The 144179-nt window shown below is 37.1% G+C and overlaps 1 protein-coding gene across 4 annotated transcripts; it reads right to left on the reverse strand.

Moving 5' to 3' along the window:
* Positions 1 to 726: 726 nt before the first annotated feature.
* On the reverse strand, positions 727 to 90512 carry PCMTD1 (protein-L-isoaspartate (D-aspartate) O-methyltransferase domain containing 1). Of its 4 annotated transcripts, none has more exons than XM_066266113.1 (6): positions 90290 to 90426; positions 55022 to 55453; positions 39190 to 39292; positions 14787 to 14958; positions 11968 to 12091; positions 727 to 3780 (listed from the first exon to the last, which is right to left on the reverse strand). In XM_066266113.1, the coding sequence occupies exons 2-6, from the start codon at positions 55326 to 55328 to the stop codon at positions 3413 to 3415; spliced, it is 1074 nt and encodes a 357-aa protein (XP_066122210.1). In that variant the 5' UTR covers positions 55329 to 55453; positions 90290 to 90426; the 3' UTR covers positions 727 to 3412. The 4 variants fall into 4 exon arrangements, with proteins under 4 accessions (XP_066122210.1, XP_066122211.1, XP_066122212.1 ...); XM_066266114.1 differs by lacking the exon at positions 90290 to 90426 and adding an exon at positions 89808 to 89898; XM_066266115.1 differs by lacking the exon at positions 55022 to 55453 and having other exon boundaries at positions 90290 to 90511.
* Positions 90513 to 144179: the final 53667 nt, after the last annotated feature.

Below are 144179 nucleotides of genomic sequence, written 5' to 3' on the forward strand. Positions count from 1 at the left end.
ACACCAAACCTTTTATTAAAAATGACTATATAGGGGAAATAAAACAAGAAATGAGGCTGCTCTGTTTATCATTTCCATTCAGCACTATATTGGAAGCCACAATTCTGACTTCCTCCCACATCCCAAAGCTATGTATGAGGTGAAATGACATGTTTAAATTGTCTGCACTCGTGCCCGGTAATGGAAGGGTACCTGTCCCAGCTTGCTCCTTGAGCTGCCAGGAGAGGCTCCTGGCTACCAGCAACCCTAAACTGGAATAAACGGGTTGTTAAACAGTGGTTGTTTTTATTCATCTTTTTAAAATGTATGTATAAGTCATATTAACTTTAATGTTGCACATTAGAAGTATTTTGGGGTCTATTTATATATTAGTTTGGTAATGTTTCAACAGAAATAAAAGGTAGAAATTCCTATTTTTATCAATTAGCCTATAATAAAATTGATTTGATCATATATCGCTTAAAGTCAGTTTCCAGTAACATCAATGATGGTAAGTGAAAACTTGCTGTATTTACATATACATTGAATTATTCTTTATACTTCACATGTATTTTATAAATATCCTTGATGTCTATGTACTATTTCATAAAAATGTAAAAAAAAACTATACTAATCAAAAGGAAATTAGATGTCCAAATAGACAACTGTAACTGTAATTCAGCATATATCCATATGTGTATTGAGTTTTTTTAAATTATAAAAATAAAGCCAGGCCACTGAAAAATGTTGATTTATGTGCAATTGTTTATTTAAAATAATTTTCCAAGTTTTCCAATAATTTAACAGGTTTTGTTTCACTTTTATCCCCTCAAACAGCTAGAAACCAACACTTAAATTTTTCTGTATTTTAACCACTACATATGCCATATAAATGACATTTTCCTTTATTAATACAAGAACCAACTTATTGACCAAAAAGCAGTCTAGATTTAAATTATGTTCTTAGTAGTTACAGTGCCACTTGACAAATTTCTTGGGATTTATCAGATGATGGATGCTGTTTCAAGCCATCTCCAATCAGCTGTCTGATTTAGAACTATGCTACCTACTTTCTCTTGCAAAACAATTAACTAAATTAGATTATTTCTTTTATCTGGCTATAAAATCACATGAATATGTCCCTCCTCATTTTTCAGTTAATTTTACTTCATCTTTTATTTGCTACTTCTCCATTTATAAAGCATGATTACCTATACTAAAGTAAACATGAATGCATCAAGAAAACACAAACCCAACATATTCTTAATCACTCTAATATTTTTATACTAATACATAAAAGGGCTTTCACTTGAATTTTCATTTTTTATTTCTATTTATTTAAAGTCAATAAGTCACAACTATAAAATGAATAAATTTAAAAACAAAAAGATACATTTCAATGACAAAAATATGCAATCATGAAAATGTACTGTATACTTTTCCAAGGTCAGCAGAAAGATACTATGGAAAAGTCAATCTTTAAATTTAGCCTTAACAAAAAATCTCTCCTGATAGTAAAATCATTCTAGAATATGTATGTTTACATATCTGGGCATTAGCTTCAAAAATAACTCTGTGTGTGTGTGTGTGTGTATAAGGGTGCTAGATTAAACTACGTGGGCACCAAGAATTTAAGATTAAATTCCTAAAAGTAGTATTTAATTCAAAATAAGATGAACATGTCTAATAGATGACAATTGTATGAAACTATTTTCTTCCTTGACAGAAATGAGATGGGGCAATTTGTAACACTAACAGCTTAAAAATCAACTGAGTAAAATTGTGGAGATAGCCCCAATCCCTATCTCTAGCCTCAGTCACTGATATAAACACCTTCCATGAAATCATCTATCACGTGACTAAAATATTCTAATTTACTTGGTATAATTTATGCTTAGAATATTTTAATCATTTATTTTCAGATGTGTGGAATTACAAAACCTGCCATTTTTGAAACCATCTATGTATTACTAACAGCTGAATACTCGCAGAGATAATAATCCTTTCACTGTATATACACTGGCTGGGGTTCCTTAAGCATACTTAATTATTTTAACAGTGATGCTAGTGGTATTAAGTGTTCCTCTCAAATTTTTCCTTTTAAAAAGTACATAACCCTTGTAACACTAATTACTAAATATGTTTACTGTACACCTTCTTAACAAGGAATGACTGTTTTCAGGCCCTAGTATAACAAAAAGATACTAAAAGTGGCATTTACTACCTGTGCTATCTCTGAGAGGCCACAACTAAAATTCAAATAATAGCTAGTTTAAGTGTGAAACTAAGCAAAAATTAAAATCATTATAATTTTATTAAAAGAAACAGACATGGGAAGAAATTAAATGAGCATAGTATAGTTCCCAAAGATTACGTGATTCTGAACTAGATTTTCAAAGCAAAATGTATCTACAATTTCTATGAATATTATACTACAAAAATTAACTTAAAGCAAATGTAAGCTAGATAAATACTCCAATGAACTAGAAGTTCCATTTGCTAAAGTGCACCTGCTGACCAAATCTGTCCGGCTACTCTGCATTATCCAGAAGTGGCCATCACTCATGCTTATCCATTCACTCACTGTGCTATCAACAGTCATATAGTAAAATGGATTTTTTTTAAACCAAATACTTTATACAGTGGATTATAGAAAAGTCCTAAATATACTATCTTCTAGAACTCCAGAGAGTAATATACCTTATTTTTAAATACTGAAAACGTTGAGTCCATACAAATTAAGAGTTGTATTAAGCATATGCTTTTTACTTTAATATCCACCTGATGTGTGCTCTTAAAATCTCTATGAGAGAAGCAGATATTTTCCCCATGTTTTTGGCAATAGATTCAAAAGCAAAAGTAGCAATGCTACTAAATTTCAAGAAACTTTTTTTAAAGCTAAATTATTCAATACTTTTATTGTTATTGCACTCATATATTGCCCGGAATACATCTAAAGTAACTCAGCAATGGTGATTGCAAAAAAGTAAGGTAAATGGGTCTACAAAGCATTTGATTTCTTTATTAAGTAATAAAGTTTTCATAGAGGAAAGGCAAACAACTGCAATTCCAATAAGATTATATACACTTAACAATTAGTTAACCTTATATAAAATTAAGTCTAACCTTCACTACTACAAATCTGCAAGGAATCAGAAAAAGATTTATAGTACAGTCTTGACTATTGTTGCATTCCACTCTTAAAATCACTGAGTTAAAACAGTAATTTTTCCAAGATTTAAAGAAAAATATATTTTATAAAAGGGATTCTTTTTAATCACTGAATACATCATTTTTATTACTAAGACAGAAACAGTTATACTTTTTTTTCCCCACCATAAGTCGCTGATAAAAGATTTCTCTTTTAACTTCTAACAAATGCTACATTTTCAATACTAAAGGAATTATCAGTAGGTATTCTTCATGATTTAAATTATTTTTCTCTAAAATATGTCAAGTAAGCTTTCAAAGATTCAGGGAGGGGGAGCTTCATGATTTTTTCTCTCAGTAAATTCTGTGGTGGCTCCTCTGGTTTCATGGCTTCACTGTGATCTTTCTCTTCCTCTTCTTTGTTATCTTCTTCCATCTTTTCATCCTCCTCACTGTCTAGAGGCTGCGGAATAAGCTGATTACCCACAAACACATAAGTGTTAATTCTCTGTTTGACTCTCTTTCTTTTCCTTTTGGGTGGAGCCCTTTGAGGAATTCCCTTGGCCTGCATCTCATCATTTATGAAATTTCTAAGTGTGCGTCGAATGTAAATCCGAGCCAAGTCCTGCAGATTCCTAACAGCACAGGGGGCTATAAAAAAACAAAACATAAAAATATATATTATTCATTTCGTCACAGAACAAAACATGTATTTCTTAGTGAATGTTAGAAAACAGTAAGTATACAAACTTTGACTTTAAGTAACAAAGATATCAAGATGTTTACCAAATGCCAGGCTCCACTGTGAGGACAGTGAACAGTGCAGAGGCTTATGGATAGATGTGTGTGACCCTTTGTAAAGCCATAAAATTCTTTGAAATGAAAAATAAAAACTTATAAACAGAGTACACGAGAATTAACTGGTTACAGGAAAAGAAGAATAGGGATTTCACCCTACATATTAGATACTTTCTGACATTGAACTAAATCTATTTTAAAAACTCAAAGGCAATTTTGAACAGCTGTCCAAGTCTAAGCTCTAAAGTTTGTGTGTGTGTGCGTGTATGCACACACTCACAGTTTCCACCATTCTGTAAATCAATAAAGTGCCACCAGAAATGCTGTAAGGAAACACTTAATAACTCAAAGAAAAATTACAGATTTTTCATTGATATTTACTTCTATCAAATGCATCACAGAGTGGGAACATATCCTCTTGTTTCACTCCCATCTCCCAGAGATACACAAATGCATAAGCCCTAGAACTACATATTTTTCTTTGTAGCCTGTTCCAATACCTTATACATAAATAAAATCACTAGTCCCAAACTGAAATTCATTTCTCCTAGTTTCCATCCTTGTGGAAATTAAAAGCTATAATCAAGGATCCTCTTAAATACCTAACCTAAACAAAACAAAATTTTCCTCAGTTGAACTGCATTAAAAATTCATCATTTTTTACTTCTTTACTTTTGGCACTCTTTTCTGGACACCTCCCTTCCAAATCGATTTGTTATAACATTTGAAAGAAAGCCCGCCTTGATTTAGTTATTCATTTATGGTCTTTGTCGTCAGAGTGTGAGCTCTAGGAGGGGAAGAACCTTCGCATTTCCTCGATTTATCCCCCCAATGGAGCTCTGTAGGTACCAGCCCTGCACAGTAGCCATCCTATACATCAGTGGTCCCCAACCTTTTTTGGGCCACGGACCGGTCTAATGTCAGAAAATATTTTCACGGATTGGCCTTTAGGGTGGGATGGATAAATGTATCACGTGACCGAGACAAGCGTCAAGAGTGAGTCTTAGACGGATGTAACAGAGGGAATCTGGTCATTTTTAAAAATAAAACATCGTTCAGACTTAAATATAAATAAAACGGAAATAATGTAAGTTATTTATTCTTTCTCTGTGGATTGGTACCAAATGGCCCACAGACCGGTACCGGTCCACAGCCCGGGGCTTGGGGACCACTAGTATATGTGGTTCATAGTGTGCTTCCTCTGTTCTTCCCACCATACCCTAGTGCCCTGGGCTATGCCCAATTACAAACTGGATAGTCTCCCTGAAGATGTCATGTCTGAACTAGGACCTAAATGACATGAGGAAACAGCCATGTAAATATCTTGGGGCAGCGGGAATAGCAAAGCCCTAAGAGGTAAATGAGCTTAGCATGCTCAAGGAGTTGAAAGAAGGCTAGTCTATATGAAGTTTGGGGCTGGAAGAAAATAGTAAGAGATTTGATCATGTATGATCTTGTAGGCCTCAGTAAAAAAATGTATATTATATTTGTCATGCAACTACTGAAAGGTTTTAAGACAAGCGTTATAATGCAAAGAAAATGATACTCTACCTCCTCTATAGAGAATGGACTATAGAGAAAGGGAGTAGGAGGTCAGCTGGAACACTCCAGTAATCCAGTGAAATGTGACCACACTTTGATGGAGATGGGAGTGGGGGAGGGTAGCAATAAAGATGGAGAGACGTGACAAATTTGAAATATATTTTGAAGATAAGATGAACAGGGACTGAATGTGGGAGTTTTGAGCCCAAACAATGAGGCAGATGCTAATGTCAATTACTGACAGACAAAGAAGAACAGTTTGGGGAGAAAAAATTTAAAAAAACCTTGTTTTGTCTGTGTTAAATCTGAAATCCAAAATGAAGATTTCAGGAACAACAACAATGACATGCAAGTCACCATTTATTTCAAAGTTTTATACACAATAAGTCAATTCAGAAATGAGGAAAGTGAAGTAGAGAGAGGTAACTTGCTCAAGGTCATAGAGGTCATAAGTGACCTGAGTTGGAACCTGAATGCAAGCATTTAACTGTAAAATCTATGCTCCTTTCCAACCAAGCAGTTAAATAAATGACTCTGGGACTCGGGCAAGGTCAGAGCTGGAGACAGAAATCTGGGAGTCATTGTTCCACCATGGCAGGCAACGACCAGAAGAGCACCCCAAAGGGTGTATGTATTAACAGAGATGAAAGTCCCATGCTAGAGTGAGCTCTGCAATAGCCAAGGGTGGGAAAAAAATCCAAAAGAGTTTTGGACACTATAAAGGAACTAAGAAATAGCTATAATTCATCTGGTCTTTGGTCTTGAGCCTTTCACATGATTGGTGTTCTCTTTTAACACCTTAATTATGTTCTTTGTCTGCCAACCCTGTCTGCTATTCCAGTGACACTTAACCGATGAACCTTTCAACCCTATTTTTTTATATTTTTTTAGATTTTATTTATACATTTTTAGAGAGAGAGTAAAGAGAAAAGGAGAGAGAGAAGGGGAGGAGCAGGAAGCATCAACTCCCATATGCGCCCTGACCGGGCAAGCCCAGGGTTTCGAACTGGCAACCTCAGCGTTCCAGGTCGACACTTTATCCACTGTGCCACCACAGGTGAAGCCGAACCTTTCAACCCTAAACTGTCATACTACCTGAACTTTATAGTGGAAAGGGATTCAGACTTGACTTTGGCAGCTTCTAAAACTCTAAAGTACTAAGCATCCGCATGAGCTTCATCACAAAGTTCTTCTGAATGATACAAAACCTTTTAGGTAATTCTCAGTCCTACCTATTAAAAAATCCCCAACATTTTCTATCCTTTGACATTCCCTTATTTCTAATGCTTCAGTTATAAGATTTTTTTTTTTTTTTTTTTTAGAGACAAAGAGTGAGTCAGAGAGAGGGATAGACAGGGACAGACAGAAATGGAGAGAGATGAGAAGCATCAATTATTAGTTTTTCATTGCGTGTTGCAACACCTTAGTTGTTCATTGATTGCCCTCTAATATGTGCCTTGACCATGGGCCTTCAGCAGACTGAGAAACCCCTTGCTGGAGCCTGCGACCTTGGGTTCAAGCTGGTGGGCTTTTGCTCAAACCAGATGAGCCCGCGCTCAAGCTGGCGACCTCAGGGTCTCAAACCTGCATCCTCTGCATCCCAGTCCGATGCTCTATCCACTGCGCCACCACCTGGTCAGGCATGAGATAAGAATTTAATGGCCCAGACAATACTAATCCTGACTGCTAAGAATCTTATTTTGAATTGAAGCTTTCACTCCATTATAATTAAGGTAATTTCTAATACATGTCTCTCTACTTGTTTTCCAAAAGGTATTCTTTCTATATAGATTTTATAAGAACTTAGCAGCCAGGACTTTCATTTTCATTTGTTAATAAATATTGTAAAAAAAAAAAAGGCATATTATTTAAGTTAAAGCCATAAAACAGACTACTTTTGGCCATTTTTAACTTAAAAAAACAGTAACTTCATATAGCTCAATGTGTTCAAGTGCCAAAATTTATCGAGTTTCTTTTGTCCCTTGTGATAATGTGATTTATAAGAAATATACATATAGCTTTCCTTGCTTGACACAGAGCTCCTAAAACACCTAAAATTCTTTGAATTGTAAGATCATAACAATGAAACAAGTTATCTTTTGTTGTTCATAAGAAGTTCCACCTGAGTTTACATTAATAATGTGTGTGTTGGTAAATCCCTAAGGATGCTGGGCTGGTTTTCAGGGGAAGTCAATCGTGATTAGAAAGCTTCTTGGCTGATGAACACGTGGAGGTGCTGGAGGGGTAAGCGTACCCTGAGAAGGCATGGAGCTCTATGTCATTCTCATATACCTTGCCCTATGCACCAACAATTCCATCTGTTCATAAGTTGGATCCTTTTATAATAAACAGGTTGTTGAGTAAGAAAACTGTTTTCCTGTGTTCTGTGAACCACTCTAACAAATTACCAAATTCTAGGAGGAGGTCACAGGAACCGCTAATTTACAGCCAGGCTGTGAGAAATGTAGGTGACAACCTGGACTTGCAACTGGCATCTGCAGCTGGAGGAAGAGAGCCGAGTGTTGTACAACAAAGCCCTTAACTTGTGGGGTCTAGAACTAACACCAGGTCATGTCAGAACTGAATTAGAACAAAGGAACTCCCTGCTGCTATCCACAAAGAACTCGAGAATTGCTCAGTGTGGAAAATTCTACACAACTTGGTGGGTGGTATATAGAGAAAACAAGGTTTTCCTTTTGTTGATGTACCATACTTTTCCTTTACCACTTCATTTAATAGGCCTGCCCTGAACTTTTAAGAAGTGTATCCTTAGTTTTAGAATGTCTTAGATAAAAAAATATGACTTTAAGTTGAATAAATATCAGTAATGAATATGAGGAACAATTATAACTACATTTTAGTAACTGTTCATATGAGAAGTTTCATAGCTACAAAAATATTTGGCAAATAATTTGCACATGACTTTTTTTTTAAGTTTTTTTGTTTGTACTAATATTCACTCAGAATTTAACTCCTTTTAATAATGAAATGTTCTGTGAACAGAAAGCTATTCAAACAAAAGGGGAAACTTGTTCATTCTCCATATATCCTATTACACTTTGAAAATAATTTTCAAAATTTTTTCATTCTGTGAACATTACTATATGAAGTTTTTTATTGTTTAGAAACTGATATTTCTGTCTCATCTTTATAACTTGCTGTTGGTAACTGATGACTTTTTTCTCTTTATTTTAGACTTTAAAAAGATAAGCAACAGTATAATGAATCGCATAGACCCGGCAGTCAGCTTCAACAGCTATCTTACTTCACCAACACTCCCACTTTCTCTTCCCATCCCCGCCCAGATTGTTTTGATAAAAAATTTAGACAAATTATTTTACCATAAATATTTCAAAGGTATGATGAATTTTTTTATATTTAAGCTCTTCCCCCTTTTTATCTTTTTCTACCAAATTTATTCCTACTTTACATTCAGTTACACATGTCAATCGACCCAACCAATGACAATCTTATTAACTACCTAGATCTATTTGTGTTGACATCCTTACAAAGGAGAACAAAAATCACTCATTTAAAGCATATCATCACCTGTAGCATTAATAAAATGTTTCTATAAAACCACATTTACAACCAAGACTTTTCTAAAGAAAACTATACTAGAAAAACTGTCAGATAAAGAGAGAAATGCTGATAGTTAATAATAGTGTCAGTTATAAAATAAAATACTTAAATAGCTATTGCAGAAATCTATAGGGAACTCTGTAAATAGTTATATATAGTGCATATTATACTTATTGGTTAGGCCATTATAAAACCAAACTGTGTCAGAGAATGTTTCTATCATTTCTCTTTTGACTCTCCAACCAGTCATGATAGGTTAAACAAAACTGTTATAAACTGTAATTCTGATGTTTGAAAAACTGGAAGGAAAAAATAATTTTACCTTGTTACTATTGTTGTTTTTAGCAAGGAGCTTAAGTATTCAATAATTATAGTATAGTCTACTATAAACTATAGTAATTATATATCATACATATACATTTATACATACATACATGTATATATATGTGTGTGTGTATGACATACACACACATACATACACACAGAGGTGTGTTCTAGCCAACAAGAAAGGTAAGCTGCAGTGAAATAATTGTATAATGCATGTGAATATAAGTGACAATTACTTGATTCTGGTGCTAGAAAGAAGTCACTTTTGACCCCAGAGCATATCTGAAATTTATCTATTTTGACTAAACTGGAGGGAAGTTTAAATTTAATATCTCAGTGGAGTAACTTTGTATTTTTATTAGAATGAGTCTTTTTGATAATCCTTTATTTCTGATTTATTGATTTTAGAGAGAGAGTAAAGGAGAGGGTGGGAGCGAGAGAGGGAGGGAGGGAGGGAAGGAGGTGGAGAAAGAGCGGAAGAGACAGAGACACAGACATCAATTTGTTGTCCCCCTTATTTATGCATTCATTGGTTGATACTTGTATGTGCCCTGATCCAGGATCGAACCCTCAACCTTGGTGTATCAGGACAATAAACCAACTGGGCTATCTGACCAGAGCCTCTTTGTGTATTATTAATCATGCTTATTTTATTTTTAATTTTCTTATATAATATGTAGTTTAATACAATTTGCAGCATAGGTTAACACAAATCCTTTTTGTAAATAGAATTGCAAGTAGAATATGTTAACAAGTATATTTGAAAAAGACAGCTGATGACACTTTCTGAATTATGAAAGGTTCAAAATTTTTTAGAGCTAGTGCCTAACTGCTTTCTAAATGAGAGCAAAATAAGAGCAGTGTCAGAATTTATAAATCTTTTGACTCTGTAGAGAGTTCAATGTGTCTCCTCTAATGGCAGCTCCTGTTAAAAAAAGAATGCTGGTAAAGCCTTGCTGGGAAGAGACCTCATGCTACCAACACTCACAGAAAGTGGAACCAAAGAGCTACATGGGTCTCTCTGTATCACCACATTCATTCCTCCTCAGGGCAGGAGTGGCTTGTATAGTTTGTGACTGAGTAAGAAGCAATTGGCCATATATGGCTCAGTTCTTTTCCTTCCCTTTTCCATTAGAATATGTCTACTTAGAAGTACACACATTGGGCTCTGGTAACCCACTTATTTACATAGTAAGTACACTTGGTGGGGGTTTGGCCAGTGTTGCCTGTAACTGGGAGGGTAACTCTGTCCAGTTTAAGGAGGCAGATCAAAGTCATATCTTCCACCTACTTTGGTTGGTAATAAGGCTGACCTTGAACAGCGGAGAACAAGTATAACTTACTGACCTTCCCAAACTCCCAACACTACTCTTTATTAAGCAATTATTACATGCCAAGCACTTTATAAACACAACCTCATATAATTCTTCAAATCTTCCCAAAGTGCCATAAAATCATATAGGTCAAATGAAGGTAAAATACACACTGAAAGTAAAGTTGAATCTCTCTATAAAGCCAGGTTCTTATAAAATAAATTCATTTAAAAACCAAACTAAAGCAATAAGTTTACTATAGTAAAGTTCACTTATGGCAAAGAATTTTACTTAATGGTACCTCTGTTATGTCTAAGTCTCAGTAACACTCACTAAGTTGATATTTCCTCGTTTTTGAAACACTTTTCTTTCTTGGTATTCAATACACAGCGCTCTCGTATCTCTGGCCCTTCCACTGCAAATACATCTTTCTTTGTTTTATCTCTGAATTTGGCAGACCAATATGAATCCTAACACCGCTTCTCGAAATCTCCATTGTCCTCTAATTTTTCTCATCATTCTCATCCTATAAAATGCCATTTTTATGTTTGGGATTCTCAATTTACACTTCCCTCATGCAGTAGGTTTATACTTATCTGACTACCTGACATTTATAATGCTAACAGAAAAATCAAACATGGCCAAAATAAAATATCTGATCTTCCTACATCTATTTTCAAACTATTCCACCCCCTAATCATCCAAACACCAATAAGTGGTACCACCAGTCAGCTAGCTGCTCAAGTCAAACTTCAGATGCTTCTTTTTCCTTCACTAACGTATTCAATGTAGTCCACTATCTCTAAACCTTCAAACAACCAACTCTACCCACATCAACACTTATTTTCTCTCTCAAGTATAAGTTTCATATAATCTATCCTCTACAGAGCAGCCAAAACTTCAACTACCCTAAAATTTATTTCTGGTCTTAGAATGACCAAGCTCTTTTCAGCCTAAAAAAAAGGTATTCTGTTTGCTGTCCTTCTGTAGGGAAAAAAATGCCACCAAATTAACAAGTTATACTAATTTCACAACTATAATTAATAAATTCATTTTTTGCTTGACCTGTCCCTTATTTCCATGCTTCCAATGAAGGCAACTAACAGTGCCTGGTGCAAGGTAGAGTATTTATCAAAAAGGAAAAAAAAAGTACATAAATTTATTTAATATATTACTGCATATCTATTTAATTCTTCCTACTTATATATAGTCCATTAAAACCCAAGCAATGGAGTTGAAGTCACAATTCAATTGGAAAGGACCAACAGTTACTTACGGAGTCCCACAGAATCTGGTTTGCCATTATCATTCTTACTTGGCTGCACAAGTGGAGCAAATGAAACAGCAAGAATATTTTTACTTTCCCATGTATTTTGTCCAGTTCGCATAATTTGTGTTAACTATATAGAAGGGAAAAAAAGAAATAGACTAGCTTAATTCTGGAAATGTAATTGCCTTACAGTTACAATTTTATTTTATGAAATATTTGCTAAAGATTGCTATATAATCACTCGTATATAAATGCAACCAAATTACTTTCATTTAAGTATTTACTATAAAATAACAAAGAAAGAATCACAAATATTGGCTGTTCAAGATTGATATTTCAATGCAAATGAAATATCCAAATATGGTCAAGTGCCTCTACATATTATATCTGGGGTCTGATGGTTTCTAAGGGTATAATTCCAAACCATACCTGCCATTGGCTCCCAAAATACATCTCACATAGGTTCAGCTGTTTGGTTAAAGCATTATATTAATAAAACCAAGTTTTGATTACTGTGCCAATGAGTTAACTCCATGATTGTCCGTGATGGTAATAAAATATAGATTCTGATCTTAATCTCAGTTTGTTATTTCACTAATAAATGTAATTAGTCATAAAGGAATAAGAAGTTATACCTATTGAGCTAACAACCACCACCGGTCCTTGGGAAAAAAAGATTAGCTCAGTACATAGCCTGATCAAGTTAAAATATTCAATTTATATTATAAAAATCATTGTTATGGTTTACATTAGTATAACAGTATATAATATTTAATGGAAGCCATATTGCAAATGCCTGAAAATGTAGCTTTAAAGAAAAACAAAAAATGATTGTTTATATGGGCATCACAACTCTAGAAATATTCAAGTAACAACATTTTTCCAGGAACATTTTTCAATGAATGTTTTTATATTATGTCTTTTTAATAACCATCAAACAATTTACACAGTGCATAATAATGGTGAAATCCACTAAGATGCAAATAATATGGTATAATGTTAAGGGACCTGCAAGATATATAACTTCAAAATGTCATAGTAGGACCCAGTCATATTAGGCAATCTATCTTTTACTATACAAAGCATAGTGATTTAAACATCTGATTTAGGTTAATATGAATATTAAAGAAATTTTTAATAAACATTTACAGTAATTTGCTTTTGAAAGATCCACCCATTTTCTGAATAAGTTAGTATTTCATATATTTGTTATACCTAATTATTCCAAACCACAGGCAGGCAAATAGGTGAAAAATACTTTCAAGTGAGTCTACATAGTAGTAAATGAAGATTAAAAAATTTACTTGTTTCTTCAATGGAGTTAAGCAGTTCAAACCAAACTCCAAAAAGAATTTTTTAGATGTTCCAAGAATTAAAAAACACTGGAAACTAAGCAGCTAGTAGAGAGCATCACATTCAACTGAACACCTTCAGGAAAGAAAAATAAAGGAGGGAGCAGCTTGACAAAAGCACATCCCCTTTATCCACAGGGGATATGAGCTAAGACTCTCAGGGGATGTTCGAAATCATAGATAGTATTAAACTCTCTATACTATATATATTTTTCCTATATATAGGTAGCTATGATAAAGTTTAATTTATAAATAGTCACAGTAAGAGATTAACAATAAAGCAGAATTTCAACACACTAAAATAAAAGTTATGTAAATACAGCCTGTCTTTCAAAAATATCTTACTGTACTGTACTTGCCCTTCTTCTTGTGATAATGTAAGATAATAAATACAATGCCTTACTAGGTCAAGAACCTTAACCTTTACACTTTATTATTATTATTTTTATTTATTTATTTTTCTTTTCTGAAGCTGGAAACGGGGAGAGACAGACGCCCGCATGCGCCCGACCGGGATCCACCTGGCACGCCCACCAGGGGCAACGCTCTGCCCACCAGGGGGCGATGCTCTGCCCCTCCGGGGCGTCGCTTTGCCGCGACCAGAGCCACTCTAGCGCCTGGGGCCAAGGAGCCATCCCCAGCGCCTGGGCCATCTTTGCTCTAATGGAGCCTTGGCTGCGGGAGGGGAAGAGAGAGACAGAGAGGAAGGAGCGGGTGGGGGGGTGGAGAAGCAAATGGGTGCTTCTCCTATGTGCCCTGGCTGGGAATCGAACCCGGGTCCCCCGCACGCCAGGCCGACGCTCTACCACTGAGCCAACCGGCCAGGGCTTAACCTTTACACTTAAAAAAAAAAAGCACAGCACTATACAGCTTTTCTTTGGCATATTCAGATCACCAGCGTCACTACTTTTACATTCTGGGGTCATTTGTAAGTAAAATAAGTTGAACACAGTAACTGCATTACCATGAAAGTCGTCCTAATAACTGAGATGGCTACTTATGTAACTAAAGGGCAGGTAGTGTATACAGTGCAGATATGATTGACAAAGAGATGATTTATGTTCAGGAAGGATGAAAAAGGAAGGCTCAAGCTTTCATCACACTACTCAGAATGTGGCACAAAACTTATGAATTATTTATTTCTGGAAATTTCCATTTAATATTTTCAGACTACGGTTGACCAACGGTAACTAAAACCACAGAGAGGGAAACCAAGGATAAGGGGGTGGTCTACTGTACCAAACAGACAGTAGCTAAGCTTAGATGAAAGACCAAGTCTCTTCTCATACCAGGATAGGGGTCTTTTCCATATCTGCTTTGGTTAAATAATTAAGAGTCCATTTCAATTATTTTCTATAGACTTCTGAAGAGTACTTCTTTAAAAATCATATTGTACCTTTACTGGTTATACTTCCCATCTTAAACTAATGTGTTTGTTTCCTGTGCCATTAAGCAAAAGGACAGTGAAGTTACCTGATCTTCTATAGGCATGACTAGAATACCGCCAACCTTCAGTAATATTTTCATGTAGTTTTCATGGTCTTTCTGGACTCCAGCTCCACAATAAATTCGATCATACTGATGACTGTCAGATGCTATCTGGAGGCAATTGCCAACCACAAATGCAGGTTCACAGAATTCAAATCTGCATGGAATAACAATATATTTTAATTTATTTAAACAAAAAATTAGATCTAAAAATTTTAATATAATCCAGTTCTTTGGAATACTGAAGTAACCAAAATCAATTCTATGGATAAAATATTATTATAAAATTTGATTTGAATATCACATGAAGCTTCACACTGATTAAATAAATTATTTTAAAAACATTAACCTTTTTTTTTGTCACACCAAAACCCCACTTAAGGTTTAAAAAGTGAATATAATGAAAAGCCCATCACAACACCAATCTTTTGACACCACACAAATATATAAGAATAAGAATTATAAAGATCAAAAAAGAGAAAAGACTTCACTTTCCACTGGACTTCCCAAAATAAAAACTGAGGGTAAGTGGAAATGGGAAGGGCTGGTGTAGTACTCATCTGTGCGTGGCATTTTTTGCTGTGGTTAACAGTAACAAAGCTTTGTCAGGAATGAGACACCAGAGTGACCATGTATCCATGCAACCACTAGGTTAGGGAGATTTTCCTAATACATTTTTGCAGAGCTATTATTATGTTATAGGATTGGGACAGAGAGCAGAAAGAATAGTAATTTTTCTCACTGCTGCTTTGGCCCCATGATCTCTCTGTGCCACAGAAGAAATAAGATGGTTTCAAAGCAAGGACATTCTATCCTGGCCACTTGTTCCTGGTTACAGTGTTGGTTCATGGTATAGAGTTGTAATTTTATAAACTTTCCTATTTAGGCTCCTACTTTTTATTCCTTAAATTCTGACAAACCTGAAAATAGTCTCTGACATATAACTAAAACCTCAATGCACTAATAAAACATGTACGCATTTTTAAAATTAATGAAATATTTTCTTTCATTTTTAAGTAGATTAAAGTTAACATGACCACACAGCAAAATCAGGCTATCATTTCAGGATGAAATAATTTACATGAAAAGTTTCATCATGCAGTGAAAAATAACACTGACTGAATCACAATTATTTTTACTTTGTAAAACATATTCTGTCTTTTGGTAATTAACAGACTTAATACACAGTTAGTTTCCATTAAAATTCATTAAAACACAGACACATTATGATCCCTGACAGTTAAAGAATAGTGTACCAGAATTACACTCTGTCCTCAATTTCCTGTATTCATGGAGTGGGGTGGGAGTAGGATGGGAAGGGTTGAGGGGGTTTGGGTGGGGGTGAGTCAATAAATAGTGCAGACCCTATAATCTCTTCTCCATATCCTCACACTAAGATAGTCTATGCCCCATCATTTCTTTTACTATAACTGCCTCCTCACTCACTGCTCACACTTTTTAGGTCTCCCTTCCATCACTTTGCTACCTACAGGTCAGGATAGGTTCAAGCTTCTTAGAATATAGGCTCTTTTTGATTCTATTGTCAAGTCATCCTTTCAGACTCAGTTCCTGGCTCTGCCCCTGCCCACACATACTATATGTCAGGGGTCTCCAAACTACGGCCCGTGGGCCGCATGCGGCCCCGAGGCCATTTATCCGGCCCCCGCCGCACTTTTGGAAGGGGCACCTCTTTCATTCATGGTCAGTGAGAGGCACATAGTTCCCATTGAAATACTGGTCAGTTTGTTGATTTAAATTTACTTGTTCTTCATTTTAAATATTATATTTGTTCCCATTTTATTTTTTTACTTTAAAATAAGATATGTGCAGTGTGCATAAGGATTTGTTCATAGTTTTTTTATAGTCCGGCCCTCCAACGGTCTGAGGGACAGTGAACTGGCCCCCTGTGTAAAAAGTTTGGGGACCCCTGCTATATGTTGTAGACAGATTGAATTATTTGCTTCTAATGGCTTACAGTAACTATTATAAAGTGTTTTGAAACACTGTATCTGTGGATGTGCTGTTCCTTTGATAAATGCCTACTATCCCTTCTAGATATAGTTCAAATACTAGAATTGCAACAAAATCTTATCTAACTCTTTAATAGTATCTCATTCTTTCCACTTGCTAGCACACAAAAAAGTGTAACTTTACCTACTGTAGAGAACATTGTTAATTTCTTTTATATTCAAGATTATGGTACAATTTATGATTGTCTAAAATATGGCCAAAATATAATTTCTTGGCTTTTAAGTAATTAGATACTGTTAATCCAGTCGTTTAATCACTTTATCAAGCTCAGAGTACACTTTCTTTAAAAAAAAAAAAAAAATTTTAATGAAGTCTATCTAAAAATCTTCATTAGTTTTAAATAATTTAATTTAAAAAAATTTAAGTCATAGTTTTAAGGATGAATGTAAACAGGAAATTTAAATAAAAATTTGAATTATTAAACCCCTTTTTACTATCAAGTCTGTTAATCAACTCGAAAATATTCTTAATAGTTTTAAAAGCTTCCTACTATTTAAAAATACATGACAGCTTATAGAACTATCACCTAGAAAAACACCATTACAAGGGAACCACTTACAATTAAAACTACTTCTCATATTAATGATATTTTACATAGCCTCATCCCAGCAAAATGAATCAGCAAGTATTTAGTGCCTGATCTAAAATTAAATGTATGATTTTAGTCAAGTTACCTTCTCCAGTAATTAGCAAAATGCCTATGTCAAATACTACTTATTGATGAGCACCAGTTGTTTATAAAGACTGGAAACATCCATGCCTACATTTTCGGCAAGGACAAGCATCAAACAATCTGCCCAATTAAAGATTAATTTGCAACTATGGTAAATAAATGCTCTAAAGAAAAGAAATGATTCTAGAAGAGTGAGCACGAAAAGAAAACTAAAAGACTTTGGAATTGGAGAAAGGTTCCTTGAGAAATAAGAGGCTCTCTTAAAAATAAAACAGGGCAATCCAGAGCCATAATATCTAAGATGGTAGCCACTAGCCACATGTGGATTTTGAGCCCTTAAAGTGTGGATATACATACTGAAGTATATTGTAAGAATAAAATTCACCTGGGATTTAAAAGATTCAGTACAAAAAAAGTAAAATATCTCAATATTTATTTTATATTTATGTCCATATATATATGTATGTATTTATATGACATACGTATTTCAACAGACACATAAATTTAAGCACCTGCTCTTGTACTTATCATCTGTAAACAAGAGCTTCCAAGACTCTCCTTAACACAATCATCTCTTTGAAACAGTCTCCTAGTTTTCCTATCTTTGAATATTTCTTCTGAATTAATTGTATCTCCATCACCTATTCCAGTCCTCAAACAATATTTACTAAATAAGCAAACCATGTAGGAAACATAAATGTTCTGTCAACTTTTCCACCTACCAACATTAAATATGAACGCAAAGTTGACAAATTAAATATGCTAACAACAAAAATTTTAGGACTAGAAGACAAAACTTGCCCAGCTATAGATACCAAAAACAAAAGTGCCTATGGCACTCTGTATCAACAGGATGGTTGCTTTACTAAACTGGTTACTATGAATAACTGAAGTTTCATGTTGCAGAATGCATTTCCCCCCAAAATTGCCCCCCAAAAAGCAAAACTCAAATAGTAAAACAAAGAAAAACAGCCTGACCAGGCTGTGGCACAGTGGATAGAGCGTTGGACTGGGATGCAGAGGACCCAGGTTCGAGATCCCAAAGTCGGCAGCTTGAGTGTGGGCTCATCTAGTTTGAGCAAAGCTCACCAGCTTGGACCCAAGATCGCTGGCTTGAGCAAGGGGTTACTCGGTCTGCTGAAGGCCCACGGTCAAGGCACAGATGAGAAAGCAATCAATGAACTAAGGTGTCGCAATGAAAAACTGATGATTGATGCTTTTCATCTCTCTCCATTCCTGTCTTGTCTGTCCCCATCTATCCCTCTCTCTGACTCTCTCTGTAAAAAATAAAACAAAAAACAAACAAAAATACAAAGCCTTTCCTTTTATAAATAAATCAACTGTTCTATATAACTGAAAGGTACTTTTTGGGAGCCTTTCTTATGATTTTAAACAAGTCACCCTTATCCTAGGAAACAACTTGATGTTTTCCCTTATAACACTGATGAGAATTAGTATATTTGCTTTGATGTTTAAAATATTAAAAAAGATCATTAGAGAAAAATTAGATCTCTAAATTTATAAAAAACTTCTAATGCAAATGGAATATACACTTCTAATGTGCATTTGGGATCTTTACACTTTCATTTGGCATATTTTAATTTCCTTTACCAGAATACTCAAATTTGAAAGTTTAATTGAACTTCAGCTAATATTTCAAAAGGATTGAACTATTTCTAGATATAAAGTAGCAAAACTTTAGGAACAGAGTAAAATTAAAGAGAAAAGTGTAGTATTTTTAAATGTTAGCATTAAAATATCTAGAACAGAGTGACGTCACGAAGATGGCGCCGTGAGCAGCGCGTCCGACAGATCTCCCCAAAATCTCAACAAATTTGTCAACTAGAAACAGAAAAATTTATCTTTGGAGCATCCTAGAGTTCCACACACACACTGAAAGCAAAAGGACTGTTGCTGAGGAGGGAATACGCCTGTGGTGAGTCAACCCACGCGTGCAGCTGCCCACGCCGCGTCCTGGGGAGTGCCGGCAACCACCAGCGTGCTCTGAGAAGCCGCACGCCCCCCCCACTTGCCGCGTCCCGGGGAGTGCCCACAACCGCCGGCGTGCTCTGAGAGGCCACGCGCCCCCCCCCAACCGCGTTCTGAGAAGCCGCCGAGTCCCGGGGAGTGCCGGCAAACACCGGCGTGCTCTGAGAGGCCGCGCCCCCCCTCAGCCGCGTCCTGGGGAGTGCCGGCAAGCTGAGAAGCCGCGCGCGCCCCGAGCGGCCACATCCGTGCCGGCAACCACAGGAGTGCTCTGGGAAGCCGCGCCCCCCCCCCCCCCAGCCGCGTCCCGGGGAGTGCCGGCAACCACCGGCGTGCTCTGAGAAGCCGCGCGCACACCCCGAGCGGCCACATCCGTGCCGGCAACCACCGGAGTGCTCTGGGAAGCCGCGCCGCCCCCCCAGCCGCGTCCCGGGGAGTGCCGGCAACCACCGGCGTGCTCTGAGAAGCCGCGCACGCCCCGAGCCGCGTCCCGGGGAGTGCCGGCAACCACCGGCGTGCTCTGAGAAGCCGCGGGCCCCGTGCCATAGTCTGGGAGGGGCGCCAAACCTGTCTTTCCTAGTCAGGAGATTCTCTCCGTGGACGGGGCACCTCACCCAGCCATTCGAGCTAACAATCAAGCGTTGGGCGAGGGGCGCGTAGGCAGCCTGAAATACTCTCTGGAGCACAGCTGCGGATCCAATCACTGAAATTAGCTTAACCCACGAAATCTACGCACCCCGCACCCACGGGGCTCTAATTGATAAGATCTCTCCCAGTTCAGTGATCCAAGACAAGAGGCATAATATTTTTCAGTGCCTTTCGCTAAAGGGGCGGAGGCAATATCTGATTGACAGAGTCTCCATATTCAGGGATATACCTAACAAGAGGGACTTGGCAGATATTAAGATCTATATAGCAAGCAGCGAATAGTGCATCTTCTTTCCAGCCAAAACAGGCTACAAAGTGTGGAAAGCCTGGGTTGAGTGGTCCAACTGAATGGTAGGCGCTGAACAGTCACCTTGACAACAATTGACTCCCAGCCCCACCTGATTACGCTGGAGGCTCTGACTGCCAGAGCCTTACCCAGAGCCTTTGGCTGAGTGAGGATAGAGTGGGGATTTCCCAGCTCTTTGAGCCTCTTACTCCCCAGACAGAAGCAGTGGCAGCCTCATAGCTGGATCACCAGGCTGCTATTTCAGAAAGGGGAGACTAGGAGAGAAACTCCAGGAAAGCAAACTCTCTCTCATTGTTGGACTCTACAAACGCCAACAAGCCTTGACTACCAGCGAGACTAAAGCCAATTATATGACATTGCCATAGAATCCCATCAACTGCAAAACCCTACCTAAGCGTGACACAGGGGCAGAACCTGGAGTACAGAGTCACTGACCAGGAAGAGGGAGAGAAAAGAAAAAGGAAGAAGTTAACCTCTCAATATCAAGAAAAATCCACAGACTTTATAACTTGTTCCACTAATTCTTTGTTGTTGTTGTTTCTCTCTTCTTTCTTATTGCCTTTATTTGTATTTCCTCCATCTCGGTCCTTTTATTCTCTGCCCATCTTATGCTACCCTTTTCTTGAACTACACTACCCATGAGTGTTACATTTTATTTCTTTTCTTCATCCTTACTCTCCCTTAGGGTTACACTCCAAAACCCTTAACTCTCACTCTCTCCCCTTTTGATTTCTTTTTGTTCTTTTTTGTTTTTTTCCCCTTTCCTTTTTTTCTTCCTTCGTTTCTCTCTTTTTCTTATTTTTTCCTTTCTATTCGTTCCTTCTTTTCTCCTTTTACTTTTCCTCTCATTTAATCCTCAATCACGAACAAATTATTTAATTTGGGACTCAAGTTTTTTTTTGTTTTTGTTGTTTGTTCTTTTTTTCTTTTCTTTTATTTTCTGCTTTTGTTTTTGGTTTTCCATTGTTTGTTTGTTTTTGTGGCATTTTGGGTACTTTTTACATTGCTTTTTAACTCACTAGCATTCCTCCCAACCCAAAGTCTCCATTGTATTTAGTCTTCACTCCACTTAATACAACAGATTTTTACTTATTATTTTTATTTTTTTCTTCTTTAAATATTATTTTTTCTCTCCTTTTTTCAGTTTCCCTCTTATCCCTCTCACTATATCTCTTAGTCGACCATCACTTACAAGCAAATCATTTTATGCTTGTCTAAGATATACTCCTTTTTTTTTTTTTTTTTCATTTAGTAGGTCCCTACTCCCTTTATTGCCCCTTGAACTCTTCACCCCAAATCAGGCCCTCTGTTATAGGCAGTTTTTGTTCCATTTAGCATAATATAATTCACAGGTCATCACAATATTTACCTAAAGAGGTGAGAGGAGGGGAGGAGAAGAAAGGAAAAAGGGGAAAATAATAAATCATTACTTTTTTTGAGTGTGGAGTGTTTTTATTTTTTTTCCCCCCCCTTTTTATTCTTTATTAATTCTAATTAACAATATCAACAAGACCACCTTCAGATGCCAATAAGAAAAAGGAAATTGAATATTATGGATACAAAAGATAGAGAGGTAACACAAATAGATGTGGAAAGATCTATGGAGAAAAGATTTAACATACTGGAAGCCTTGGAGCCAAATGACAGAGAATTTAAAATAGAAATCTTAAAAATACTCAGAGATATACAAGAAAACACAGAAAGGCAATTTAGGGAAATCAGAAAACAACTCAACAATCACAAAGAATATATTACCAAGGAAATTGAAAATATAAAAACAAATCAAACAGAAATGAAAAACTCAATTCACGAACTGAAAAATGAGATAACAAGCTTAGCTAATAGAACAGCCCAGATAGAAGATAGGATTAGTGAAATAGAAGACAAGCAACTTGAGGCACAACAGAGAGAAGAAGAAAGAGACTCAAAAATAATAAAAAACGAGAAAGCCCTACAGGAATTGTCTGACTCCATCAGAAAGAATAACATAAGAATAATAGGTATATCAGAGGGAGAAGAGAAAGAAAATGGAATGGAGAATATACTCAAACAAATAATAGATGAGAACTTCCCAAGCCTGTGGAAAGAACTAAAGCCTCAAATTCAAGAAGCAAACAGAACACCGAGTTTTATTAACCCCAACAAACCCACTCCAAGGCACATCATAATGAAGATGACACAAAACAATGACAAAGAAAAAATTCTCAAGGCAGCCAGGGAAAAGAAGAATACAACATATAAAGGAAGACCTATTAGATTATCATCAGACTTCTCAGCAGAAACTCTACAAGCTAGAAGAGAGTGGACCCCAATATTCAAAGCCCTGAAAGAGAGAAACTTTCAGCCAAGAATACTATACCCATCAAAGCTATCCTTCAAGTACGAAGGAGATATAAAAATATTCACAAATACAGAAAAGATGAGAGAATTTATCATCAGAAAGCCCCCACTCCAGGAAATACTAAAGGGGGTTTTCCAACCAGATTCAAAGAACAAAAGAAAACAAAACCACAAGTAACAGCTCCACCAAGAAAACAATAAAACCAAACTTAAACTGTGACAACAAAAGAAAAAAAGGGGGAGAAAGGATGAAGATTAACAGTAGCAAAGGACGATGAAGCGCAGAAATACTCATAAGAAAGGGTACTACAATGAATATGGTAGGTACACTTTTCATTACTTAATGGTAACCACCCTTGAAAAAACCACCACAAAAACACTTGACTTAAAAAAGGTAGCAACAGAAGAAAGAAGTATGGAATACAAACAAGCAAAAACAAATGATAGAAAAACAAAAGAGAAGAATCAAACAAGATACAAAACTAACAGAAAGCAATTTATAAAATGGCAACAGGGAACCCACAAGTGTCAATAATTACACTAAATGTAAATGGATTAAACTTACCAATAAAAAGACACAGAGTAGCAGAATGGATTAAAAAAGAAAATCCAACTGTATGCTGCCTACAAGAAACTCATCTAAGCAACAAGGATAAAAACAAATTCAAAGTGAAAGGCTGGAAAACAATACTCCAAGCAAACAACACCCCAAAAAAAGCAGGTGTAGCAATACTCATATCTGATAATGCTGACTATAAGAAAAAAAAAGTACTCAGAGACAAAAATGGTCATTTCATAATGATTAAGGGGACACTGAATCAAGAAGACATAACAATCCTTAATATATATGTACCAAACCAAGGAGCACCAAAATATATAAGACAGCTACTTATTGACCTTAAAACAAAAACTGACAAAAATACAATCATACTTGGAGACCTCAATACACCCCTGACGGCTCTAGATCGGTCATCCAAACAGAGAATCAATAAAGATATAGTGGCCTTAAACGAAATACTACAACACCTGGATATGATAGACATCTACAGGACACTTCATCCCAAAGCGACAGAGTATACATTTTTCTCTAGTGTACATGGAACATTCTCAAGAATTGACCATATGTTGGGCCACAAAGACAATATCAGCAAATTTAGAAAAATTGAAATTGTACCAAGCATATTTTCTGATCATAAAGCCTTGAAACTAGAATTCAACTGCAAAAAAGAGGGGGAAAAACCCACAAAAATGTGGAAACTAAACAACATACTTCTAAAAAATGAATGGGTCAAAGAAGAAATAAGCGCAGAAATCAAAAGATATATACAGACAAATGAAAATGAAAATACGACATATCAGAATCTCTGGGATGCAGCAAAAGCAGTAATAAATAAGAGGAAAGTTCATATCACTTCAGGCCTATATGAACAAACAAGAGAGAGCCGAAGTAAACCACTTAACTTCACACCTTAAGGAGCTAGAAAAAGAAGAACAAAGACAACCCAAAACCAGTCGAAGAAAGGAGATAATAAAAATCAGAGCAGAAATAAACGAAATAGAGAACAGAAAGACTATAGAAAAAAATCAATAAAACAAGGAGCTGGTTCTTTGAAAAGATCAACAAAATCGACAAACCCTTGGCAAGACTCACCAAGGAAAAAAGACACAGGACTCAAATAAATAAAATCCAAAATGAAAGAGGAGAAATCACCACAGACATCATAGATATACAAAGAATTATTGTAGAATACTATGAAAAACTATATGCCACCAAATACAACAATCTAGAAGAAATGGATAAATTCCTAGAACAATACAACCTTCCTAAACTGAGTCATGAAGAAGCAGAAAACCTAAACAGACCAATCAGCAGGGAAGAAATAGAAAAAACTATTAAAAACCTCCCCAAAAATAAAAGTCCAGGCCCAGACGGTTATACTAGTGAATTCTATCAAACATTCAAAGAAGACTTGGTTCCTATTCTACTCAAAGTCTTCCAAAAAATTGAAGAAGAAGCAATACTTCCAAACACATTTTATGAGGCCAACATAACCCTCATACCAAAACCAGACAAGGATGGCACAAAGAAAGAAAACTACAGACCAATATCTCTAATGAATACAGATGCTAAAATACTAAACAAAATACTGGCAAATCGAATACAACAATATATTAAAAAAATAATACATCATGATCAAGTGGGATTCATCCCAGAATCTCAAGGATGGTTCAACATACGTAAAACGGTTAACGTAATACACCATATCAACAAAACAAAGAACAAAAACCACATGATCTTATCAATAGACGCAGAAAAGGCTTTCGATAAAATACAACACAATTTTATGTTTAAGACTCTCAACAAAATGGGTATAGAAGGAAAATATCTCAACATGATAAAGGCCATATATGATAAACCATCAGCTAACATCATATTAAATGGCGTAAAACTGAGGACTTTCCACCTTAAATCAGGAACAAGACAGGGTTGTCCACTCTCTCCACTCTTATTTAACGTGGTGCTAGAAGTTCTGGCCAAAGCAATCAGACAAGACAAAGAAATAAAAGGCATGCATATCGGAAAAGAAGAAGTAAAGGTATCACTTTTTGCTGATGATATGATCCTATACATCAAAAACCCAAAGGACTCCACAAAAAAATTACTAGAAACAATAAACCAATACAGTAAGGTCGCAGGATACAAAATCAACATACAAAAGTCCATAGCCTTTCTATATGCCAACAATGAAATATTAGAAAACGAACTCAAAAAAATAATCCCCTTCACGATTGCAACAAAAAAAATAAAATACCTAGAAATAAACATAACAAAGAATGTAAAGGACCTATATAACGAAAACAACAAGACATTGCTAAGAGAAATAGAAAAAGACACAATGAGATGGAAAAATATTCCTTGTTCTTGGATAGGAAGAATAAATATAATTAAAATGGCCATATTACCCAAAGTAATATATAAATTTAATGCAATTCCCATCAAAATTCCTATGACATTTTTTAAAGAAATGGAACAAAAAATCATAAGATTTATATGGAACTATAAAAAACCCCGAATAGCTAAAGCAATCCTAAGGAAAAAGAATGAAGCTGGGGGCATTACAATACCTGACTTTAAACTATATTCTAGGGCCACAATAATCAAAACTGTATGGTACTGGCGGAAAAATAGACACTCAGACCAATGGAACAGAATAGAAAGCCCAGAAATAAAACCACATATATATGGTCAAATAATCTTTGATAAGGGGGCCAACAACACAAAATGGAGAAAAGAAAGCCTCTTCAACAAATGGTGTTGGGAAAACTGGAAAGCCACATGCAAAAGAATGAAACTCGACTACAGCCTGTCCCCGTGTACTAAAATTAATTCAAAATGGATCAAAGACCTAAATATAAGATCTGAAACCATAAAGTACATAGAAGAAGACATAGGTATTAAACTCATGGACCTGGGTTTTAAAGAACATTTTATGAACTTGACTCCAATGGCAAGAGAAGTGAAGGCAAAGATAAATGAATGGGACTACATCAGAATAAAAAGTTTTTGCTCAGCAAGAGAAACCGATACCAAAATAAACAGACAGCCAACTAAATGGGAACTGATATTTTCAAACAATAGCTCAGATAAGGGCCTAATATCCAAAATTTACAAAGAACTCATAAAACTCAACAACAAACAAACAAACAATCCAATAAAAAAATGGGAAGAGGACATGAACAGACACTTCTCCCAGGAAGAAATACAAATGGCCAACAGATATATAAAAAGATGCTCAGCTTCATTAGTTATTAGAGAAATGCAAATCAAAACTACAATGAGATACCACCTCACCCCTGTTAGATTAGCTATTATCAACAAGACGGGTAATAGCAAGTGTTGGAGAGGCTGCGGAGAAAAAGGAACCCTCATACACTGTTGGTGGGAATGTAAAGTAGTACAACCATTATGGAGGAAAGTATGGTGGTTCCTCACAAAACTGCAAATAGAACTACCTTATGACCCAGCAATCCCTCTACTGGGTATATACCCCAAAACCTCAGAATCCTTGATACGTAAAGACACATGTAGCCCTATGTTCATTGCAGCACTGTTCACAGTGGCCAAGACATGGAAACAACCAAAAAGCCCTTCAATAGAAGACTGGATAAAGAAGATGTGGCACATATACACTATGGAATACTACTCAGCCATAAGAAATGATGACATCAGATCATTTACAGCAAAATGGTGGGATCTTGATAACATCATAAGGAGTGAAATAAGTAAATCAGAAAAAAACAAGAACTACATGATTCCATACATTGGTGGAATATAAAAACGAGACTAAGAGACATGGACAAGAGAGTGGTGGTTACCAGGGGTGGGGGGAGGGAGGATGCAGGAGGGAGGGAGGGAGAGAGTTAGGGGGAGGGGGAGGGGCACAGAGAAAACTAGACAGAGGGTGACGGAGGACAATCTGACTCTGGGTGAGGGGTATGCAACATAATTTAATGACAAGATAACCTAGACATGTTTTCTTTGAATATATGTACCCTGAAATATTAATGTCATCCCATTAACATTAATAAAAATTTATTAAAAAAAAAAAATATCTAGAACAGGGGTCCCCAAACTACGGCCTGGGCTGCATGCGGCCCCCTGAGGGCATTTATCCGGCCCCCACCACACTTCCAGAAGGGGCACCTCTTTCATTGGTGGTCAGTAAGCACATTGACCATCTCATTAGCCAAAAGCAGGCCCATAGTTCCCATCGAAATACTGGTCAGTTTGTTGATTTAAATTTACTTGTTCTTTATTTTAAATATTGTATTTGTTCCCATTTTGTTTTTTTTACTTTAAAATAAGATATGTGCAATGTGCATAGGGATTTGTTCATAGTTTTTTTTATAGTCCAGCCCTCTAACGGTCTGAGGGACAGTGAACTGGCCCCCTGTGTAAAAAGTTTGGGGACCCCTGATCTAGAACACAGTAGCGAATTCATATACCAAATACATTACAAAAAAGTTATAACACTACCAATTTATTAGTTATATATAAAAAAAGTGTGTACCAGAGAGTATCTTATCTGGGGATTATTTATTACACTTACAACGATGACCTTTTCTACCAGATTATACAAAAATCTTTCACATTAGTAAAGAAAACTCAAATTGCATATATTAACATCTTTTTCATAGATATGGAGCATCTTTCCTAATAAAAAACTTACAGATGAGCTTTATATTTCCTAATAGATATATAGTTGAAGACATTACTTAGATATTCTATATTTTGATACTAAAATTATGGTTTATTTTTATAATAGCATTTCATGTAAATAAATTCATAGCAAGTAAACTTTATTTCTTTCAAGAAGTCTATGATGAAAATTTTTCAGGCAAATGTTTACGGATATGCTCATATCCATATCTATGTTTGTATCATATATATATCAGTGTTTTTCAACTACTGGTCCGCAGAATGGTCCGCCAGAAATTTCATGCTGGTCTGAAAAAGAGTTAACCATCCTGATGTTGTATGAAGATTATAGACCTAATGATCTTAGTTGAATTCATTTATGCTCAGGGTGATTACTGCCTTAGCAGTCCCCAAAATAATTCTATTTTCATCAGTCCTCAAATGTAAAAAGGTCAAAAACCACTGACATATATGAATAAATGATTCCTTTAAGACATAGATGATGACTACCATGCTATCAGAGTAAACTATAACTCCTATTAATTCTTCCAATGTAAAGAAGAAAATAAAGAAAACATTTTCTTTTTTAGGCTTTTACTATCTTCTGAAAGCTGCATCTTATCTAAGTTTCCACAGACCTTTATAGGCAAAGGATGTAATTTAAACCACAAATACATTTCTGTAAAATCTGGAAGACTGTAAAAATAAACTAACTAGAAGTTTTCAGTTTATTACAAAATAGCACTACACTATTTATAGATTTACATGTAAAATCTAAGCTAAAAATAGTGAAAGAAAAATCCAAATTCCACTTTTTCACATCAACCACACACTAAGTAAAACCGAAGAAAGAGAAAACAAAAAAACTAAAACAGCAAGAGTTCTACCAAAGTGATACTTCCTTTGTGATTATAATTTTACTCCTAAAAGTATGGGTTACGTGTTCTTTCCCTTGTTTTTATGTTTGATTTAGGGGAGTTCATTAAAATTTTGTATGTTATTAAAATAAAAAGCAGCAATCATTTTTATTCTTTAAAGAATAATTCCAAAACAAAGTTTCCCAGATAGAGATGACTCACATTCCTAACTTACACCTCCCAACAATGTTATCTATATATCAGGTCTACCGGAAAGTTCTGTCCGTTTCTATCACAAGTTTCGACGCGTAAGCACATGTTTATTTGGCGCATGTGCACCTCTCTATTTTTATCACTTAATGTATACATACTTTTGTAGCAAATCAACTAAAAGTTGATTCACGTTAGTCTTCTGTGTGAAGCAATAATATACCCATGGCTACTGATAAAGTTCATTTACACCACTGTAATTTTTACGAATTTCAACAAGGAAGAAATGCTACAGAAGCATGTCTGTCGCATCCACCATATTCCCCGGACTTAGCACCCTCTGACTATCACTTGTTTTTGTCCTTACAAAATTTTTTGAAGGGCAAAAAATTCAAAAATGAAGAAGATATCAAACAAGCACTGGTTCAATTTTTCGCATCAAAAGATAAAACATTTTTCAAAAATGGGATATACAAATTGCCCTCATGCTGGCAAGAAATCATTAATAATAATGGCAATTATATTATGTAATAAAGTTTATTGATGGTAAGAAAAATTTGTATTTTGTTTTATTCCAAAAACAGACAGAACTTTCCGGTAGACCTTATATAAAGTAGTTCTGAAATATGAGTAATAACTACAAATTCACTTACTTTAGACTTATTGATTTAAATTATAAAATATAACACCTGCTTTTTAGACTCTCTTATGCACAGGGAAAAAGTATTGACCTACTCTTAGTAAAACATATACTGAAAATCATTTGTGAGAAAATAGAGAACACACATATATCTTGGTTTACAACACAAATACTTGCCCAAAATAACACCAGGATTCTAATCACTTACCTTAGCAGTGGTTTTCTTTATAGGTGCATGTTGTAACATCTTCATCTTGAGACGGACAGATGACTTCGTTCACAGCAGGGACCTTGCCAACTTGCCCATATAATTCTTTTGATAAGCTGCTAGGAGATCAGGGTGACCTAGCCTTGCCCTGCAGCTTCCCTCTTAGACGGATAGTCTAGGTCTAGGAGCTGACTGAGAGTAGAAAAAACAACATTCCCCTTCAATACACTGTTGAAGTGGGGGCTGACAATTTGTAAACCTAGTTTATCAAGTGCCACAGGATGCTGTCATTGAAATTTTAGACAATTATTCCAATGGAATAAAGGATTTCAAGGACACAGGAAAACATCCTATTTGTTCTCATACCTCATAGAAACAGTCTGCAAAATGAATCACAGGAAGTTCTTTTTCATAAAACAGTTTGTCAAAGTATACCTTTGGCGTTTTAAGAGTTATGACTATTTCATTAAAATAAGATGAAACTTCAGAACTTTCCAATGGGAAGAAACCCCAGGGAAATGTTAATTTTTTTGATCTCCAAATACAGTTAAACCACTAAAAACCTCTTATAATCAATAATTAAGCTACTGAATTTTTAAAAAAATTTATAAACCAATGACTTTACCTTTTCAAGTGTTTCCCTTCCAACTGCACCAATCTCATTTCAGAATAAGTCAAGCATTTGGTAAAGCAAAGTGTTAAAATAAACACAGTAATTTTTCATGCAATGAAGTTTTAGGAAAATCCAGAGGATCAAGAATAATCTCTAAACTTTTTATAGAAAATACAAGTACCTCATAAAAAAGTGAGTCTTCATGCATTCAACAATAATTCTTTTTCTCCTAATAAAGTGTTTGAAGCCATTAAACATTTCCCCATGCCATTTCTAACTGATGTTAAAATATGTAACTGAGGACTATTTAATAATTTCTCTGTTCCACCATATGAATATTTGGCATGATTAAAAAATGTTTACAACCTGTAATAACTGTTATAAAACATGATCTGAACATTATTGGTATACAAAAATCATTAAATATGAGAAATATTTTGAAATAATGTTGAATATATATTTATACATAGCAAAACTACTTCAAGTATGCTGCAATTCTCTTAAAAGATGAAGCAGCACTATTCTAGTGATAAAGCTGACAAAATATAGAAGCATTTCTTTTAATGCAAACAGAATCACATGAAAAATAAAAACCTATCATAAAAACAAAATTAGGACACTACACTGTCATAAATCAAATGTCCTATAACACAAAACTATACTATTTCTGAATTTAATTTAAAACTTATATGTCAATTAAATTTGAAGAATGCATTGCCTCTTCCACTCACCTCTGCCTCTAATAGTAATTCACACTATAATGAACAGAGTAGGTGTGTTTTGGAATAAAAATGCTATAGTGCCTTTAACCATATTAACAGCACTATTTGTAATCTGAAGGACATAAATGATGAAAATAAAAGTGCTGCTTCAGCTTTGTATGTGAGGCAAAGTAGCTAGGCTGTAATTCATTGGGAAGAAATATTAGCATAAGTATATGTTTACAGTCATAGCTAAATCAGAACTAAACAAAAAGACATAGTTGAGGCTATGGCCTGTGTAAATCTGTTTTCCTGTTTGGGAAATGTAGACATCAATGTTGTCTCTAGAACTGTGTATAAAGCACTTAAAATGGTATATGGTATTTAAAGAATAGGCAGTATATATTAAGGGCTATTATTTTTATCATCTCATCACTGTTTTTAGTACTTAAACCATGACTCATTTATATGACAAACTATATAGAAACAAATCCATTCAAAGAGAAAGCAATTCTTCAATAAATCAGACTATTAAAATACTTCTAAAATACTTGGGGAGGAGGGGTGATGGGATCTATCGTCTTACACACACTCCATGGCATGCACTCTAGGGAGCAAAGTCAACTATATGCACATATTTACATATTACATAAATACATAAATGTAGCTAAAGTTATACCAATCCCTATTTACAGGGTAAAGGTTTACAATTCAGGCTCTTTTAACTGACTAGCTCTCCCAAGTAACAATAGCTTGAGAGATTATTTTGCTTACTGTACATGCACAAATACTGATTTATATGTAATTTGATTTTTCCTAACTTTCTCCTTCCCTCATAAAAGCCAAACACCTAATGGTTTTTAAAACCTAGGTCCCAATACTTGACTAAACCAGAGAGGGCTAAAATAAAGATGTTCCAGAGTTTGTGTGAAGAGTAGTAGAATGGGGGTCAGCAAACTATGGGTAACAGGCCAAATCCTGCCTGCAACTAGTTTTTATAAATGAACTATACACTAGATACTCTGGACTGCCACAAAGATAAACAAGTGGGTCTTAGAGCAAACTGAGCCTGAAACATTGATGGAGGCAAAAATGTCAAAACTGAAGCTGTCCTACTTTGGGTACATCATAAGGCGACAGAGGAAAAGACAATAATGGTGAGAAAAATAGAAGGCAGTAGGGCAGGGGTCGGGACTGAGAGAGCCATGAACGCCACATATTTTAAAATGTAATTCCGTGAGAGCCATACAATATGTTTAACACTAAATACAAGTAAACGTGTGCATTTTATGTAAGACCAACACTTTTAAAGTACAGTAAGTCTCTGAATTCTTTTTAATAACGTTGTTATGCTGTTGCTAACCAATGATAAATAAAGTACTTCTTACCATTAATGCAACTTCTGGTGCTGCATGATTTTGCTGATGGCTTTGTAGTCTGGTTGATACGTGGTGAGGTTAAGCTTCTTGCGGGCGTTGAGACTGACTGCCATCCCTTAAACGTGGTAAGTTGGTCTTAAAGTTCTTTAGATGTGAGAGACTGCTCACATGCATACGTAGAGCCAAACATTGTCAGTACAGCAATACTCACACGCTGCAGTGTGTGGTATGTGACGGGAAGCGCGTTCCAAATTTTGACAATCAGCTGATCCGCAGGTTGAAGTTTTTTCATTTCTCCCCACTTGTGTTTGCTCGCCAACTCTGCTTCCTGTCGTGAAAGTCTTTCTAAATCTTCATTCAGTGACTTGAACTTATTCACCCACATGTCTGAGGCCTTCATGTCAGCAGCTTGTAGCTCAAAATCTCTTCGGAGACACTGAGGATGTAACTCAAGTCGGCACTATCCACTGCACACTTGTGTGGATGAGTGATCAACTTAAAAAGACGAGTGCGCTCAGCCCTGGCCGGTTGGTTCAGTGGTAGAGCATCGGCCAGGCGTGCGGAAGTCCCGGGTTCGATTCCCAGCCAGGGCACACAGAAGCGCCCGTCTGCTTCTCCACCCCTCCTCCTTTCCTTCCTCTCTGTCTCTCTCTTCCCCTCCTGCAGCCAAGGCTCCATTGCAGCAAAGATGGCCCAGGCGCTGGGGATGGCTCAGTGGCCTCTGCCTCAGGCGCTAGAGTGGCTCTGGTCACAACAGAGCAACGCCCCGAATGGGCAGAGCATCGCCCCCTGGTAGGCGTGCCAGGTGGATCCCAGTCGGGCGCATGCAGGAGTCTGACTGCCTCCCCGTTTCCAGCTTCAGAAAAAAAAAAAAAAAAAAGACAAGTGCACTCATGAAGTTCTCCAAAGCACGCTTTGAATGACTGCAGGAGATTAGATGTGAAGAGTTAGCTGCTGGAGATCAAGATGTTGAGCAGGGTCACTTGCTGTGCATACATCTTTAAACTCTCCCAGTTTTTCAAAGTGTAGTAATCGACCTGTTTCAATGTCAATGATGAAGTTTCAGCTTGTTTTCAAATGCAAACACTGCTTGTTGACAAGATAAGACTGTATTTCCAATGCCTTGCATTTTCATATTGAGCTGGTTCAGATGTTCAGTCATGTCCACGAGATAGTAGAATTTCAGGAGCCACTCAGTGTTAGCTAACTCAGGATGCTCGACGTTTTACATTTCAAGAAAAGTCCGGATTTCGCTCAGACAAGCCGCAAAACGGCTGAGCACTTTCCCTCTTGACAACCAACACACATTGCTATGCAGAAGCAGACCAGGATAATTATTCCCAACTTCATCCAGCAGTGTTCTAAACTGGTGATCATTTAAAGCTCAGGCAACAATAAAGTTGACCACCTGAATGACCAGTGACATCATATCCCCAAGTTGCTCACCACACATCTGAGCACAAAGCGCCTCCTGATGTAGGATGCAGTGAAAACTTAGGATAGGTCACTTTTCATGTTCACGAAGAAGCGCTACGAATCCTGTTTTTCCCCACTATGCACGGAGCACCATCAGTACACACCAAAATAAATTTATCCATCAGTAGATTTTTTTTTTCTTTAGTGAACTCAGTGAAAGACTTGAATAAATCCTCCCCTCTTGTTCTCTTTCATAGGCAAAACAGCAAGACTTTCCTCACGAAGTGTGTCACCAACAGCATACCTTGCAATCATGCTGAACTGGGATAAATGGCTTACATTTGTTGACTCATCCAAAGTGAGAGAAAGGAATGCTGCTGTATTTATATCCTTCCTTGTGTTGCCTCAATTTGATCTGCCATCATGATGGTACAATCATGAACAGTTCTTGCCGACAGACATGCCTTTTATTCGTTTGATTATCTTGTCTTTACCCGAAAAGTCATCAAAAAGTTCTTTGGCAACATCAAGCATGAATGTTTTGGCATACTCCCCATCTGTGAATGGCTTTCCATTTCTCACAATTGCTAAAGCACCAGCAAAGGTAGCCGAATTCCAGTCACCTTGTTGGGTCCAAACATGGAGTTGCTGCTGCTTAGCTTGCACTCTGCACAGTAGCTCTTGACATGCTTTCTTTCTGCTGTCCCCCACTGGATATTTCAATGCAAATATAGTATGGCAGGTGTTGAAGTGCTGCTTTATATTTGACTGTTTCGTCAATGCAATTTTATCATTGCATATTAGACACACTGCAGAACCTGCTCTCTCCACAAAGGCGAATTCCTCTGTCCATTCCTGCTGAAAAGTACAATACTCCTCATCTTTTTTTCTTTTAGCCATCTTCTTCATCAAATGGGTTTCTGCAATTAGCTAGCTGACGACTTGATTAAAAGGAGGGAAGTTTACTTCCTGACCTCACAACGACCTGTGTATGTTATGCATTATCCAATAAAAATTTGGTGTTGTTCCAGAGGACAGCTGTGATTGGCTCCAGCCACTCGCAACCATGAACATCAGTGGTAGGAAATGAATGAATTGTAATACATGAGAATGTTTTATATTTTTAACATTATTCTTTTATTAAAGATTTGTCTCCAAGCCAGATGCAGCCATCAAAAGAGCCACATCTGGCTTGCGAGCCATAGGTTCCCGACCCCTGCAGTAGGGAAAGAGCAAGACCAAATATGAGATGGACTCAGTAAAAGAAGCCATAGGAATGAGTCCATAGGAACTGAGCAGGGCTGTTTATATAACAGGACACTGTCGCTATCACTCATTCAGAGAGTCGCCAGGAGTCAGAGCTGACCCAATGGCACATAATGCATAGAGAATAGCCCTATACTCATTTCTTTACATACTGTCTATGGCTGCTTTTGCTGTGTAACAACAGAGTTGAGCAATTGCAACAGAGACCATTTAACCCAGGAAACCTAAAATATTTACTACCTGGTACTTTATTAGAAAAGTTTACCAATGTTTTAGAAACACTGACATCAAATGCCAGTTTTAAAAGGGAATTTCAGTGACTTGCGAATACCTTAGGTAGAGCAAAGTAATAAATCATACAAGAGAGCTCCACCATCCCCCCATCTCAAAGTATAGTAAATTCAGAGTAGCTTCTCCAAATTATTTACAGCAATCTACTGATACAGGATTAAGGCATAGGAAAAAAGTTTGAGTGTACAAGCATTATAATAAAGTTGCTGTTCCTAAAAGAAGGAATACAACTTTTAAGACTCAGAAACAAAGCTTGCTTATAGAACACAAAACACACACACACACACATTTAAAAGTCACCTGACATTATATATAATGTTGAGTAGTTTATGGATTCTTTTATCACCTATTATATTTGGAAGTTCACTATAAACTCAGAAAGATATATGTAAGAAAACTTCAAAGATACAATTTAAATTGTGACATGACAGTATTTTTGAAAAAAAACTGATAAAAAAGATCCAAACCAACAAAAAAAGATCCAAACCAACAAAATAAACAAATTGGAAGATTATGGTTGTTATCTATTCTCATTGTGTAACACAAAATCAAGAATAATCTGGTACTAAGAAATGCATCAACAGCAATTAATTTTCCTGAGTTACTTTATATTTTTTAATTAAAATATGTATTTTAATGAGCTATACACAAATATAATGAAACTGCTTGGAAATGGAATTTTAAAAATCCCTTTGCATGGCAAAGTTTTTTTAATTAAAAAATTGACAATAAAATTATTCACAAACATCAAGAAAAACGGCAAGGCCCTGGCCATTTTGCTCAGTGTTAGAGCACCTGCCCAGTGTGTGGATGTCCCAGGTCAATTCCCAGTCAGGGCACACAGGAGAAGAAACCATCTGCCCTCCACCCCCGCAGCCATGGCTCGGTTGATTTGAGCACATCAGCCTTGAGCACTGAGGATAGCTCTGTGGAGCCTCAGCCTCAGGTACTAAAAATAGCTTGGTTGTGAGCATGGCCCAAGATAGGCAGAGCATCAGCCCCAGACAGGGGTTACCAGGTGGATCCCAGTCAGGGCGCATGCGGGAGTCTGTCTATCTCCCTTCCTCTCACTGGGAAAAAAAGGAAAAAAAAAAAGAAAAGAAAAATAACAAGAAAATCAAACACAAATAAGACTATTATATCTTTATAATTTGTCACTAAAATCAAGTGATATAAAGAGAAAAAAAAAAAAACTGACAACTCAGCAACTAACTTCCAACCACTTTAAGCAAAATGAAACTTTTTCCTATTACTTACTGCTCTTTTTTAGGCAAGATATTTTTATAATCTGAAATACATAACTAATATTTCAGAATACTATTTGAAAACCAGAATAGATAAAATTTCCAGAACTAATATTTTGAAACCAATTTAATAATATAAAAATTTGTTTTGAATAGTTACAACACTTCAGAAACAACTATATTATAAAATCTGACTGGTTATTTTAATTAAAATAACTAGACTTTTAAAAATTAAAATAAAAAAAAATCAAACACATCACCATACTTTATGACTCATCATTTTATGAATAACAAATCTGCACGGTGCAGTAATATGAAATACAAGCGTAGGAAATTTGATCATTTTACAATTACATGAGAACAATTTTAGAAAAAATTTAAAAAATGAGACACTTAAATACTTATAGTCTTTCAACTTATCTGTGGTAAGGGTTAATATTTAAATTATATCAACATAAAAATGCTTTAAATAATGACACATTTTACTGCTTCCTAGGATCACACCCACTTGTCAGCAATAAAAGTGAATGAACTCCAGAAACTTGTAAAAAGGTGCTTCAGTGATTCAAAATTCTTCCGAGTTTGTTCACCTTTATTAATAAACTTAAAACTGAATTACCTGTGCCATCATATATTCATATACAAAATATATTACTATCTCATATACATGAAGAGTCCTTACAGTAGACCTTAAATATTTACTTTTACACTTTCTATGTTCAAATGTATTCAAAGGGTCCTTACGTACAGTTTCAACATCAAAACAAAAATTAAAACAACCTAAGTTCAGGAAGTTTAACAAAATTCTAGTTCTAATACATAATGGTCACATCCTAAGCACTTAACATGCTACTAATTTAATTATAAGACAAATTAAAAAGAATGCTAAAACTGAATCTCAATTTCTTATAAAATTATTTTGGCTAAAAACTATTTTGTTCCTATCAGTGTTATTCTTGAAACTAGAATATGAACCAACACGGTAAGCATTTGAAAAATAATTCAAAATATGAATTAAATGTCATTTATAAAGACAAGTATAAATAAGCTAAAGTATGGTATTCAGCAAATTGATACAGAAAATTCAAGGGGCTTGCTCAAATCCATTGAATTAATTATGGAACAAATTAAAACCTGAGCACTTCCAAACTCTTTGAAGTGTGCTTTAGTGAAATCTTTAATAACCCAGTTACAATCACAGCTAGAAGACACAAATCCTCCCCTTCCCTCTACAACACTGAGGATGTAGCCTATCAGCCTGACGAGTTTTCTGCTCATCAGCCAATCAAATGTCTTTTGCTAGAGGATAGATACAAAGTGGCAAGAGCAAAGGGGAATGAAAAAAAAAAGAGGAGGGGGAGGGGAAAATGTACAGAAAGGGAGGGGTAAGAGAAATACACTCCAGCAGACATTCACAGGGCCTTCTTGGTTTCCTTCTTGGCACTGTCTGTCCCCAAGCCAAAATTCTGTAAGAAAGCTCTCATCTCTTATTCAGACTTCTCCACATTTCTAACCTCCATGGTCATAGCCAGGGCCTAAATATGAGTGTGGAAGGCTCACGCCCAACAAGCTGAGTTGCAAGTCTGAATGGTTTTGCATTAAAAGTTAGTTGTATAAAATGACTAAGTTGCAAACTTGTGATTTCTATCCTTTTCAAAGCATTCTTTGAAAATATGACCAGTTGAGAGATATAAATGCCCTGCAAATTTTACATATTTTCAGAGTTCAGCATAAGAAGACTTTAGCATAAGAAGCTCTTGCTCCATAGTATTATCATTACTGAATTTTAAAAATTACACACCAGATAGACTTCAACACAAGCTGAAGAACCAAAGACTGCAGTATTTCTTCGATGGGAAGTATAAGTTCAAAACAATGGTTCTATAAACAATTTCTCAAACACAACTCTATCACAAGATAGATCAATTTATTTTTATCATGATTTCCTTTAGATATATTACAAAGTAATTGAATTTTTAAGAATGTCCTTTGTATGCTAACAGGTACCATCCTTATGTTGCAAATAAAGAGAGTAGAACTAAATTACTATCCCAAAAGTATAAAACCAGTCCAGAAAAGTACTCCAATCCAAAAATATTTATAACTTCAGAAAAGGTACTTGTATTGTTTAATGAATGAAACATTAGCCTATTAATAAAGTGAAAGCATGTTACTTTATTTATAATTACTACAGATTTTACACAGAATAAAAATACCATAGAATAATTTTTCTAAGTTAATTCTCTCGTTTTATACATTTGATTTTTGCTACATTCAACTAAGCAATTCAGAGTCAATAAACTAATACTAATGAGCAACAGACATGCCACATATCTATTTATCAAGTGCTTTAAAATCAAAACTATAGATATACTTACTTATCAAAGCTATCACTATTTTTGATGAAGCTCTCCAGTTTTTCCTTGGCATATTCTACCACATCTGAATGAAGCTCAATCCCATGATTTATTCCAAAGGGACCTGTAATCGTAGCAGCATTTTTATTAAAAATATATTAATAATGTCACCATAGAGCTCGATTAGTTTCTGCTCATTTATCACAGGAACATTTAAAGAGGGCTTGAAATACTTGATTATCTACCAGCCACAGGTTTAAAAAGCCAAATGGAAATCTCAAATTAACACTGCATTAAAAGGAAAAAAAAAAAAGCTTATCTGTCAAGATAATAATGCCAAAGAAATAGTCATAGACTGTATGAAGTGGATATTCTTTATCATTATATTTTTCACTGTTAAAAATTTGGTAATTCTAAAATCCTGAAACTATATGGAGTTACAGTTCTTTTTCATTGTATTTTATCACTGGTGTAAAAAAAACACCTGGTAATTCTAAAAATCTCAAAACCGTGGGCTGATTTAGATATTATATAAGTATCTATCAGCACCCACCACTACCCAGTAAATTCTAACTTAAAGGGCCACGAGCACAGTCTATGCCTTCTGGAGATCCCATTGTCTAGCAGAGTGTGGCCATCAGCCACTTTTTGTGGAGCTGATTTTACTCTCCTATTCCTGCATACTTCACACTTCTCACTTGGTGTATCTTTTTACACCAAGAATGAGTAACATTCCAGGAGTGAGAAAAAAGGGAGCACTTGCTCAACCTCAGATGGTTTGTGGATGGCTTCTTTTCTGACCCTGGTACCAGCTTATTGACAATATTGACTTAACTGGATTCATGTCTCTTAAGGCTACTGTTACGATGCATGCTTTCTGACCCATGACCCACAGGAAAGCAACACACAATTTCATCTAGTTATGCTAATTTCCTTTGAACTTCTGAAATTGAGTCAACCAGGTTTTCTACTCTACATTTTTGCTGAATCTGTCTTACTTTAAGACAGTTCTCCTAGAAAAAGGTGTGTATGCTTTTGTTTGTGTATGTTATTCATTTTTCGTATCTTCTATGGACTAATTTACTCATCTTACATTTTAGGAACTACTTAACTGAATGTGCCCCCTAATGAAGATCATTAAAAATATATATTGATATTTAAAAATAAAAAAAAAACCATTGCTCACCAATTATGTTCAAAAGTTCAGAGGACACATGAAAAATGGTTTATAATCTATAAACTACCCAAATATCAAAAATTAACCTAAAATGTTCAGATGCTATCTTCAAGCCAAAATCAGATAATGTTTTCACCTACTACATTTCTATCATATTGTATTTGATTATTAATGAAAACTGATTCTACTGAAAAAATATATTCAGGTGAAAAGATTAAATTAAATGGTACTTAAGTCATTAAACCACAACAGATAAAATTTCCTTTGCAATGGTTTTAAAATAATTATGATTGATACAAGCTTAAACACTTTCTCATTTTTTGTTTCCTTGTTATAGAACTGCTTGTTGGTCTTACCTAAAACTAGAATGTCCATCCAATATCATTTAAGACTTCTTATAATCCCTAATTATTGCCATAGGAAAACTGACTAAAAATAAAATTTCTTTTATCAAAAAATAAACCAAAGTGGCAAAAAATAGAGAAGTAGTCATGTCACTTTAGTATTGAATCTGAATATTTTCAAAACTTGAATTTCTTTAAGGAAACAAAGTATGTTAAGAAAAACTGAATAAAGTTCTCCTCATTTAAAAAAAAACTACTATTACTTAATATTAGTACATAGTAAAAAAACACTGTATGAAATTAACCTTATTTTCTTATTTATTACCCTTCTATGGTGACCCATTGAAAGTAAAACATAACAGAAGTTAAGAGATCAAATAACAAAGGTGAATACTGCTGAAATTTGACATTTCCTGTTAGATTGAATGCATAAGCACTATATTAAAGGTGTCAAGGAAAGAGTCTCGAAATGAAGGCTTCTGTTCAATATTTCAAACAGGCTCCTTATTAACAGGAAGCTTGAACTTCACAGCTTTAGGTCAAAAGGGACTGCACAAGCTGTTTGCCAAAGACGCAATGGTCTCTTTTTCCTTGCCGAAAGCAACTTTCTGCTTATTGTTTAACAAGATGGCAATTTTTGGAAATAAGGTTTAAAATTTCTCAAGAAAATGTCCTAAGAATGTTTTTCATAAAACCTTTTCACATCACCTTGACACAGGATAAAGACAAATTCATTAATATACAAAGGATTTGACAATACCATAAACATACAAAATATATTATACATTAATCTGTAGTGCAAACACCATTTATGATTTTAATGGAAATAAATGTTTAATTTTAAAATAACAAAGAGATATCAAATAAACTGGTAATTAACATTGAAAATAATAAAGAGAATGCATTAATAAAAGGCAGAACTTAAAAATGTCGCCAATATTTCATTTATTTGGAGTGCAATATACAACTAGAATACATCAAATGCATAATAAAAATGTAGTGTAGTTAATTACAACTTGTATTTTACATCTGTATTTAATAGAACAGAAATATCAAACACAGAAATCTAAAGAAACATATAGCTGCTTCTGAGGAAATAGAGGTCTAGGGTAGGAAGGAGACATTTTTATCCTTATCTAAAGTGTGTCTTAACTGTATGCATGTATAACTTTTTCAACCAAAAAATGAGGGAGTCAAAGAAAAATAAAAGAGTAAAAGATTTTAAAATAAACAATATAAATAATTCTAATAGAAAGGTACAAGCTGTCAATAGGAAAAATAAAACGGTATCCAAAAGAAACAGTAACATTTTCTAATATAATTTAACAGATGAAGCATAAACTTGACTTTGTATTTAATAGCCTAATATTATTTTGTACTTATCAACATGAAGAAATTTTTTATGAAATAATAAATGCTTCATTTTTGTAATACATATTTTAAAAAACTGAAACTTGTAACAGTTGACCACTATTTTTAATGGCAAAATATTAAAGAGAAAACAAACATAACAAGTCATAACTTATTCAAACAAAACACTTAGAAAAAAACTAGGTATCTTATATGTTAGAATTTGCTTTTAATAGTCCATTTTTTAAGAGCAATACAAATATAAAAAATTCCAATATCATAAAATGTGGTGACTGCTTTTCTTTTATAGCTGTTGGCTCTAATCTAACTCATTTATTACCTGTCACTCAGTAATCAAAGCTTATACATTAAGGTAAAAAATTATTAGGTACAAGTATGAAGTATCCACGCAATATCTACAATTCTTATTTACATCTATGTTAACCCCATATTATACACAATACTCAAGCTTCCCCCTACTTTGAAGTACCCTGAAAGGCTGTTTGTGAAGTGCAGGATAGAAGCCTTCATGAGGCAGGCCAAAGAAATCTGAGACCTTCATAAGGCATTTGAATGCAGTTCTCAGTAACTTCAGAATTCTGTGTCAAGCTCATTTTTACAAAACATACACTCTCAAGCAAAAAGTATTTCATAATACATAACTAGAAGAGCTCTAAAGATGAACTAATTCAAGATCCACTATTTCAACTGAGAACTCAAATCTAAACACAGTGGAGTGGTAATAAAGTGGCTTTAAGGGCACATAGATGTCTTAGTGTTCAACCTTGATTCCTCCTCTTAATGACTGCATAATCTGAGATCAGTCACCTACCATTTGAAGTCTTTCCTACTGTGTAAAATGGGTCCCTAGGAAAATCATGTAAATTATGTAAAAGAACTTCATATACTATAAAGTATAAGACGGGTACAAATCGTTATGTGTCCTTTCCTTATACAGAAAACAGGTTAGCTATAGAAGCAAAACTATAACGTATATGTGGTCTCAACCCTAATTTCATCTTAGAATAACCTGGGAGTTTTAAAATTACATTTAAAAGTAGACTAAATTTGCCTGACCAGGTGGTGGCACAGTGGACAGAGTGTAGACCTGGGACACTGAGGACCCAGGTTCGAAACCCCAAGGTCGCCAGCTTGAGTGCCAGCTCATCACTTTGAGTGTGCGATCATAGAGATGACCCCATGGTTGCTGGTTTGAAACCCAAGATTGCTGGGTTGAGCAATGATCACTGGCTCAGCTGGAGCCCCACAGTCAAGATACATATGAGATGCAATCAATGAACAACTAAAGTGCCACAACTGCCAGTGGATGCTTCTCATCTCTCTCCCTTTCTGTTTCCCTCTCTCATGTTTAAAAAAAAAAAAATGTTTGGGTCGCTCCCCAAAAAGGTAGAGGAAATGTTTCAGGGTGTGCCCAAGCTCTGCAGGCAACCACTGCAAAACTGCCACACCCTCCTATTTATTACAGAGCGCAATCTAAATGATTTTTAATATGTCTTTGCACTATCCAAATCTGTTTTCATTGGTAAAGTGATATCAAGAGTTAATAACTAAATTAAATCATTTTGGATAAAATCTAAGTATTTACCACAAGAGGGAGTAGCTTAACCACTTATTTGACTTCTATAAAAGTAATAGTTTCTCAGTGAAAACTAAAATATATATGTAAAAGGTACAATGATATTTTATTACTAATTTTAGTTATATAAAATTAAGCATCTTTGAGGAGATTTTTAAATAACTTGATAAGAATTCAGAGATAAATAACAGGTAAAAAAAAGAAAAAATAGGTTTGATTCTTTTTTCCATGAACAATGTGAGACATAATGTAGAAACAGAAAATAATGCAAAGGTAGAGAAAGAAAAGGAGAGAAATAGGAGTCAGCAAAAGGTTCAATGTAATCACTTCCCTAAAGAGAAATTAATCTAATGTATTGCCATTTAAGATATAATTAATTTATTATGGTTTCTCCACTGTAGTATATCTCACACTAAAGACACATTATTAAAGAAAGGCAAAACTGTCAAACAGTTCCTGAACCTTCCCATGATAGCTTAACCATTCCGAAGCTGGTTGGAAAGATTTGTTCTCCTCTCTACAGGTTTAGAAAAGGCCTCATGAAATAAGTCTTGAAATTTACCAGAAAGTTCAGGTTCTAGCCCCTCTAGTTCCTATGAGTTTATGGATAAAGATGTGCTATTTTTATATACTTCAATTTCAGAAATATGTTTACACAAAATCTGCAAATGTTAAACAGTTACAGAGATGGATGCAAACTTCTATGCAAACTAAATGTATAAAATGTTGAAATACAAAGAACAGACATCACAATCAGTTCACTTACTTATTTCCACCCAACAGGCTGAAAATACTTGTCTAATACGTCCAAAGCAACTTATGACTATCTCATACATCTACATTGGAACACTGATATAGAGATAAGTCTCTACCAAATCAAATTCAATAAACCGAGGGGAAAAAATAAGCTCAACAATAACAATAAAGAATAGTTTTAAAAGCTAAATTTTAAACAGCTTTAGAACTTGATCCAAATTTCATTTTAATGCAATTATTTCCCCTGGAATCTATATTCACCAGTTCTTTCCTTCTGTAGTATATTTACTTGTGAAATACTGGAAGATAATCTAGGCCAATATAGTGATCAATGCACATAAATACTCAATAAATATTTACTAAACTAAATGAAGCATGTCCAATATAACTGACATAATGCTTCTATTGTCAGTACAGAAATGACATACACAATTTCAAGGGTACGGGATGTTTATTATGTACTGTTATATCCTGAGTAGCTGGCAGAGTGTCAATTAAAAAACTACTTTTGAAAGAATAATACAGTATATAAATGTAGCTATAGTCCTAAATTTAAAAGACTCACAAGGCTGAGACAAATAATATACACAAAGTATAACAATGTATATTTTTCATGCCTTGATTTAAAAATAAAAGTATACTAGCAAAAATCACTAAGTATATATCAAATCTATTTTATCTGATATTATCATGAAATGAGGCATTCCACAAAAGTAAATCTTACAGATAAGTACATTTCATTCAAAATAAATTTAATTTTGGCTGTTTGATAGAAATCTTCTAAAATACAATACATATGTTCCTTTACAAACCCAAGATGATTCTGCTGACTTCAACTATAATCTCTCTAAACATCATATATCATTGATCCTTGAACAACACAATGTTTAACTGCATGAGTCCAATTACACATGGATTTTTTAAAATAAATATACAGCCAGCTCTCTGTATCCGTGGGTTTCACACATGGATTCAACCAACCCCAAACTGAAAACAATATTTTCGATCTGCAGCTGGAAATTCTCAGAGGGGGAGGGCCAATTCTATGTCATTATTCTATGTCATTTTATAAGAGATTTTGAGCATCCACAGACTTTGGGTCTCTGTGGGATCCTAGAACCAATCCCCTGCAGATACTGAGGGATTACAGTTAAGTTTGGGGGAGTCAAAAGTTTTACATGGATTTTCAATTGCATAGGGATCAGTGCCCCTAACCACCACATTGTTCATGGGTCAACTATATTATGCATACATGAAGGCATTCTGAGGGCTCTATAAAGTTATTTTTGAAGTGGGGAGGCAACCAGATTAAAAAAAGGAGAGGGAGAAAAGAAAAATCTTTCAAAGTATGCTTTTATTGCCTATTCCACAAAATATTATGAAAGAAAGACAAGAGACTGATGTTCAGGTTTCTGAATCTGAGTAATTATTGGCTGAAAAAAGTCCCATTTACCAAAATGGAGAACACAGGAGGAAGAAAAAAATTTGAATTGCTGTCTTCTGTGGGACAAAGTAAGAAAGGATAACAAGTTGGAGACAGGTTGAACTTTTGGAATCTTGTGTCCACTGAAGAAATAATGCTGCAGCAAGCACCACAAAATTAAATACTGTTTGTTAGTGCAGCTTGGAAGATTCAAGAGTGTGAAGAACTCAGTGGACAGACCTTAATACTAGAAACTTGTGAAACCTCTGAATGTGAATATTACAAGAAGACAAAAGATCCACCCTTCAATGCAGGCTAAAGTCAAAGGAAGCTTCTATAAAAGAACAGGGAAAGTGTTTACAAAGGCAATGCAAAATGATCTGAGACCCAGGGAAAGAATCTTTGAAAGCCAAAGGTGTGGGAGGGTAAATGGGCTAACCTTTGAGTCACCCAAAGACAATGTGAAGGTAGTTTCCAGAAGGGACCAAGAACTCCAGTAGCCCAAGCAGCAATGGTTTTAACCTGAGGCGCCCAGTCCAACATTCAAGCCAGCATAGGTAAGACTGTATGAGAAGAGAAAGAAAATTCTGTAGACATCAGCTTCTCCTCTGGGTGATAGAGATTCACAAATTACTTCATACATAAAGAGAGAATTGCAGAAAAGATTCAGTAATTTTCTGAACTATATAACTGATACTAATTATGTGGTAGTTTATGTTGTATAAAGTCCTGCTAACAATTAGCAAATGCTAAATCATCACTATTAGTGGAATATGTACATATACATGTCTGAAATAGACGATAATCTTAAATCCTAAAACCTCACATTGGTAGTCTATTTTCTTTATTTTATAAAAGAGAAAATGAACATCAGAAGTGTTATGAGAGCGCGTAAGGTCATGTCACTAATGAGTCCAGAAATGGGTCCCAAAGCCAGAGCTGCTTGCACTGCATTACCCACCCTGTCTCCACCCTGTGACTACCTCAGTAAGACAGCTAAAACAAGACGGCAGGAAGGAACACACTCAGAGAGACTCAAATTGTTCACTCCTCTACGCATGTGCACAAATAATCTTGAAAGCCCCACTAGCCAACTTTGAGGGTTACAAATAAATTTTAGCAAGTGGGCAAATCTGCAAATACCGACTGCATGTGGTACATGGACGATCCAAACTGGGGATAGTTAATCCCTAAGGTAAAAACTCAAGATGCAAAGGGAACCATCTAAGAATTTTTACATCATTGAAGGAATTGCCTTAGAACTTCTATGAATAGTACATGGAAATATAAACAGAAAATACTACTATAAAAACTTTGTAAAATGTCAAAAACATGTACTGTTTCCTAGTATATTTTTACTATTTCCTATTTTTTGCTCTGTAATAATTAGCAGTAATATCCATAAACAAAATAATCTGAGTACTGATTTTCAGATAAATAAGATGGTTAAAAGTAATGATTTTCACCCCACAACCAGGAGTAAAGAGGGGAAAAACTATTAAGATGTAGAATAGTGGTGGCAACTCAGTACGGGGTATATATGCAGAAAAAATATGCATGAAAAACTTGCCCTGGCCTGTTGGTTCAGTGGTAGAGCGTTGGCCCAGCGTGTGGATATCCTAGGTTCGATTCCTGGTCAAGGCACACATAAGAAGCATCCATCTGCTTCTCCATCTTCCCCCTCTCCTTCCTCTCTCGCTCTCCTCCTCCCCTCCAGCAACCAAGGATCAATTAGAACAAGTTGGCCTCAGGTGATGAGGATGGCTCCATGCTGTCTGCCTTAGGCGCTAAAATGGCTCTGGTTACAATGAAGCAATGGCCCTAGAAGGGCAGAGCATCGCCCCCTAGTGGGTTTGCTGGGTGGATCCCCACTGGGGCATATCCAGGAGTCTGTGTCTGTCTCCCTTCCTCTCACTAAAAATAAATAAAATTAATAATAATAGTAACAATAATAATAAAAACCAAACCAGGACTAAAAAGTAATAGTTTAAAAAAATGAGAAGCACCCTGGCTCAATGGTAGAGTGTCGGTCTGGCGTGTGGATCAATTCCCAGTCAGAGCACACAGAAGAAGTGACCATCTGCTTCTCCACCCCACCCCTTCTCCTTTATTTCTTTCTATTTTGCTCTTTCTCTCTCTTCCCCTCCCACTGCCATGGCTCAATTGGTGCAAAGCATCATCCTGGGAGCTGAGGATGGCTCTGTGCAGCCTCTGCCTCAGGCGCTAAAAATAGCTCATTTGCAAGCATGGCCCCAGATGGACAGAGCATTAGCCACAGACAGGAATTGCCAGGTGGATCCCGGTTGGGGCGCATGCAGGAGTCTATCTCCCCTCCTCTCACTTGAAAAAAAAGACAGAAAAGGAAAACTTTTAAAAAAATAAATAGCTCTAAGGATTTCATAAAATGGTGAGTAGCTCAAATGGAAGGGCTTTTTTCAAACCACATTAGTCCCAAACAAAGCATATACCAAAAACAGCATTTATATATAATTTCTAAAAAGAAAAAATAGAATCTCCTCCCCTAACCTGACTCCCAGAAAAAGGAGGATAGAGGGAAAACTGAGATTTGGTTAATGTAGAAAATATAATCTACCTTAAAAAGAACCCTGGAAACCTACACAATGTGTTCTGTCTTACCAATAAAAGTGGGGCAGGGGGAAGTCCTGGATTCAATTCCAGGCCAAGGCACACAAGAGAAGCGCCCATTTGCTTCACCCTTCCCCCCTACTTTCTCTCTGTCTCTCTCTTCCCCTCCCACAGCCAGGGCTACATTGGAGCAAGGTTCACCGGGGCGCTGAGGATGGCTCCATGGCCTCCGCCTCAGGCACTAGAATGGATCCAATGCAGCTGAACAACGCCCCCAGATGGGCGGAGCATCCCCCCCCCCTAGGTGTGCCGGGTGGATCCTGGTTGGGCACATGCGGGAGTCTGTCTATCTGCCTTCCCACTTCCCACTTTAGAAAAATACAATAAAAAAAACAAAAAACAAAAACAGTGAGGCACGGGATGAAAGCAAAACACCACTATGGATCTCCTGATTCTCTGGCCTAAAGTGAGCCAAGAGAGTTTTCTAAAAGAGCATGATTAAATATTTGAATAGTATATATTTCATAAAGGGACTATAAAATATACATAGAGAACACTTACAAATCAGTATTACTAACAAGTTAATTTAAAGAAGGAGGGAAATTTTACCGTTTGCGACAGCATGGATGAACCTGTAAGAGTATTATACTGAGTGAATAAGCCAGTCAGAGAATGACAATACTGTATGATTTAACTCATGTGGAATCAAGGGGGGTTGTGAGGCTGAGTGAAAAAGGTGAAGAGATAAATAAATAGATAGATAAATAAAGCTCATAGACAGACAACAGTATAGTGATTGATTACCCGAGGAAGGGGGTTTGGGGTGGTAGAAGAGGGTATGGGGGGATACGTGGTGATGGAAGAAGACTTAACTTGGGACGGTGAGATCACAATACAGTATACAGGTGACATACTATAGAAATGTACCCCTGAAACTTGTACAATTTTATTAATCAATGTCACTCCCCTAAACCCAATAAAAAGTTTTTAAAAGGGGACTGTATCCAAAATATATAAAAAACACTTGTAACTCAATACTAACATAACTTAATTTAATAAATGAGAGATCTAAATAGGCATTTCACTGCAAAAGATACAGGAATGACCAAAAAGCACAGGAACAGATGTTCCACATCACTAGTCATTAAAGAAGTACAAGTTAAAACCACAATGAGAAACCACTTCATACCCACTAAGATGGCGATTAAAAAAAAAAAATAGCATCAAGGAGGATGAGGAGAAACTGGAACCTCTTACATTGTTTATGGGACTAGAAAGTGGTGCAGTCACTTTCAAAAAAGGTTGGCAATTTCTTTTTTTAATTTTAAAAAAATTAAACATAAACATACCATACAGCCCAGCAATTCTACTCCTAGAAATCCACCCAAGAGGAATTAGATGTCCACACAAAAATGCATACATGAATATTCATAGCAACATCATTCATAATTTCCAAAAAGTGGCAACCCAAATGTCTATTAAGTGGTGAATGGACAAACAAAATGTGCTATGCCCCTATTAGGGCATATTATTCATCTGTACGAGAAATGGAGTTCTAACACATGCTATAGCATAGATGAACCTTGAAAAATAATGCTAAGTGAAGAAACCATACACAAAAGACTATATACTGCTTAATTCTATTTATAAGAAATGTACAGAAAAGGCAAATCTATAGAGACAGAAAGTAAATGAGTGTTTGCCAGGGGCTGGAGTACGAACAGGGAGTGGATGCAACTAGGTATGGGGGATGTTTTGGGGGGAAGTGTTCCCGAATTAGATAATAGCAATAGCTTGCAAATTCTGCAAATTTATTAAAGCTCACTGAATTGAATGTGACTAAAATGAAAGAGAAAACATTAATATCTTCGGTCAAAGGCAACATAAGGGTAGCAAATGAGAACAATTTCATGTCTTCTGATAAAAACAGAAAGAGAAGAGTATAGAGACCAAACATGAAGGCAACCTATAGCTTAACTATTATATATAGTGCTGAGGTACTAAAATACAGTGTTGGAATGATTCTGGCAGTCTCTCCACAGTCACTCCTATTAACTCAACAACTAGATAAGAGATTAAGAAAGTCATTAAGTTGGATGGACCTTGATATTATAGTGAATCCCTAAACAAAAATGATCAGAATAAAGAAGAACCATACCTACCTATGTGAGAAAGATAATCAGAATAATTTGTCATCATAGTTCTACATTTAAATAAACTCTGGGAAGTAGAAAACTTGAGAGGCTTCTTTTCTTACACCCTGTTTTTCAATGGGATTCCCTAGCTATGATAAGACAGAACTGAGAGATTCAATTAAATACAAGAATCTTTGTGAAATTTCTTAGTTCTAGGAAGACTCTTAATGAGAAGCAAGTGAAAACAAGAATTAACCTTCAATGTAAAAACTAAAGGGGTCAAAATGAGGTAATCCATTCTCCAGGTCTGGGACAAAAAAAATTACATTTTGAATAACTGCTTTAAAGGAACTTTAGTGTGTGTGGGTGTGTGTGTGTGATGAGAGAATCAGAGAGATAGAGAGAGGAACAGATAGGGACAGACAGACAGGGAGAGAGATGAGAAGCATCAATTCTTCACTGCGGCACCTTAGTTGTTCATTGACTGCTTTTTCATACGTGCCTTGACCAGGGAGCTCCAGCAAAGCAAGTGACCCCTTGCTCAAGCCAGCAACTTTAGGCTCAAGCCAGTGACCTTGGGCTTCAAGCCAACAATCTCACGCTCAAGCCAGGGACCTGTGGTCAAGTTGGCAACCTTGGGGTTTTGAACCTGGGTCCTCAGCATCCCCATCTGATGCTCTATCCACTGAGCCACTGCCTGGTTGAACTAAATGAACTTTAAATACAAGAAATTTCCTTAAGTTAGGATAAATCTAATTTCCTCTAACCGAACAACAAAAGCTCTGTAACCCAACTTCCACAGGTGTGTTTCTAGAATGTCAATGGAAATTCCTCAAGGGATAGCTTTCTTATCTGTATTATCAAAGCACTGATGCCCTGCTCTCCCTGCCTCAGCCTGGATTCCTCCAGATTACAGTGTGCCCTCAGATAAGAACCACTGCCAATGGTGAGCACCTGTCATCCCCATCTTGTGACCGAGAGAGAAAACATGGCTCAGAGCCATGGTGTTATAGTTACTTAATAAGGAGAGAACTTTCTGTTAATAAGGCCACTGTGAAACAATAGAGCCAAATCTAATTCACCACACACAGATAATTATAGGAAGAACATAAGAATCCTTCTTTGGGTCTTTGGGTCTAGTTTTAACTGATTTTTATGGATGTATCCTCCCTTCCTTGACTTAAATGCTCTCAAAACAAACCAAAAAAACAAGGGGGGGGAAGTTAAAAAAAAAAAGACAAAGTTCCTCAGAAACTCAATAGTTGTAAGATTAGCTATAATCATAGTTTTACAGGCTCAGTCCTTCCTTTCCTTCTTTAATTTGCTTTTATCTTTCTCACAAAATACATTATTTCTCATCAAAAAGAGAGGAACGTATATACCTGAGTCTTGACTGTGCAGGATCACTCACAGTAAATCTCTGAACATCTAGTAACCATAGTCATACACATAACTAAAGACCCACGAGAGCCTAGTAACAGGAGGAAAATATCTAGTGCATCGTGGATCATTTATACATGGGTCTGTTTCCCACAATGATCTCTGGTACGGATTAAAATAAGGCATTCAAGATACAATACAGTTTGAGGTCAACCTACAAATGCATCTGGCCACAGGAAACTGGGACTAAGAAATGAAATTTAAGAGGTCCATCTCACAGCTAGCAGGGATGCTAATTATTACTCCCTCTCCCCGGCCAGGCATTTGGCTAGACTGACCTCCCTCAGGCAGGAGCCAGATGACAGGGTTGAAAAAGTGGAAGACAGGATAACAGGTGCTCTGAGGCTGGTGGGACATGGTATAAGGCAGGGGTCCCCAAATTTTTTACACAGGGCCAGTTCACTGTCCCTCAGACTGTTGGAGGGCCAGACTATAAAAAAAACTATGAAAAAATCCCTGTGCACACTGCACATATCTTATTTTAAAGTAAAAAAAAAAAAGGGAACAAATACAATATTTAAAATAAAGAACAAGTACATTTAAATCAACAAACTGACCAGTATTTCAATGGGAACTATGGGCCTGCTTTTGGCTAATGAGATGGTCAATGTGCTCCTCTCACTGACCACCAATGAAAGAGGTGCCCCTTCCGGAAGTGCGGCGGGGGCCAGATAAATGGCCTCAGGGGGCCGGATGCGGCTCGCGGGCTGTAGTTTGGGGACTCCTGGTATAAGGCCTGGACTCCAGGCTCAACTTGCCAGAACTTGTCAAGAAATACACTGGTTCAAGAAGAGTAATTTTTGAAAAGAAGCTCTAACTACTGCCCCCACTAACTTCCTTAGATTTGGAGACTGTCTCTAACCCCAGATTTCTTTTTCAAAGAGGCGCTGCTGACAAAAATGATAAATGTCTGGGGTTCCAATCTGCTGAGAAACTCCTGTCTCAGGATGGCAGAAGCAAATGTAAATATAAACTGCTAAATTACTTTCTTGGTAAAAATAATTTGCTACTATTTTGAGCAGTTATTATGTATCAAGAACTGATGCAATTGTGGGAGGAAAGTGCTCTATTATTGTTTTTTTAAAGAAGTATGTAGATTGCAGATTCCATGACTAAGAAAGTAAGCTAGATAGTGTGTAAGAAAGAGAAATTTTGGGACTAAAAATGCTTTAAATGTCATATGCAACCACATAATTTACTATCCAAACTGAGATACTTTGGGAAAGAAAAGGATATTATTAATATTGATGCTAGGACCACAGGAATAAACTAGGACTGTTCTAGCATTTTTGAGACATAGCTACCCTTGAGTATAGTCAGAGATTCTCCATTTAAAATCTTTTAATGATTCCCCATCACTCTCAATTAAATTTTAAACCAGTTTTATCCCTGTAACTTGGGCACATACATCAACTTTGGCACATATCATATTGGATGAGAAGTGTTTTTTGTCTCTCTACCCCCACCAGTCTGTGAGCACCCAAGTAAATATAAATACTAAGTGGCTTAAAAAAGATTCATAGTTGTTAATTCTCAATCCAACATCATGTTTTACAGATTTTTTTCTAGACATGTTTTTCCATCCACATTCCATGTTTTCCAGCTGTCAATTCCTAGCTGACTTCAGGGAAGTCATTTAACCTCTCTGTGCTTCAGTTTAACCCTTTGAGTAGTGAGTTTTTTTCATGCTTGCTAACCCCTGGGAGTGAGTTTTTTTTTCTTCAAGAAATGAAATTAGTTCCAGTTACAGTTTTATTAACTTAAAATCATGTTTTTTTATAACAAAATTTATGGAAAGAAGAACATCCATTTGCTTTTTTTAAAGTAGGTTTTTTTATTTTTCCGAAGTGAGAAGGGGGGCGGGGGGGGGTGGCAGACAGACACACTCCCACATGTACCCGACTGGTATCCACCCGGCATGCCCACCAAGGGGCAATATTCGGCCCATCTGGGGGGTTGCTCTGCTGCAACCAGAGCCATTCTAGCACCTGAGGCAGAGGCCATGGAGCCATCCTCAGCACCCGTGCCAACTTTTGCTCCCATGGAGCCGTGGCTGTGGGAAGGGAAGAGAGACACAGAGAGAAAGGAGAGGGGGAAGGGTGGAAAAGCAGATGGGTGCTTCTCCTGTGTGCCCTGGCTGGGAATCGAACCCAGGACTTCCACACGCTGGGCCGACAGTCTACTGCTGAGCCAACCGGTCAGGGACCATTTGTCTTTTTTTAATGTTGCCTTACATATTTTTAAAATAAAAGATTTTTGTTACGGTTGTACTCTGGATGGTCAGGAGGCACAAGGACATACATGAACGTTGATACTACTCAAAGGGTTAACTCAACTACACACATAGAAATCATAATAGTTTGCATTGCACTTTACTGTATTATTAGGAACATTAAATGCGTTACTGCACATAAAGTGCTTGAAGCAATGCCTAGCCCTAATATTAAGCACCCACTAATCCTCTAGAAGGCAAAGATATTTGTTCCTTTTGATTACTTCTATATATATATACACACCAGAAATAACACCTAGCAAAATAGACACATGCTGAAAACTTTGTGACATAGCCTTATTTCTTTCCAATTTTTCCCGTTCTTTGCTTTGTCCACCAGTACCACATCCTCTGTATCCCACATACTACTATATCTTTAACAAAAAGCCTGGCACCAATCCCTTTAAAATGAGAGACATTGATAATTATCAAACTCTATGTCAGCAGTCAGAAAACTTTACCTGAAATAGATTACATTATACTCCTCAGTCTCCAGCCTACCAGCTGTTCAATTTTAGTACAGACAATGACTGGGGGTTGGAAAACAATTCCAAGAGCTTATCAAGTCTAAGACTAAATGCAAAAGTTATCAGTCAGGGCTGAGAATAAAAAAGGATTACTATTACTTTATGTTTCCATTTAAGGAAGACAACTACTTTAAGTATATACATTCAAACATATACTGTACACAAAGTTACAAACCTTGTAAATCATAAACAGTAATACAAACTCAGCTTACTTTTTAGAAAATAATTTTACAAAAATAAAATTACCTAAAATTAAGCCCACCATTGTACTTAAATATCCGGTTCCACTTCCCAGGTTAAGAAAAGACAATCCTGGTTGAAGTTTCAATGCTTCCATAACTTCAGAATAAATGCAAGGTGCTGACAAGTGTATATTCCCATGCTTCCAGGCTAAGTCTTTGTAAGCATTGTCTCGGTAGCCTTCCAAATAGTAATCTCCACGATCAATCGCTCTGAAGGCTTGCTCCACTCTTTCAGTGCGGATATACTGAGCTTCTTTTAAGTTATCAATTAAGTCATCATTATCTTCCCCAGCACTCACAGCTCCTCCCATGATAGTATTCAAATCAAATCATAAATTTTAAAATGTAATAAAATTAGCAGAAATGGCTTCAATAATGTGTGGTATGGTTTGTTTTCCTTTTAATATTGCACTTGATTTCCAAAAATATATTAATCCTGAAAGGAAAGAATAAAAATAAACAGGTTTAAATTAATGCTCAAAAGGAAAGTAATTCCAGTTATTAAATACGCATCATTATAACTACCATTTCTCAAGGACAGTCTTCCAGATAATAGTGTTTAGCACCTTAAATACATCATTTTATTTACTCTTACCATAATAACAAAAGGTAGCTTACGTATGACCTCATCTGTACAGATAAGAAACCTGAAACACAGCAAATTAAGTCACATCATACTATGAGGCTTAATATGTTAGCCACTAGTCACATGTGGCTACCTATACCTAGTTAAAATTAAATACAATTTAAAATTCAGTCAGTCGTACTAATTACATTTCAAGTGCATAAGAGCTACATGTGGCCAGTAGCTGCCACACCAGACAGTGCTGTTCTATAAAGACACACTGCTAGGACACAGTCCTAGGTCTTTCAGACTCCAGAAACTGTGCTCTTAATCACCAACCCATGTTGCCTTTTTTTTTTTCCTTCTTTTCCAAGAGAGGAGGGGAGATAGGAGAGACATTCCACAAGTGCTCCGACTGGGATCCACCTGGCAACCCCTGTCTGGGGCCGATGCTCTACCAATCTGGAGCCATGCTTGCAATCAAGCTCTTTTTAGCACCTGAGGTGGAGGCTCCACAGAGCCATTCTCAGTGCCTGGGGGCAATGTGCTCAAACCAATGGAGCCATGGCTGTAGAAGAGTAAGAGAGAGAGAGAGAAGAGTGAAGGAGAGGGGTGGAGAAGCAGATGGTCACTTCTGTGTGCAGTGACCGGGAATTTAACCCCAGACATCCACATAACAGGTCAATGTTCTACCACTGAGCCAATCGCCAGGGCCCCATGTTGCCTTCTTTAGAGTAGCATAAGTCTACTCTAATATGCATGAATTACTGGATTGATTTAAAATTCTCAAAGTTAAAAATCTGCTAACAAATGCACTACATAAATTCAAAATGTTAACCCAAAGAATAACATAATACCAAAATACTAATTACAAAACGTAAAAACAAAAAGAGGCCCTGGCCGGTTGACTCAGTGGTAGAGCATCGGCCTGGCGTGCAGAAGTCCGGGGTTCAATTCCCAGCCAGGGCACACAGGAGAAGCGCCCATCTGCTTCTCCACCCCTCCCCCACTCCTTCCTCTCTGTCTCTCTCTTCCCCTCCCGCAGCCGTGGCTCCACCGGAGCAAATATGGCCCTGGCGCTGGGGATGGCTCCTCGGCCTCTGCCCCAGGCGCTAGAATGGCTCTGGTCGCAACAGAGCGACGCCCCGGAGGGGCAGAGCATCGCCCCCTGGTGGGCGTGCCAGGTGGATCCCGGTCGGGCGCATGCGGGAATCTGTCTGACTGTCTCTCCCCGTTTCCGGCTTCAGAAAAATACAGAAAAAAAAAAAAAGAGAGATCCACATCTTTAAAGTGTGTGTGTGTGTGTACAAAAATAATTTTGTTTGGCAGACCCTGTAATTATAAATAAGACAAGGAATTTTATTAACAACTTTAATAGTTTAAGCACTAGAATATACATTTTACACACATACACACACAATATACTAAGTCAAACTCGGCATTTTTAAATGAAATATAAGTGCACCTTGATGAATTAAATAAAACTGTTAATACATAATGCTGAATACACAATATAAGCGTTATACAACTACAGTTAACTAAATGCATACATCAATTTCTGAATTAGTAAGTCAGGAGAATGGGAAAGTGAGAAATATCCATAGCCTAAAATAAGAGTTATGATGGCCAATTCTTGCAAAGCTGAATCAAATCATCCCTCTTTTTTTTTTTAACTTAATTTATTGGGGTGACATTGGTTAATAAAATTATACAGTATAAGGTGTACAATTCTACAATACATCTGTAAATGCACCCTCACTCTTGACCTTAAAGAAGAAAAGCCATCAGGTCTGAAACAGCTAGGGTAGGTGCTACATTCAAGTGTGAGGTAAACCCTTTCTAGGAGGAGGCTGTGGGGCTGCACAGGCCTGGCTCCACTCTGTCCTGATGACCCTGCCATCTGGCACCATTGAGCTTCTGAGTTGGGAACACTCGGCCTGGCCTGCCTCTTTTTGCAGGAGGTTTGTGGATTAATATTGGTTCTTTTTTTTCTTTCATTTCTTTTAAATCAGTGAGAGGAGGGGAGGCAGAGACAGGCTCCCATATGCACCCTGACCGGGATCCACCCAGCAAGCCCACTAGGGGTCGATGCTCTGCCCATCTGGGGCATTGCTCTGTTGCTCAGCAACAGAACTCTTCTTAGCGCCTGAGACAGAGCCATGGAGCCATCCTCAGCACCAGGAGCCAACTTGCTCCAATTGAGCAATGGCTGCAGGAGAGGAAGGGGAAGAGAGAGAGAAGTGAGAGGGAGAGGGTTAGAGAAGCAGATGGGCGCTTCTTCTGTGTGCTCTAACCGGGAATTGAACCTGGACATCCACATGCCAGGCTGACACTCTACCACTGAACCAATCAGGCACAGCCAACATTGGTTCTTTCTGTAAAAAAAAAAAAAAAAAAAAAAAAAAAAAAAAAATATATATATATATATATATATATATATATATAGCAAACAACAAACATAAAAAAGCCAAAAAAAAAAAAAAACCCTCAAACTTTTTGATAGAGAAAATACTGTGAATTCACATCAGATTTCTATTTAACTTAATTCAAACTCACACAAACTTGGCTAATTCCAATGTCCCCCACAACCAAAGAACATAAAAAGTATAAGAATTTATACTGCCATTCTCCTCCATGAGTGTTATTTTGTAGTATGTAGCGTAATGGGAGATGTCAATCTGCATTCCTACAGGGGGTCTTAGTTTTGGAATCCTTAGATAACTAAAGGATATCAACTCACTAAGTGCAATTCAGGCATACAAAGTTTTTTTGTTTTTTTTAATATGACGTGGTCTGTTTTTCATCTGCTACTCAAAGAATGAATGTCTTCCCAAGATGAAAGAAAGAGTGGCTACCCTGGATTGGTTCCTGTCAGTCTCTAGTGTGACACATGCCTAAGGATTTTATGAGTAATTGTGACTACACATAGACATTATATAAATGGCTCTATGGAAATGCCATCATTTACTAGTTTGAAAAACCATCCCCCTTGTTTGGATGTAGGGCTGGTGAATGGCCTGACCCTTTTCAGTTCCTACTGAACTGTATCTAACCTATCCAAAATTATCATAGCAAAACAAAAACACTGACTTGACTACACAGAAGTTCAAACTCTTGGAGAGAAGGGCAAGAGGAAGAATCAAGCAAACAAGAACTATTTGCTGACAGAAACTATACTAAGTCCCTAAGGAAGGTGCTCCCATACCCACTTTCAAGTGAGAAATCATCTGTAAAGGGATGGAGTGCTACAATGTATATGACTATTGCTGCAGGAGCCCAGAGAAACCCAAAGTGGAAACTGAATCCAGGGATCAAGGAAAGCTTTCTTAAAGGCATGATTTGTGTAATACTGTTAAAGGAATAGGAGAAGGAAGCAACTGGTATTTAAAGCAAGAGAGTGGATGATACTTATAAAAAATTACATGCAGTTGGGTACTTTTCAGCAATGTAAGACTTTTATCCTGTAGGCCAGTGATTTGTTTTCCATTTTGGCCTAGACCCTTTCAAGAGATTGATCATATTTATGGCACTTCTCTTTATTAAAAAATAAATGAATTAGAAGTTTTGCATATAATTTCAGAAGGCTCCTGAATTCTTAAGAGAGTAATGAGTACACTCTAATTTAAGAACATCTACTATGGGCAACAGAGAGTCAGTCGGTCAGATATTAACAAGGGAGGGAATTACATTTCCACTGTAGAAAGTGCAGTGCAATCTGGTTTTCAGACCTGAGACAAGGTACTCAGAAGGCTGGGGGGAAAATCATCTTGTCAGCAAGAAGCAGTATAAAACTGTGAAACCAGTTTTTCCCAGATTCTATCCCTAGACTGGTAAGAAAAACAAACAGATCAGAACAGAAAGCTATAAGGACATCCAGGAGGGAGGCAGTCAGGAAAGATTTCCTTGAATAGAAGGTACACTCTGCTACAATGCATTCTATTTTTCTTTTTAACAAGCTCATGCATTTAGTACCATATTTTCCCATGTATAAGATGCACCTTAGTTTGGGGGCCTGAAATTGGGGGGGGGGGATGTATTATATAAAGTTATTCAACTCAAAGTTTATTCATCATAAAATTCATACAACTCCTCATCACTGTCAAAATTCCCATCAGCTTGTCCTCATCTGTGTTTGATGACAAATCACTATCTCCATATATTGCCTCATCCTCAGTTCCATCTATGACATCTGAAATGCCACACTTCTTAAGTGACTTGACAATGATATCAATCTTGATATTATCCCAGGATCTTTTCACCCAGGCACAAACTTCTATAGTTGGTTTCTTTACTCTTCCTGCTGCTGTCAACTGTCCCAAGAAGACTTCATCGATTGGTTCCATTTGTCTCTCATGGCAGCTTTGAAGGGTTTGTTAATGCTGACATCAAGTGGTTGGAGCTGGGATGTCAAGCCTCCAGGTATGACAGCAAGTTTGATTTTTTGCTCTGCAGCAATCTTCTTTGTGTTTTTTGTTATGTGTGTCCTGAAATGATCAAGCACCAAAAGGGCAGGTTTGCATAAGAGCTCACCTGGTCTCCTCCAAACTTTCTCAAACCAGATCTTCATCCCATCCTGATTCACCCAACCTTTGTCATGAATGTCAACAATCACTGCTCAAGGAATGTCTTCTTTTGGCATTGTTTTGTGTTTGAAAATCAGCATTGGAGGCAGCTTGGTTCCGTAGGCACAAGCTAGAACAACTCTAAAATGGCTCTTTTCATGTCCATTTGTCTTCAGTTTTCACTCCCTTATCAACAGTTCTGTTACTTGGGACATCAAATTGAAAGGGGACTTCATCCACATCTGCAATCTGTCCCAACTTAAACTGATTTGACTTCTGACACTGAATGACAAAACAATGAAATTTAAGGACCTTCTGCTCATAGCTGTTAGGCATCTTTTGGGCAAGTCTGGTGTGTGTATGCGTGCTCAGTCCATTCTGTTTCATAAACCTGAAGCATCAATTGTGTCCTCCTTTAAAATCAGTAACTTCCTTTTCATCAGCCATTCTTCTTGCCTCATGTTGAACCATCTTTGTGGACACAGAAATTCCAATTGCCCTTTGTTCTTCAATCCATATCCTCAAGTCCCTCTCTAAATCAGGCCATTTTGCTGACTTGTCTCTCATGGCCTTCTTCTGCTGTGGCGTTTTCAGTAGGGTTTCTTCTTCCCATAGCCATTCTTGGATTGATTACTCAGATGGAGGAGGAGGAGGAGGACCAAACCTACGTTCAGCAGCACAATTTTCATTCACTTTTGTAAACTGAGTCCTTTTTAACTTGGATTGAGCACTGTATGAAAATCTTTTCTGAGCCATTTCTGGAAAGAACGTGGCAAAACGTAACCTACCATGACATACTGGTAGCAAGTGTGAAACAACGAGCACAAAGACAAGTGCGAAAAAGTGGGAAATGCAAGTAAAAAAAATCTATGGCGAGTGCAAAAACAAGTGTGAAAAAGTGAGATGTGCAAGTAAAATCTCCAGCCACTGTATAAGACACACCCAGTTTTTAGACCTCAAATATTTTCCAAAAAGGTGCGTCTTACACATGGGGAAATACAGTCTTTAGGATAATGATAAGGAGATAATGAGGAAGTTATGGTGGTTCACAATACATATTCATGTGTTGAAGTAATAGAAAGGTAGGTGCAAGCTTCTACATATTAAAGAGATACCTTAACATCCAATGATAAAGGCTTTAAGCAAAAAAAGCTGAAATACACACACACACACACACACACACACACACACTTCTTGAGATCTTTTATTTTAGGAGGCTTCAGGGACCCTAGACCACATCTGGAGAACAGCTAGCAGAAGTAATTTACAAAATCAGATGTGTAAAGCCATGTTAAAATGGGGCACCTAGCCCAGATATGTTGAAGGCAGAATTGGGAATGAAAGGATTGACTTCCCTAGAGAAGATGAAGTCTTAGTAAGCACAGAAGGCAGAAGAAAGGTGTTTAGGGATGTGGAGAAGACAGAGACAAGAGGCAAATAGGCCTATCAAGACACTACAAATAGTACTGCAGAGTTGAAGCACAGGGACAGAAAGCAGTAGATGGCAAAAAGAGGAGCAGGTAAGCTCACAGGCTCACAGACACTGAACTTAGAATTCTTCTTGCAGACAATGGGAGCCAGGGAACCCTTTAAGAAAATGAGAGGCATACTATATGACTAATCTTAAAATGAGATGTTAAGAAAAGTCCAAAACTAAAAAAAGAAAATATGATTACACTACATTATTTGTAGAAGGGAATGTTTACATAGTCAAATAGTAAAAACACAATTGCTCTCTATTTGAATAATCATTTGATCACACTGGGAGAAAGAGAGGAAAAAGGTAAAGAAGGGGAATGGGATTTAATACCTCATCCAAGATAACACAAAGTAAATACTGTCTAAAATTAATGAATTTAAAAAAGTAGAAGAAGTATCTTAGCAATGTGTTAACTAAGCTAAAGGTGTTCAATTCCCTCTGGAGTGTGAGCCACAGGGTGAAACCAGTGAACTGAGAAACCCTGTCTTCAAGGTTTGACTTTCTGAACTGTGTACGGTCGGTACATGTATAAATATTATTTGAACAAAACTGACAAGGGAAAAATAAAATATCAGATGAAATATAACAAAGACACACTGAGAATAATTTCCCAAGGAACAAAAATACACTTAACAAATAAAACAGTCTATAGTAGTAAAATCCAACCCTGAGCCCTGGCCGGTTGGCTCAACAGTAAAGCATAGGATTGGTGTGTGGCTGTCCAGGGGTTCAATTCCTGGTTAGGGCACACAGGAGAAGCAACCATCTGCTTCTCTACCTCTCGCTCTCATCCTTCTCTCCCTCTCTTTCTCTCTTCCCCTCTCCCAGCCATGGCTCGATTGGTTTGAGCTCATCAGTCCTGGGCGGCGCTGAGGATGGCTCTGGGGAGCCTCAGCATTAGGCGCTAAAAATGACTCAGTTGCCAGCGGCCCCAGATTGGGAGAGCATCATTCCCAAACAGGGGCTGCCAGGTAGATCCCAGTCACAGGGCATGCGGGAGTCTTTCTATCTCCCCTAATTAAAAAAAAAAAAAAGAACGATAATTTACACTACAAAGATATGCCATTTTACCATACATGTTCCTAAAATTGTGTAGGAAATAAATTTTAAATTAAGTACATTTTCACAATATTCGCTGATTTGATTATAAAAGTAGTATGTACATTTGTAGGTGATTTGAAAGCCAAGTAAAACAAATAAAAGTTGTTCATAATCTGACATTCAGAGTCAGTGTTCACTTTCTAAGCATGTATATGCCTGTTTTTTTTAAATACAATATTGGTATTATGCTATATATATTTTTTCAGATTTTCACTTTATATGTCATACACATTCCTTCATGCCATCAAAAATTCTTCCAAAATCCAAAGACATGCTATCCTACTACATGATGCACTAGGATCATGTAACCAGTTCCAACTCCTAGACAATGAGAGTTTGAATTGATATACAATCAATATACATAAGGAGTTTGCAAGTTAAAATCTGTAGTGAATACTTTGACACCTGAACAATAATCTCCTAAATTGAAATACACTTCATTTTCTATGAAAGTAAAGCAAATGGTTATTTAAAAAGCCATCACAGCATTAGGTCATAGAAGTGTTCACTATTTGTGAATTTTGAGATAATGCCATTTCAATCACAGAAAATTACCAAATGCAAGTCAAAAGACCAAGGTCTAGCTTTACTCCCTGTTGGGCAAATAAGTTTGTAAAATGTGATTTTTATGCTCATTTTGTTAAAAATGGCGCTGCCCACGTAAATGATGCTGCCAGTTGAAACTGCTAATTACCGTCCTGCTTGGGAAGGGTAATTGTTATGCCAAAAAGTTTTAAGAAGAAAGAGGAGGAATGAGGCCATGTTGTTGAAGAGGAAGCAGCCAAGATGGCGGAATGCTGAAAGAGAAGCCAGTTTGTGCAGAGAGGAGGAGATGTGGAACCAGAGGGGACTGAGCTGGTGGGGGGCCTTTGATTCTAGGAAAACCCGAATGTGTCAGTAGTTTTGTGAGCACTGAATGAGTGGGTTTTGGAGCCCTCTGAGTGTTTGTGTTGACTCTACTTGCCGGCCAGGTGCAAGGCTAGAATAAAAAGAATGGCCCACCAGTTTTCGACTCCACTGTTTATCATCTGTCCGAATCTAATGGGAACCTGCACGTACCTGGCAGTGATGGCCGTGACTACTGGCCATACACTTCCATTGATAACTGTTGTATGGCTCTGAACAATTCTCCAAAATGTAGTTTCCAACCCTGTAAAATGAAGAGGCTAAGTTCTAACTCTGTAGGTTCCCCAGAGCTCTAATTTTCCTGCATCAGTCAAACCCACACTTAAATACAGCTGAGTTTTAGTTAACTCTGAATATCCTTGGCATTTCTCTTACTTATGATAGCTACAATTTTATCTGCACTACTCCTGCCATTTTCTCTAACAGAAAAGGAAAAGAACTTTTGGGGAGGCCAAGTCCCCCACTAAACAATAAAAGAAAAATAAAGAATTAGAGAAAAACAAGAAAGATAAAGCCAGAACAAGAAAAGTACCACAAGAGAATAAAGGACTGAAAAGCTTAAGCAATTATGTCTGAGAAGAAAGTTGTCATATTTACTCATAGAACACAATTTCACGCCTTGGCATTTTCGCTCTTGGATGTATGTTTGGGATAGGGTGCCAAACAAAGGGCATCTTCACATAAGCTCAACAGAGATGATGTGATGTGTTTTAAGAACTGCTATTCTATGAAAATTAGATAAATGGCTTTAATGTATTTGGTTTGGGGAAGAACTATTGAAGGCCAAGTTCAATGTCTTTCCAGCAGCTTAGGAATGTTTTATGGAAGAGTAAAGACAAGACATGAAAAGCAAACAGATGGCAGACAGACACAGAAGAGAAGAACAGAATAAATGCTGACTCACTTTCCTTTCTTCCTGGCAACCAGTGACAAACAGCCAACTGCTCCTTGCAGCTACTTTCTCTACAAAGGTGAAAACAAAGCTCACCCCAGTTTTGCAGGGAAGAAACTAGTGACACCAAAGAGAACACACTATTTGAGGGCATAAACAAAGGGTCTTTCTTCCTCACCCCTTAATGAACTCATCATGAGAGTCATGTACCAACGCTGCATTGAATGTGAAAGGAACTACAGAAGGGAGTATCTTTTTCTCAGCGATGACACATGTGATAACATAGAAATACAGTTCACGCTTGAAAAACACGGGGGTCAAGGTGCCGATCCCCACCTCACTAACTCCCAGTCAAAAACCCACATATAACTTTTGACTTCTCCCAAAGTTAACTACTAGTAATGACCGGAGGCTTTACCAATAACAATCAATTAATGCATATTTTGTATGTTATATGTATTATATACTGTATTTTTATAAGATAAGCCTGAGAAAAAAATATTATTTAAAAAATCATAAAAGAAAATATATTTCCAATACTGTACGTATTGGGAAATAAATCCCTGTATAATAGTCCCATGCACTTCAAGCCTGTTTTGTTCAAGGGTTATCTGTATAGAATAATGAAAGAAAGGGGAAAAGTAGGCTAAGCTAAGGTTCACTACTCATGTGCCATAAACTGCCAAGGCTGACTTCAGGCCAACATGGCAGCATAGGTTCCGGATCCATAATTCAAAAGTAAACTTTTCATTCTCTTAGTTGAAAAAGATGTTTGATTAAGATACTCAGATCTCTTTCCTTCTCTCTCAACCTACTTCCTCTCTTTTCTCCCTTTTAGTACTCTCAGTTGCAAAGAATAAAAGAATGTAATAGTGGTGACTGATGTCATTTACTGATGGTACAGTCGCAGACAAATTACCAGTGATCTTCAATTTCCTTGTCTATAAAATTGGGGGTGGGGGGGCACCATATCATAAATTTGTAAAGAGGAAATAGTACACTGCATCAAAAACTCCTAACATACACATATCCAATAAATGGTTTATTTTCACTTTTAGGACAAAAAAGGGCATATTTGCAACTCTCAATTTTAAACACAAAACACTAAAAAAGCAAAAATGAAGAAATGCCAGTCCTGAAATCTAGTGAAGTCATCACCTAGTAACCTCGTTAAGACAGAACTATAGAGTTAAAGTATAAATTTTGAAGTTAGAAGTGTCAAGAAAATCAAGGAACAGTATATACAGAAGTTGAACAGAAGAACATACACATTCACACAAGCTGACTGAAATAGAGGTTAATACAAAAAAAGGAGGGAGTGAGGGAAGGAAGGAAAAGAGAGAGGGAAGGAGGGAGGTAGAGAGGGAGGGAAGAAAAAAGCAGAGCAATGCAGTGTCTTCTGTCATGCTCTAGGCCACAAACTAGGCTGAGAGGCCTATATCAGGACCAGTGCCTCTTTGCTCACTTATCTGGGCTCAGGCAACAGTCAGGGACCGAATCTCTCTTTGGCAGTTTACTAATTAACTTCTGCCCATGCTAATTTTCTTTAATGATGCATTTGTTATATAATTTAGCAAAAAGTTACCTGTCTTGTACAGTTTTCTCTGGTTCAACACATCTTTGTACCAAATTGTAAACTCAGTAATAAAGATAATATAAAATAATAAAGATATGTCATTACTTAAAATATTCATCACAGTTGTAAAGATCTTATTAAGCATTTAATAAATGGTGACTAAATATAATACACTGTGAGAGTAACTTCTAGCTTTCTACTTTAGAAAATTCTTTCAAATCTGAACTTACTATACATAACGTAATGGCTACAGCAAAGTGAATGTACATTTTTCCTTGAACACTGGAATCTTCATCTGTTCAGACAACTGATAAATCACTATCTCAAAATAATCCAAGATTGTCTTCTCTCCTAACCCTTCAATTCCCTACTACATATAATTTAAAGTAACAAAAGATAGCTCTAACTGGTTACATATTTTGAGATTTTCTAAGTTTTAAGATGCCCATATTCACAGATGCAGCCTTTCAGTTTTACTCTCTATTACAATATTCCATTGTTGCTTCCTATGCCCTTTTTTTCTCTCTACCCTCCCCCTCATTCTTTTATTTTTATTTATTTTTAAGTGAGAGGAGAGGAGACAGAGAGAGAGACTCCTGCATATGCCTGGACTGGGAGTTACTCAGCTACCGAGCTATCCTCAGTGCCTGAGGCCACTGCTTGGACAAACCGAGCTATCCTCAGTGCCTGGGCTGACCATCAAACCAATCCAGCCACTGGCTGCAAGAGGTAAAAAGAGAAAAAAGGAGCAGAGGGAGGGGATGAGAAGCAGATGGTTGCTTTTCACATGTGTTCTGACCAGGGACCAAACCTGGGACACGCTCAAACCAGGCCAATGCTCTAACCACTGAGACAACCAGCTAGCCCCCCCCCCCACCATCCTTTTAATGTTCTTCTTCTCCTCACCTAGGGCAGTGAAAAGCAGCATGAACTCAAATGATAAAGAAACAGTAGATGGTAGTTCTATGCAAGTTCAAAGTATAGAATATGAGGTAATAAAGGAACATAATTTTTAAAAGAACGAGATAGCAAGTCATTCTGAAATTTTATATTTTGAAAGTTGCGTCTTGGCCAGTGACTCAGTGGCTAGACCGTCGGCCAGGCATATGGACATCCTGGGTTCAATTCCTGGTCAGAGCACCTGCTTCTCTCCCCCTCCCTCTTCCCTTCCACAGCCAGTGGCTTAATTGGTTCTAGTCTGGCCCCGGGGTGCTGAGGATAGCTCCATTGGAGTGCATAAGCCACAGGCAGTAAAAATAGCTCAGTAACTCGAGGATTGGCCCCAGAAGGGGTTGCCAGGTGGATCCTGGTTTGGGAACATGCGGGAGTGTGCTTCACTATCTCCCCTTCTCTCACTTAAAAAATAAAGTTACAAGATTTCATGTATCTCCAAAAAGTGTTTCCTCTCCTTTTATTCACAGATCTAAATATATCACCTCACTAAACCTGTATCACTACGCAATGCAAGCACAAGCATTCCTAAACACAACCCCAATGGTATACTATAAATGCCCTCAATATGCAAACTTCCATATATCTTGGAGCTAACAAAATTACTCATCAGAGTAACTGACTCAAACTTGAAGACTCCCACTTAACATCTTTCAGTTTTCCAAGAAATACAAGAAGTGCTATACTAACCATCCTTAACACATTTAATAAAAAAATTTTATGAGTTGCAGCCTAGAAAAACCTTAAAAATAGGAACGTTGCTTGCCTTCTCTAATTCAGGAAAAGCCTGAACCAAAACACTAAAATGACAGCTGAGCTTTTTGGTTTCAGTCCATTAAGTGATAATGTTCTTAGGACATAAAGAGATCAATAAGGAAACAAGAGAAAAGTGTACACATTTTTAGCTCCACTTGGGTCAGGCTTTCAAAGTAAGGCTTGTTTTATTTAAAAAATTATGAATTCACACAGAACAATATTCAAATAAAATTTAAAATATTCCAAAGCAAATTACACAATTTGGGAGCTACTCATCAATTCAGATGATCTGTTCTCTCCCCTTAAGGTAAGCTAGGAGGTTTACCTTAAGTTTACATGATTAATTTGTCATCAATGGTTCCTTGAGACAATAAAAGTCATTTAGAGCAGTGATTTTCAACCTTTTTTGAGCCGTGGCACATTTTTTACATTTACAAAATCCTGGGGCACACCACCTACCAAAATGACACAAGATGACACTCTAACACAGTACATATTTTACATATAGTTAATAATATAGTTTCTAAATGTATTTATACTCACACCTGACCGTGTGCAGCGGCACACTGGTTGAAAAACACTGATTTAGAGGAAGGAGTCCAATCTGAATAATCAAAATGTTTGTAAAAGCGTTTTAAACTACAGCTCAGTATCTCCCTCCAGGCTGCATTTAACTATTTCTTCACCATGAGCCTAGCAAAGAGTAAGAAAGGCAAGGAGCAGGAAAGGAGAGAATATCAATGGATGGCTTCAGTTCAGTTTTTGTTCAAGGAAATTAGTCTCTTAACTTGTTAGTATATTTTCAGACAAATGTTAAAAACTACATACTCTGAATTTGACTAAAATAAATTCATTGAACTAAAGATCTTTAATAGCATAAAGAATTAGTTTATGTTAACTAGACTGATCTTCAAATCATACATAATTAAACTGTAAGTTATGTTCACTAACAGCACATTTTAAAATACTGAATGTTCTTTCAACAAAAGTTACTCAAAGCAATTAGTATTACCTTACACATTTGGATAGTTCAATTACTGCAGAAAGACTTCATCTGATTATTCTAAAGATAAATAAATTCAATAAATGAAAACTGATCACTTATTTATGACTCAGAAAAAAAAGGCATGAAAGATTCAAAGACCATATTCCAGAAGCTAATTTCAATTTAAAGAGCTTTCTTATGAGCTAAGAATTACAGAAGAGTTCATTCCATTTCATGGATAAAGAACTGAGTCCCAGCAGTGGCTTTGTCCAAAATCACAGTTGGAAAGAAACCTAAGTTTTGAAGTCATTATATAATAATCTTAAAACAAACTCTATCCAAACATTAAAACATATGAATTATAAGTGCAAAAGACCTAATTTACTACTTTTAGATTTCTTAAAACTAAGTGAATATAATTTTTTAATAATTAAATTTGTTAATTTAAATATTTTAATTATTGATAGAAAATACTATTACTGAAACCTGACTTATGATAGCTGTGGAGACTGTAAGAAAAATATTACCAATAACTGAACTATGACATTTGACATTAAACATAATAAAAGTTAGCTATAAATCACTGTTTTCCTATTTTAACTATTTTATTTGTATTCTTGCTAAATTATTCACTTTCTTTACAGGAAAGTTCATAAATTATTATCAACTTTCAGACAAAAATTATGTAACTATGTATTAAATATGTCTAGATTGAATCCACATGATTTATGGTGGTGAGTCACAATGTAAACACCAATGTAAAATTTAAAGTCACTAGGACTCATATCAATAGAAATATAACAATTTTATCTGCTATTCTTAGAAGGATCGTTTATAGAATGATTATCAATAAATCAAATTATAATTTCATATCAAATTGTATGTTCAGTCACATGCTAACAGAAAATGCTCTTTCAACATAAATAAAAATTATACTACTTAACTAAAAGGATTATTGTGAGTTCTAGAATGGAATCATAACTCTACAACTTCCTAATATGTGACCTCAGAAAACAAATTCACCTCTCTAGGTCTGAGCTGCTACATGGTAAATGTTATATTAATAATTACCTCACAGGATTAGTGTCAAAAGTATATGATAATATATGTAAATAGCCTACAACAGTCCATCACCTATTTTCATTTAATACAAACCATTTCAAGAAATATTCCTATTCAGGAAATATTTATCAAATGTATAAAAATCTGTAATAATAATATGTAATACATATAAAATACTTTGGATTTTCAATGAGACCTCATTGAAATCTGCACCTAAAACAGCTCTATGGTGTTTCCGAGGAAAACCAAAGCATAGAAAGATTAGGGGAAGACCTTGGGGAAATAAATACCTTTTAATAGGATTGGAGGAATCATTTGAACTCATGAGTTGAGGACACACACATACACAAAGATACACACACATATTTGTATTTATAGATTAAAAATAAAAAGATACAGCAAACACACACACATATATATATACACTTTTACTTGTTTATGAAGCCCTAAAAAGTTGATTAAAAAAAAAGAAAACAAGTTTTGCATTTTAATATTTTGCCTGTCATCAATAATCTCCCCAGTGCCCATTATTGAGGAAACTGAAAGATCAACTCCTCTATTTTTAAAGGGAACTCTCGCATCTCAACTGCCATCTTCTCTGTGTCCCAACTGTTAGCATCATCCTGGGCATCTTTAACAACTATCCAAGCTCCAAAGGTAACAAATCCAATTTCTCAAATGCCAAGGACTACTTGCCCACTGTCCAAACCTCTGAATCCTTATTTCATTCTACCATTGCATCTTACATCTAATTTGCTCATTCTTTTTCTAACACTACACTTAATCTCCAATACCACTAGTCCTCTTGCAATCTTTTTTCTCTAAAATGACAGATAGTAAATATTTTAGGATTTGCAAGCCATAGTGTCTGCTACAACTATTGAACTCTACCTGTAAAGCAAAAGCAGCCAAAAACATTAGAGTATGGGTGTATTCCAAAATTTTTTATTTATGGACACCAAAACCTGAACTACATACAACTTTCACATCATAATAATATATTACTCTTCTTTTAGTTTTTGTTCCAATCACTTAAAAAATATAACATTTGGCCCATGAGCCTTAACCGGTAGGTAGTGACACCTACCAGTACCACTTTCTTCCCAAAGTAAAGAGAGCTCATGAATTCTCCATTATTCTCAAAACTTTATTCTAACTTTCTACGTTACTCCTCTTGCAAACTCCTGACCTTGGACCAATCCAACAATCTTCCTTCTCTATGGAGTGTTTTATACTGTGCAGTGTTATTGAGAAAAGAAATCCACTACAACTTGAACTAGTACCACTGATTCATGTTTCTCAATCTCAACAGGCATTTCAGTAGCACCCAGCAATACCTGTCTTGATTCACCTCTGGCTCCCATTCCCCAATGCTAACTCATTACCACTGCTACAATCCTCTCTTGGATCTTCTTGATTCAACAAATGGCTGTATGTATTTCATCTTCCACAGAAAAATATTATCAGACAAAAGCCCCAACTTCCCAGACTGCCATGCTAATAATTCCATCCCACTTGACAACAGTATTACAAATAAAGCTGCATTTGTACATGTATCCACAGGCAGAGTGTGCGAGTTCAAACTCGGGAAAAACAGAGCTAGTTTTGTCTACTTTATTAGAATTTAAGTACCTTACAAAATAACTGTATTTATTAGAAATCTACCAAACAAGTGCTTTACAATTATCTATCATCCTAAGGATATCATCCCCCATCCCCCACATGCATCTTCTCTAGGCTCACCTCCAGAACATTTACATGCTATCTTACCCCAGAATGTCCTAACAAAATACCATAGACCAGATGACTTAAAAAACAGAAATTTCATTTTCTCAAAATTCTTGAGGCTAAAAATCCTAAATCAAGATGCCAGCATGATGAGCTTTCAGTGAGGACTTTCTTCCTACATTGGAGGGGGCCAACCTTTTCACTGTGTCCCCCACACAAGGTTTTTCTTGGTATTTGCAGAGAGAGAGAACCCCCTGGTGTCTCCTATACAGACACTAATTAATCAAAGCCCCACCCTTCTGACCTCACTTTACCTAGCAATTACTTCCTTAGAGGCCCCATTGCCATAAACAACTACATTAGGAATTAGGGCTTCCACATATAAATTTGAGAGCCAGGTAATAGCATCTTTTTTCAATGCTCTCAAAGCACTTTCGATATATCTGTATCACCTCTTCACAAGGTTATTATTCGATTTCCCACGCATTTGACTGTGGCTTCTTCAAGAGAAGGCTTTATACAAATAAACAGACTTGGCAGAGGACCTAATGTCCAAGTAACAATCAGTAAATGATGACAGATTGAATGAGCACAGTCCTTGGCATGACATTCATTTAATCAAAATGAAAGGGTGAGACAATGACTTAAGTTACACAGACCCCACAGGCTAATTGTTTTGCCTATGAGACTGGTGTGCCTTATAACAAAGAGGAGATAATTCACGACTCCCCACTAATGAATAATTTAGTTCTCCAATTATTTAAGATATATATATATAAACAGCACATATAGCTACACTACACAAGTAATATATTCCACTGCATATTAAGATTAGCGGGCTTTGAGGTATATTTCATTGGAGAAGAGACAAAAGTCATAAGGAGTTTACAATTTAATTGGCAATACTATACATTTTTTAAAAGGGAGGGGCAAGGTAAATGCCCCTCAAAATAAAAGCAAATCACCAACAAATATTAATAGCCAGAGAAAAATAAACCTGTGATATCAAAAGTATCACAAGACACTAAAACTTACAAGTGCCCTGGCCGGTTCACTCAGCATTAGCCCAGCATGTGGAAGTCCCAGGTTCGATTCCCAGCCAGGGCACACAGGAGAAGTGCCCATCTGTTTCTCCACCCTTCCACCTCTCCTTTCACTCTGTCTCTCTTTTCCCCTCCCGCAGCTAAGGCTCCACTGGAGCAAAGTTGGCCCGGGCGCTGAGGATGGCTCCATGGCCCCCACCTTCAGGCACTAGAATGGCTCCAGTTACAGAGGAGCAACGTCCCAAATGGGCCGAGCATCACACGCTGGTGGGCATACCAGTGGATCCTGTTGGGCACATGCGGGAGTCTGTCTGTCGACCCCCACTTCTCACTTTGTATTAAAAAAAAAACAACTTACAAGTAATTTTCAATGGTTCAAATTAATGTCATTCTAGTTAAGTTGGGAAGCAGAGAAGACAGCAATAAGACATCACAGTTACCAATAAAGGTAGAAGAGTTGATACTTCAGTGTCTTCAGAATAGAATGTGGGAAAATTACTATTAGTAGAAAAATTAGACTGATACATAGACAGGGACATCAAGAGAGACATACAAACACAGGGAGAGAAAAGAAATTAAACAGACTTTCTTCTGAATTATTAGTGCAATACAAAGTCACAGAAAATTTCAAAGAAAAGCAAAGTTTTGCAAATACTGTAACGTTCAGGAGGTACACAAAAGTTGTTAAAATGCTCAAGTTAGAAATGAGTTCAGAAAGTCAAATGAAAGTAACCTAAACATGCATACATTTTCTAAATCATTCCCTCAATCTATAGCAGTGGTTCTCAACCTTTCTAATGCTGTGACCCCGCAATACAGTTCCTCATGTTGTGGTGACCCCAGACTAAAAAACAATTTTGGTGGCTACTTCATAACTGTAATTTTGCTACAGTTATGATTTGGAATGTAAATACCTGATATGCATTATGTATTTTCCGATAGCTTTAGGAGATCCCGCTGGGGTTGCGACCCACAGGTTGAGAACCGCTGATCTATAGACTACATACATACAAGACGTTTTGGGGGGGCATTTTAATTCTTTATAGTTGAAGTAGCAATAGCAATAAAATGAGGCCAAGTCAAAACTACATTGTTGACATTTGAAATCTCATTCTAGAACTTTAAATTTAAAAGTTTGTACGCATTACAACAGAAGCATAATCCATATCATTCCTTGTGCATAAAAAAATAAAATTTAAAATACAGCACTTTAATATTTGTAAAAAAACAAGTTAAGAAAAATAATAAAATTGTATTTAAAAAAACCCAGAAATTATCCATTTCACCCTGTCATCCAAAAGGCACTTAGCTACTTGTTCAAGGTCATACTGTCAGAATTCAAGGCTCCAAGTGTTGAACTCAAAGGTCTTCATTATGTATCTTTCCAAATACATCATAAAATAAAAGCTCAAAAAGTGACACCTTTTCTCAAATAAAATGCCTGCTGCTTTTAAAACAACAAAATTCTTATATTGTTAAAATAAAACAGGGAAGTGTAGAGTTACTTTTTAAAATTGTAGAAATTGAGCCACTTATTTGAGTCATGTTTTAAGGGTGCAAACTTGCATCAAGTAGTAAAAGAACGATAGGGCTGTAATGTACACTATAATGAATATAGACAACACTGTACTACAATTATGTTGTAAGTATCATCATTACAAAGGCAAATATTACAATATATAAATGTTTCAAAGTACTACATTGTACACTTGAAATTTATACAATGTTATATATATCACATTTATTCAATGAAAAATATTTTTACTTCCTGTATCAATTCCAATCGATGGGTAATGTTCCACCAGAATGTGAAGAGATGGTGCCAGAGAGATACCACAGGAGGAAAGGACTTTGCTTCCTGGTGGGCTGCACTGCTTGCCAGGTCCCCACAGAGCATAAGGGTTCCCCACACCACACTCCTGTGCCCCTCCGCCTCCCCCCCCCCCGCCCCAGCACTTTGTAGACGAAAGCCTATGGTGAAACCTCTCTGTGGAAATCTTTCTCTAGTAACTGAGAGATTTCTGGTGAATTCTATCAAGGAAGTACCACAGCACCTTCACAGCCATCTCTTTACTTACTAGCCAATACTGTTTTTGTTAATAATTCTTTACATTAAACTTACCCTGTTCAAATTACTGTGTGGTTTCCGTTTCCTGTTTGGACTAGACCAATAGAATCCTGATAACCAGAAACACTATACTCACATCAATCAGGGAATGAAAGACTAGTTAGGCAACAAAATGAATTAAGAATACAATAGATCTTGATACTTTGCCATCCAAAACATCCACAATACCTTGTATTTGACTTAAATTGCTATGCCCTACAAACACTCCACCCCCCCCCCCGCCCTTTCTTTTCACTTCGAAGTATGTGGGTATGATTTATTTTAGTTTCTTAGAAAAATGTTAAATACTTGTCACTAGCTTTTCTGTTATGAGATCTGACCATCCTGATCAGAGAAAAGGTGAACAGCTAACACTGATTAATTACTGATAGCAGCAGCTGCCAATCTGGCCAGTTAATTTCCTGCTCAGGAAATCCACCAGACTCAAACTTTTAGATATGATGCTTCAGTGTCCTCATCTACTAGGAGTCAGCTAAAATATGAGCTCACTAACTGAAGTGCATAATCTTTCTGGTGCCATTTTCCCATCTAAGATTATTAGCATGCCTGGAAAAGAACAAAATAAAACCACCAAAAACTTGTTGAATTTGATGTAGGCATGGTAGACAAGCTAAAAATAGAATCCACTAAGGAATCAAGAAGCAGAGAATCAGTAAGGCCAATTTCTTGAAACAAATGCCAGAGATGAGCAATGGTAAAGTTTACTTTTTCTTGTTAATGGAATCTCAAATTGAAAGAAAAAGACCATCAAAAAACATTTATTGGAATAAAGCAGTTCCAGAGTTGTGGGACCGCAGAGGGAAAACTAAATATATAAACAGGCACTAAAGAATTCAATAAAATATTTTATCACTCTTTTAGCAGAAAACAATTCTGGAAGAAAGCAACAGTAAATGACAGACTTTGCTACTGTACTAAAAATGAATTACAATGAACATCAAAGAGTGGTGATTACAAGACAGCCTTAAGTCTCTATAGGGCATTTGTTTCTTTTAATGTGGGTTGGGTAGGAGGTATATGTGTTTAGCAGAAACAAAAATACTTTAAAGATAGTAATTTTTAGTAATTTGTCTTATCCAACTACCTTACTGTAATTTCTCTAAACATTTTTTATAGCCAGTGAGTCCACGGTGGAATTTCATTGTATTTACAGTGAATGCACAGGAATAGTCTGTTATGTACAACTTTTTCAAGTACAGAATTCTTTCCCCAAAGACTCCATGCAGCAAATGCATAAAAACCGCAGCAGCTTTTCTCTGCCAAAAAAGCAATTTAAATAGCTGTTAAATTTGCCCCTGCTTTCCACCAACATATTGCCTCAGGGACTTTAAGGCAGGTATATATTTCTCCTTTCTCCTGCTGACATCTAAATCATCCCCCTTTAGCACAAAATTTCCAAAACATTTAATAAGTTTCCAGAGTAGTTTCACAGGGGAGGAGGTTTCCATCCGTCCTTCAAATTTATTATGTCTGAAACCAAAACCTTCTACGTAGCCCTCCACCTTTCAAACTATCTACTCTTTAATAATTTCCCTTCCTGTTAGTGAAAATCCCATTGTGTTACTACTCATATCAATTTTAGCTAATTACTATAACTAACTTTTAGACAGTCTTTATGTCTGTGGTTCTCACAACTTCAAAAAAATCCTTTATATTATTTTGCTTTACCTGCCCAGTACACCACTTTTATTATTAAAGAAAGGAAGAAGGCCCCAAAATTCAGAGGTACCTTGAGGATGCTGCAAAAAAAAAAAAAAAAAAAAAGGTAATTCTACCTGGCAGGGCTCAAGAGCACCCCCATTTAAACACAGTATCACTAATTCTATCAGTTTTGTAAATGCCATCTTAAATATTTTGTTGGGTGAAGGAGTTGCTTATAGCAATCACTTCCCTAAGGAACCAAATGGTCACAATAAACTTACCTGTATTAGTTTTCTATCATTGCCATAACAAATTAACACAACTGTAATGGTTTAAAACCACGAAAGTTTATTACATTACAGTACTGGAGGTCAAAGTCTGACAGGGGTCTCACTGGGCTAAGATCAAGACAGACAGGGTTGGTTCCTTTCTGGAGGTTGAGTTTGGGGGGATTGTTCCCTTGCATTTTCCAGCATCTAGCGTTCATCTTTCCTTGACTCACAACCCTTTCTGCCATCTTCAAAGCCAGCAACATCCAGCTGAGCTTTCCTTCCACTTTTAAGGGATCTTGTGATTACACTGAGTACATCAAGATAATACAAAATAGTCTTCCTATCTTAAAGTCAACTGTTTAGCAACCTTAATCCCCCTCTGCCATATAAGACAACATGTTCACAAGTTCCAGAAATTACAACATCAAACTCTTTGGGTGGAGGGGAGGATTATTTGTCTACTACACTACCCACACTTTATTTGTCCCCTCCTCTCCGGCAGAATGCTGCTGCAGAGAGAATCACACAATCCAACTTAAATGTGTTCATTTGTAGCCCAAATCCATCCCATCTCTCCTATTTCTCACTTAAGATACAGGAAAGGAAATAAAAGATCACAGTGGTCTCAATAATCATCAAACTTAAAACTGCTTAGGGCTCAGTCCTGCTTAATTTCTGACTTTTACATAGTGAAAACCAAAAAATACAAAAAAAAAAAAATTAATGGAAATCTACTATATAGGTTCATTCTGAATGCTTACAAAAACTCAATTTGGCACAAGTAAAACCCTGCACATAAAAGTTCAGACCTTTTCTTAGCTTTTAATATTTGCAGCAGATTCAAAATTGTTTTTATATAGTATGATTCCAGGTTGGCCTCAAGAGTCTACAGGGTGGAGGTAAAAGCAGGCTTACAAATATGGGTATGGAAAGTAATACAAGAATAAACTGTTTCATATACTCACAATTATAAACCTACTTCTGCCCCACCATATATTTTTTGCTGCTGTTGTTTTTTTCTGAAGTGAGAAGCAGGAGACAGAGAAACTCCTGCATGTGCCAGACTGGAATCCACCCAGCATGCCCACCAGGGGGTGATGCTCAACCCATCTGAGGCATTGCTATGTTGCAACCAGAGCCATTCTACTGCCTGAGGTGGAAGCCATGGAGCCATCCTCAGCGCCTAGGCTAACTTTGTTCCAATGGAGCCTTGACTGTGAAAGGGGAAGAAAGAGATACGAGAGGAAGGAGAGGGGGAAGGTTGGAAAAGCAGATGGGCACTTCTCCTATGTGTCCTGTCCAGGAATCAAACCCGGGACTCCAACATGCTGGGCCGACGCTCTACCGCTGAGCCAACCAACCAGGGCCTGCCTCATTGTGTATTTTAAACATAGACTGTCCTTCAGGTAAATGCTTTTTATGTATCACTAAAAATGAATGGAAAAACACACAAGTCAAGAGAATATTAAGACATTAGGAGCAAGATTTGATTTTAATAATATTCTACAAAAGAGATGACACTAACATATACAATATAACAAATATATAACATCTTTATTATATGCGGCTTAAGTGTCTGTTTGTCGCCGATAGCTTATTGGTTGCTTGCGTAACTGTTCTAGCCAATGGGGTGAAGTTGCCACGGCATTCAAATAGTCCCGCCTTCTGGCATGCCACCTCACAAATTGAGGTTAAAGATTGAAGCAATTATTATGCTGTTAAGAAATCTTAACACCAGAAGGGGTCTTTGCAATGGTACAAGACTAGAGGTTCTCCAATTGAAAAATAATGTCATAATAGCTAAGTCTTTGGCTCCTCTAAAGGTGAAATACATGTCATTCCAAGAATTGATTTGGCTCCATCTCAAACAGGGTTGCCGTTTCAATTGAGACATAGACAATTTCCTGTAAAACTTACCTTTGCTATGACCATCAATAAGTCTCAGGGCCAAATGCTTAAGCGTGTTGGCATTTTTTTACCTGAGCCTGCATTTGGACACAGTCAACTTTATGCTGCCTGTTCAAGATTTCGTAAAAGAACGGACATAAAATTAAAAATAATTGATGGTCCTCTGCAAGGTGAGCTTAAAAATGATGGAAAGATCTACACAAGAAATGTTGTGTACAAAGAGATCTTTGACATGTGAATTAACATTTTATTATTTAAATCACATTTTTTTGTGTGTGTGTGTGTTTTTCTGAAGCTGGAAACGGGGAGAGACAGTCAGACAGACTCCCGCATGCGCCCGACTGGGATCCACCTGGCACGCCCACCAGAGGCGATGCTCTGCCCACCAGGGGGCGATGCTCTGCCCCCCGGGGCGTTGCTCTACCGCAACCAGAGCCACTCTAGCGCCTGGGGCAGAGGCCAAGGAGCCATCCCCAGCACCCGGGCCATCTTTGCTCCAATGGAGCCTTGGCTGCAGGAGGGGAAGAGAGAGACAGAGAGGAAGGAGGGGGGAGTGGAGAAGCAAATGGGCGCCTCTCCTATGTGCCCTGGCCGGGAATCGAACCCGGGTCCCCCGCACACCAGGCCGATGCTCTACCGCTGAGCCAACCGGCCAGGGCCTAAATCACCTTTATTTATTGAGCTAGCGGTGGCTCTTAAGAAATGTACCACTGGCCTGACCTGTGGTGGCGCAGTGGGATAAAACGTCGACCTGGAACACTGAGGTTGCCGGTTCAAAACCTTGGGCTTGCCTGGTCAAGGCACATATGGGAGTTGATGCTTCCTGCTCCTCCCCCTTCTCTCTCTCTCTCTCTTTCTCTCTATCCCCTCTCTCTAAAAATCAATAAATAAAATATTTTAAAAAAAAATTAAAAAAAAAAAAAAAAAAAGAAATGTACCACCAGTGGCTTCCTTCATTGCACTCTACTTTGAGCAATTAAGCAAGTAGAAGGGGGAAACCCCGTGGGGCACTAAGCAAAGAGGCATCCTCACTGCCTGCCCTGGGTAATTCAGTTTGAATTAGCAGACACCTTTGCACAAATCATTTTAATTACAATTTATAATATCTAGAACAGCGGTCATTTCGTATGACCGCCGGGCTTTCTTGTATGACATAACAAGACATTGGACCTACTATAAGCAAGCTTCGCACTAAATGAGAAAAGACCCAGAATCAAACATTTATGAAGGTCTTAACTAGCCCTTAATAGTGACCATTAACCACTGGTCATTAACCTTACTATCAACTACACCTCAGCTTTAAGAATTAAATAAAATGTACACATTCAAGTTTAGTAAAATGTTTTTTGATCTAATACTATAGAAAGTAACAAGAATTAATGTTACAGATAACTGAAAGAGACCTCTTCAAGTTTCAAAGATTAAAAACAAATTACAGGGCTCTGACCGGTTGGCTCAGTGGTAGATCAGCAGCCCAGTGTGTGGGTTCAATTCCCCATCAGGACACATATGAGAAGCGACCATCTGCTTCTCCACCCCTCCCGTTCCCCCTCTTTTCTTTCTCTCTACCCCCCTCTCTCTTTCTCTCTCCCCCTCTCTCTCATCATCACCTCCCACAACCATGGCTCCATTGGTTCAAGTGCAACAGCCATGCACTGAGCATGGATCCGTGGAGCCTTCCCCTTCAGGCTACAAGGAGCTCAGTTGCGAGCATAGCCCCAGATGGCGAGCACATCAGCCCTAGATAAGTGTTGCAGGGTGGATCCTGGTCAGGGTGCATACAGGAGGCTATCTCTCCTCCTTTCAATTGGAAGTGAAAGGAAAAAAAAATTACCAATGTCACCCCAATAAATTCAGTAACGTATCTTAAAATAAATAAAAACAAATGAATAAAAGTCTTTCTACAGTGTAATAATAGTTCTACAGTCTTCAAGACTATCCAGCATAAATCGACCATTTCTTGGTGGTTCCGAATCATTACGAGGAACATTAGTGATAATGGTATGATAGGAATATGTCAGGTACCAATGGGTGCAGTATAAATACTGACAGAGTTTGGAATTTTGTCTTTCCCTTCCAACACGGTAATTTCTCAGTTCTTATGTGTAACCAGATGACTTATTTTATAAATGATATGTCGGGCGTTATGTAGTTCCACAGCCTGTCCTTGAGTGTATCACAGTCACTGGCTTTGCTATACCTAGGCTTTTGTTTTTTAAAATTCCTGGCTCTGTCTATAATATTGATAGTGAGACTGTATGAGGCCCCTCACTCTCTGCCAAGTGTTGACTCACAAAATAATATTACCTTTATTATTAGTGTAACTATCATTTGTTGAGTACTTATTGCACATAAGCTCTGGCCTGTTTTAAACACATTAACTCAATCTTAACAAAATTCTAATATATTATTTTCAAGTATGGGAAACCAAAGGAAGGGATTAAATAATTTGATTAGGAGGCAGAACTGGGGATGAGTTCTAGCTCTACCACACACCAGAGCCTGTGTCCTTAAAAACCACAGATCATTTTATAGAAAAGCAAGCTGAGGCCCTGGCCGGTTGGCTCAGCGGTAAAGTGTCGGCCTGGCGTGTGGGGGACCCGGGTTCGATTCCCAGCCAGGGCACATAGGAGAAGCGCCCATTTGCTTCTCCACCCCCCCCCTCCTTCCTCTCTGTCTCTCTCTTCCCCTCCCGCAGCCAAGGCTCCATTGGAGCAAAGATGGCCCGGGTGCTGGGGATGGCTCCTTGGCCTCTGCCCCAGGTGCTAGAGTGGCTCTGGTCGCGGCAGAGCGACGCCCCGGAGGGGCAGAGCATCGCCCCCTGGTGGGCAGAGCGTTGCCCCTGGTGGGCGTGCCAGATGGATCCCAGTCGGGCGCATGCGGGAGTCTGTCTGACTGTCTCTCCCCGTTTCCAGCTTCAGAAAAAGAAAAAAAAAAGAGAAAAGCAAGCTGAAAAATGGGAATTATGATGCCCACCTCTCTCTTTGACGAAATCGTGAAAAATAAATGTAAAGTTATATAAAAATGTTAAATCACCTAAAGGTATTAGCATCTCGTATTGCACTATTTCAGGAAGCATCCTTCACACAAAAAGTGTGAGTTTTCCTGTGGCAATACAGGGAAAGCCAATTATACTGTATTTTATGTGAACAGAACCTTCTGGAGTTGTACACTGCAGGTGACATATATGTGTGCATCAACCTTTATATAAAAATTAATTTACTAGTGTTAACTGCATTCATTTAGTACAGTGGTAGTCAAATTGGTCCCTACCACCCACTAGTGGGCGTTCCAGCTTTCATGGTGGGCGGTAGCGGAGCAACCAAAGTAAAAATAAAAAGATCGACTTAACTATAGTTAAGTTGTTTTATAAAGATTTATTCTGCCAAACTTAGCGAAAATCCAACATAAAGGACTTGATAAGCAATTATTATTATATGCTTTAACTTGCTATAACTCTGCTTTATAAATTTTATAAAGTAAAGTTACTTCCCTACTTTATAAATCACCATTACTGTGGAACCGGTAGGCGGTTAGAAAATTTTACTATTAACAGAGATACAAAAGTGGGTGGTAGGTATAAAAAGGTTGACTACCCCTGATTTAGTATTATAGATACAATAAAACCAGTGATTATTAAAAGTGATAACAGAACAGGTTTTTACCAAGAAAAAAAAAGCCTATAAAAAAAGTTGGGTTTTTTTGTCATACACAACCACAAGTCCAAGGTGTCATTTCCTTTCCTTTTCTTCAAAATCAAATCAATTTCATGAATGATTATAATATACAAATAATTATATAAATCACTGTAGAAAAACCTAAATCTTTCTTGATTAATTTCTAATTTCTGTGGTTCAGGAATGAAGAAGGATTCAAATCACTCTATTTGCAGAAAAAAAGTCAAGTCCATTTAATGTTGTACAAATATTGAAAGTAATTCTTTCAAAAAGAAATTTACAATACATGTAAGTCCCTACAGGTCACTGGCAGGTGACAGAACTAAAACTATAGTGATTAACTTCATGTGTTTCAAAATCTGCTATTATATTTGAATAGTAAGGTGACCAAGAATATAAAAATTCACTCGAGTCATTAAGAGAATACATAAAATATGAGAACAGAGTATTAGGATTTACAGAAATCACACAGAAATAAAATAAATTATCCTTCTAAATAATGAGAACCAAAAACTGATTTGTATCTATTTTATGAGGTATGGCATTTCTAAATATTTCTAACAAACTTTAACACCAATATTTTAAAGATGGACTACAAAAATACAACAATATATAATCAGAACAAAAGCTCTGAATCCAGTAGCAAGAAGAGATGTCATGCCTGGCCCAAATACCAGCACACTTGCAGCTCCCATCACCACCAGCTCAACCACCAATAACTTGGTGGTACATGTGCACAAATCACCTGACATGCCGGAGACCCAACCACAGCCTTAGTTCCCTAGCAAAGTATCCAGATTAGAGAAAATTCAAAACACTCACATTTTCTATGCCTCTGGCACCAAATCCATTTGCCTTATATGGCAAAAGATTTATAAAGCTGGGTTTTTCTAGCTGGCATTATCATTAACACAGAAGTCTCTCAGAACTAAGGATATACCACTCCTTGGTGACAACATTCCTGATAATCTGTTTCTTCTTCATCCATATGTCTAGTCTTTCTACAATGAATTCCTATTGCTACTATATGGGGGAAAGCAGCAAAAATAAATGACCTTTTACTTATTATCTCTACAATGACTAGTAAAATCTGTGTAAGTGACCAAAAGTAAATCATAGGTGTTCAGAAATGAGTCTGCAAATAAACCAGTGTGAATAACATCTAAACTATATGAACCATGGCAACATATAAAGTGTCACCATAAAAAGAAGTAGCATATCAAATATCAAAAAACTATTTTTGATGCCTATAGAAAAAACTAAATTTTTAAAAATAAACAACTTATCATAATTACCTAGCAATCACCTTGAAAATAAAGAACTCACCTGATAACCTACAACAAAAAGATCTAGTTTGGTTACATATACACACAATTAAAAACTCCAATAAACTATTGTGTGTGTAATCTAGCAACTAAAATTAAAAAACTTAAATGCCGTTAAAGGGGCAGTTGACCAGTGATTAATTTCATATATGTTCACCCATATTTCCTGAGCATCTGTTGGGAGATATAAGGAACAATAAGACATGTTTTGTGTTTTTAAGCATTTTATAATTCAAATACTACTGTTAGAGTACTCAAAAAACAACTTCAACTTCAGAGCAGAAAGTTATCAAAAGGTTAAACAACTCTATATATGAGAGGATACCTACTACCATATAGGGAAGGGGGGTCTCTAAGAAATGATATATGAGCTAGCGTCAGTGGTCGGCAAACTCATTAGTCAAAAAAGCCAAATATCAACAGTACAACAATTGAAATTTCTTTTGAGAGCCAAATTTTTTAAACTTAAACTATACAGGTAGTTACATTGTTATTAATTTAATTAGGGTACTCCTAAACTGTCTTTTGCTAAAAAGGTCACATGCTATTAGGTCGCATGTGGCTTGAGAGCCGTGGTTTGCCGACCACTGAGCTAGCCTATTACATGTGTAAACTTAAGTTTGAATAAACCAAGAAGTAAATTTGAAAACGAGTACTAGGGCTAAATAACGTAGTTTGTAAGTCAACACTGAGAAACAAGGATTTTATTCCAGAGTAGATTCGTAGCCATTCACTTCCAGTACCATCGTAAAGAACACAAACTTGTAAGTTAAAACACGCTTGGGTTCAGTGGCAGAGCATCGGCCTGGCGTGCAGGAGTCCCAGGTTTGATTCCTGGCCAGGGCACACAGGAGAAGCGCCCATCTGCTTCTCTGTCCCTCCCCCTCTCCTTCCTCTCTGTCTCTCTCCCCATCCGCAGCCGAGGCTCCACTGGAGCAAAGTTGGCCCGGGCGCGCTGGGGATGGCCCTTCTGCCTCAGGCGCTAGAATGGCTCTGGTTGCAACAGAGCAACGCCGCAGAGGGGCAGAGCATCGCCCCCTGGTGGGTATGCCGGGTGGATCCCAGTCAGGCGCATGCAGGAGTCTGACTGCCTCCCTGTTTCCAACTCCAGAAAAGAAAAAAAAAAATTAAAAAAAAAAAAAAAACACGCTTGGGATTAAAATTCCACTTGTACTTACCCTGTTTCCTCGAAAATAAGACCTAGCGCATTTTTAGGAACAAAAATTAATATAAGACACTGTCTTATTTTCGGGGAAATAGGGTAGATTGTTGTACATGGAAATAGACTCACAAAGAAATTCTGATGGAATTCAGAGTTTGGCTGGTTATGCTGATGTTTGTGATGACATGACTACACTATATTAATAAATGTTGACTTTTTGTTCAACAATAAATGTGAATTCTTGTTCCTGGAAAAATACGACATTTCCTGAAAATAAGACCTAGTGCATCTTTAGGAGCAAAAATATATGACACTGTCTTATTTTCAGGGAAACACAGTACTACAACACCTTTAGGCTCATAAAGTCTTCATTTTTTCCTCTGTAAAGTGGGATAATATAGAGTATTTAAAACATCAAACTATTATGAGGACCATATGAGAACAAAGCATTCAGGACAGTGGCTAACATAAGAGACAAACGAAACAGTTAAGTGTTTGGGTTTTTTCTGTTTTGTTTGTTTCTGTTAGGCAGGAAAAACAAGATCAGAGAGCTGCATTCAGGACAATTAATTTAATAACACTGTGCATGATGAATAGCAAAACCTAGAGATTAGGGATGTCTCCTGTTAATGGCAGTTGAGGCCAACAGATTAAAAGTACTTAGTTACTGGGAAAACGGAAAAGACACAGGAGAATCAGTTATCACAATGCTATAAAATGACAAAAAATTATTTCTGACAAAAGGGGAGAGTGAAAAAATTGAAGATGACCTTTGATTTTGTGTCTAAGAAAATGTCATTAGCATAAACAAGGAAATTAGGGAAGAATTATTAAATTTTCAAAGGAAATACTGTAATTCTGAATCTATTGATTCAATAGATAACAAAATGACAGCCTCTTAAAGAGTTTATCAAAAGTTTAACAAGAGGCAAGTCTGAGCCCTGGCAGGTTGGCTCAGCGGTAGAGCGTCGGCCTGGTGTGCGGGGGACCCGGGTTCCATTCCCGGCCAGGGCACATAGGAGAAGCGCCCATTTGCTTCTCCACCCCCACTCCCTCCTTCCTCTCTGTCTCTCTCTTCCCCTCCCGCAGCCAAGGCTCCACTGGAGCAAAGATGGCCCGGGCGCTGGGGATGGCTCCTTGGCCTCTGCCCCAGGCGCTAGTGGCTCTGGTCTTGGCAGAGCGACGCCCCGGAGGGGCAGCGCGTCGCCCCTGGTGGGCAGAGCGTCGCCCCTAGTGGGCGTGCCAGGTGGATCCCGGTTGGGCACATGCGGGAGTCTGTCTGACTGTCTCTCCCCGTTTCCAGCTTCAGAAAAATACAAAAAAAAAAAAAAAAAAAAAAAAAGAGGCAAGTCTGAAGCTTAGAAAAAGACAGTAAGGCTGGTGATGCACATTTAGGGCCTCAACCAGGAGGGAATAAACAGTGGAGACCATGGATCTGAAAGGAGGCTACAGAACTCTGGAAACGGTAAGAACTCAATCTAAGGTTATACTTGTATGTAAAAAGTAATATGAGAAAAAGGAACAAAGGCCACAAGAAGGGTGAGTCTGAGATATTGGCTTAGAGAAATAGCAAAGGACTTTATAACACACAGCTCTTCAGCTGCTAACTTTTACTTTAGATTACATCCTGAACTGACTTATGATAGTATAATAAGGTTTTTTAAAGCACACAAATTATTGAAGTGTTAATTAATCCAACTCAACCCCAGCAGGACTCAGCTAACATAGCAATAATTATATTTAGCTTATTTTTTCAGTATGTCAAAATTCAAAAAACTGTTTAAATACTCATATTCTTTGGCATCCACCAACACATTTGACTTCACTGATGACCCACTCTTCGAAGAAACACCCTCTGCCTTTGTCTACATTCACAATCTGTTCTGATCTTTCTCCCTTGTATTTCAGTTTCTCGTTCATCTTATCCAATTTCTCCCTAAAAAGAGAACTATCAAGAAACAGATGCTTCATGAAATACAGTAGCTGTTTTATACAAATAGTTTTTAAACCACACCTAGATTTTTAAACTCTAGATCAGGGGTAGTCAACTTTTTTATACCTACCGCCCACTTTTGTATCTCTGTTAGTAGTAAAATTTTCTAACCACCCACTGGTTCCACAGTAATGGTGATTTATAAAGTAGGGAAGTAACTTTACTTTATAAAATTTATAAAGCAGAGTTACAGCAAGTTAAAGCACATAATAATAATTACTTACCAAATACTTTATGTCGGATTTTCGCTAAGTTTGGCAGAATAAATCTTTATAAAACTTACTATAGTTAAATCTATCTTTTTATTTATATTTTGGCTGCTCTGCTACCGCCCACCATGAAAGCTGGAATGCCCACTAGTGGGCAGTAGGGACCAGGTTGACTACCACTGCTCTAGATCATACCTGATGCTTCTTTTGTTATCATTCATGGGACCTACGTAGTTTAATTTCTGGCTATTCATGAATATATGTCCCCAAAAGTATTTTCAGGCTAAAGTAGAAAATAAATGTTTTATTTCTTCCCATCAGCCTTAAGAGCTCTCATTAATTTTTGAGAATACACACACACACAATACTTGATTCCACACCCACCAATAGCTGCAAGTCAACAGATCTTAAAGACACCTCTGGCGCTGAAACATTTTTGTGTCCCACAAATATAGAACCCACTCAGATCCAGTGTTAAGTTATCCAAGAGATAGGTGGTAAATATGTCATTTAGATGTGAATCCAATTACCATCCTTAACAACTGCCAAGAATAAAAGCTCCTTTTCCTATATGTAGTTCTTTTCTCAAGTACATATTACCACTGATCATACTTCATTAACTTCAGTATTTGTCATATTTCTTTAAATTACACAATTGTCACATCTGCTGGAAAACTGACACAATTAATATACCATAATATTATGACACATAAAGTGGTTGTCATGATGCATTTTAGAAGACTATTAAAACACCAAAAATGAAATAAGTACATTTTAATCTTTTTAGGGTTCTCTTTGTATTCTTTTTATCATAATAATTCACAGTTTACCAAGAGTGCAACTGAGTTCATAAAAATGTTAAGTGCAATGAAATTATCCACTCAGTTTGTAAGGAACAAAAGTAGTTGTAAGGCTAAAATTAACTATCATATCCAAATTCATCAAGGCATCAACCAAAGTAACTAACATAACACAATCCTCCATCCCCTTGGTTAATGACATCAGCTCAAGGAATTAAATAATATACCACCAGAAACCTCATTTTAAAAGATCATTTTAGTTTCTCACTGTCCTTTGAATTATTTTTTCAATGCATATGATTATATGATATATTCATATCTCTACTTTATAGGGAACAATTCCAACCAAAAAAGAGGAGGAAATTTTGTAAGGTAATTTTCATTAATATGAAACAGCATGGCAGAACAGAAAACAGGTTCTTGGATTAAGCATACCTAAATCTAATGCAGTTGCCACCATTAAATGGCAATGGAATCTCGAGCAGTATGATCTCTCAAAGTCTCTGTTTAATAATCTATACCAGTGGTAGTCAACCTGGTCCCTACCGCCCACTAGTGGGCATTCCAGCTTTCATGGTGGGAGGTAGCAGAGCAACCAAAGTATAAATAAAAAGATTTAACTATAGTAAGTTGTTTTATAAAGATTTATTCTGCCAAACTTAGAAAAAATCCGACATAAAGTACTTGGTAAGTAATTATTATTATATGCTTTAACTTGCTGTAACTCTGCTTTATAAATTTTATAAAGTAACTTCCCTACTTTATAAATCACCATTACTGTGGAACCAGTGGGCCGTTAGAAAATTTTACTACTAACAGAGATACAAAAGTGGGCGGTAGGTATAAAAAGGTTGACTACCCCTGATCTATACCATGAGGAGAATATCACCTATGTGTAATGTGTAGCACATTACTAGCAAAGATAACCAACTCCTTTAAAAAAACCAGTTCCCTAAATAATACAATGGTACAAACAAAGGAACCTGAAAGTTCAGGCTATGTATGTTTAGAACCACACTGTTTTTTGTGATTATCTCACTCAGTTGTTTTCCCTGGAAGCTAGCACCAAATGAACACAAAGTATACTTTTAACAAATACAAGTCAGTGATTAAAGCAGTGTTTTCATCATCCTGCCATTTATGGCTTACTCCCTACACTTGACTATCTCTGGCTGCTTTTTGAGTTTTCTTTTTAACATGCCTGAAATACAAACTGAGTCACTAGCCTTCTAGCTTACCACTTCACATGTGAGCCAGTTCATGTTTAAGGAATTAAAGTGGTTTTCAATTGTCCAACAAAAAGGTAAATTTACTTTGAAAAATACACTTAGAAAAAGAAGTAAACTATTTTAGTAGCCTGTTTGACAAAGTTTCCAAGTCTCTATGTAAACTACCATTAAGCTCTGTGGAAACATATTACTCAAGTTGCCTAATATGTAAATATCCCCATCTGGCCTTAGACATTCTGAAAGTTTTACCACACTATGTTTCAAACCCTTGGTTTGTAGCCCTCTTTAAAAGCTAAAAGATTAGAAAATAAATGAAGACTATGTTCAGCAATAAAAAAAATGAAAATGCATAGCTATGCAGCTTTTAAAAAGAATGATGTAATAAAATGGAGGAATAACTGAGTCTTGTTGGCTAATAAAATCCACACACTATATATGTTATATGTTCTCAATTTTGCTTTTAAAACGTATTTATTTGCACAGAAAAGTCCTGAATGGCTAAACAGTACACTTGAAGACTGGGTTACCCTGGGTAGTAAGGTGGGGGGACGGAGAGGGAGGAAGACGGGGAGAGAAGGGGAAACTATGTCTTCATTGTTTGGCTGCTTGATTTTATTTTTATTAAAAAAAACACACACAAGTATTTATTTAACTTAAAAAATAATAAATTGGTTGAAAATAATTATTGGTAAAACCATACTTTACCCTCCGTGCCCAAATTCTTCTAATTGCAACTAAAAATATAGCTATGATTTCCCAATTTTAAAAAGACATAAAAAAAAATAACACTACAAACTTAAAAAAAAAAAAACCCGATTTCCTCTGATTTTTCTACTCACGGATTTTCTCTACGTCGGTGTTTGAAATACCCTAAGGACAGGCACCATACTTAAACAGTAGTAAACGCTCCAACAAAAACGACCGAAAGTAAGAAAATGTTAGCGCCTGCCCTATCCGCTTAAACCCCTCCCCAGGCTCAACCCCCAAGGCTTCCCCGAGTCTACGCAGATTGGATTCTCTTCCTTCAAAACCAAAACAACGTAAGTCACAGGGCGGATCGGAAAAGGCCCTAAAGGGGCCGCGGAGCGTGAGGACCGCCGGGTCGCCGAGTCCGTGGTTCCATGCCAGGCAGAACTGCAGGACAGCCGCCCCGACCCCTCACGGCCCCCGGCCCCTGCGCACCCCCGGGTTCCCCTGACACCCCCAACGCCAACCCCCGCCGCCCACCTCCCGCCCGCCCTCGACCCCCTGCTGCCCACCCGTGCAGAGCACGCGGGACCACGAACCCACACGACCCCGAGCCCAGGGGCAGCGGCGTTACCTGCGGAGAGGCGGGCAGCTCGGCCCGCCGCAGCGGCGCGCAGGGTCAGGGACTCGGACCTGGCAAGCTCCGCAACAGCCGCCGCCAACGCCGCCGTCGCCGTGTGAAGGGGCGGTGTCGGGACCTGCAGCAGAGGAAGCCAGTCCGTTGAGGACTCCGGAGTCGTCGGAGACCTGGGCATGCGCGCAGAGACGCGGGCGCGAGGGCCTCTCAACCAGGACACCAAAGTCAACAAGGCCTGGGGACGCCCCACCCCGGTTCCGCCCCTTCTGGAATCGTACCGCCCCCAGTCCCAAACTACGCGAGGTCTTAGAAAAGGCCTGAGGACAGCAACGGTGGGGCAGATCTCGCGAGAACGTGATCTTAGCCTCCCACCACTTTGGGCGAGTTTGGATGCACCGGGAAAAGTGGCCTGGTGGTGGCAGTGGTGGCGGAGCCGGGAGTAGTGTTGAGTCGTTTTTTCGCAGAGGTCATTTAACTACTCCGTGTTCCAAAGCAGGGCTTCTCTGTGTCGTAGCATCTCCGAGAATGCTTCCCGGCGAGTTAACTGTGTGGAGGCTCTTGTGCAAGGTGGTCACCAACGTATCTGAAAAGCCAAGAATTTTTCTCAAAATTTTTATCTTGAACAAGTTGTTTCATCGCGGTTGTTACCGCTTCCGCCGCCAGGGCCCGCGCGTTTCCCTGTGTGGCCTCAGGTTCTTTGCCGCTTTCCTGAGTACTAGCAGAGCCCACGTTCTCGGCTTGGCTCGAGACTTGAGCTTGTTAGTCCTGCGGCAAACGGGTATTCCTCATTTAACAAATTGAGAATTTAGAACCGGAAAGGGTGTTGTATTAAGTTAGTATCTCTTGGCTTGCTTAAACACCCCGTAGACCGTGACCAGAAAGAAAGATTTTTTGAGGAAGAAGGTTAGAAAGTTGAGAGAAAGGATACGTCGAGTCAGGATAGCTGGGAAAATGCTGACTTGATGAACCTAGTCAGTAAACAAGCTGTTCAAACTTTATAAAGTGAGTGGGGTGCATAAAAGGCAGTGTGTCTTATCGTAAGTAATTTTGTGCCACTGTTCTGGCTTTCCAATTCACTAATCTTTCTGTGTGTGCCTCTCCAGCCCACTAGTTTGCTTGCATTCTATTCAGTTTTGATTTTCAGATGTGTTAGCAGGGATTGTAGGCTATCTTTACTTAAAAGGTTACTGTTGAGGTACCTTAGAATTGATTACAATAACCTTAATGCCCAAGTTACTGTTTCCCACCATAGTTATGTCCAAGTGTTTTAATATATTCGTGAAAGAAGATGCAAGCAACATCAAAGCTAAAGCCACAAAATAACTTAAAAACAAGATAAAGTTGCTGCTAAAGGAGGTGGGCCATTCAACACAAGAATTTTATTTGGTTTTAAAATACAATACAAATGCATAGCATGGACATTTAGCTGCTAACTGCAAAATCTCTATTCATCTGCCTTCTGGATTAGAGCCAGTGGTCATGGGTTCTTGGGCTCTCTGCCTGGTCCCAGGGCATGCCTAACCGAGATGAGGTCGTATAACAATTTTACAGGATAGCTTTCGCTATTCCTAGCAGAAATTTTAGCACATGAAAATGTTTACCATAGGCAAAATAAGTGGAAATGATTGAGGAAAATAGCTAAAATTAGCATCTGCTACAGCCTTTTCCCTGTTTTCTTTATTTTTTTAAATGTATTTCTCCATTCTGTTATAGAAATTTTTCAGAGTTCTAAGGCTTTTTCTTCTTCCTCTACTGTATTAAAGTTGACCACAGGTTATTTTTAATAAGACTGTTCTAATAAGTACTTGGTTAATAATAGTCTTTGTGGTGAGTAGTTGAACAGCAAAAAAGCCATCACCCATGTATCTTCTATGGCACATCCCATCTGCACCATTTATGATTACGCCTCCTTTTAGCATCTTTCATATATAATTTGCTTCTGGTGAATGTGCGCCTCCTATCAATTTGCAATCCACAAAGTTTGGACATGCCCATTGTGGTCATTGTTGCTCTCCAGTGCCTAGTACAGTGTCTGCTACAATGTTGGTACTGTGCATTTGTTGAATGGAAATCATTCCATCTATAATTATCAATATTTAGAGATTTATTTAGACTTTGATTAATTTAGATAGCCCACAGACAATTTATTCCTAGAGTTCTTAGTCCATTGTTGCACAAGTCTGGTCCTTGCAATAAGTCCAGTCCTTGCAACAGCAATAATACAACTTATTTCTCCATTACCAGATTTCTTAAATTTTAATATTAAGCATAAAATACCTAAAATGAATACTTTGGAAATACAGAATACTGTGTAGGCAGGAGCCTCATAATAAGGAAATGTTAGTCATTTCATTGCATAAAGCATTCAACAAATGCTAATTAAAGTAAATCAAATTTAGCATAAAAACTACTATCACCATACTAGGAATTCACATTTTTCCATAAGCATGATAAAATTGTTGCATACCTTCTTCAGCCTCAGAATTGACCATCTCCATTTATTGCCCAGATTATTCTAAAGTCGTCTAGTTATTTGAAAACTGCATTTTGCGTAATAGGCCTTGATTATGATTTATAGTGCCAAGTCTGGTCTGTGAGGACTGACAGAATTTTCTTATGTTTTTCATTTGACGTGCAATGTCTGGAGAAAAACCAGAACTACATCCTACTAAATGTGGAACTGTTTTGTTCTGCAGTTTAATTTCTTTGTACTCTTGTCAGTAGAGTTTTAAATTCATCACCTCACACACACACAAAATACTTCCACTATAAAAGAGCATTAGTTTCACTATACTTATTTTTCTGTGCTTGAAAAACAAAAACAACACATCAGCATTTCCTTATTGGCTTTAAAAAACATTTAGTTTGTTGGGAATATTTTCTAGAGTAGGACTAGAATTTGAAAATGAAGGAGAAAGCTTAAGAACCTACACTCCAGAGAAGTGATATCTATGTAATTTACACATTGAGAAAATATAAAACAATCCTAAAGGTGACAGAGATGAAAGGGAATATTTTAAAATCTTTGTCTATAGCCATTAGCACTTTTTTAAATGCAAGATATCTCCCTTTTTTGTTCCTCTGTTGCTGCTATTGATTACTTCAACATCTTGAGAATTTGTCATTGTCAAAATTAAGAATCAAGAGCTCTGTGACAAATGAAAGTGTCTATTCTCTAGAGAAAAGAAAAGACTTTAAGTCAGTGGTTCTTAAAATGTTGCCTGGCACCAGGGGCATCAAACTTATTAAAAGTTTAAATTAATGAGGTCCCATCCCAAATTAACAAGTCCTCAGGGCAATTCTGATGAATGCTAAAGTCTGATGAATCAGTGCAAACCATGAAATACACTTTTTCAGTACATACTCCTTTTTTCTAAAATCCATATAATTTGTAGATATGACATTGGGTAGAAAATAGGCTTCTTTTGGGGAATATACTTCATTTCTCGTATTCCCAATGTCTATAATAACTCCTAGGACATTATACTTACTGTACATGGATCTATTCAAATACTTGATCTCAATCTTTTGATTTACAAAATGATGTTTTGTTACTATTATTGTTCACATTTAAAGATGCTATTTGTGATTGTGAATGTGACCAATAGGACTGCTCAAGTTTGAAGTTATATCCACATTGGAAATTTCCCAGAATTGTGTATCACTGCTGTTTTAGTCGACCTTAACCTTTAGTAACTGACCTTTATTTTTTTCACCTCTGAAACTACCCATCCAGAATATGAAATTGATCAGTAGACTCTAATACAGGGGTCCCCAAACTACAGCCTGCGGGCCACATGCAGCCCCCTGAGGCCATTTATCCGGCCCCGCCGCACTTCCAGAAGGGGCACCTCTTTCATTGGTGGTCAGTGAGAGGAGCATAGTTCCCATTGAAATACTGGTCAGTTTGTTGATTTAAATTTACTTGTTCTTTATTTTAAATATTGTATTTGTTCCTGTTTTGTTTTTTTACTTTAAAATAAGATATGTGCAGTGTGCATAGGGATTTGTTCATAGTTTTTTTTTATAGTCCGGCCCTCCAACGGTCTGAGGGACAGTGAACTGGCCCTCTGTGTAAAAAGTTTGGGGACCCCTGCTCTAATAGTTTCCCAACATTTCAAAGCTATTATTATATTCTCTTAAACTTCCTGGTATGTTTTAAAAAATTATGACATTTATGTAAAATTATTTTATAATAAGACTCTTAAACTCAACATGGAATGTCAAAGTATTCAGTTCTTATGAGACAGCAATTGTACATGCACATACCTTGCTATGTCCTACCGCTTCCTTCCACCAAAAGAATTCGTAACAAAATACTGAAAAGCAGAAAAGTTGCTTTTAGCTTCTTATAATCAGTAACCATTGAAATCTAAGTAATAGGAGATTATATGTGCAATTAAAAACAAAATTATACTTTTCCAAAATCATTACCCTGTTCTTTAAATGGATACATCTGAACTTCTTACCCTATTTAATATTAAAGTAAAATCTGATGTGTTGACTATTCCCAATTATAAATAAATTTTAATTAGAAATGTAATCTCTTTAATAATTTTAAACCACAATATATCAATATGTACATGTCATTGTTTTTATATATATAGATCCCTCTTATTTTCTCTGTTAAATAAAAGTATCAAAGACTTTTAAATGACTGTTTTAGGTATCATTTCTCACCTTTTTAGGATTTAGTTAAAAATAGCTTATCTATTGGCTCAGTGGTAGAGCGTCAGCCTGGTGTGTAGGAGTCCCGGGTTCGATTCCCGGCCAGGGCACACAGGAGAAGCGCCCATCTGCTTCTCCACCCCTCCCCCTCTCCTTCCTCTCTCTCTCTCTCTCTCTCTCTCTCTCTCTCTTCCCCTCCTGCAGCCAAAGCTCCATTGGAGCAAAGTTGGCCTGGGCACTGAGAATGGCTCTATGGCCTCTGCCTCAGGTGCTAGAATGGCTCTGGTTGCAACAGAGCAATGCCCCAGATGGGCAGAGCATCGCCCCCTGGTGGGCATGCAGGTTGGATTCCAGTCAGGTGCATGCAGGAGTCTGTCTGACTGCCTCCCCGTTTCCAACTTCAGAAAAATACAACAACAACAACAAAAATAGCTTATCTAATAATGGACTACTGATTCCTTCATCAGCTCTTGTTTTCTGTTGGTTTGGTAGAAGTCACTATACCCAAGAAAGGTATATAGATAGCTCCTTTAATTTCCTAAGCTGGGAAGTCTTAAGGTTACATATCTTGTTGTGTTTACCTAAAACTACACTTGTATACTATTGCAATATTGGCCAAATAGTATTTAAAGTGATGTATAATACTTATTCTATTAAGTAAATTGATAGAAATTTAATTAAAATAAGAAAAAGAAAGATGTGTCAGTTTATTAAAGAGGAAATTGTATTTATAAAATGATTTGAGAGATTGGATTGTCTAACATGCTGTTTATATATTTTTATGTCAGGTGTCTAAGAAGTGAGTTAGAGAATTTATTGCTATGTACATTTAAATATATGAAATAACAATTTGTTTTTATTTTTTATTATTTTTTTTGTATTTTTCTGAAGCTGGAAACGGGGAGAGACAGTCAGACAGACTCCCGCATGCGCCCGACCGGGATCCACCCATCCGGGGCGCCCATCCGGGGCGAAGCTCTGCCCACCAGGGGGCAATGCTCTGCCCCTCCGGGGCGTCGCTCTGCCGCAACCAGAGCCACTCTAGCACCTGGGGCAGAGGCCAAGAAGCCATCCCCAGCGCCCGGGCCATCTTTGCTCCAATGGAGCCTTGGCTACGGGAGGGGAAGAGAGAGAGACAGAGAGGAAGGGGGGGGGGGTGAAGAAGCAAATGGGCGCTTCTCCTATGTGCCCTGGCCTGGAATTGAACCCGGGTCCCCTGCACGCCAGGCCAACGCTCTACCGCTGAGCCAACCAGCCAGGGCCTGAAATAACAAATTGGACATGATAACATAATAATCTTAATTGCTTCATCTTAAACCGTTGAAATAATTGTATCTTTCCCCACTTTTTTTCCTTTCCTTGGGATGTATTGTCCCTTCATATATCAGATTTTGCCTCCCTCCCTAATGGATTAAAAGTAAAATAACTTAAAATAATTTTCTTATGATGAATATCTACATTATATCTTAGCTTCAAATTTTGCAAAACAGGCTGCATTTTTGGAACTCACTTATAATGATGTGGTTTTCTTTTTCATTAGAAAAAACAATTTAGGGAAGGAATTGCCTTAATCAGCTAACTATGTATCATAGGTATATATATATATATATATATATATATATATATATTAAGCTAATAAAATAATAGACATAATGAGGATGTTATTTTATTGACAAGAATAGCATTTAAGATATTCTATTTTCATGAAAAATTTTTAGCCTCTTTCTCTCCAACGTTTTCAAAGTTTTCATTATCTTTTTTCTACCATGGGTATTCAGACACTGATAAAAATTAAATAAATAAATAAATAAAAATGTTATACCATTTCAGAGCTCATTAATATTTAAAAGAAGTCTAACTTTCATTTTGCATCTGGATTCAGATTCATTTTTAGAATTTTTTTCCATACCAAGGCTTATTCCAGAGAGCTGCATATAAGCAAACTTCTGTTATAAACTTGTAAAGTAATGGCATGTAACCTTCAAATTTGATAGGATTAGTCTTCTACAAATGAATTAGTGGAGGAAAGATGCTGAAAGTACACCCATGTCTATATTTCCTATTCTATGAGAATTATATTCTATAAATAAAATAGTACATGTCTACTAAGAAGAAGGATGAGGAGAGGTAGGAGAGAGGAAAGGAAAGAGAACCTTCCATTCTCTATTTAATAAAGTTTGTATACAGCAAATTAATTGATACTTCTTATCCTTTTGTATTACCTTTTTCAAATTACTTTGTTTTTAACTTCTCTTACAGCTGTATTTATATTGAATTTGTTCTATTGAGTGGACTGTCCAAATAGATTATGAAAAGCTTAATAGCGTTCTAGGGCCTAGCACAGTGGCCTGCTCATGGTAGAGGCACCACAAAAAATGTATTGGGTAGATTTTCTGTAATATAGAAACTTCTGGGGAAGGGAAAACAAACACTATTCTTAATTGATTAATTCACTTATTTATTCAACAACTATTAGGTTGCAAGATAATACTGGCCATGGGAGATACAGCAGGTAGTAAGTCAGAAAAGGCCTTGGAGCTCAGATTTTCATGCAGCATGTGTAAAACCGAAGGTGAAAGTATGTAAGAGTAATACAGAGAATATCAGAACTAAATACCTTAAAAGTCATTTGGTGAGCTCCTCGTGTTTTGCAGATGAATTGAGAATTAATTGTAACTTGGCAATTATGGTACATTTAATATTGATAGGATACTGGAAATCGTTTCAATACAAGGAAAATATAAAAATTATCAACAAGGAATTTATTTTACAAAAATAAGCATTTCTAATTTATTGTCTGCAGGAAATAGTGACTTGAACTCTAAAATTAAAATAGTATTTAATCTATATTGATACTTTTCCTTAAATATTTTGCATTATAAACTAGATGCATTGAAACTATAGAAAAAAATATTTTTTAAGTGAGCAAGAGAAACAGAGGGACAAAGACAAACAGGAAGTTGAGAGAGATGAGAAGCATCAGTTCCTCATTGTAGCATCTTAGTTGTTCATCGATTGCTTCCTCATATGTGCCTTGACCATGTGGGCTCCACTTGAGCCAGTGACCCCTTGCTCAAGCCAGCGACCATGAGCTCAAGCCAGAGAGACCTTAGGCTTTAAGCCAACAACCTTTGGGCTTAAGCAAGAGACCATGGGGTCATGGTCTGTGATCCCACATTCAAGCTAGTGACCCCGCGCTCAAGCTGGTGAGCCTGTGCTCAAGCTAGCAACTTTGGGGTTTTGAACCTGGGTCCTCAGCATCCAGGCCAATGCTCTATACACTGTGCCACACCCTGATCAGGCTAGAAAAAATATTTTTAAATTTACCTATATGTAACTAAATTTACATTAATGATTTTAAAGAATCTATCAAAAATTTAATTAACATTTCCTAAAATCTATGATGGTCACCGACAATATACAACAATACATGACATAATTGCTCCTCAATAAACTGGTATTTAAATAATACAAGGAAGAAAGTGACCCATGACATAAAAAGGGTACAAATAAGATACAATTGCTTCTTAGAAGTGCTCCATGGCAGAAATTAAGTTTTAATGAAGATCTGCGGTGATGGAAAATGATTTGACATTGGGTAATGGGCACACGACACAATCAACAGTTCAAATAATATAGAAATGTTTACCTGAAATGTATGTATTCTTATTGGTCCAATGTCACCCCAGTAAGTTTAATTTTCTAAATAAAAAAATAAAAAGCAAAAGCTACCTAAAAAAGAAAAAGAAGCAAGATCTGAAATTTAGAATTTTTGTATTACTAAGATAATGAAATTGGTCATTTTATGATAAAGAATAGCATAAAGAGTAACACTGAAATAGGTATTTTGTGATATATTTTCAAAGAGCGAGATTAATTTCATTTATCTAGAACACAGTGAAAAAGGGATAATAGGAACTAAGTCTAGAAATGTAAACTACCAGATTCTGATGATCATTAAACTTCATGCAGCAGAACCATGTTTATTTTATTTATGCCTAATTGACTCCAGTGCCTATTTCAGAACTAAAAATTATATTCTATATAACTATTGCTATGAGATCAAATCATCTGAGAGTTTGCCTCAATGATTTATACTATTAATGAAGATACTGTGTTTGTGTATTTTTATTTTTATTTATTTTTGAGAGAGAGAGGAAGGGAGAGAGAAGTATCAAGTTCTAGTTGTGTCACTTTAATTGTTCATTGATTGCTTATCATACATGTCTTGACAGGGTGGCTCAAGCTGAGCCTGTGACCCCTTGCTCAAGCCAGCAACCTTGGGCTCAAGCTAGTGATCTTGGGATCATTTCGATGATCCCATGCTCAAGCTGGTGACCCCATGATCAAGCTGGATTATCCTGAGCTCAAGCTGGTGACCTCAGAGTTTTGAACCTGGGAACTCAACATCCCTGGCCAAGGCTCTATCCACTGTACCACCACTGGTCAGTCTGTGTGTGTGTATTTTTTTAAATTATGTATTCATATTCTGAAATGAAGTTACATTTCTTGGTTAATAAGACCATCTTTATTGATCAGGTATTGAACCACAGTAATGAGCCCAGGCACTGAAATAATATCTCATATATATAGATTCTTCCTGCTCTAAATATGTTGATAATCTTGAACACAATAATTATGAGAAATTGGCTAGAACCAACTGATCTTCAAATAGAGTGTTTTTCTTAAACCTAACTATATAAAATAGTTTGCTAAAACTAGGGGTTTGACAACAAATCCATTATCAGGGCTGAATATAGAATTTTAAATGAAAAATCTTAAAACAAAACCTTGGCCTAAAAAAACCCAAAAACCTTGGCCTAAAAAAATCAAGACTATTCCCTTTCAGCAAAAATGGTGGATAAATCAGAATGTGATTTAAATGCTATATCTTTTCAAAAAGACATTTACAGTCTGGTTCTCACAGAACACACTGGAAAAGTCTTCACTCCTCTTTAATTTGAAGGTGATGGCTAGGTGACAAAGGCAGTCCAAAAAGCACAAGTGGTTGGATCAGAGTGCTTCCACTCCCCCTACTGACAGAATTATAAATCAGTGTGTAACAAGAGCAGAGTGGATCACAGCTATTCTCCTGTTGTAACCACAGTTAACAGTGCCCTCATGTTCCTCCCCGAGGTATAGGGACCCCTCTATTCTGACATCCACATATTCCCCATCTGTGTGGCCATATGACCCAATGCTTCCTCTACTTCTCTACAATATGTTGAGCCCAAATACTCAGCAAGAACCATGCTAGAAAGTTCATAATGTGATAAAGGAATTCATACCAAAATGCTTCATACATAAAATCATCTTGATTTCCCCCAGGAGTGTTTTTATTTAGACAACACTTTTAAAAATCAAGACTTCTTATGAAGAAATTAAATAATGATGTTTTAGTAATTATAGTAAAATTGTATATTGGTCTCAGTAGTAAGCTATAGCTAGATGGTTATAGTCAGGAGGACATTTTGTTTTCTTAGCTTCCCTCAATTTCTAATTAAAAGGCTGAAAGATGAAATATATCTTTGAGGTACTAGTTTATATTTTTATTCTACACCTTTTCCTTTTCCCTTAATTTGTTTTAGTAGTTAGCCAAGTCATGAGTTCCCTGCCTTATTGAAGAGGTGAAATTATTGATAGGGCAGAAAGTGGACTGTGCTTACACAACAGAATAAGAACAAAACAGACAACCCTGGGTTGATGAGCAGAAAAATAAAACAAAAAACTTTTTTAAGCACTGCCCCAAGTAGGGGAGAAAACTTCAGCGGAAGTGGACACTCGATTTATTCAGGTAGGCTGGGTTTTTAGGCTTGCAGTTTTCAGTTCCACCACAGCCTCTCATGCCCCAAAGGTAGAATGTAATCATTAGGAGCTCACATCTGCCATACCAGCTGAGAACTGATCTCAGCAGGAACTGATGTCTCATGGCCAGCAGAGCCTCGGTGATTTGGCCTTATATAAGAATTCATAATTTCTTAATATTCCTGAAGTTAGGAGACCTGAAAGTATAATTCAAATTAAAATTTCCCATTGATTCCATAGTATATGAGTTTTAACTCAAATTTGACTGGAAAAAAAATTGGCTATATTGACTTATGATCTAAAACTTGTATAATTTTCTGTGATTTCACTTCCATTCCAACCTACCCCTATAAAATATTATTGGAGAGCTCTCTAGTGGTCAGATGCTCTCAACACATCTACCATTATTTAACACAAACTTTGGGGACCATACATCTTGATTTGCTCAGGATAGTCCCAGTTTATGAATGCTGTTCTGTTGTAATTATCAATAGTGTATCTGTTTACTCTCGAAAGTGTCCAGGTTTGGATGATAAATTATATGCCTTCCTGATACATTAGTCATTCAACTATCAATCTGCATAGATCATTTTATGTTATTCTAACAAAAAACACAATTCCAGTGGCTTAGCACGACAAAATTCTAGTGACATTTTAAGTAGCTATCCGCCAAGATAAGTCCAGCATTCCACTATATTAACCCGTGCATTCTAGACTTGTTAAAATGGGAAAAGAGAGCCTTTGGAATGTTTTATGCCAGTAAATAAATGATCCTGTCTGTCAGTGATACGCATCATTTATGCCTACAACTTCTCGGCCAGAACTATTCATATGGCTCAGTCTATCTGCAGAAGGCTAGGTATTTTTCTCACTTTCCAAAAGAAAAGAACAGAATGTGAGCATGAAAAGTCTCATCATTATATATGCAAACAAAAAACAAAGTACTGAGGGGCCTATTTATTGTCAATATGATTAAACTGAAAAAAAAATCCTCTCATGTGGGCAGATAAGTTCCTTTGCCACTACTTTCATGCTTAGTCACAATTTTGGTAACAATGACTCTCTGATGACCCTAGTCCCAGTTCTTCAGGCAAGGTAAGGGTCTAAAGTTTTATTACTAAACAAGAGGATTAGTAGCAAACAAGAAAACAGCATCCAAAGTATAATTTAAAAGCTATACAATAAAAATAAATTAAAAATCATAAAACAGAAATATACACTTCATAAATATAAATGTATTGTATAACCCCCTAACTTAAAAAGTATTCAGGAGTAAAACCACAATCTAATCAATGCACATGCTTTAATTATCTCTTTGGTGGTAGGACTCAGCTGGTTCGCACTGGTTCAGCAAAATCGATAACTAATTTTTTGTTGAGTTTGGCGAACAAGTTGTTAAAATGGCACTTGTAACCAGGGGTCTCTCTAAGGTGGGTGCCTGGGCAGCCACACAATGTGAAAATTAAAAATTTACATTTCTTAAGAAAAAACCATTTCTTATTTTTTTAATTTTATTTTAATTTTGTTTATTCATTTTTAGAAAGGAGAGAGAGAGGGAGAGAGAGAGAGAGGAGAGAGATAGAGAGAGAAGGGGGGAGGAGCAGGAAGCATCAACTCCCATATATGCCTTGACCAGGCAAGCCCAGGGTTTCAAACCGGCCACCTCAGTGTTCCAGGTCGACGCTTTATCCACTGTGCCACCACAGGTCAGGCAAAAGAACTTACATTTCTTACTCTTTTTTAACATTCATCTGCACAACAGCATATTCTAAATGCCAATGGTAATGTTCATTCAGTCTGATGGTGAAAAAATTGCAAGTGAGGAACCAATCAAGAAGCAATTTGGAAATATATTAAATAACAGTTTTATTGTTTTTTTGTCAGGTATTATTTAATATTTTTGCATTAATATTTTACAACTCTTTTTTTAACATAATCTAGTTGTGTATACTTCTTTTATTGTTCTTATTTAAGTATTAAATACATGAAATACTAAACTACCTTCCAGTATATCGCTTTTATATATTTAAAAAAGGTCATTAGGGCAGAGAACTGGTTAAATCATTTGAATCCCACCACTGGGTATATTAGCATATCTATTGTGAAAATTAACTGTTTTCTTAATTGAATTTTGTTGGGCTGACACTGGGTAACATAATTATACAGGTTTCCGGTGCCCAGTTCTACAACACATCTCTGAACACCATATAGTTTGTTCACGCCCCCCTCCAAGTGAAGTCTTCATCCATCACCATTTGATTATAGAGAGAAATTTTATGTTTTAATAGAAAACTATAGCATACCGTTTTAGATTATTAGATTGTAGTCCTTTTCAGTGTTTTTAAGCTATTTTTCACCTCTTTATAACCTACATGATTTTTTTACCTTCCTGTAAATTAACTGGATCCTGTTATTTTGCACATTTTGTGCAAAATTTCAAATCTTACCAAATTTTCAAATCTTCACGTTGATCTCCTCTCAATGTGATCTTGGGAACCTTGCCAAGGATCTGACGGCTGATGTCTGATGATGCCAGAAGTTTACTACCTCAGTGCAGCTATTACTAGGACTGTGCAAATACTGTTCACTCCAGAAACAATTAGTGTACCACTAAGAAGAAATGTTTAAATTAGTGTTTCTTTGTTCTAATCTATCATTTTCTCAAAATCGTGCCATGTTTTCATTCTTCTTTATTACAAATTTTTTGTCATTTACTTCTAAAGACTACTTCTGTTTTTTAAGAAAAAATACAAGGTTAAGCAAAAATAGGTTTACAGTTGTGAGTACACAAAACATGGAGCTCATTCTTTTATTAGTAATTATTGTATTATTTTTCATACAAACAACTGTAAACCTACTCTTGCCCCACCCTGTATTTCTTCAATATATTTCTGTTATCTTGAAGATTCTTAATTATATGGAATGGTACATCTGAAACCTATGTAATTTGATTAACCAATGTCATCCAATAAATTCAATTTTTAAAAAGTAAAAAAAAAAAGGATTTAAATCATTTTGTCATTTGAATACATTTCAACCTCTAAAACTTTTTATTTTGAAATAATGATAGATTCACAGAAAACTGCAGAAATAGTACAGAAAATTTCCATGTGCATTTTACCCTATTTAATATCCTATATATATTTATAATGTGATATCAAAACCAAAAATTTGACATTGGTGTAATATGCATGTATAATTCTTGTGCTTGATCATGATCAAGTCTACTGTTGAAGCTCGCTATTGCAACTTCATATCAATCATTGTATTCTTCATCTCCAAAATTTCTGTTTGGATTTTTTTTTTTATGATTTCTACCTCTTTGCTGAAATTCTTATTTTGTCCCTGTTATTTTACTGATTTAATTGTTTATCTGTGTTCTCTTGTGGTTAACTGATCTTCATTAAAACACTTTTTTTTTTTTTTTTTTGTATTTTTCTGAAGCTGGAAATGGGGAGAGACAGTCAGAAAGACTCCTGTATGTGCCCGACCGGGATCCACCCGGCACGCCCACCAGGGGCGAAGCTCTGCCCACCAGGGGGCGATGCTCTGCCCCTCTGGGGCGTCGCTCTGCCGCGACCAGAGCCACTCTAGCACCTGGGGCAGAGGCCAAGGAGCCATCCCCAGCCCCCGGGCCATCTTTGCTCCAATGGAGCCTTTGCTGCGGGAGGGGAAGAGAGAGACAGAGAAGAAGGAAGGGGGTGGGGGTGCAGAAGCAAATGGGCGCTTCTCCTATGTTCCTTGGCTGGGAATTGAACCCGGGTCCCCCGCACGCCAGGCCGACGCTCTACTGGTGAGCCAACCGGCCGGGGCAAAACACTTATTTTAAATTGTCAGGCAATCTGTAGATCTCCATTTCTTTGGAGTTGGTTACTGGAAGTTATTTGTGTCCTTTGGTGGTGTCACATTTCTTTGATTTTCTTGTATTCCTTTTAGCTTTATGTTGAAACAAAGAAAGTCACCTCTTTCAGACTTCACTACAGAAGGCTTTGGTGCAGAAAGACCTTTTCCTATAGCAGGTGCAAGGTTGCTTGTTGGGTTGCCACAGGCCCAGCACCAGTTCTTGGAGTTCATGGGAGTGCAGGCTTTGAGTATCAGAGTAATACTGGCTTCATTGAATGAGTTAGAGTGTGTTTCTTCCTCTTCTAATTCTGAATAAAATTGTGCACAATTGGTGTTAAATTTTCCTTAAACCTAAGTTTGTAGAATTCTTCAGCGATACCATCTCAGCCTGGAGATTTTTTTTTTTCAGGTTTTTAATTAAAATATTCAATGTGACCTGAGGTGGCCAGTGGATAAAGAGATGATCTGGAATGCTGAGGGCATCAGTTGGAAACCCTGGGCTTGTGAACGAGTTGATGCTTCTCACTCCTCCCCTTGCCTCCTGTTTTTCCTCCCACTAAAAATCAATAAATGACATTTTTTAAAAAAATATTTCAACTTAGTAATTATAGGGCTATTTAAATTATCTGTTTCCTATTGGGTGAGTTGTGGTAATGTCACAATTTGTCAAACTTATGTGTGTTGAGTTTTCTTCATTTTTTAATTTTTTTTACTGAAAGGAGGGGAGATGGTGAGACAGACTCCCGCATTTACTCTAGGAACCCATGTTTGGAGCTAATGCTGGAATCAACCAAAGTTTTCTCAGCACCTGAGGCTGATTCTCAGACCAACAAGCTATCTTCAGTGCCTGGTGCCAATACTCAAACCAATTGTGCCACTGGCTGTGGGAGGAGAAGAGGGAGAGAAGGGACAGAGGGAGGGGGAAAGAAGCAAATGGTCATTTCTACTATGTGCCCTGACCAGGAATCAAACCTGGGATGTTGATACGCCAGGCCAATGCTCTCTCCACTGAGCCAGCCCATCGGGGCCTCATATTCTTTTTTTTTCATATTCTTTTAAGTATTATAATTTTAATAAATGCAGGATCAATAGTGGCATCCCTAGTTTTATTCCTCATATCAGTTATTTGTGTCTCTCTTTTTCCTTTGTCAGTCTTCCTAGAGGTCTATCAATTTTATTGACCTTTACAAAAAGAGTTTTTGTTTCATTGATTATTGTTGTTTGTCTTAAATTTTATTTATTTTTGTTATTTTTATTAATATTTCCTGCTACCTTTGGATTTAATTTGCTCTTTTTCTAGTATTTTGAATGAGAGTTTAAATTATTTATTTGAAACTCTCCTCTTTTATAATATAAGCATTTTAGTGTTAGAAACATTCCTTTTTAGTGTTGCCTTAGCTGTGTCTCACAGATTTTTATTATTTATGTTTTCATTTTCATTCAGTTTAATGTATTCTTTTTGCCCTTGAAATTTTATTCTTAATCTATAGACTGTTTAGAAAGTATATTGTTTACTTTCCATATTTGAATATTTTTTTATTATCTTCCTGTTGTTGATTTGTAGTTTGATTTCATTGTACTCAAAGAATGTAATCTGTATGACTTCTTTTAAATTTGTATAATCCATGCTGAGGCAAAATTACTACTACTATGTGGACTTGATAAACTAGAAAGCAAGTTATCTGCTACCAAAATATGATAGTGGGACAGGTATAGGATACCAGTTACTTACATTCCCATTCAAAATGAGAGAAAGTGGAAGGAAAAAATAAATGATTTAATGATCACAAGAAATTAAAAAACCCAACTGAGTGAACTCCATTGGGTTTTAGTGCCTGGTAATAATCATCTGTACTCACTTATTCACCTTCTGAATTCACCAGACGACCAACACTGTCCTCTGAGTGCCTGGCTTCACACTTGTAGTCATCCTTCCTTTTTCCTGAAAAGTAGCAGATATTTGCAGTTGTCTTTTTAAAAATTTTTATTATTAATTTACTTTATTGACATGGTTTCAAGTGTCCTACTGAATATAACACCCTCTAAACCTCACATTGTGCTTCCCATGCTCCATGCAAAGTCTCTTTCCACCCCTAATTGCCCACGTTGCCCCCCACCTCCACTCTCTCCTTCCCTCTGGCTATTGCTACCCTGTTGTTTCTATCGAAGTGTTATGTATATATGATTTTGGCTAATCCTTTCACCTTCTTTCATCCTGGACCCCCTCCCCCTTACCTTGGACAGCTGTCCACCTGTTCCTTGTGACCCTGGCTCTGTTTCTGTTTTGTTCCTCAGTTTATTGTGTTCCTTAGATTCCACATATAAGTGAGATCATATGGTATTTGTCTTTCTGTGCCTGGTTTCTTTCACTTAGCATTATAATCTCCAGTTCCATCCATGCTATTGCAAATAGTAAGATTTCCTTCTTTTTATGGCCACATAGTATTCCACTATGTAAATGTACCACGGTGTTTTTATCCATTGGTCCACTGATGGACACTTGGACTCTTTCCAGATGTTGGCTATTGCAAACAATGCTGCAATGAACATGCAGCTGCATATCTTTTTTTGAATTAAAAAGTTTTGGGATTCTTAGAATGTATTCTTAGAAGTGGGATAGCTGGGTCATAAGGCAGTCCTATATTTAACTTTTTGAGGTAATGGCCTTACTGTTTTCCACGGTGGCAACACGAATCTGCATTCCCACTAGCAGTTCAGGAGGGTTCCCTTTTTTCCACACCCTCGCCAGTGCTTGTTTGCTGATTTGTTAATGAACACCATTCTGGTAGGTGTGAGGAGATATCTCATTGTGGTTTTAATTTGCATTTCTATAACGATTAGTGACATTAAGCATTTTTTATATGGCTCTAAGCCATCTGTATGTCCTCTTTGGAGAAGTGTCTATTCAGGTCCTTTGCCCATCTTTTAATTGGATTGTTTATTTTTCTAGTGTTGAGTTATTAAAGCCTTATCAGACATATTGGCAAATATGTTCTTCCACAGAGTAGGTTGTCTTTTTGTTTTGTTAATGGTGTCTTTTGCTCTGCAAAAGCTTTTTAGTTTGATATAGTTCCATTTGTTTATTTTGTGCTTTATTTCCTTTGCCCTAGATATGTCAGCAAAAATATTGCTATGAGAAATGTCTGAGTGTCTACTCCCTATATATTCTTCTAGAATTTTTATGGTTTCATGACTTACATTTAAGGGTTTTATCCATTTTGAGTTTATTTTTGAGAATGGTGCAAGTTGGTGGTCTAGTTTCATTTTTTTTTTTTTTGCATGTACCTGTCCAATTTTCCCAATGCCATATATTAAAGAGACTGTCTTTACTCCATTGTATATACTTGCCTCCTTTGTCAAATATTAATTGACTATAAAGGTGTAGTTTTCTTTTTTTAAAAAAATTTATTTTTTAGAGAGATGAGAGAGAGAGAGAAGGGAAGGAGAAGGGTGGGAAGCATTTTAGTTGCTTCCTGTATGTGCCTTGACTGGGCAAGTCCGAGGTCTGGAACCAGTGTCCTCAGCATTCCGGGTCAAGGCTCCATCCACTGCACCACCACAGGTCAGGCTGGGTGTGGGTTTCTTTCTGGGTTCTCTGCTCTGTTTTGTTGATCTGTTTGCCTGTTTTTGTTGTTTGGGTTTTTTTTGTTTGTTTGTTTGTTTTTTGCCAGAACCAGGCTGTTTGATTATAGTGGCTTTGTAGTATAGTTTGATATCACGAAGTTGTGATACCTCCCAATTTGTTCTTTATTTTCAAGATTGCTGAAGCTATTTGGGTTTTTTTTATTTTTGGTTCAATATAAATATTCAAAGTATTAGTTCTAGATCTGTGAAGTATGCAATTTGTATTTTAATAGGAATTGCATTGAATCTATAGATTGCTTTTGGTAGTATAGACATTTTAATGATGTTAATCCTTCCTATCCATGAACAAGGTATATGCTTCTACTTATTTGTATCTCCCTCGATTTTTTTTTTAATATCTTATAATTTTCCAAATACAAGTCTTTTACCTCCTTGGTTAGATTTATTTCAAAGTACTTTTTTCTTGTTGTTGTTGCAATATGAATGGGATTATTTCCTTAATTTCTCTTTCTGACAGTTCATTATTGGTGTATATAAATGCTGCTGATTTCTGAATATTAATTTTATATACTGCCACTTTATCAAATTCGTTGAGCAGGTCTAGTAGTTTTTTCGGCAGATACTTTTGGGTTTTCTATGTACAGTATCATGTCGTCAGCAAATAATGATAGTTTTACTTCTTTTTCAAATTGGATGCCTTTTAATTTCTTTTTCTTATCTGATTGCTGTGGCTAGGAAATCCAGTACTATTTTGAATAAGAGTGGTGAAAGGGAACACCACTGCCTTGATCCTGATTTTAAGGGGATTGCTTTTATCTTTTGTCCATTGAGTATGATACTGGCTGCCATTTGTCCTATCTGACCTTTATTATATTGAGGTATATTTCCTGTATTCACACTTTGCTGAGAGTTTTGATCATTAATGGGTGCTGGATTTTATCAAATGCTTTCCTGGATCTACTGATATAATATGTGATATTTATCCTTCTTTTTGATTATGTGATGAATCATGTTTATGGAATTATTAATTTTGTATCAGTCTTGCCTCCCCAGAATAAATTCCACTTGATTATGGTATGTCATCTTTGTAATATATTACTGGATCTATTTTTCTAATATTTTGTTGAAACTTTTAACATTTATGTTTATCAGGGATATTGGCCTATAGTTTACTTTCTTTAGTGTCTTTACCTGGTTTTGGAATTAGGATAATGCATGCTTCATAAAATGAGCTTGAATATCTTTCTTTCTCTGGAATTTTTTGAAATAGCTTGAGAAGGATAGGTGTTAGTTCTTCTTTGAAAGTTTGGAAAATTTTTTCTGTAAATCATGTGATCCAGGATTTTTGTTTCCTGGGAATTTTTTGATAACTCTATCAATTTCATTTGTTGTAACTAGTTTGCTCAGGTTTTCTGATTCTTCCAGATTCAATTTTAGAAAATTGTATGTTTTCAGGAATTTATTTTTCCCATTTGTTAATTCCTTGATTGATATTTTTGGCATATAGTTTTTCATAGTATTTTCTTACAATTCTTTGTATTTCTGTAATGTCAGTTGCTAATTCTCCTCTTTCACTTTTGATTTTATTTATTTGGGTCCTCTTTCTTTTTTCCTTGATAAGTCTGCTTAAAGGTTCATCAATCTTATTTACCATTTCAAAAAACCAGCTCTAGGTTTCATTGATTTTTTTTATTTATTTATTCATTTTAGAGAGGAGAGGGAGAGACAGAGAGAGAGAGGAGAGACAGAGAGAGAGAAGGGGGGGAGCTGGAAGCATCAACTCCCATATGTGCCTTGACCAGGCAAGCCCAGGGTTTCGAACTGGCGACCTCAGCATTTCCAGGTCGACGCTTTATCCACTGCGCCACCACAGGTCAGGCTTCATTGATCTTTTGTATTTTTTTAACCACTATGTCATTTATTTCTACTCTAACCTTTATTATTTCCTTCCTTCTACTTCCTCTGGGATTTGTTTATTGTTCTTTTTCTAGTCCTTTTAAGTACAGGTTTAAATTGTTTATTTGGGAATTTTCTTGCTTCTTGAGGTATGCTTATAATGCTATAAACTCTTTCCAGACTGCTTTCACTGTGTCACTGTGGGTTGTTGTAAGTTCATCCTCATTTGATTTAAGAAAATTTTTTATTTCTTCCTTGATCTCATTGTTATCCCATTCGTTATTTAATAACATGCTATTTAGCCTCCAAATATTTGAATATTATTCAGTTTTTCCATTGTAGTTCATTTCTAGTTTCATGACATTGAGGACAGAGAAGATGCTTGATATGATTTCATTCTTCTTAAATGCATTGAGATATTTTTGTGTGTCTTAACATGTAGTCTATCCTAGAAAATGTACCATGTGGCCTGTCCTTTGGTGGTGCAGTGGATAATGCATTGACCTAGAATGCTGAGGTCACTTATTCAAAACCCTAGGCTTCCTGGTGAAGGCACATATGGGTTTGATTCTTCCTGCTCCTCCCCCCTTCTCTCTCTCTCCCTCTCTTTCTCTCCTCTCTCTCTAAAAGTGAATAAAATCTAAAAAAAATTGCCTGACCTGTGGTGGTGCAGTGGGTAAAAACATTGACCTGGAACACTGAGGTTGCCGGTTCGAAACCCCAAGCTTCCCTGGTCAAGGCACATAAGGGAGTTGATGCTTTCTGCTCCTCCCTCCCTTCTCTCTGTCTCTCTCCCTCTCTCTCTGTCTCCTCTCTCTAAAATGAATAAGTAAAAAATCTAAAAATAAATAAAAATAATTTAAAAAATTAGAAAGAAAAGGAAAATGTGCCATGTGCACTTGAAATGAATGTATAAGTTTATATAATCATATAAACTTTGGGGTGAAATGTTCTGAAGCCATCAATTAAATCCAGTTGACTTAAATGTCATTTATTTTTTATTTTTAAATTATTTTTATTTATTTATCCATTTTAGAGGAGAGAGAGAGAGAGAGAGAGAGAGAGAAGGATAAAGAGTAGGAAGCATCAACTCTCATATGTGCCTTGACCAGGCAAGTCCATGTTTTGAACCAGCAACCTCAGCATTTCAGGTCGACACTTGATCCACTGCGCCACCACAGGTCAGGCTCAATCTAGGTGTCATTTAAGGCCACTGTTTCTTTATTGATTTTCTGTCTGGAGGACCTAGCCATTGATGTGAGTGGGATGTTAAAATCCCCTAATATTACTGTATTGCTGTTAGTCTCTCTCATTATGTCCATCAAAATCTGATTTTACATATTTAGGTGGTCTCATATTGGGTGCATAAATATTTACAATGATTATATCCTCTTCTCTTGTTGGCTTGCTCCCTTTATCATTAAGTAGTGACCTTTTTTGTACCTTACTATAGCCTTTGTGATTTTATCAGATATAAGTGATGCTAACCCAGATTTTAAAAATTTCCATTTGCATGGAATATTTTCTCCCATATCCCTTCACTTTCAGTTTATGTGTATCTTTTGTTCTGAGGTGGGTCTCTTATATATAGCATATACAGTATGTGGGTCTTGTTCTCTTATCTATGTAGCTACCCTATATATTTTGATTGAAACATTTAAACCATTTACAGTTAAGGATATTATTGATATATATTTATTTATTGCCATTTTATTTTTTAAACTTATAATACTCTTTCTCTTGATGTCTTTTTTATTTTTTCGCTTCTGGTAGTAGGCCCTTTAACATTTCTTACAATATTGGTTTGGTGGTAAACTCCTGAGGTTTTTTTGTTTTTGTTTTTTAATCTGAGAAGCTATTTCTCCTTCAATTTTAGCTTTGCTAGATTGTGTAGTTTTGGTTGTAGGTTCTTGTTTTGTGTCCCTTTGAATATGTCTTGCCAATCCCTTCTGGCCTGAAGTGTTTCTTTTGAGAAGACAAATGTCAGCCTCATGGAGGCTCCTTTGTTGACAATTCACTGCTTTTCCCCTTCTGTTTTTAGGATTCTTTCTTTGTCTCTTATCGTTGGCATTTTAATTACTATTGTGGACCTTTTTGGGTACATCTTAATGGGACTCTGCTTGTTGAACTTGTGTGACTTTTTCCTTCATCGATCTAAGGAAGTTTTTAGCTATTATATCTTCAAATAAGTTCTCTATCCTTTGTTTGTTCTCTTCTTCAAGAACCACTATGATGAGAATGTTATTCTGTTTCATATTGTTGCAGAAGAAGGGATTTTTCAGCCTTCTTGAGCCTCTTTTCTTTTTGCTGCTCTTCTTTTGTGCTTATATATATCTTTTCCTCTAAATAGTTGATTCACTCTTCAACTTCATCTAACCTGTTGTTGATTACTTCAAGTGCAGTCTTCATTTCAGAAATTTTATTTGGTATTTTTGACTGTTTCTTTTTTATGGTTTCAAAGTCCTTTTTAATGCTTGCTATCTCTTTACGTTCTCATTGTGATCATCCATTCTTACTCTATGATACTTGAGCATCTAATTAACCATTATCTTAAAATCTGCATCTGATACTTTGGTTGCTTCCATTTCATTTAATTCTTTTTCTGAGTATTCCTCTTGTTGATTCATTTGGGTCATATTTTTTTGTCTGCCCATTTTGCTTGTGTATTAGGTAACTCTGCTCTACCTCCTGAATTAGTTGTGATGAGGAAGGTGGGCTCAGTGGTACTAACCTCCAGGCCACCTGAGTTCCTTGCTCTAGGAATGTTTCTTTTTTTTTTAATAATTTTATTTTTTTAATGGGGTGACATCAATAAATCAGGATACATATATTCAAAGATAACAAGTCTAGGTTATCTTGTTGTTCAATTATGTTGCATACCCATCACCCAACGTCAGATTGTCCTCTGTCACCTTCTATCTAGTTTTCTTTGTGCAGCTCCCCCTCCCCTTTTCCCTCTCCCTTTCCCCCTCCCCCCCCGTAACCACCACACTCTTATCAATGTCTCTTAGTTTCACTTTTATGTCCCACCTACGTATGGAATAATGCAGTTCCTGGTTTTTTCTGATTTACTTATTTCGCTTCATATCATGTTATCAAGATCCCACCATTTTGCTGTAAATGTTCCGATGTCATCATTTCTTATGGCTGAGTAGTATTCCATAGTGTATATGTGCCACATCTTCTTTATCCAGTCATATATTGACGGGCTTTTTGGTTGTTTCCATGACCTGGCCACTGTGAACAATGCTGCAATAAACATGGGGCTGCATGTGTCTTTACGTATCAATGTTTCTGAGTTTTTGGGGTATATACCCAGTAGAGGGATTGCTGGGTCATAAGGTAGTTCTATTTTCAGTTTTTTGAGGAACCACCATACTTTCTTCCATAATAGTTGTACTACTTTACATTCCCACCAACAGTGTATGAGGGTTCCTTTTTCTCGACAGCCTGCCAACATTTGCTATTACCTGTCTTGCTAATAATAGCTAATCGAACAGGTGTGAGGTGGTATCTCATTGCAGTTTTGATTTGCATTTCTCTAATAGCTAAAGAAGATGAGCATCTTTTCATATATCTGTTGGCCATCTGTATTTCTTCCTGGGAGAAGTGTCTGTTCATATCCTCTTCCCATTTTTTATGGGATTGTTTGTTTGTTTGTTGTTGAGTTTTATGAGTTCTTTGTATATTTTGGATATTAGGCCCTTATCTGAGCTGTTGTTTGAAAATATCATTTCCCATTTAGTTGGCTTTCTGTTTATTTTGTTATCAGTTTCTCCTACTGAGCAAAAGCTTCTTAGTCTGATGTAGTCCCATTCATTTATCTTTGCCTTCACATCTCTTGCCTGTGGAGTCAAATTCATAAAATGCTCTTTAAAACCCAGGTCCATGAGTTGAGTACCTATGTCTTCTTCTATGTACTTAATTGTTTCAGGTCTTATGTTTAGATCGTTGATCCATTTTGAGTTAATTTTAGTACAGGGGGACAAACTGTAGTCCAGTTTCACTCTTTTGCATGTGGCTTTCCAGTTTTCCCAGCACCATTTATTGAAGAGGCTTTCTTTTCTCCATTGTGTGTTGTTGGCCTCTTTATCAAAAATTATTTGACTATATATATGTGGCTTTATTTCTGGACTTTCTATTCTGTTCCATTGGTCTGAGTGTCTATTTTTCTGCCAATACCATGCTATTTTGATTGTCGTGGCCCTATAATACAGTTTGAAGTCAGGTATTGTAATGCCCCCAGCTTCATTCTTTTCCTTTAGGATTGCTTTGGCTATTCGAGGTTTTTTATAGTTCCATATAAATCTGATGATTTTTTGCTCTATTTCTTTAAAAAATGTCATTGGAAGTTTGATGGGAATTGCATTAAATTTGTATATTGCTTTGGGTAATATAGCCATCTTGATTATATTTATTCTTCCAAGCCAAGAACAAGGTATATTCTTCCATCTCATTATATATTTTTCGATTTCCCTTAACAATGGTTTATAGTTTTCATTTTATAAGTCCTTTACATTCTTTGTTATGTTTATTCCTAAGTATTTTATTTTTTTTTTGTTGCAATCGTGAAGGGGATTATTCTTTTGAGTTCGTTCTCAATTGTTTCATTGTTGGCATATAGAAATGCTATTGACTTCTGTATGTTAATTTTGTATCCTGCGACCTTACTGTATTGGCTTATTGTTTCTAGTAGTCTTTTTGTGGATTCTTTGGGGTTTTCGATGTATAGGATCATATCATCTGCAAAAAGTGATACCTTTACTTCTTCTTTTCCAATATGGATGCCTTTTATTTCTTTGTCTTGTCTGATTGCTCTGGCTAGAACCTCTAGTACCACATTAAATAAGAGTGGAGAGAGTGGACAACCCTGTCTTGTTCCTGATTTAAGGGGGAAAGCCTTCAGTTTAGTGCCATTTAATATGATGTTAGCTGATGGTTTATCATATATGGCCTTTATCATGTTGAGATATTTTCCTTCTATACCCATTTTGTTGAGAGTCTTAAACATAAAATTGTGTTGTATTTTATCGAAAGCCTTTTCTGCGTCTATTGATAAGATCATGTGGTTTTTGTTCTTTGTTTTGTTGATATGGTGTATTACATTAACCGTTTTACGTATGTTGAACCATCCTTGAGATTCTGGGATGAATCCCACTTGATCGTGATGTATTATTTTTTTAATATGTTGTTGTATTCGATTTGCTAGTATTTTGTTTAGTATTTTAGCTTCTGTATTCATTAGAGATATTGGTCTGTAGTTTTCTTTTTTTGTGCCATCCTTGCCTGGTTTTGGTATGAGGGTTATGTTGGCCTCATAAAATGTGTTTGGAAGTATTGTTTCTTCTTCAATTTTTTGGAAGACTTTCAGTAGAATAGGAACCAAGTCTTCTTTGAATGTTTGATAAAATTCGCTGGTATAGCCGTCAGGGCCTGGACTTTTATTTTTGGGGAGGTTTTTAATGGTTTTTTCTATTTCTTCTCTACTAATAGGTCTGTTTAGGCTTTGTGCTTCTTCTTGACTCAGTCTAGGAAGGTTGTATTGTTCTAGGAATTTATCCATTTCTTCTAGGTTGTTGAATTTAGTGGCATAAAGTATTTCATAGTATTCTACAATAATTCTTTGTATATCTATGGTGTCCGTGGTGATTTCTCCTCCTTCATTTTGGAATTTGTTTATATGAGTTCTTTCTCTTTTTTCCTTGGTAAGTCTTGCCAAGGGTTTGTCAATTTTGTTGATCTTTTCAAAGAACCAGCTCCTTGTTCTATTAATTTTTTCTATAGTTTTTCTGTTCTCTAATTCATTTATTTCTGCTCTGATTTTTATTATCTCCTTTCTTCTGCTGGTTTTGGGTTGTCTTTGTTCTTCTTTTTCTAGTTCCTTAAGGTGTGAAGTTAAGTGGTTCACTTGGGCTCTCTCTTGTTTGTTCATATAGGCCTGAAGTGATATGAAATTTTCTGTTATTACTGCTTTTGCTGCATCCCAGAGATTCTGATATGTCGTATTGTCATTTTCATTAGTCTGTATATATCTTTTGATCTCTGCACTTATTTCTTCTTTGACCCATTCATTTTTTAAAAGTATGTTGTTTAGTTTCCACATTTTTGTGGGATTTTTTCCCTCTTTTTTGCAGTTGAATTCTAGTTTCAAGGCTTTATGATCAGAAAATATGCTTGGTATAACTTCGATTTTTCTGAATTTGCTGATGTTGTTTTTGTGGCCCAACATATGGTCAATTCTTGAGGATGATCCATGTACACTGGAGAAAAATGTATACTCAGTCACTTTTGGATGAAATGTCCTATAGATGTCTATCATATCCAGGTGCTCTAGCGTTTTGTTTAAGGCCACTATGTCTTTGTTGATTCTCTGTTTGGATGACCGATCTAGAGCTGTCAGCGGTGTATTGAGGTCTCCAAGTATGATTGTATTTTTGTCAGCTTTTGTTTTAAGGTCAATATGTAGCTGTCTTATATATTTTGGTACTCCTTGGTTTGGTGCATATATATTAAGAATTGTTATGTCTTCTTTATTCAGTGTCCCCTTAGCCATTATGAAATGGCCATTTCTGTCTCTGAGTACTTTTTCTGTCTTGTAGTCAGCATTATCAGATATGAGTATTGCTAAGCCTTCTTTTTTTTGGATGTTATTTGCTTGGAGTATTGTTTTCCAGTCTTTCACTTTGAATTTGTTTTTATCCTTGTTACTTAGATGAGTTTCCTGTAGGCAGCATACAGTTGGATTTTCTTTTTTAATTCATTCTGCTACTCTATGCCTTTTTATTGGTGAGTTTAATCCGTTTACATTTAGTGTAATTATTGACACTTGTGAGTTCCCTATTGCCATTTTATATTTTGCTTTCTGTTAGTTTTGTGTCTTGTTTGATCCTTCTCTTTCGTTTTTCTATCTTTTGTTTTTATTTGGTTGTATGCCATACATCTTTCCTCTGTTGCTATCTTTTTTTATCTCATGTGCTTCTGTGGTGGTTTTTTCAATGGTGGTTACCTTTAAGTAATGAAAAAGATTCCTACCCTCTTCATTGTAGCAAACTCTTTTGTGAGTACTTTTGCACTCCATCGTCCTTTGCTACTGTTAATCTCCATCTCCCCCCCCCCTTTCTTTTTGTTGTCACAGTTTAAATTTGGTTTCATTGTGTTCTTCTTGGAGCTTTTACTTGTGGCTCTGTTTTTTTTTTTTGTTCTTTGTATCTGATTGGAGAACCCCCTTTAGTAATTCCTGGAGTGGGGGTTTTCTGATGATAAATTTCCTTATCTTTTCTGTATCTGTGAATGTTTTTATTTCTCCTTCATATTTGAAGGATAGCTTTGATGGGTATAGTATTTGTGGCTGAACGTTCCTCTCTTTCAGGACTTTAAATATTGGGGTCCACTCTCTTCTAGCTTGTAGAGTTTCTGCTGAGAAATCTGATGATAATCTAATGGGCCTTCCTTTATATGTTGTATTCTTCTTTTCCCTGGCTGCCTTGAGAATTTTTTCTTTGCTGTTGGTTTGTGCCAATTTTATTGTGATATGCCTTGGAGTAGGTTTGTTGGGGTTAAGAAAACTCGAAGTTCTGTTTGCTTCTTGAACTTGAGGCCTTAGTTCTTTCCACAGGCTTGGGAAGTTTTCATCTATTATTTGTTTGAGTATGTTCTCCATTCCATTTTCTCTCTCTTCTCCCTCTGATATACCTATTATTCTTATGTTATTCTTTTTGATGGGGTCAGATAATTCTTGTAGGGCTATCTCATTTTTTTTTTAATTTTTGAGTCTCTTTCTTTTTCTCTCTGTTGTGCCTTAAGTTGCTTGTCTTCTATTTCACTAATCCTCTCTTCTATCTGACCTGTTCTATTAGCTAAGCTTGTTACTTCGTTTTTCAGCTCTTGAATTGAGTTTTTCATCTCTGTTTGATTTGTTTTTATTGTTTCAATTTCCTTGGACATATATTCTTTGTGTTCATTGAGTTGTTTTCTGAGCTCCCTAAATTGCCTTTCTGTGTTTTCTTGTATATCTCAGAGGATTTTTAAGATTTCTATCTTGAATTCTCTGTCATTTAGCTCCAAGGTTTCCAATATATTAAATTTTTTCTCCATAAATATTTCTCATCTAGCTGTGTTACCTCTCTTTCTTTTGTATCCATAATATTCAATTTTCTCTTCCTTAATGGCATCTGAGGGTGGTTTTGTTGATAGTATTAATGAGATTTAATAAAGAATAAAAAGTTAGCCCTGGCCGGTTGGCTCAGCGGTAGAGCGTCGGCCTAGCCTGCGCAGGACCTGGGTTCGATTCCCGGCCAGGGCACATAGGAGAAGCGCCCATTTGCTTCTCCACCCCTCCCCCGCGCTTTCCTCTCTGTCTCTCTCTTCCCCTCCCGCAGCCAAGGCTCCATTGGAGCAAAGATGGCCCAGGCGCTGGGGATGGCTCTGTGGCCTCTGCCTCAGGCGCTGGAGTGGCTCTGGTCGCAACATGGCGACACCCAGGATGGGCAGAGCATCGCCCCCTGGTGGGCAGAGCGCCGTCCCATGGTGGGCGTGCCGGGTGGATCCCGGTCGGGCGCATGCGGGAGTCTGTCTGACTGTCTCTCCCTGTTTCCAGCTTCAGAAAAATGAAAAAAAAAAAAAAAGAATAAAAAGTTCAAAAAAATAAAAAATTGAAGAGTTTTTTAAAAAAAAATTAATAATAAAATAAAGAAAAATAAAATAAAAATTTAAAAAAAAGGAAATTATTCCCCCCCTCCTTTTTTCTTCTCCTCTCCTCTCCCCTCTTTTTTGAGAAAGTCTTGTATCGAACTGTGAATTATAACAAACAATGCCTGTAATGGAGGGCCTGAATTGGAGAAAAGTAATAAAGGGGCAAAAAAAAAAAAAAAGAAAAAAAAAAGAAAAAAGAAGTGGGTATAGACTCACAAAAAGCAAATAAGGTAAAAAATTGGGTCAAGAATAAAATGATTTGCTTTTAGGTGTTGGTTGACTAAGAGTTATGATGAGAGGAATAAGAGGGAAACAGAAAAATGGGGGGACAAATTAAAAAATTACTATTGTATTTAGTGGAACAAGAACTAGATAAAATGGAGAGCCAGGGATGGGAGCACTGGTAGTGAGTTAAAAAGGTGAAGTAAAAAAACCCCAAAATGCCACAAACATAAGTTTGAGTCCCAGATAAGATAATTTGTTTGTTATTGAGGTTTGAATGAGAGGAGATGTAAAGGAGAAAGGAAAAAACTAATATAGAGGGAGAAAAGAAAGAGAGAGAGAGAGAAAAAGTGGGAACCACTAAAAGAAGAAAAAAGAAAAAGGAGGAGAGAGAGAGAGAGAGAGTTAAGGGTTTTGGAGTGTAACCCTCATAGAGAGAAAGGAAGAGGAAAGAAAAGATAATGGGAGATGTAACACTTATGGGTAGTGTAGTTCAAGGAGAGGAGAGAGTAAGACTGGCAGAGAGTTAATCGGCCAAATTGGAGGAGGAAAAAAAATATCAAGAATGAAGATAAGAGACACAAACGAACAAATATAATAAAATGGGATAGGTTATAAAGTCTGCAGATTATTCTTGATTTTGAGAGGTTATCTTCTTGCTTTTTCTTTTTTCTCCCTCTTCCTGGTCGGTGACTCTGTACCCCGGGTTCTGCCCCTTTGGCATGCTCAGGTAGAGGTTTGCAGTTGATAAGTTTCTATGGCGATGTCATGTATTGTGCTTTAGTCTTGTTGGCAGTCAAGGCTCATTAGCATTTATAGGCTCCGACAGTGAGAGAGTCCGTGTTCCTGGAGCCTTTCTCCTAGTCTTTTCTTCCTCAATTAGTAGTCTGATAATCCAGCTATGGGGTTGCTGTTGCCTCTGCCTGGATAGTAAGAGGCTCAAAGAGCTGGCAACTCCCCACTCTATTTCCACTCAGCACAGGGCTCTGGGTAAGGCTCAGTCAGTCAGAGCTGCTAGCATAATCAGGCAGGGTTTCCGCCCACTCAAAGACCTCTGGCTCTGCCACTCTGTCTGGTAACACAGGTGGGCGCCCACTTCCGGGCGCTTGGAGGAAACTCTTGCTCGCTATCTGTGCACGCAGACCAGGATATCTGGCCAGCAGTCTCACGCTCTGAGTGAAACCCCCAATCGCATGGATAAGTTCCAGCGTTGGAATTGGCTCTTGCTCCGTCCCCATGCACGGCTTTTGCAAGGCGCTGGGGTGGCCTGAGATTCCGCTTTGGCCCACACAAAGGCCCCTGACTCTGCCCCTCTGTGCGATAACATGGGCGCGCACTGCCGAGGCACTCGGAGGAATCTCTAGCTATCTGCGCGCGCAGACCAGGGTATCAGGCCGGCCGCATTTCCCTCTGAGTGAATCCCCTACCAGCACGGAAAAGTTCCAGCATTGGAATTAGTTCTCGCTCCTTCCGTGCGCGGCTTTCCCAGGGCGCTGGGGCTGCCCAGAGATTCTGCTTTCGGCCCACACAAAGGCCTCTGACTCTGCCTCTCTGTGGGGTAACACGGGCACCCACTCCCGGGGCTTTGGAAGAAATCTCTCGCCCACTATCTGCGAGCGCCGACCAGGAGATTGGGTAAAATGGCTGCCCCGCTTGTCTTTCTTTGTTTGGGTTTGGCACGGTGTGTTAGCTTGTATTGCCCGGATTGCCACAGGAACAGTTTTTTCTCGGCTTGGATCTCCGTGCTGCAGCCTGGTTTGGCCATTTGTGCTGCAGCCTGAATCTATTCACCCCCTTTGCCCGCCTCAGTTTCTATATTCACAGTTCCCAGAGAAAACTACCCTGTTTAGGTTAGTGAGGAAGGCGGAGCATTTCTTACTCCCTATTTCCTTCGGGTTATATATTTAGCCAATTTTTGGTTATATATTTAGCCAATTTTTCGCTCGACCATACCTTCGGGTGTATTGCGAAACATCTGGAGGCTCCAAGGATAGGTTTTTCTGTTTCTGGTTGAAGATCTTGTTGAGTTTTGGGGGAGATTTATCGGTATCGCTTCCTACCCCGCCATTACTCTGATGTCATCCTAGGAATGTTTCTTGAGAGTTATATTTACCCTCCTGTTAAATATGAGTCTTGGATGCTGTAGGTCCTTTTGTGGGTGAAGTTAATCCTTCAGGTTGGCTGAGTTTAAGGGTCAACCTTGATCACATGTATTAGACACTGTGCATTGTCTATCCTCTGAGGCATAGTTATTGTCTGCAGGATCTGATAACTGTTGAACTCCTCTATTGGGCATGCCATTTGTGCAGCTAGCTGAGTCTAGCATTGGTATAGTCTGCAACCCCCTATTGATTGTGTTGGGTCTGGGTTCTCTTGGGTGGGGTTCAGGTACGGGTTGATGTCAGATGTTGTTTGTAACCCATCATAGGCTACCTGTCTGGAGCTACTGTTTTATTCACTGTTTGTGTCTGCATTTTCTGTGCTTAGGTATGTATGGCACAGGTCAGCCTATGTATAAGGGTCAACTTCCTCTTGCTTAGAGCTGGGAGCAGCTCTGTAAAAGCGCCAAAGTTTTTGAAGATTTGCCTCTACTTTTCAGCTGTTCTACTTCTTCTTGCAGCTCTGTGACCTTCCCACAGAGTCTTCTGTAGAAAGTCTGTAGAGTGGGCTCAGAGTGGCCTGACCTCACCATCCCCCCACAGGTTGCAAACTTGGTGGATTAAAGCAACTGAGGTTGGGAATACAATGTTAGTTGACCCCCCTACTTGGGAGGTCTCTCAGTTAGGAGCTCAGTATGGGTAAAGTGGCCCCTACTCCAGAACCTAATCCCTCAGCCTCTACTGGATACTAAATTTTATTTCTCCCCAGAGAGGTAAGCAGCAGGTTCAGATTGTGTGAGGTTTACTGTCCCCTTGCAGGAGTTATTTATGTGAGGTGCCCTGTTCTCAGGGAGGAAGATTGAGAGAGTCTTCTTCTGGGGAAGATTGTGCCCCTTATCCAGATGGTAGCTAAGCCTCTCATCTGGTCCTAATAATAGGTACAAAGGAACTCACACTTTGAATCTTTGAGCTCTAAGCCTCTCTCCTCCCCCCCTCTGTGTAACTTAGCCCATATCTAGGACTCAGGCTAGCTAACTGTGAGGCTCTACCTCATCCAATGTGTGCAAGTTGCTTTATATGTGCTTCCCATGAAAAGTGGAATTCACCTTATCTGGGTTTGGTGCCTCCCTTTGGCTATGCTGCTAGTAATGCTCATTGGGTTTTTCTCTGATGTTGTCCATAGCTGGCCACTGGCTGTGTTGATTCTGGGCCTCTTTGGAGGGAACCTGGTGCAGACCAATATATGAGGGCCCATGACTGGCCCTCAACAATGTTTTTGGAGCTATAACCTATCCAGAGTTTTTGGCTACCTCTGCTGGGCTTAGGTGCACATGGAAGGACCAACTAAACTGCACACTTAGATTGGCTTTTATCAGCATGAGGCCCGGGGTGAATTCAGCAAATTCAGCAAAAGAGCCAAGGTTCCCTGAGGTCCATTTCCTGCTTCCTCTGTCGGCTGTCAGCTTAGAGCTAATCAGGCAGCAGGAAAGTTGGTGGTGTAATTCCCACACCAAGACCCCAGGTCTGTCCTGAGTTTTTTCACAGACTTCAGTAGGGTGTGGCCACTAGGAATTTGGTAGGTGTGGTCTCTGAAACCCAGAGATTTGTTTTGCCCACAGTCTGGACAGTTTCTACTGAATCTCCCATGGGGTGGGAGCAGCAGTCATATTCTCAAAAAAGAGTGGGAGTGGTGTTGTCTGGCCTCAATGTCAGAAAACTGAGCCATTGTCACCCCCTTAGTCTTTTTATCCCCCAGCTTCCTGGTCAAAACTGCTTGCTTTTCAGCAGGGCCCAATATCCCTGGTGGGGGGGCAATAGAGATTACCAAGTGTGGGACAGTCACTTTCCCCCAGGCTGATGCAATATGGAAGGGATTGCTACACCCAATTAAGATGACAATTGTGAATGTGGAGAATGACACAGCACAGGGGTTCCTGTCATGGTTTTGCACGATGTCTCTCCCTGTGCTGCCAATCTCACACTCTCTTCATAAAACTTTAGTCCTCTCATCTCTCTCTCTCTTCTGGACTGCAGGGTAAGTGACTGTGAATGAGACCTTCTGGGTTGGCCCTTTAAGAGGGTGTCTTTGTCTCTGAGATCTCCTGTCTCTTTCTCACAGATAGAAACCTTGCCTCTTTTCACCAGCAAATGCTATGTGGGCACCTGTTCTAGGTTCTGATACTCTAGGCTGGTGTGTTAGGCCTGGGGCTTAGGACCTACACCTCTCAAGGAAGATCTCCCTACAGCTGAGATGACTCTCCAGAATCTCAGCTGCTGCTTGCTCCTAGGAGTAGGGATAGCCATTTTTGTATCTCTACCCTTCCAACCAGTATTGATGTGGCTTCTTTTGTGATTATTTTGTTATAGATTCCTCTTCATTTAGTCCTTAGTTGATTTTTCAGGATGATTGTTCTTAAATTTAGTTATAACTCCAGTTTGGTCCTGGGAGAAGGTGAGTGGAATGTCTGTCTGCCTACTCCATTGCCTTCTTGGATCCTGCAATCGAATCTTTTTATTAGCCTGTTCTGCCTGTAGAGTTTTGGAAGTCTGAGAGCCTTGCAGGTTTTTTAAATTTTATTTTGTTCTGTCTTTGTTCATTTCATTTCAGTTCAGTTCAGTTAGCCTTAAATGACTCTCACACGAACCTTGTGGGTCTCCCATATATATTTTAGAAATTCATTTCTTTGGACAAGATGATCCTCTACAAATTTTTCTTAGATAATACCATACCTAGTCAGGGTTTATGCTTAGTTGGCTAAGGGTATCCATTTGTCAAATGTCTAATCCCTTTGAAGAACCCTTTGAGTGATTTAGTACTCCAACCTTTTGATTTGTCTGAGGCACTCAACAATGTGATTTAACCGCACTCTTGATTTTCACCCAAATAATGCTTTCCTGACAGTCAATATTTTTATTTTAGCATCCTTTGCAATCTAGATAGTATGAGAGTTTCCCCAAATCATCAAGCCCTGATTCCTTTTTGCTTAAAATTTCTTTCTTTAATTTATTTATTTCTCTTACATTTTACTATAGGCAGCAAAAAGAAAACAAGCATCATCTTCAATATTCCGCCTGAAAATCTCAGCTAAATATTGACAAAGTTGATTAGGATCCTCTAATTTTCCTTTTTTTTCTTTTTTCATTTTTTTTTTTACAGAGACAGAGAGAGTCAGAGAGAGGGATAGATAGGGACAGACAGACAGGAATAGAGAGAGATGAGAAGCATCAATCATCAGTTTTTTATTGCGGCACTTTAGTTGTTCATTGATATGTGCCTTGACTGTGGGGCTACAGCAGATTGAGTAACCCTTGCTCAAGCCAGTGACCTTGGGTCCAAGCTGGTGAGCTTTGCTCAAACCAGATGAGCCCACATTCAAGCTGTCAACCTTGGGGTCTTGAACCCGGGTCCTCCATATCCTAGTCTGACGCTCTATCCACTGCGCCTCTGCCTGGTCAGGTTAATTTTCCTTTTTGATTAAGCCTTGCCCCTGGGATCTGTCCTTAGCCTATTTGGTTTCTTTTTAGCAAGAATCCTGCTGGATCAGTTTAATGAAAATCTTCACCCTTAACATCTGGTCAAATTCTTTATCCCCAGCCTATAATAATATCCCTTCAGCAAAAATTCTGTTAAGATGGTTTAGTCAGAATTTTCCTACCCATGATGTTTCCTCTTGGTAATTTTCCACTCACTGAGACCCTACTCTGTTCTATGGTTATAAATCTCTACTTATCCTTATATACTGAGTTGAGTGCAATCTCTCTCTTCTATTACAAAAGCCTATTATAGTAGTCCTCCAAATAAGATCAGCCTTAACTGTTTTGAATGTGTCATGAAAATTTTTTAACAGTATTTAAGTCCATCACATATAAGTTCTTTATTCTGTAGTAAGCAGTTAGACAGACATGAGCAGAGCAAGGACTATAGACCAGGCCTAGAAGGTCACTAGGGAAGGAAGAGCTAAGTGCCTAGAAATGGGCATATTGGAAAATAAGAACTTTACCCCCATGGTATTTCCTCCACTAGCATATTGCGAGTCATGCAAGTTAGACCCCTGTAATGCCGGTGGTCAAGTCCAGGCAGGCTCACATTGGATTCAGGCAGACCACAGAAGAATGGCAGAGCCAAAAGACATTGCATAATTCCTGTTTATTAGATTCTTACAACAGTTGGTGTTGGGAAAACAGTTGTGTTGGGCTTGCTCACTTGTACTTTGCCTAATTAGTGCATGAGCATGTGGCAGTGCCACATGTGTATAGTCTATGTAAGGCTATGGGTGCTTCCCCTCAGGGCAGATGGCAGATTGCAGATTGCCTGCTCACCACTGTGAGGGGCTATTCTTTGCTGTTTGTTCACTTGCTACCATGAGAAGACATTTTCCCCTGCCGGTATGCTCATTGGTCATTGCAAGACTTTATTAAATGGGAATGGCCCAATGTTTCTGGCTCCACAGTTTCTCTACCATCCACCTGAATTCAATGTGAACCTGCCTGAACTTGGCAATTGGCATTACATCTGGCATAGTGGGCAGGATTTAAATCAGATTGGCATGGGGCTGCCAAGACCCTTGAAGGGTGGGATAGAGGAGTGGTCATTGTATTCCAGAATATGGTTCCCTGTAGCTGTTCTGTTGGGCTGGATGTTTTTTACAGCACTGTGAGAAGAAGCCAAAAGCTCTGTGCAAGATGAGTTGCAGGTTGAATGCTGGCAGCAGCACTAACTGCAACAGTTGCTTGAGAAGGAGGCTGACTGCTCTCAAGAGCTGCAGTGTGAAATGCAGGCTGAACATCAGTGGCACCTAGAACTGCAATGATGGCTAGAGAAGGAATTACGTGTTTGTGAGCTATAATTTGCCCTAAAAGCTGAACATTGGTAGTGACAGTTGTTAGAGAAACAACTGTGGGTTCAAGAGCTCGAGCTTCATCTTCAGGCTGAGAGCCAGCAGCTGCAAGAGCTGAAACAGGCCCCGAAGAAAGAGCTGCATTCATGCCAGTGAAGTGGCTCTGAGTAAGTGGTTGTAGTCGTTTCCAACTCTTCTGAGGAGGAGGTTCAGGCTGAAACTGCCATCCACAGACTCAGAGCCTGGCTGGATGTCACCCAGAAGGTAGAAACCCAGCATCCAAGAGTGCTTCAGGGGCAGGCACAAGCCCTTCCACAGGTAGTGGGGCAATCTGTTATCCAGCCCTATACTCAGACAGTGCTGAAAGAGTTACTAATAATACTAGAAAAATCTCTAGAATACAAGTTTTGGCTAATTAACTTTTCCTTGAATTTCAAAACCTTTTACCTATGCTTTTCTTCCCCTTATAAAAAAAGTTTGGTTTGAGATGAGAGGTTAAGACAGCTCTTTAGGGTACATAACCTCTCATTGACTCATATTGCCAGTCTTCTGAAGAAAGCTCTGTAATGTTGGTGGCCGAGGCCAGGTAGGTCCACACTGGATTCAGGCAGACAGTAGAAGAACTGCAGAACCAAAAAGTATTGCGCCATTCTTGTTTAATAGAGTCTCCCAATGGCAGATAAGTAAAGAAGCAGGAGAAAACCATTTTTCAGGTGAATGAACAGCAAAATGGTGGGCAGGCGATCCGCAATCTGCCACTAGCCCTGAGGGCAAGCACCTGTAGCCTTACGAAGACTATACACACGTGGCACTGCCATGTGCTCATGCACTAATCATGCAAAGTACAAGAGAGCAAGCTTAGCACAGCTGTTTTCCCAACAGACATCCTAGTAGGTGTGAAGTGATACCTCATTATACTGTAGTTTGATTTGCATTTCCCTAATGAATGATAAGGTGGGGCATCTTTTCATGTATTGGTTGGACATTTATATATATGTTGCTTTTTTTATGTGAGAGAGACAGACACACAAAAAGGAAGACAGAAAGGGAGAGAGATAAGAAGCATCAAGTCGTAGTTGCATCACTTTAATTGTTCATTGATTGCTTTCTCATATGTACCTTGACCAGGGCACTGCAGCAGAGCCAGTGACCCCTTGCTCAAGCCAGCTACCATGGGTTCAAGCCAGCAACCATAAGCTTCAAGACAGCAACCTTTGGACTTGAGTCAGTGACCAGTGGGTTATATCTGTGATCCCGTGGTCTAGCCCAGTGGTCGGCACACTCATTAGTCAACAGAGCTGAATATCAACAGTACAACGATTGAAATTTCTTTTGAGAGTCAAATTTTTTAAACGTAAACTATATAGGTATGTACATTTTTTATCAAGGTAGCGCCCACACGTGGTATATTGTGGAGAGCCACACTCAAGGGGCCAAAGAGCTGCATGTAGCTTGTGAGCCACGGATTGCCAACCACTGGTCTAGCCAACAACTCCACACTCAAGCTGGCAACCTTGGGGTTTTGAACCTTGGTACTCAGTGTCCCAGGTCAACGCTCTATCCACTGTGCCACCACCTGGTCATGCTATTTCTTTCCTTTTTATTTTCAATTTAGAAAATTGAATTTAATAGGTTGACATTGATCAATAAGAGTATATAGCTTTCAGTTAAATATTTCTATAGTATTTGAACCGTTGATTATGTTGTATGCCCATCACCCAAAGTCAAACAATTTTTGTCCCCATATATTTGTCCCTCTTTATTCATTTTTCCCAAACCCTCCCCTACATTCTCTACCCCCTGGTGAACACTTCACTTTTATTTATGAAAGTGAAGTTTTATATCCCACCTATGTGTGAAATCATATTGTTCTTAGCATTTTCTAATTTACTTACTTCACTCAGTTCTCAGGGTCCATTCATGTTGTCATAAATGTCACTATGTCATAACTTCTGATAGTTGAGTAGTATTCCACTGTATATATGTACCACATCTTCTTTATGCAATCCTCTATCGAGGGACACTTTGATTGTGTCCATATCTTGGCCACTATGAATAATGCTGCAATTAACATGGAGGTGCACATGTCTTTATGTACCAATGTTTTTGAGATTTGGGGAGAGATACCCAGTGGAGGGAATGCTGATTCATATGGTGGTTCTATTCCTAATTTTCTGAGGAACCGCCATGCTGTCTTTCATAATGGGTGTACCAGTATACATTTCCACCAGCAGTGAATGAGGGCTCCTATTTCTCCACAGTTTTTCCAACATTTGTTATTACCTGTATTATTGATAATAGCCAACCTAACAGGTTTGAGGTGGTATCTCACTGCCATTTTGATGTACATTTCTCTAATAGCTAGTGAAGATGAGCATTTTTTCATAGCTTTATTTTGTTTTCCTCAATTTGGTATCAATGTAATACCAGTTCATAAAATGAGTTAGAAAATTTTCCCTATTCTTTGCAAGAATTGAAGACAGATTGATGTTAATCCTTTGAACAGTTGGTAGACTTCAACAATGAAGCCACTTACCTTTGTGATTTTTTTTGTTGTTGTTGGGAGACATTTGATTACTGATTCAATCTCTTTACATGTTATAGGGTCATTTAAGTTTCTTTTTCTTCTTAAATTAGTTTCAGTAATGTATATTTCTAAGAGTTTGTCCATTTTATCTTGGTTATCTATTTATTAGGCTGCAATTTGATTATCATATTTTCTTATAGTCCTTTCTATTTCTGTAAGGTCATAAGAAAGCTATACTATCACTTCTGATTCTAGTTATTTGCACCTACACTTTTTTTCATTGTCAGTCTGCCTAAATATTTTTTAATTGTGTCGATTATTTCAAGGAACTAATTTTTAGTTTCATTGATCTTATTTTTTTCTATTCTCTATTTTATTTACTGTCACTGTAGTTTATTATTATTGTTTTTGTTATTTATATATTTTCTTTATTTCTATTATTTTATAGTTTTTGCTCAATTAGTGTTTAGTTTGCTTGTTATATCTGACAGGGAACTTCAGAAAAGCAGAAACTATAATTATTTATATATATATTTAAATTTATTTTATATGTATATTTAAATATATATATGTATATGGAGAGACAGACAAAAACAAATTTTAAGAAATTGCCTAATGTAATGTGGAGTCAGGCATGTTTAATATTCATAAGGTAATTAGGCAGGAAGGCTGAAAACTCAGTCAAAAGTTGATATTGCAATCTTGAGGCCAATATCATGAGCTGGCTGGCAGGCTGAAAACTCTGGAAGGACCTCTATGTTACAATATTGAGGAATTATTCCTTTTTCTCCTAGAAACCTTAGGTATTGTTCTTAAGAATTTCAACCTATTATATGAGTCCCACCCATATTATCAAAAGCAATCTTCTCTACTTAAAGTCAACTCATCATAAAAGTTAGTCACCTCTGTAACTTCACAGCAAATTTTAGACCAGGATTAGAGCAAATACTTGGGTACTATAGCATATCCAACTTGACATATAACATTAATTCTATAGACTAAATGCTTGTGTCACCCTCAAAATGCATATGTTAAATTCTAATGTCCAGTGTGATTGTATTTATAGGTGGGACCTTTAGGAGATAATCAGGTAATGAAGCAGGAGCCTTCATGAATGAGATTAGTGCTGTTATAAATGAAGCTCCAGAGAGCTTCCTCACCCCTCCTACCATGTGATGACAGAGAAAGATGATGGCCATCTATGAAGTAGGATAGTGTAATGCTGGTGGCTGAGGCCAGGCAGGTTCTCACCGAATTCGGGCAGACAGTAAAGGAACTGCAGAGCAGAAAAGCATTGGGCCATACCCATTTATTGGAGGCTCGTAAAGATAGGTGAGTGAAAAAGGAAAAAGAGGTAATAAACAAAGGAAAACCTGCTTTTTCCAGTGAAAGGCAAGGGATCAGGGGAAACCGCACCTCACAGTGGTGCGAGAGCAATCTGGGAAAATCACCGCCCAGAGAAAGCACTCCCAGCCTTACTCAGACCACACACACATGGTGCTGTCACACTCCCATGCACCAATCAGGCAAAGTGCTTGCAACCACTAATCCGCAAGCAAGCCTAACACAGCTGTTTTTCCCACAGATGGGTCCTCACTAGACACTAAATATGCTGGTGCCTTGATCTTGAATTTCTACGCTTCCAAAACTGAGAAATAAATTTCTGTTGTCTATAAGCCATCTACTCTATGGTATTCTGTTATAAAAGTTCAAACAGACCAAAACAGTTGACTATCACTGTCCACCTCTTGTTAACTTGACTTTCACATGTACATATCTTCTTAAACCATATTCATTCTCTAAATAAAAATATTGATAATAAACCAAGTCAGATCTCTGCCTAATGTGATACAACTATTTTGCTTACAAATAAAAAAAATCACTAACTCTCTTACTAGAGAATGATTCAAAGTCCTTGGCTGATCTCCACTTTATTTCATATCTTATAACTTAAATACTATGGTTACCATACTGAAATACTAATATGTTTTATATAAAAAGGGAATAATAGAGGAAAGAAAAGAAAGTAAAATTATATTTGATACACACACATTTATAACAAAACGAGGAAGAAACTTACAACAATTATAGTTCTTGTTTCTGAAACTGCTTACAGCTGGTGTTTACAACTACTATTTTTCTATCCCTCATTCAGTATTTCCTTTTCTCATAGCAAACTCCAGCTGGTCATGTTTTCTCTTGGGTGGGGTAACCCCAAACCTTTATTTCTGAAAGATCTGAGACATTTCTATTCTTGCCTATATTAAGTTGTAGTTTTTCATTAAATTTAGTCATAACTCATGGTAGTACTAACAGATCCCCTAGGATCTTTTGTATTCTAGACATATTCTTCCATACCTTCACTATGCAGGAGCAGCCCAATTTCCCATTGTCATAAGAATCAATCATCCCAGCCAGTACAATAACTTTCTTGTTTGGATATTTATTTAGAGGCATGAAGAACTCAAAGTGGCCAGTGAAAGTCTTACAGTTCATTTTCATTTTAGATATTGTACTTTTCAACTTCAGAATTTCATTTCCTTTTATAATTTCTATGTCTCTGTTAATATTCTTTTTCTATTCATTAACGTCATTGCATTGGTTTCCTCTGACTCTTTGAGCATATTTAAGACAGCTGATTTAAATCCATTGTCTAGTAAGCCCTAATTTGTACTTCCTTGGGGATAGTTCTGCTAATTTCTTCTGTGACTGGGCCACAATTTTTTTCTTTGTATGCTTCATAAATTCTTATAGAAAACTAGACATTTTGAACATTATGATGTAGTCAGTATGGACATCAGATTTTTCTCTCTCCTCATCATTTCTTTTTGTTGTGTGCTGTAGAATGTTTTTTGTTTAGTGACTCTTCTAAACTATTTTTGTAAAGTCAATATTCTTTAACATGTGTGGTCTCTGAAGCTATTGTTTCTTTAGCTTGCATTCAGCTAGTGTTTTGGAAGTGCTGTCCTTGAACACTAGGAACTAAGAAAAATAAGGCAAAGAAAGGAAAAGATGAAGAAGAAAAGGAGGAAGAAGAAAGAAGAAGAGGAGACAAAGGAGGAAGAAGAAAAGGAGAAAAGGAAGGAAAAACAAACAAATGAAAAGTAAAATCCTTTTCCAGTCTTTGCAGGCTGGCTCTATTCTAGTGTACTCCTTCAACATTTAGATCATTTACAACATTGTCTTATTCTCTTTCTGCTTGCACTGAGCCCAGAAATCAGTTGGAAGTGAAAACTTAATTCCTTCTCAGTTCTTTTGTGTGCACACATCCTGTTTTTGGCATGTACATGAATTTTGAAATTTCTTATTGTCCATGATCTTTTGAATGTTCTAATTCCCTAAATAAAGCTCCCTATCTTTTCACCAAGTGTTTGGTACTCTGTCACATATCTCAACTGTAATCTTTTGTTCCAAGTCACTATAGGTTTTTAGTTCATTTTGCAATATCTTTGAGGAATGTCTGCTGCTTTTCCAACCCAAGTGAGTTCTGAGGTGCAACAAAACCAAATGCTTGTGTCAGTCTTTCACATTGCTCCCAGACAGATTGGAGCAGATATATACATTCTTTGTAAATAAGGTCTGCTCTGCTTCTTCCAAAGCCAGGGACCAGGGACCTACGCTGGAATTCAGGCTGCCACCTCCAAGACCACTGCTGTAAGAGGGAGAGATATAGCAAGGGCAAGTAACAGTGCCACAAAACTTTCCCATCATGTTTAAGTTGGCTTTTTCCTTCATTCAGCATTTACTTGTGGCTGTTTTCCAGAGCTCTGGCAGGGTTGGTTCTGATAGTTTCTATTTGATATTCTTTACGTTTCTAAGACTGTCTCACTTCCACAGTAGGATGGGTAAAATGCTTAATTTTGGTTTTATATAATCCAGAAAGCTTTCTTTTTCAAATTATTTGTATCTTCCATCCTAAATCTTAACAATCACAATTCTTGAAAATATATAGCATAATACATATTATGCAGTTTATAGTTTATTATCTTTTATTTGCTTTCTCTTATTTCTTATCTGAAATGTCACTTCCTCAGAGAAGTTTTCTCTTGTCTAGGCCCTAGTCACTCTCTCCCATGCTGCCATTTTATTTTTTTAATAGCACTCATCCATTGTGAAATTGTGTTATTTATGCATTTATGAGCCTCAACCTACTAAAATGTGAACTCATGTGAGCACTTTATTCCTCCTTCACCGCTGTATTCTGAAAGCCAGTGTAGTGCCTAGCTCAGTTTGGTTTAGTGAATATTGTGAGATGTGCAACAAAATTTATTCTCCCTTCCTTCTGATATAGGGCCAGGTTACATTTTGCAGCAACCTATATAGTGAAGTTTGATCAAATGACTAAATGTTGATTAATAAAACATGAGCAGTAGTGATTTGTGTCCTTCTATCCCAAAGCTTTACCACGGTGCCTGTGTATACACTAAGCACTGCTTCCCTTTCCCACAAAGATCCAGCTTCATCACGACAGATGTCAACAATAACCAAGGGGAAATGGAGCAATGGCACGGAAGGAAGCCAGTTCCTGAATGTGAATGGCTACACGAAGTAGAGCTGCCCCACCAATATAGACAGCTCACTTTGCAACTATTATGTGAAGAGAAGTATATATTTTTTTGTTGTGTTGTATTTTTAAGTCATTGTATTTATTGGGGCTCTTTTAACAGTAGCTTAGACTTTTACCTTAACAAAGTAGGTGCTTAGTAATATTTGTTGAATGAATGAATGAATGAATGAATGGACAATTATATTTCCATTTATAGTTGGAGAAACAAAAAAAAAGTTACATATGTTGCTTAAGGTCAACCACTTTTGAATTTAATCCCAGATTTCACTCCAAAGTTATTTTATAACAGCTGTTCTCAAGCTTTAACTACATCAAAAATCATCTGGAAAGCTCCTTGGATCACAGCTTGTTGGGCCACACCCAAGAGCTCCCAGTGGATGCCCATGCCAGTGGTTTGGGAACACAGGTTGAGAACTGCTGCTCTACATTTTACTGTTTCTTCAATATGTTTTCTAATGGCACTGTGTTCTGCTTCGATTGTATTGGTGGGATGAGCTTATGCCATGCATTTTATGGATGGGAAAGAGGAAAAGTATTATCTTCAGATTTAATCTGAGATACAACAAGAAAATCTGCTAAGGTATCAGTTCTCAAACTCTAATGTACACATAATGGAGAACTTGTTAAAACTCCAATTTCAGGGCTTCAGCCTCAGAGGTTCTGATTTAATAGAGCTGAATGGGGCACAAGAATTTGCATTTTTAACCATTATGCATTTCACAGAACACTGTGAAAACAGTGTTTTAAGGTAGGGCCATATGTCCTTTCTGCTTTGTACCGATACATCTGTGGCTGTAAAGAACTGAGAAGTTTTGTTGTTTTGTTTTACTGTTTTATTATTTAACACTTTCACATAATTTCTTTTAAACAAAGCACAGCATATTGTATCTTCCTCTGTCAAGATCTATGAAACAGGTATACCCAGGACTAGGTCAAAGGATATTGAATAACAAGGTCTACTTTGTCCATCCTCAAATCCATCTTCCTCTCTATCCCACAATGGAGCTGAAACATTTCATCTTTCTCTTGTCTGAGTACAAGCACATGCCCATTTGGGGCACATGATGAACTATTTGAGATGTCCTTTATTCTGTCCTCTTGTTAGTTTTAATCTCAGTTCTAAGCATGCCTCTGTTGTTGTTGTGAGTCTTCAGGATTTTATTCTGTAAGGATTCCTGGTTGCTCACTCCAGCCTGTGAAAATACCTATATAAATGCAGATTAGGAGTTGATTTTGGGACCCTAGTTAAATTGGGAAGGAATAAATAAACAGAGAAGTCATTATTATTTCACAATTTTAACCCAGAATTAAATGAGTAAGGAGAAATAATTTCTTAATGTCAGCTCTGCTTTGTATAACCAAGTAACCATAGGTAAGTCCTTCAATATCTGTCTCTATTTCCTATCTGTAAAATGGGAATAATAGAATAACCACATTCCAAGACTGTTAGGGGATTAATAATAAGCTTGTGAAGAAAAGTGTCTGAAACATAGTAATGCTATATATTTTAGAACATAGATAATTAATTCTTAAGGGCTGGGGATTGTTTTGTTGCTGGCGATGTGGCAGGCCTTCATGGTTCTTACAGTTACCACTTGTGATTTGGGGCGTCATCATTTAAACATCTCTGATTTTAAGACATTTCATCTTTAAAATTTTTTCTAGCTCTAAAATTCTATTAAAAAGGGACATATTATAAAATTGACAAAGCACCAATCAATACATGTTGATTATTTTCCTGCTATGATGGTTAATTTTATGTGTCAACTTGGCACAATGTGGCTAGGCATTTGGACCTAGGTAACTAGTCTATATATTGCTGTGAAGGCATTTTTAGAAAGAGATTAACCTTTAAGACAGCAGATATTAAGTAAAGCAGATTATCTTTCATAATATAGGTGGGCCTCATCCAATCAGGTGAAGGGCTTAAGAGAAAAGAAATTGAGCTCCCTGAGAAAAAGAGAATTCTGCTCCAGAGTGCCTGGGACTGGCACTGCAACATCAGTTTGTCCCTGAGTCTCCTGCCAGACAGCCCATCCTTCAGATTTTGGACTTGCCAGCCCACATAGTAATATGAGCCAATTCCTTAAAATAAATCTCTCAATCCCTCTCTTCCTCGCGTTCTCTGTCTCATTATTTCTCTTTCTTCTCCTTCTCTCTTTAAATACATATAGGCAGTCCTTGGGTTATAAATGAGATAAATTCTGTAGATTTGAAAATATTTAAGTCTTCATACTCACAGAAAGGTAAAAAGAAATACTATACTAAGACAAACTACTAAGTTGCATTTAATAGGTAAATGTACCTGTTCCAACTTACATACAAATTCAACTTAAGAACAAACTTATAGAACCTATCTCATATGTAACCAAGGGATTGCATGTACATAGAGAGGAACAGCTACATATATACATATATGTCATATATATTTGTATATGTGTATAAATGTATACATATATAAATAATTAGTTCTCTTAAGGGCTCTTTGATTTCTCATTTATGGATCAGATGTATGATTATATAATTAAAAAAATATATATACACACACACACACACACACACACAAGCTAATATGTAAACCTGCACTGACTACTCATCTTTTCTAATTGCTCAAGTCATTTAAATAGGAGGTAAATATATAATATTATAAACTGTTAGTAGAGGTTGTTCCTTTCCTACATCTCACAATCTTCTGCTTTCTTACTAAATTTGGATATTGTAAGTTGTTAAAAGAAAAAATCTCTCAAAAATTTAGGTTTTATTTTCAGCTCTTCCCTCTATCCATAATGAAGACATCACAGGTTTAGCTGCTTGAATTTGTGTCCTTCCTAGAACAGCTGTCACGTGAGGTATGTCCTGTCCTTCCTTCACCAGTTTGAAGTCAAATTCTCACCCATGCAGAACAAGTTAAAGAAACATTCAACATGATTATTTTACCATTACAAAGGTGAACTATAGTTTCTGCAGATGCAGGGGACTGCCACCCTCTTTTATAACTGTTAACAGCATTAAACCAACTCTACCTTTTTTATTTGAGGGCACTGAGGAGAGAATTATTTTGTAACAAAAATTTAACAATGTTTCAAGCATACAGAAGCTCCAGAGCCAGATGTAAAGATCAAAGGACATTTCCTACTTTTGTTCTCTCCCCATTTTGCAATTTATCTCATGAGACCAGAATACCAGTACCACATGCTCCTTATGGCAGGCAGTTTTTCAAGGCCAGATTTGTAGAGGTGAAAGAAATATTGGCACATGGTGGAGGAGACCGAGATAGGATCCAAGTGTTTCCTGGCATATTTAAGGAATGGTCCCTTTGATGCACACCTCAGATAATTCTGACATGGGTGGTTTGAGGGTTACACTTTGAGAAAAACAGATCCTATTGAATTTCAATCAAACTCATAACCTTTCAAGTATATTGCAATTTAATTGAATAAACTGCCTGAGGTTTTTCATTCTTTATAATTTTAGATGAGATGAGAATAAAGGACTTAGTAATAGTTATGCTAGGTTCTTACATGTAGAATTCATGTTTTTTGAATAAAAGCAGGTTCCTTTATTTAATATTTATGACCTAATCCTTAATATCTTATTAGAGTTCTTAAGTATTTTCCTGTTTTTTAAACTACCGAGAATCAATCAAGTGGTTCAGACAACCAATGCCCATATATTGCAAAAAAATTTTATATATCATTTATCTGAATGTGAGCATGGTATCTATGCAATGAGCAAAATTTTATATATTGAGATTTTTTTCAGTGCTTTTGCAATGCACCCCAAAAGAAAACCCAGTGATCTTTTAACTAGTTATATCAAAAATAAGAAAAATTTATGATGGATTATGCTATTAAAATAAGTACTCTTTTAGCCATAGGGTATATATTAAAGTACATAAAAATGTGGGGGCTTTTTTGGCTTGGTAAATGTAGAGATATTTATAAATGAATTTTATCAGAGGCTCAATTTATAACTTTGTCCTTACATAGTTATTACAAATGAACAATTTTGTAATAGACATTTAAAAAACAATACTATAAATAAATGTCACATTTCATAGAAATCATAGTTTTCCCAAAGATGAAAATTACAGGAAATAAGGCTATTGAATTCTAGGAAGCTGGTGTCTTACAAAAGACAATGACCTCTTAAATTTCAACATTCTTTTTATGTCATGCCTTTTCAGATAAACTTGTGGGACAGTAGGTAGTTATACACAGTGGGTTTTGGTTATGTTGATAGTATCATGAAAATTCTGGCCTGTTTAAAATGCTTAAATTTACCATGTTATAGCCCAGCACAATTCTATGACTAGTTGAAAATAAAAAATATCTGGCCCTGGCCAATTGGCTCAGTGATAGAGGGTCGACTCAGAGTATGTATGTCCCGGGTTTGATTACCGGTCAGGGCACACAGGAGAGGTGCCCATCTGCTTTTCCACTCTTCCCCCTCTTGTTTCTTTCTCTTTTGCTCTTCCCCTCCTGCAGCCATGGCTCAATTAGAGCAAGTTGGCTCTGAGCACTGAGGATGACTCCATAGCTTCCGCCTCAGGCGAGAAGAGGTCAGTTGCTGAGCATCAGAGCATTGCCCCAGGCCGGCAAAGCATTGCCCTCTAGTGGGCTCGCTGGTTGGATCCTCCTTGAGCGCATGCAGGAATCTGTCTCTACCTCCCTTCCTCTCACTGAATGAAAACCAAAAAAAAAAAGTAAGAAGGATCAGAAATATTTTATTAATAAAAAAAATTAGTATTAGTTTTCTTGAAGTATTTTTCCCTAAAAAAAGAATGTCATTTAGTTTTTAAAAAATTATTTTTCTGTCTTCTGATATAACAGAACCTTTACATTTTCCTTTGTACTGGTAAGACGAAACCATAATTACCTAGTTAGAATGATTAATTCATGAAAATAACAGATGTTAAAGAGTATATGTGAAAGATATGGGATCTAGAGAACCCACAGTGTCACATTGCATACGAGAGAGAAGAGACAATATTATTTTAAAAATAAATTGAAAGAGGCAGTGAGAAAACCCTCAGATAATGCACAGAGGAAGTGATTAGTAGCAGTTGAACAGAAAGCAGATGTTAAATGAAACAGTTTAAAGACTAAGAATATATGAACTCATATAGGCTATGAATGATTACATTAAGTATGTAATCTTAAATGTAGAATAACGTAGAATAATACATATTCAAGAACATCTCAAAGCTGACTCACCAGTCTTGGAATAGGTGAGAAAATGGTCTTTTTATTTTTTTAAAATTTTATTTATTGATTTCCAAGAGAGGAAGGAAGGAAGGAAGAAAGAAAGAGAAACTTTGATTTGTTGTTCTACTTATTTATGCATTCATTGGTTGATTCTTGTATGTGCCCTGACTGGGAATTGAACTCACATTTTTGACATATTAGGACAATGCTCTAACCAACTGAACTACTTGGCCAGGGTCAACCTCATCTTTCTTGCTAAGCTTTCCCCACAACTTCTGAATTGGCCACTCTGTCCTTATTCTCCTTCAGTCACCTCCTTCCATATGATTATCATGACGACTCCTTACATAAATTCCTCCATATTTTGACCATTGCTTGGAGAAAAAAAAAATCACACTTCTTAATAATTTAACTCATAACTTTTGGAACCAAAAATTCTAGGTAAAATTGGACAATCTTGGCAATTTCAAAACCTGTGGAAAAATTAAGCTTTGAAAGATGGAAATTTTACGGTCTGTTCTTTATCTACAGTTCTGTTTGTACAACAGCCATCTCTGGGTTACACTAAGTAGTCCCATGCATGAAACCTAGTTCACACACACACGCGCACACACACGATAATTTATTTAGGAATGTGCAGCACTGTTGAAGGCTTGTGGTCTTCAAGGAAAAACTGTACCGTGTGCTGCAGACACAACTTCCCTCCCCTGCTCTTCCTTTCTCTCTCCTACTCAGAAGTAATTTGAAACTTCTTTTATTGTGGCCTGTGCAGGTATTTAACAATGAACAATTGAAGCATTTTTTCCATAAAAGAGAGTTCTTTTCTGGAGGATATCTACTCGTTCCACAGAATTTTCTCTACATCCTGCTCTGCGGCCAAGGAAGCCTATGGATGATATCAGCAAAAGCTTCTCATCTTAGACTTCCATTTAGATTCAGATAATGAGAGGTCCTGAACACTATGGAAGGCTGGGGGAAGTGAGGTCTAGACATGCTTCTCCCAAGCTTCCTCTGGGCAGGTCCCCAGGGTTGGCTTTGTGCCTGGTGATTGCCTTCCCTGTTTCCTGACCATTCTTCCATTTCTGCTTCAGGTGTAGGGCTGGCAGAGGTCCTCAGCAAAATGCATTACCTTTCTTTTAACTTTTTTGGTGTTTAAACAGTGATCTACCACTGTAAATAGTCTGTTAGTGTTTCTAAAATTACCTGGCTGAATGTGCCAGAAGCTCAACTTCCTGTGAAGAATTAGGTACCTGTTATTATCAGTTTTTAATTTCTTCACTTGATACTACATAGTGTATGAGAAATTTTATAATCTCATTCTACTTTGTTGCTACTCTCACCAAACCTCCTACCTATCTTGAACCTAACGGTGTTGTAACTTCATGCCTTTACACAAATTTTCCTCCTGCAAATAAGTGCCTTTCCTTCTTTACAGCCTAGGATCTATCTCTTTTTCTTCAAGATCCCTTTCAAATGTCATTTGTCAGAGAAGCCTTTTCTTTGACCCCCTCCCCAGGAGAACATGGACTCTGTGCTCCCATGTGGTAATTATTTTGTGTCATGTCTGTCTTTCCCACAGGAATTAAGTCTTCATTCATACATTCATTACCCCAAACAAATATTCATTGACTGTCTACGTTTTAAGCATTGTTCTAAATCCATGAGAATATAGCACCAAACCAAATAAAGTCCCTGCCTTCATGGACCTTATATTCTCATAAAGAAGAGAAAGGATAAATCAGTAAACAAACAGGTATATGATATATCAGGTAGGAATAAATATTATGGAGAAAAATGAAACCGCCTGAGGGATAATACACATGCTGAAATGAGAAGTCTCCGCAGGTTGACAGTTGTGTCCAGGAAGGCCTGAGTGAAGAGATAATATTTAAGTAGAGACATGAGTGAAGTAAGAATAATATCTTGGAGTAAATCTTTTAGCCAAGGACATAGCAATGAAAATATCTTGAGCGAGGAGTGTGCTTAGCACTTGGGAGGAAGGGCACAGAGCCCAGTGGGCTAGGTTAGCACTAGGATATGATATGAGATGAGGTGACACCAGAGAAAGGTGAGCTCAGGACAAGCCTCAGGCCTAGGATCACAAATTTAGAAGCCCCTGGAGAACTATTGGTAGGTGGTGCCCTGACTTTGCTATGTACTTGATTATCCTCAGTGCCTGTTCAGTGCCTAGATTAATGGAAGATTAAATTTTAGTAGTTCTCAGTTAATTCTGTGATCTCTGCCCCCTCCCCTTTAGCCAACATAACTTTAGTCTAAAGGTATCCTAAGAAATGCCGTCACCGCAGATAACTTTAGTCTATAAAGACATCTGTGGCTTTTCTTAATGTAGCACCAGGTATGACAGGTGACATTCAAGGTGACAAGACAAGAAGTTTTCAGCTCTGTTCCCAACAAGTCTCTGCCTCTGTGTCTGTCTCTATGATGTACAAAGTTCTGTACACATCTCAAGTGCCAGGCAAACCTTTTTATTTTATTTTATTTTTAAAAATTTTCCACTGATGAGATAGAAAGAGAGAGAGAAGAAGAAGGGAGTAGAGAAACGGGGAGAAGATTGAAAGTAAGAGAGAAGCATTGACTCATTCCACTTAGTTGTTTGATTTAGTTGTGCACTCATTGGTTGCTTCTGGCATGTCTCCAATAGAAATAAAATGGATGACCTTGGCATGTGGGAACAATGCTCTATCCATTGAACCACCTGCCCAGGGTGCCAGGCAAACTCTTAAACATACTAGCTAAATTTAAAGATAAGAGACAAAGATAATGCTATTTCACTGTCTGAATCATTGAACTTATTTTTAAGAAATTTTGGCTAGTTAGTTCTATTTTCTTTAACTTTTTATTCAGTTAAAAAAATGATGGTAAAAGAATGATTCACAGTAAGAAAATCAAATACTGATAACTCATTTCTAAATTGAACTATCTCCCTGCAAAAAGCTAACTTACTGAGATGTTTTATATTCTTATTCATGAATCAAACTATGAAGTTACTTGTAAAAGATATTGATTTCATTTTGCTTTTTATTTTTGTAAATTTTAACACAATGTAATTACTTGGGGGAAATGAGGAATTAAATAAAAATAGAAAAAACACTTGATCTTAAGTTCTACACTAAAATGTTTCTGGATAGTGCAAATCTTTGACCAGAAGGAAACTATATCCTAAAAGTACTGTATTTATCATTATAGTGTATTTTATTTATTGATTCTATTAGAAATATTATATGATTGAGAATTCCAAAAGAAAATATAAAAGGATGTACTTTTAAATTCTTAGTTCTAATTAAATTTCTATTCTTAAGTAAATGACACATCAAGAAACCAAGATCTAATTGAATATAAAACAGATTAGTCACAGAAAGCTAAACCTATGCCTTAATTAAATGTAATCAACAAACAAACACAGCTCTCTACCAGGGAGGGGGTGCTGACTAGGAGCAGATGGTCTCGGTTGTTTTGGTAGCATCACCAGTATTTACCCAAACCACTGTAACTGCAATCCAGCTATAGCTCCTGATGGAAAAGCTTTAGTCTCAAGAATTCAGTTTGGCATTTCTCCAGTCATTATTTCTCACCCTGTGAAGAAAATGAAGGTTTGCACAAATATAAAAAGAAGATTGCTTCCCTACAGATAGTTTAATTACCACATATAAAATATATTTTGGAAATGGAAATATTCTTTAATAAATCAAACAAAACAAACCTATTAGAGATGGAAAATTAAGAAATGAGATTAAATTGCAATGTGAGACATTTGGTTTAAGATCTTTGTAACAGAAAAGGTAGCTAGCCATAACAAACAAGTCACTGAATGGTCCCAAGAAATATTTCTCTATTAGCATCTGTAATAATGTGGTAGAGGCCCTGGCCAGTTGGCTCAGTGGTAGAGCATCGGCCAGGTGTGCAGGAGTCCCGGGTTCGATTCCTGGCCAGGGCACATAGGAGAAGCGCCCATCTGCTTCTCCACCCCTCCCCCTCTCCTTCCTCTCTGTGTCTCTCTTCTCCTTCGGCAGCCGAGGCTCCATTGGAGCAAAAGATGGCCCCGGCGCTGGGGATGGCTCCTTGGCCTCTGCCCCAGGCGCTAGAGTGGCTCTGGTCGCGACAGAGCGATGCCCCGGATGGGCAGAGCATCACCCCCTGGTGGGCATGTGGGGTGGATCCCGGTTGGACGCATGCGGGAGTCTGTCTGACTGCCTCCCCGTTTCCAGCTTCAGAAAAATACAAAAAAAAAAAAAACAAAAAAAAAATAATGTAGAAAGTCATGTTTTGAAATGGCTAAGGTATTTTTACTCAGAAAATGAAAAGTATTCTATTCAAATAATTGTAATTGTTAAAATTTTTTTGGAACTCATCTTTATTCTTTATCATTAATAAATTGACATTATGTAAGAGCACATTTTTTCATTATAAAGCATTATCTGTTATAGTAGTAATAAGAAAATTTCGCTGGATTTTTGTATTTTCAAAAATTTTAATAATTTTTTTATTATGGTAAAATATACATTACATAAAATTTATCACGTTAACTATTTTTAAATGTACAGCTCTGTGGTATTAAGTATGCATTCACAGTGTTGTGTAACCACCTGGTAACCATCTATCTCTAGAAATCATTCTTCATCCCAAAATAAAATTCTGTTCCCATTACAATACCTTCCTCAAACCTGGCAACCACCATTTCACTTTGTCTCTGTAAATTTGACTACTCTATGCACCTCATATAAGTGGAATTATATTTGTTCTTTTGTGTCTGGTTTTTCTCACTTAACAGAACATTTTATTTTCTATTTTAAAATTTTAATACTTTATTTATTTATTTTAGAGAAGAGAGAGGGGGGAGAGAAGGAGAGGAGGAGCAGGAACCGTCAGCTCCTATATATGCCTTGACCGGACAAGTCCAGAGTTTCAAACTGGCAACCTCAGTGTTCTAGGTCGATGCTTTAGCCGCTGCGCCACCACAGGTCAGTCCAACAGAACATTTTCAAAGTTCATCCATGGGTAGCATGTGTCAGAATCTTTTTTATTTTTAAGGATAAATAATATCCTATTGTATGTAAATACCATATTTTATTTAACCACTGATCTATTGATAGACATTTGGGTTGTTTCTACCATCTGACAAATGTGATTAACACTATTATGAACATGGGTATAGAGTATCTGTTTGAGTCTCTGATTTCAATGCTTTTGGCTATTTCACATAAGTAAAATTGCTGAATCATATAATAATTCCATGTTTAAATTTTTTTAGAAAAGCCGTAGTTTTCTATAGTGTCTGTGTCATTTTACATTCTGAAAAACAATTCCCAAAAGTTCCAATTTTTTCACATCTTTGGCAACAGTTGTGGCTTTCTTTTTCTCATATTTTATAATGGCTTTTCTAATTAATATGAATTACATTTCATTGTGGTTTTAATTTCCAGTTCCCTAATGATTAGTGATGTCGAGCATCTTTTCATGTGTTATTGGCCATTTTCTTATCTTTTCATGTGTTATTGGCCATTTTCTTTGGAGAAATGTTTATTCAATCATTTTGGTCATTTTAAAATGAAGTTGCTTGTTTTTTTTGTTGTTGAGTTGTAGCTCTTTATATATTCTATATATTAATCCCTTGTCAGATACATGATTTGTAAATATTTGCTCCCATTCTGTAGGTTTTATTTCTATCCTAGATAGTATCCTTAATTATCCAAAAGTTATTAACTTTGATGAAGTCCAACTTATCTCTGTTGCCTGTGTTATTTGGTATCATTATTTTTTTAAACTTTAGTTTTTAAATATTATATCATTTTAAGTACTAGCATAGTACATCATCTGTTAGAAAGAGAGGGTATTATAGCATAGTGCATAATTAATGTGGAGATTAAGTTTACCAATAAGATATATGAAAAGAGTCAAGAAGCAGAAAGAAAATATTCATT

This window comes from Saccopteryx bilineata, chromosome 3 (genome assembly GCF_036850765.1).
Source record: "Saccopteryx bilineata isolate mSacBil1 chromosome 3, mSacBil1_pri_phased_curated, whole genome shotgun sequence".
NCBI lineage: Eukaryota > Metazoa > Chordata > Mammalia > Chiroptera > Emballonuridae > Saccopteryx > Saccopteryx bilineata.

Bases quoted from the DNA above. Each gene is read 5' to 3' on its own strand.
- PCMTD1 (XM_066266113.1), bottom strand. From the start codon at position 55,328: ATGGGAGGAGCTGTGAGTGCTGGGGAAGATAATGATGACTTAATTGAT. The intron at 39,293-55,021 runs GTAATTTTATTT...CTACGATTACAG, and splicing joins AATGGTGGGCTTAATTTTAG to GTCCCTTTGGAATAAATCAT. The intron at 12,092-14,786 runs GTAACTTCACTG...CCTTCTATATAG, and splicing joins TCATGCCTATAGAAGATCAG to TTAACACAAATTATGCGAAC.